Raw genomic sequence first — 137,848 nt, forward strand, 5'->3', positions numbered from 1 at the left:
AGGTCAAATTTGCTAAGGTCAGATTTACCTTTCCCACAGCTCACTGGGATGGGGTTGGGTGAAGAAATGTATTTGAGAAGCTGAGATCAGAGGCTGAATGAAGAGCAGTTGCAGTCCTAGGGATACAGATGGGCAAATTAGATAAATATTTAGGAGATATGGCTGTGTTGGTGGGGTGGGGGTGGGGTGAAGGAGAGGGAGAATAATGGAGAGTTTAAGACAAATTTCAAATATTTATTGAAAAGATGGTTCACAATATCTAATTTCGGTAGGTAGTGGTGCTATTATTTGAGAAAGAATGAGAGGGACAGTTTGGGGGGTAGAAAGTGAGTTATTTTTTTAAAAAGATTTATTTATTTGAGGGAGAGGGAGAGCAGGAGAGCATGTGCAGGGGCAGAGGGAGAGAATCTCAGGCTGACTCCCCACTGAGCTGGGAGCCCCAGGCGGGGTTCCATCCCACCACACATGAGATCACAACCAGAGCAGAAACCAAGAGTTGGAGGCTTCACCTCACCACCCAGGTGCTCCTAAAGTGAATTATTTTAGAGATGTATTTGAAACAGTTCAGAGATGTGTATGGAACAGCTGCCTGGAAACGTTCCTCTGGCAGGTGGCTCTAAGGAGGTGGTGGGGGGGGGGGCTGAAGTTTATCTAGTGGCAGTCCCAAGTGAGTGGGTGAGATTCTGCGGGGTGGGTAAAAGAATAAGTAACCAGCCAGGATCCCCCAGGCCCACAGCGCCGGGCGAGGTGTAAGCAAGGTTGCCAGTAGCGGGTTCACGGCGGCAGGGGGCGCACTTGGATGCGGGGACGTGAGACAGGAAGCTGCTGAGGCTCCCAGAGTCCTGGAAGAAGCCAGTTCCCAGAGCGTGCCAGGGAGACCTAGCTGAATCTGGGGTAGACCGAGGGTCTAGTAAGATCGGGCTAGCCACTCTGATCGGGGATACGCAGCTGGGCTGCCGAACCTCCCCAGTGCCCGGGCTCTATCCCGCTGCCAAGCCGTCCTGGGAGCAGGTCCAGCTCTCTGATCACATTCGGTACCGAGCCCTCCCGACTCCACGCGCTTTCCCGGAGACACTGCCCGCCGCGTCACCAAGCAGAGAGGGCCCCTGAAGTTGACGTCCAGGAATGGGACGTAAGTGGGTGGAGGTGTTGCAAGACAATGGAGATTTGATGGTCAACTTTGAGTAAGGATCCACAAGGGAACCAAGGACAGCAGGAGGCGGGGGGGGGCGGTCTTGATGGGAGCAGACCGTCCTAGGGTACAGACAAGTCCCAAACTCCCACCTACGGATCCCCCAAGGCCATCTTCCAGGGACCGGGCAAATGGCACCCAGGAAAGAGGGTCCGTGAAATCAGCAGAGCAGGGAAGAGGCACACCACGCCTGGGCAGGGGTCCGGGGATCCAGGATGAGCAGACAGCGCCTGGATGGAGGACACTGGGGACAGGCGAACGAGGAATCAGAACACAAAGCCCGAGGCAGCCGGGGATGGCAGCGTTGTGCGGGAGAAGCAGCGGAGGCGGCGGGAGCGGAACGACCCACACGGAGCCAGAGCATCGGGACATGATGCCCAGGTCAGAGGGGAAGCTGGGGACTCCACAAGCGGGCCGGAGAAGAATGGAGTGCAGAAGCCCCAGCTGGGTGTGAGAAGGAGACAGGCACGCAGTCCGGGGGTTACTGGATCATCGACCGGGGGAGCCTGACCCAGGTAGGGCTTCAGAGTGAGGTTCTGAAAGTCGTTGGGGCAATGCCCCCAGGGATTCCCAGCCCGGCTGTGACTCCAGTTAAAAGCAGCAGAGGAGAGGCACGACCCGCCGCTGCCCCGGGCCCCCCCAGCTCTCTTGTTTGTCTCGGAGTCCGGCAGGAACCGGCTTCTGCTCGCCGCCGGGCGGGCGGGTGGCTTCTGATTGGTCAGTGCTTGTTTCCAGCCCCGATTCAGCCAATCAGCGTGCGGCAGTGTTTTCATCTTGGGTTGGAATAAAAGCGCTGGAATAAAAGGAGACAGAAAAGGCGCCGGCCGGGCCCGACACACGCTGCTGGGAGCCTGGTGAGCTGGATTTTGGTATCTAGGTCCTGGGCATAGGTGCTAGGAGGACAGAAAGCGCTCGAATAGGGGTGCAGGGAGACAACATGTGACCGATGAGGAGCCGCCAGGGAAGAGATGACGAAAAGAAGAGGCAGCTAGGAGATGGCGAGACGGGGGTCCGCTTCCATGGGAACAGTCTTAATGCCGAGGAAACACCCCTGGTTGGGGGGCGCGCAGGTGGCTCGCGCCGCCGGTTTGAACCGGCTTCGCCTTTCCCATGCGGGGTTCGCGTGGCCGCAGCGCCTAGCGACCTAGACAGCGGCCAATGGCGCCGCAGTTTCTAGCCGTCAGGCCAATGAGCGGGTCGGGGGCGGGCCGTTCCGGACGCCGTTCGCTGATCTTGTGGTTGAAGGAACGAGCTCTGAGGAAGGGTCTCCAGTGCGGGCGGGAGGGCTCCTGTCAGGGTCCCAGGGAGTGGCAGCCCCCCAGGTATGGCCCTGCCCAGGTATCCGGACGTAAGGTGCCTCTCCTGCCGGTCCCCAAGCTGTGTCAGATCTGCGGAAAGCCCGATTAATTCCACGCCCCTGAGCATGTCTTAGTCTCTCCTTGTTTCCCTGCCTCAGGTTACCTCGGAACTCGCCGAGGGAGAGGTCTCCCCGCCGGGCGGGGGCCGCTGTCCCGGAGCTGAGGGCGGACGCACGAGCCAGCCGCAGACTGGCTGGCCCAGGACCCAGGCCGGGCTGAGGCTTCCTTCGCCGCGCGCCCCTACCGCCTGGGCCGCGGAGCGGTGACAAGCCCCGCGCGCTGCGGCAGCGGCCCGTGTTGGCCGCATAGGCTGGGCAGCGCCCGGCGCTGACGCCGAGGTCTGTGTGCAGGTGGCCGCCGAACCGGAGCCGAAGCCGGAGCCGGGCCTCCGCGCCGCGCCATGGCGCCCACCCTAGCCACAGCCCATCGGCGCCGCTGGTGGATGGCCTGCACAGCCGTGCTGGAAAACCTCCTCTTCTCGGCAGTCCTCCTGGGCTGGGGCTCGCTGCTCATCATGCTCAAGTCGGAGGGCTTTTACTCGTACCTGTGTACTGAGCCAGGTGAGACGGGCGGCTCGGGCTGGGGGTGGTTCCCGGAGTGGGAGCTTTGGGAGAGGGCGAGACGGGAGTGAAAGATCGGCCAGCAGTACTACCTCGGTGCGCAACACCTCCCGGTTTAGCAGAAGCCCCGTTTGATCCTCTCTCAGCCCTCTCTGCTGGGTACGTGTCATTGGCTGTTTTGTGGATGAAGAAACCGAGGCCCAGGCCCATCTTCTGGCTTGCCCAAGGACTGCGGTAGAGCCAGAACCCCCCTAAGTCCAGGGTGTTCTTCCTCCCGCCTTAAGGAACATTGCTGGACTCCTCTCCTTCCAGTGCATAGCACATCACTTGCCTTGCACTAAATACGTTGCTGCCTGACTGTGAGAAAGAGGAACTCCTGACTCAGTGGCTGGGGTGCAGAAAGAGAGAGGAAGTGGCTTGGCCTCCACCCCACTGAAGCTTCATCTGGAATCTAGATGTTTTAGTCAGGCCATTATGGAGTCTCTTAAGGGCATGTCAGCTACAATTTCTTGTCTATTTTTTGCTGCTTTATGATTTTCCAAAGGACATTTCCTCCCACAGGCTGTGAGAACATCCCAGTGGCCTTCTATCTGCCTGCCATTGTGGAGGGAGGCAAAGGGGGTATTTAGGGAAATAACACTTGTTCTGTTGTCTCTCTTTGCCACACCATTGGTTTTGCTGAATGCAGGCTGAGGATGCTTGTCTATAAGAAATCGAACCCCAACTCCTACCTTCACACCCCCCTGACCCCGTCCAAGGCTCCTAATTGTTGTAGATTAGTAGATTCAGCTGAACAGTGAGACCCAAGTGCCTCTCCACCTCTACCCTCCTACCCCTTTCCTAGGTAACCTTGATAAGAAATGTTTCCCTCTGCCCTCTGCTATCCCCAGCAGTGGCTACCTAATAGCTGAACTCCGTAATGTCTCTTCCCATTGCCTTTGTCAGCCAGTTCCTGCACGAGTCCCCTTAGAGGGAGATGGGTAGAGTTTGACCCTCTGAATCACAGCACTGGCATGCCTTTTCTTGTTAGTGTTCTAAATTGGGGGGAAGAGAAAGCTTTGGACCAGCTCATGCTACCTATAACCCCATGTAGAGTCCTTGTTTCCCTTTCTTGGTAGTCCCAGGAGATTTCTGAGTGTTTCAGTTTCTAAGGAAGCTTTGCTGGGCAGGTTAGGGGCAGGAGAAACGAAGGGGACGCAGAGGTCACCTGGGGGAGGGTAGAGAGTATATAATTTATAAGCTTTAGCCTTTAGCTACTCAGAAATATTTCCTAATAGCCTAAGGGTTCTTGGCAGACTTTTCCGCACATCAGCAAGAAATCTAGGGAGATGGGAGAGTCACTCAGACCTTGTTCCTTGAATAAGCTTTCTGCTTTGCCCAAGAGATGTTAGCAGATTAAGGACTCTGGAAGGAGCAGGTTGGAGTGTTTGGCTCCTCCTCTCCCTCCCTCTCTCCTCCGTTTTAGATCATGACCCTTCCTGCCTCCCTCTTTGATGGATTCTTTCAGGCTGCACCGAGGGTCTTTCCTAAAAACAGAGAGAAACCTCATTTCCAGGTGAAGCTTTTAGTGTCTCATCCAGACTGAGGGACTGTTGTGGTTGATTTTTTGGGGGAAGTGTGGGAGGGAAAGGATGCTACTGTAGAAGGCCAGATTCTAGGTTTCTTTTCTGAGCTTGTCCACTGACTTAATGTATTTTATGGTACTGGTAGCACTGGGGCTGGTCACTTCATTCCTGCCTCGACCTTGGCTTCTTCCTCCATTTAAAGTGGGAGGAGTTGCAGAGACTGCCAACACAATGCTGAGCTGGTGTTGAAGCCGGTAAGAGGCTTGACCCTGTCCCTCCTATAAATCAAAGTGAAGGTGAAGGGTCAGGGTGGCAGTTGAACATCAACTTCTTATCCCGTGCCTTTGCCCCTGCCTTTGATTTTGTTTTTTTTCTGACTACCTGGAAAGCCTGCTGATCCAGCATCTTGGACGGGCAGCCCCGCTGATTCCACACAGCTTATCTCTCTGGCCTCCCTGCTTCTCGATTCTTGGAGTCCCAAGTAGCCTGTCACCTTTTGGAGCCAGGAGTCTCCTCCAGGCCTTGCCTCCCTGGAGTGCCTGGAGCGTATAGGGTCAAGGTTTCCGCTTAGGCCTAATATGTTTAAACTTGGTGGATGGCTGACTTGCCGAGAAGCAGTGGGGCCATTTATGGAGTTTATTATGTTAGACTTGTGAAAAGCTGACTGGTCTGCCGCTGCTTGAGATGCCAATTTGTCAGCTTTTTGTCACTTATAGGACCTTGGCTTTTGGGTTTTTCTCTCAAGAAAATTTGCCTAAACCTGTTGAAACGTTCTCAGAACTCATTCTCGGGACGCCAGCCAGAATCTGGCCCCGGACACATGGTGTTGGGTTGCAGTGTGGTGAGGTGGGAGAAGGAGTGAGCCTGTTTCTCTGCTGCCTCTCAGCTCTTTTTGCCTTTCTCACCACATGAGATTGTTAAGGACCCGTGCCCAGCATTTGGGCTTTGCCTCCCCAGGCCCCCTGGTGTGGTTGGGCTGCCGTCTGGCTTCCTAGCCCAGGAAGTCCAGGGCTTTCCCAGACCCATGTCCTTTTGGCCTCAGGATGACCGCCATACCTCCCCAATCTTGACCTCTTTCTTCATTTTCTCAGTCATCTGATGGCCCGCTTGGACAGGGTCAGGTCAGGGGGTTGTTAATCTCCTCTTTGTCTAACCCACATGTCCAATAAGCATTGAGGTGTTGTGCTGGGTGGTGCAGAGCAGTCCTGGCCCTCAGGGAGTCCGTAGTCCACCAGCATCAAACCCACAGACCATATGCTTCCAAGTGGAGGTCCGGACTGCAGTGAGAGCAGGGGGCCAGGAAGGAGAACGGCAGTGGGGATCCAGTTCAACTTGGGTGGGAGGGCCTCTCTGAGGTTTAGGGGGAAGCGGGGAGGGCAATGAGGGGTGAGTCGGGAGAGGAGTGGGGCAAGAAGAGGTGGGAGGTGGCCAGGGCCCACAGGGCCTAGGAGGCCACGTGTGGAAGTTGGATTATTTTATTCTCAAGGCAGGAAGAAGTGACAGGGGCATAGGAGGGCGACGATCGGATTCACCTGTTAGACTCTTAGGAATTATTGCAGTATTGCCACAAACTGGGCATGGGGCATGGGTGGGAGTTGCGGTTTCTGCCCAAGGAAGTCACGGTCTAGCTCATTCACGGACACCAAGGCAGACCCGAGTTCTGTTCCCTTCACGGTCTAGCTCATTCACGGACACCAAGGCAGACCCAAGTCTTGCTGCCTGTGGTGGCAGTGGAGCTGTACTCCTCATGAAACAAAGCAGGAAGCTGGTCCCCCGGGCCCTGAGAGGGCAGAGGGGCCGCTGTCCACCAGGGAAGCAGAGATGGGCCTGGGGCCCCGCAGGTGGGCCGAGGTGGCAGAGGTTGGCAGGAGACCTTCCCTGCTGCTTGGAGGCCCTCTTTTAATGGTCTCCTCCTCGCGCAAAGGCTGCTGGCTTTTTTTTTTTTTTTTTTAAGATTTTATTTATTTATTTGACAGACAAGGGATCACAGGTAGGCAGAGAGACAGGCAGAGAGAGAGGAGGAAGCAGGCTCTCTCCGCTGAGCAGAGAGCCTGATGCGGAGCTCGATCCCAGAACCCTGGGATCACGACCAGAGCCAAAGGCTGAGGCTTTAACCCACTGAGCCACCCAGGCACCCCTAGGCTGCTGGCTTTGAATAGCTTTTGAAAGCCCACCCTTTGACTTGTATTGCTGTGAATGTGACTGTTTCCACTCCCCCCTCCCCGCTCCCCCTACTCCCCTTTCCACCCCGCTTTATTTGGGATTTAAAAAAACAAACATTCTGTAGCAACGGATGAGAAGGTCTGAATGCTGGTGTCCATGGCCTCACAGTGAGTCAGAGAAAGGAGCTGGAACCCTCAGCCTTTCCTCCCAACCTTGCCTTTCTTCTTCCCATTTCATGACCCACTTTCCCTCTCCCACATCTGTGGGCCCCACCTGCCTTCGTGGTGTTGCATTAAGATTCTGTCCAGCTTGGGCTGACTCTCAGGGAGGATCTTGGGGTCAGTCCCATTCACACTGGGTGTCATTAAGGGCCACCTGGGGCTGTCTGTGCTGTCTCTGTCCCTTCAGCATATTCTCTTGGAAAGCCTTGGACCCACGTAGTATAGCATCAGCACAGCCCAGAGGCTAAAAACAGGAACTCTGAGGTCCAGCTTCTCCATAAGGTGCTGTCTATGAGACGTCAGACAAGCTCTCCAAATGACTGCTCCAAAGCCTCCGGTGTCCTGTTGTGGACGGTGGGCGGGGAATGAGAGCACTAAGCGACATGGAACAAAAGCCACTGAGTAAGTGGCCAGCACACACGGCCACAAGTAGAGGCTAGGCTCTGGCCTACCCAGGATGGCCCTCTGACTGTCTGTGTCCTGCCTTGTGTTTGCTCTGCATCTGAGGCTGACCTCTCATCTACATCCCCCTGTTGGACTGAGATACTGCTTCCTGTTGCCGGATAGACTAAGGATTTAGGAAAGTGACAGGAGATCCTGGGGCAGGGACCATCAGCAGGGAGGTCCAGGGGCCTGCATCCCGGGCGTGGGGGCAGGCAGGCAGTAAGCAGTCAGAGAAGGGACCTGCTCAGGAATTCGAGGAGCCTCCAGCCCAGTGCCCCCTTGTTCCTTTAAGCATCATGCAGCCGTTCCCTTTGTTTGTCTGGGGTGGGGGGAACCCCCTCCTTGACCCAGGGAGGCCAGGGGAGCCCAAGTGGGGTCATAGCACCCCCTTTTGTCCCCTGCTTTCAGTGTACGGATTGTGTGTTAGTCTGCTGTGAGGAGGGCTGAACAGTGCAGGCATTGTTCTCTCTTCCCGGCCCCTCAGCAGCCTCACAGTGATTCGGCACACTCTGGCCACACCAATTCCTTGCCTGTCCTCTTGGTTCACCTTCCCCGGCCGGACTGGGCCAGGCCACTCTGGCCGCCCAACTGAGAGGCATCTGTTTGATAAACAGGTGCAGGTGAGGTGCGGAACAGGCTAGGCTGGGAGCGGAGGGGCACCCTGGGGCTTGACACTTCTTTGGTGCTTATCTGTTTGTGTCTCTTCTGGCCCACAGTGGCCCAGGTGGGAGCAGAGGGAGCGGAACAGCCTGGGTGTGGCTGTGTTCGGGCATCTGTCGGATCTGTGATTATTCATGTGGGCTGTTTATTGCCAACAAAGCTGGGCTCACCAAAGACTAGTCTCCTCTGGGAGCAAGGGACTCTCTTGCATTGCTTCACGGACAGACAAGAGAGGCCACTGAGACTCCCTATCCTGGGCTTATCTGTTGCTGGACATCACTGCCTAGAGGCAGGAGTGCAAGGGTCAGGCAGCCCAGTTGGCAGGGATTTTTTTTTTAAAGAGAGAGAGCTGGAGATGCCTGGGTGGCTTAGTCCGCTGAACGTCCGCCTTCGTTTGGCTCAGCATCCTGGGATTGAGTCCTGCTTAGGGCTTCTTGCTCATTGAGAGGTTGCTGGGAGTGGGGAACCTGTTTCTCCCTCTGCCTGCTGCTCCCCCTGCTTGTGCTCGCCCTATCTGACAAATAAAATTAAAAAAAAAAAAAAAAGGAGTTAAAGCTGGTGGCCCAAAGTGTGTAAGTCTCTTTTCCTGTGTGTAGTGGCTGCAGGATGAAAGATGGGGGACAGGGGTGCCTGGGTGGCTCAGTAGGTTGAGCATTTGCCTTCGGCTCAGGTCCTGATCCCAGGGCTTTGGGGTGGAGCCCTGCATTAGGCTTCCTGCTCAGTGGGGAGCCTGCTCCTGCCTCTGCTGCTCCTCCTGCTTTTGCGCTCTCTTTCTGTCTGTCAAATAAATAAATAAAGTCTTTAGGGGGATAAAAAAAGATGGGGACAGATACCCTTCCCTCCACTCCTGCCTCTCTCCTTAGGAGCGCCCCTGTCCAGTTCTTTTTAAATTCAAGATGTTTCCACCACCATCCCCACTTACAGCAAGGCAGGGAGACTGCCCTGCGTACATTGCCTTGGGATTTATCTTCTCTCTTGTGGCAAGTACAGTCTTGGGTTTATGGGTCCACCTCTGGGAAAACCGGGGGCAGGCACCCTGGGGCCTCTACTCAGAGACAGTGCTTCCTGGTTCCGTTGGCTACCTGTCTAGCTCTGGCTGTCTCTGCTTACAGCCGCGGACCCAGAGTCCTCCAAGCCCTGAGTTCTCCTGTGTTCTGTAGTGCGGTCCCAGACCCTGAGTGGCCACAGTCAGGGTTCGCAAGCCAGTGATCCCAGACCCCAGGCGCCTTCTCCACCCGTTCCCTCTGTGACAGTTGTATGCTGCTTTGCTCGTATCTGCACACCAACCGGGAAATGGCCATTGCGGTGTGGAGGCCCTGTCCTCCCACTTCACGTGCAGTTCCTGTTGCTGCTGGCTGCGAGCCATCCACTGAAACCAGCGCCAGCCTCGGAGGCAGCGCCGCCTTTGCAGAAGCTATGCCACCACGGACGAGCAGCTCCGGGCCCCGGCTAGGGCAATGCGTGCGGGGCTTCTGACCTGGATGCTCATAGACTCAGATGATCCTGCTGGTCATGTGTTTGTGCTGTCAGCGTAGTGGGGCCTCTCTGAGGAGACAGAGGGGCAGGGTTTGGGGGTGGGGAGAGAATCTGGCTTGTTAGGTTTCATTTCTGTGGTTTCAGAAGGTTGACCTTGTGCTTTTCATCTCCTTAAATCCCCTCTGTCTTCTCCTTGGTTTCATACATACTATTTCCTTTCTTTTGTCTGTATCCTCTTGGCCTTGGTGATCTGACTGCAGTACTCCCATCGTTTTCATTCATTTGGTAAACACCTGCTGCACCCCAGGACCTGGGTCCTCACCAGAGACGTGGGCCGCCAGCCCAATGGGAGATGAGACACAAAGTCGTGGTACACACACACTGTTGTGGGAGCCTGCGCCCAGTGCCTTTGTCCAGCTCCGCCGCTGGCCAGTTACACCATCCCAGGCCTCCCATAATAGTGATAATAATAGCAGGTCATAGCTGTTGTTTATCGAGCACTTTCTATGTCCATGTAAGCTCTAAAGTGTTGTCCGGAGTTCCTCATGTATCTTCCTCCCGACTCTAGGAGGTAGATACAACTACCGTATTGTGCCATTTTGCAAATAAAGAAACAGGTAGAATGATATTAAGTCATTTTTCCAAGGTTATCCAAGTAGGAAGTAGAGGTACCAAAATTGAAACCCAGAGGCCAGATTCTGGCCCCTCCCCCTCCATCGATGTGCCCCCAGCAGGGGCTGTTGGTGAGAGGCTGGCATACATAGCATGATTCATCCTAAGTGCATCCTTCTCCATGACCTTGGGGCAGCCCTGGGAGGCCTGGGCAGGCCTTTGCCGACCTCAGCTTTATGGCCCTGGCGCCAGAGGGCCGCAATCTGGAGGGGGCAGTTATCAGTAGAGAGGTGTTTCCTCGCCTCTCCCAGTGTGACCTCGCATCTAATCAGAGGCTGCTCCTCTCTGGGAGGATTAGTCAGCATCTTTAACTAGCTGGGCCCCCAAGAGGAGAGGCTTCCTCTGCCGCCTTCGGGCCTGTGCTCCACCCTCCTGCCTGCAGCTGCCGCAGCACTTCTTCCTCCCTATGTCTTGCCCTCTCCGGGCTGGGTGGACTTTGGAGGGGCGATTAGGGCCGAGACTGCAGGTAGCACAGGTGTGGCCTCAGGGGACAGCAAAACATGACCCCAGCAGGGAAAGTAAGAAAGGTGGACCTTAACAAGTGAAAGCTAATGACTTAGGACTACTAAAAAAAAAAACCAAAAGCAAAAAACTTCTCCAAGGGGTTTTGCCCTTCCCTTTGGTTGACCGAGGAGAACCAGGGCATTGCAGTGACCCCAGCAGCTTGTCCCTCTCAGGTGGTCTAGGGTGGAGCCCTGATAGACTGGCTGCAGCCTGTTTCCACGGACAGAGCTGCTGAGATTTCCAGCCGGCCGGTGACCCCACAGCCTAGGCTGGGTCCTAAGTCCTAGTCTTCTCTGATGTAGGTTACTCTCGAATGGGAATCTCAAGCTGGGGCTCATGCGTGCCTCAAGGGACACGGGAAACCCCTGAAACTGTGGGCAAGCCTTTGTGTGCATTTTCGGAGGAGGAGCATAGATTCCTTTATTGGAGTCTCCAGAAGGTTTGCGACCTCTACAAAAGTTAAGAGCCTCTGCGTTACTGCTCCAAGGGGCTGGGGCCAGATGCACAGTCAGTCAAGCCTGCCCCGGGGTAGCCAGAGCCAGACCTAACATTTCCAGTGGGGTCTGAATGTGCAGCTGCCCCTCTGATCTTTGGGAATCACTGCCTCAACCCTGTGATCAAGTTTCCCTCCCTCTACACATACAGATACTGTCACCAACGGCACAGTGGGGGGCACAGCAGAGCCGGAGCAGGAATCTGAGGATATCAGCTGGATGAATGGCTGGCTTAGCTGCCAGGCCCAGGATGAGATGCTCAACTTGGCGTTCACCGTAGGCTCCTTCCTGCTCAGTGCCATCACCCTGCCTCTAGGCATCGTCATGGACAAATATGGCCCAAGGAAGCTCAGGCTGCTGGGCAGGTCAGTGCAGGGGCTGGGGGTGGGCAGGTGGGACTCCTGGGCTGAGATCCCCACTGTGGAGAATCCTGGTCCCTGCTGTCAGCCGCACTGTCAGCTCCCTAAATGCCCACCCAGAATGGGGCTCCTCTCCATTCTGCCACCAAATCAGTAGGTCCTGTGGTCCTTGCTGTGTGCTAGTATTGCATAAGAAAGGCTCGGGGCCCTGGTTCGGGGCCTGCTTCGTTGCTTGTCATTAAGAACACTGGTTTGCACTTCCTGAGGTGCATGCCCCTGGCCTATAAAGCTCCATTCCACCAGACTCAGGGTTAGTCCACCAAGCAGTGGGTCCTTTCAGCCCACAGCCCTCCCCTGACCAGTCCCGCTGGAAATGATCATCTGCAGGGCTGTGGTTTGCAATGGGTGAGCTCTGAGACCGCGAAGGGAACGGGTGGAGGATCAGTCTCATTCATTCTTTGGAGCATAAGAGGCCTTGGTCCCCAGGTTGGAGCTAAGCAGACAGGATTCAGAAGCTGCCGCTCAGCTCCCTCATGCTCGGTGAGGTACTGCCGCTTCTCTGCAGAGCGGGCGTAGGAACCTGGGGAACGGGTCGTGCCCGCTCACTTCAAAACCCTGGCCTCTCCAGTCTGAGGATGGGAGGGGATAGTGTAGTGTGGTGTTCATCAGATCTGCCTTTGGGCCCTGAATTCTAGCTTAGACAGCTGCTGTCTATGAGACTTTGTGAGAATGTGTGGTTTTCTCTTTCTTTTTTTTTTTTAAAGATTTTATTTATTTATTTATTTGTCAGAGAAAGAGAGAACACAAGCAGGCAGAGCGGCAGGCAGAGGCAGAGAGAGAAGCAGGCTCCCGGCTGAGCAAGGAGCCCCATGCAGGACTCAATCCCAAGACCCTGGGATCATGACCTGAGCTGAAGGCAGCAGCTCAACCAACCGAGCCACCCAGGCATTCCTGGTTTTTTCTTTCTTTGTTTTATTTTCTTCATCAGTAAAATGGAGCCAGTTGTACTCCTCAGAACTGTTAAATTAAACGAGAGAATGTATGCAAATTCTCTGGAAGCATCTGACCCATAGTAAATACTTCCTAAGAACACCATTAATAACAACAGTAATAATAAATAATGTACTATTTCTCCTTGTTTTTAGTGCCTGCTTTGCTGTCTCCTGCTTGCTGATTGCCTATGGAGCAAGTAACCCGAACTGTGAGTATGCTTTTCCTCTACCCTTTGGTCAGGGACTGGGGAGAGAGTGCCCAGAGGTGCTCGCAGACCCGCTTGCTGTAGCCGTGCCAGGCCTGGGGCTCACTGCTCAAGTCAGAGGGGATGCCTGTTAGCCTTCACCCTGTCACTTGTCTTAAATGGGGGACTGGGTAAGACAGTGGTCACTCCAGACAGACGTCTAAGAGAAGCTCCTGGGGTGTGCAATACTCCCATCCCATCACCAAGCTAGGCCAGGCCCCGATGCCCTCCCTGATGCCAACCTGAGTTCTAGAACCAGGCCAGCTGAGGGATGTGTGCATAACTTGGGAGCTGAGTCCCCTGAGGCAGCCCAGGCCAGCACTATAAAGATGGGTTAGAAGTTGGGGCACCTGGCTGGCTCAGTTGGAAGAGCATGCAACCCTTGATCTTGGGTCATGAGTTCGAGCCCCACATTGGGCGTAGCGCTTACTTAAAAAGAAAAAAATGATGGCTTAGAATCCAGCTGGTCCCCAGCCCTGTTCAGGTAGAGCCATTGCTTCAAGGACTTTCAGAACAAACACCAAAATAGCACTTGAGGTTTGCCAAAATCTTGGCCAGGCTCATCCGCTAATTTTTGAGCACCTGTATTTTTGTTTTCGGAGAAAGCAGCTTCTTTAGGCCTGTGGCTTGCTGCTAAGGTTAGTGGAGAAAGGGGGATGGGGCTACATCTTCCGCAGGAACCCAGGCTCTGTAAAATAGGCAAGAGGATGGTGGCGAGGAAGAGGCTGTTCCAGCTCCCCAGGTGTCCATCACTAACCCCAGATGGCTTGTCATCCATTCCGCTTGCTCCCTGCGAGGCACTGGGCCAGGCCCTTGACTTCCGGAAGCTCAGCTGTGGTTCCCCGATGATGAGCTTTCCATTTCCTTACAGCCCTCTCCGTGCTCATCTTCGTTTCCCTGGCTCTGAATGGCTTTGGTGGGATGTGCATGACTTTCACTTCATTAACAGTAAGTATTGATTCTTTAAAGATCTCTCGATCAGTCCTCGCTCTGTGAATTTGAGGCAGCTTTTGTTGGCTTCAGTTTCCTTGCCTTCCATCTGCCTATTGTGCCTGGACATCCCAAGCAGGAGAGGACTGCTGGGGATGAAGTGGCCTGGCAGCAAAGCCAGTCATGGCCTCCTGTGCTGGGGAGGTTCTCTAGGTAGGCCTGAAGGCAGCAGAGCTCGGCTCTTGGAGCAGGCCCACCCCTTGCCTGCTGACCTTGGCTTACATGCTGAGGAAGCCAGCTCACTAGCCACGTGCCCAGAGAAGACAGGAGTAGAGAGAAAAAAGCTGCCACCCACTTTCTTTTCTCTCATTTCCCATGGCGGCTCTGGTTAACAGTGCCACCTAAAAACAACCCTCCCTTGAAATCTCCCCACCCTGAACCATTGCCTTTGTCCAGAATGGAACGAAAAATTCAAGGGTGTACATGGCTGCCTCTTGTCGTGGTTTACTGAATGCCAGGGTACAGAGAGCTGCCACCCTGGGGAGAGAGGTGTTTTCTTGGGATGCTTGAGTGCCCCCCTGTCTTTTTCTTTTTCTTTCTTTTTTTTAAGATTTTACTTATTTGACAGAGAGAGACAGCAAGAGAGGGAACACAAGGGGCGCCTGGGTGGCTCAGTGGGTTAAAGCCTCTGCCTTCAGCTCAGTTCATGGTCTCAGGGTCCTGGGATTGAGCCCCGCATCGGGCTTTCTGCTCTGCGGGGAGCCTGCTTCCTCCCTCTCTCCCTCCCTGCCTCTCTGCCTACTTGTGGTCTCTGTATGTCAAATAAATAAATAAAATCTTAAAAAAAGAGAGAGAGAGGGAACACAAGGAAGGGGAGTGGGAGGGGGAGAAGCAGGCTTCCCGCAGAGCAAGGAGCCAGACGTGGGACTTGATCCCAGACCTGAGCTGAAGGCAGCCGCTTAACAACTGAGCCACCCAGGCACCCCAGTGTGCTGCCTTATCTGTAGCAGCAGAATACCACAGAACGTGCTTCTTTGTGAGGTGGGAGAGGTTGTTAGAAGAAAGTTAGTCAAAGAAGGCCAAACATGTCTTCCCTAGGAGGAAGAAGGGAGCTCTCTACAGGCTGGCCCTTCAGAGCTGGCCAGTGGGAAAGAAGTGAGAATACAGTGCTCTTCAGAGAGATTTCTGTCCCAACAGCAATGTCTGGCTTTCCTCAGTTTCCCTGTGACAAACATTTTTATGACGTGGTACCTGCCATCCCGATTTGCAGGGGCCTCTGGTTTCTGATGTCCCTTTCCACTGAGAGTCAGGAGTCCTGCTGTTGAGGGGTGCTTGTTTGGCTTTGAGGGAGCCCTGGGGATGCCGGTCTTCTTGGAAGGAGCTCAGAGAAGTGCTGGTATCTGTGTGACCCCTTGCCTGCAGGCTGTGAGCCTGAGCCTGAGGACAGGCCCAGGCAGGCCCAGTGCCTCTTCTTTTGCCCCTTCCTGTCCTTTGCCTGGTTAACTTCGTCCCAGTGAGAGGGGATGACTGTCTGGTGGGAGCCCACGGAAATGGAAAGTTCAGAGAACTCTGTGTTAGGTGTGAAAGGCACAGCGGGGGCTGTGTATGTGGTATGCTTTGGACGTAGGTGACACACAGGTGTGGGTGACACAGGGCTGTGAGTGACACATGCATCTCTGGGAACTCTGGCAGCCTTGCCCTCTATGATATGAGGGAGATTAACTTTGTACTCTTTTGTGTGTTACTTCTATTTTCTTAACCGGGTAGATTTCTTTTTTAAATGGATGTATCCCCCTCCTTCTCAAATTCCTGGGGGAAAACAGATGTCGAAACAGTAAGAAATATTTCAGAACTATCCAAAGTACACAAATCCCACTAAGTTGTATAAATTGTGAAACAAAAGTCATGGTTCTGTTTGTTCTTTGACAGCATGAAAATGACCAGCTCTTTCATCAAGATGAAAATTAAAAACCTGGCATCATTCCCATTATTTTGGTCATGCTGTGCCTATGTTATGGCAGAATTTAGGGGTAAAATTAGGGATAAAAAAGAGATGGGCCTTGAATGTCAGGAGTTTATGCTCTGAGATGAAGAAAGATGTTTTATTGTAATAAAGTAGAAGACAAGTGGGTAAAAACCACCACACCATGAATCACCTTTAAGAAAGCCTTTGGCAGGGGGCACCTGGGTGGCTCAGTCTGTTGAGTGTCCGGCTCTTGATTTTGGCTCAGGTCATGATCTCATGGTCCTGGGATTGAACTCCATGTCAGTCTCCACTCTCAGCCTGGAGTCCGTTTGTCCCCCCTCCTCCTGCCCCTCCCCCTGCTTGCTTATGACTCTTGATCTCCTGTTTGTGCATTCAAGCCCCACGTTGGGTATGGAGACTACTAAAAAAAGAAAAAAAGAAAAAAAAGAATGAGCTTATAGTTTTCAAGGAACATTTAGAGGAGGCTAGTAGGCCTATAACAATTTGATTTCTGGATTCCTTTTTTATGATCATAGACAAAAATGTTTTTATTTTCAGAAGTCAATATTTTAGGAATAGAAAGTATAGGCTGTGAAATTCTATAAGCACACCTTCAGCAATTTAGAATGTAAATCTGCATATACCAATGTTATTCTTTTTTTTTTAAAAACAGGCTGTTATCAGTTTGCCTTTTTTACTTAGTTCTTTTCACATGTTTTTCTGCCGGTACCTAGAAATCTACCTTATTATTTTAAACTCTAGAGCTCCACCTCATTATGAAACAGTTCTATGTTATTCTATAATATAGATATACCATAATTTACTCAACCAGTTTCCTGCTCATGAACATTTGGGTTGGTTTCTAGTCTTCCCGATTTATGGTGTTACTGGAGGGAACACCCCTGTACATACCTTCCCGTAAAATAAATACTTAGAAGTGGGATTGCTGGTCTTCCCCACAGGTTCCATCCTAATACAATTGTACCAGCATGGATAAGAGTGGCCCTTTCTCCACACCCCTTCCCCAGACCTTGTTATTAGCCTTTTATTTTATTTTATTTTATTTTTTAAGATTTTATTTATTTATTTGACAGACGGAGATCACAAGTAGGCAGAGAGGCAGGCAGAGAGAGAGGAGGAAGCAGGCTCCCTGCTGAGCAGAGAGCCTGATGTGGGGCTCGATCCCAGGACCCTGGGATCATGACCTGAGCCGAAGGCAGAGGCTTTAACCCACTGAGCCACCCAGGTGCCCCTATTAGCCTTTTAAATATTAGCCAGTCTGATCTGGTGAAAATGGTATAACCATGATTTTTAAAAATTTTTCTTTGTTTGTGAGACAGAGCATCTTTCCACCTCTTTTTTTGTGGTCATTTGTATTCTGTGAATTGTTTCTTTGTGTTTGTCTGGTTTTTCTTTTTTTTTTTTAAGTGTTTTGTAAGAACTCTTTGATCTATAAAAACAAATTTGCTGTCTTTCTGGGTGAGCAAGGGATCTTACCCTAGGGTTTTTAGGCCTCTGGGTGATCATGAATAAGCTTAAGGTAGGCTGTACTTCCCTTGAGAGTGTATGCAAGCAAACTGTGTACGTGCTGGTGCATTTTTTTTGTGGCTCTGTTGCTTTCATCAGCCTCTAATAGGTCTGTGTGAAGGTCAAAAGCACTGCGTAGGAACACTTGCATTAGCTCCTCACTGTCCCACCGGGAGTCAAAGGTACACAAGATAACACAGTGAGACCATCTGATTGTTAACCTAAAGGCTTTGGTTAGCAGAGATCTGTTTAAGGGAGCCTAGTGGCTTGTCTCCTAAGGCTTGTCTCCATTCTTGGGTCTAGAGCAGCGGGGAGCAAACTGCAGCCCCCAGGCCAAATCCAGACCACTGGTAGGTGTGGGCAACCCAGCTGGGTGGAGGGACTGGCGGTGAAAGAATTCACCCAAGGCAGAACAAAGGAGATAGAAGTTTATTGAACACACCGCAGGGGAGCAGCCCGCAGGACAGCACGACAGGGAGGCAGAGACTGTCTGCCAGGAGGCAGTGCTGGGGGCTGTGGTTCAGGTGGGGAGTGAGGAGGTATGGGAATGTGTGGAATTTTCCTTTTTTGGTACCTGTGCCCAGTTGTAAGTCGCCCTTTCGTCAGCTAGGGCTTGCGGCTGTTTCTGAGGTGGGTCTGCGGATGGGTCTGTTTGCGCTTGGCCCGGGGTTCCCTGTGGGCCCTTCTACCCCACTTGGCTTCCAGTGCTCACGCCTGCTGCTTATAAGCTGCCAACTGTGGTTGGTGGGGGGAGGATTATAAACAAAGTTTTGTTTTTTTGTGTTTTTCAAAGATTTTATCCATTTATTTAAGAGAGAGAGAGAGCGCACGCGCACACACACGCGGGAGCAGGAACAGGATGGGGGGGGGGGCAGAGGGAGAGGGAGAAGCAGGCTCCCTGCTGAGCCGGGAGCCCTACTGGGGCTCCATCCCAGGACCCTGAGATCCTGACCTGAACCGAAGGCAGATGCGTAACCCACTGAGCCATCCAGGCGCCCCCGTGAACAAAGTTTCATTGGAACACAGCTATGCCTACTATTTACTACTGTCTGTGGCTGCCTTTGTGCTGCAGGGCAGAGTGAGGTAGTTGTACAGAGACTATCTGGCCTGCAAAACCTAAAATATATGTTATCTGATGCTTCACACCCTTTGGTCTAGAGGCACCAAGAAGCTGCTCAATTCCTGTCCCCTGTCAGCAAAGCAGGGGCTGACACCCACTCCCTCACCCCACCTCCTGCTGTCACCCCCTTCTGTGTACGTGGGCCAGCTCCCTCAGCACTTTTTAAGTCATGTTCCCCCTCCACTGCTGCCCCGGCCTGGGGGATCTCAGTGGGTGTTCTCCTGTCCAACAGGGTCTCAGAGGAGGACTCTCATGGCTCTCCTTTCCAGAATAGACCCCAAAAGGGGAATGAGAAGCAGGTCAGCGAGGACAGAGCTGGAGCTCTTGGGCAATGTTTTAGGGCTGGCCGAGACTTCCGCTGAGCAGAGCCCAATCTCGTTCTAACACAGCCCAGGCCTTTAAAAAGCAGAACTGTCAGGATTGGCTCCCAAAGACGCCAGGCTAGCCGCACAATGGCACTTTGTGTTTGTGTCTCCCACCAATGTTCTAATTTGGGGGACAAAGGAGTCTTCAGGGTCACCTTTAGGAGCTCCCTAAATCATATCTCCTACAACTTCTTTGGGGTGTTGGATAATCACTATGTGATAACCTGGGAATCTGGGGGAATGTATTGCCATGGAAACCTTAATTTGGGGACTTTCTGAGTTCTAAGGAGGTTTGTGTTGCATGAGCTGTGGTATAAATAAAGTGACCAGGGGTTGTGAGCTATCACCCCATTGGTGGAGGGGGGCCCCTGGGTTGGCAGAATGCCTTTTCCCCCCACAGACTGGGGCAAGATAGCCAGTGGAGCCTGAGAGGTCTATACTCGTGGGTGATCCTTGGCCCTAGAGGGGAGGCTCAGAGGGGCAAGACTGGATTCCACGCTAGATGGGCTGCCTGCCAGTTGGGGGCCTTTCTCAGGTCCCCACAGCAGAGGGTCTGAGCTGGGCCTTGAGACAGCCTTGGAGGAGGAGGGTGGTACTCCATGGAAACATAGCACTCCCTGGGGCAGAGAGCCTCAGCTTCCCCGCTGGACATCTGGACAGCACACTTTGGTCTGTTTGCCCAGTGTCTAACGTTTGTACAACCCTTTAACTCGCTTCATTGGCTGGAGTGCAAACACCGGCCGGCGGCTGAGGCAGTGTCTTTGGGCTGCCACCCCGCAATCCACGGCCTGGGGTTGCTTGGAGATGGGAGCAGATGCAGCTAACATTGTGGACGCATCTTTTCCACTTCATTACTTGCCGCCCCCGCACCCCAGCCCCCGTCCATGTGGGTGGGACAGGGAGTTCTGAGCTGGAAACCTCCTGGAGAAGCGGTTACAAAATGTTGTCAGGGTCCTCAAAGAAAAATTTCTCTGTGGACTTTTCCTATTTGACTCTAAAGTCTGACTTTCAATCTGAGGAAGAAACCAGAGTTTGATGAAAACAAAATAAACAGCCTTCTTCAAATACTGAGAAGAGATGAAGAAAAGGCATCAGGGTACAGCAAGGAAGCACATGTGCCCTGGCAGGGGGTGGGGTGGGTGGTGGGAGTTTGGTATTTCTGCTTGGCCAACCCATTTCCACAATCAGGAGACAATCCCCACAGCATCCCAGCCAGCCCTCTGGGAGCCTGGGTGAGAGGCGAACACAATTCCCCATGCCTGGAGCCAGTTCTGCCTTTTGGTTTCTATCCTGTGCCTTAAGAACCCAAAATAGCCAGCTGATCGCCATTGACCTGGGAAAAATTCACCCATCAGAAGGTGTTTTCCCTTGTGAGTTTGCTTCACCATGTGACACGTCCAGCATCGGGGGGTGAACAGAAAGTGTAGTGGAGGCATCAGCAGGGCTGGGCCCTGCTGGGAAGGCGAACAGGGTAGTTTCAGGAGTGGAGTCCCTCCTCCCCACCCCTTGCAGCACTGGAGCGGAAAGGTGACCACAAGGACCTTTTCCTGGCAATGTGCACTTGGAGCTGCCGGGTTGTTTGGGGTTGGGAAATAGCCCAGCTTTGCTGAGTCTGCTTGTCCAGACTGGTACGTGGATCCTAGCCTATACAGGTTGTACAGAGCTCTGGGTGTGTCCACCAGCCACCTCTGGACAAGGCTCACCTCTGGAAGGGGCCTTGTGGCTTTTCCCTGAGGCCCAGGGCATGTCCCCAGCTGGTGGGCTTGGGAGACCGTGGATTTGCAAAGTCAGTGTGAGGGGAAACATGGTGGCCCTTCTCTCCCTGCCTGCCAGCCAAGGCCTGTCGTGGGGGTCCCTGAGTAGAGAGGCATCTTAGAGAGGGTCCTCCAAGGAGGCCAACCTGTCATCACCATCCTGGAGCCCAGGCCTCTGGGTCTTCTTGTCCAGGAGCCCTGTTCCGTGGCCAGGACTCGGGGCTGGGTTGGGGGGGCAGGCGGGTGCTGCCTGCAGCTGCTGTTTTCCCCTCTGGGAAGGTCACACAGCCAGAGCCTGTTTACAGGGCGGCCGAGGGGCTGAGAATGAGTCACCACTGTATCCCCGAGCAAGCAAGGCCGGCTTGGAGAGGCCGGGTTCTGCCCTGCAAGCCTGTTCCAGCCCCGGCCCTTGCCGAAACAGCTCAAGTGGCTGGGAAGCACCCGGAGCCTGGGGAGGGGGCCTGTGTTCCCCACCTGTGAGTGCAGTCGTGAAGCCAGAATCAGGAAGCTGCCCCTCTTGAGTGTTTCCCCTGTCATCTGTCACTGTAGCAATGGGTCTGGCTTCCTACTTGGCAGCACAGCTGGTTCTTCCCCTCCACCCAGCCCTCTAGGTCCACAGTAGGGCACTCTGCTCCGTGCTCAGCCATCACTCCCATCATCAGGGCTTCAGAGTAGGTGCCCTGTGCAGAGCAGGTTGTTTGGAGGCAGAAGGACGGGGAGGGTGGGAGGGAGGAGGAGGCAGATGCGAGGATGAAAGAGGAGAAAGTCCACAGCAAATGCAAGTCTATTTGAAGGTGCAGCCCCAGACCATTGGCAGGTCCCAAAGGAGCATCAGAAGGGATGTGGAAAACCTCTAGTGGGAGAGCAGACTGAAAGCTTAATCAGGAACAAATAGAAGGTGAGAGGTGAGGGTAGTTGCCTTGGAAACCAAACTGAGGTTTCCAAGAGGAGAGTAGCCCAATGCTGCCTAATGCAGAAACTTGACCCGCTTTGAGTCCCAGATTTGATCCTGACTGGTTTGGGGGAGTCACTTGACGCTTTTAATCCTTGAGTTTTATACCTAATAAGGGTAAGAAATTACACCTACCTTATAAGGTTGTTTTGAGTGTTTTTAAGATAATACCTGTAGTAGGCATTAAAAATTTATTATGACAGTGCTATTATTATTATTATATGTTATACTAATATAATTATGCTGTTATTATATATTATTATTTAATAATAAGGAAAATTCTCTAATCAAGCTGCTCCTAGGCACAGCAAATAAGGGAAATCTCCTGGCAGGCATGGCAGCTTTTGGAGGAAGGGAAGGAAGCAGCTTAAAGGATAAAACACAATTAGTATTAACATTTAAAAAATAATTAATGTCCTTAGGGAGATCCTCTTCTTCTGCAATTGCTACCACACACTGACTATAGCTGGGATGTTTGTACTTTGGATTTCACTGGCCAAAGTCACCCTTGATGTTCTTTTCAGAGATTTCATCTGAAATGCTAGGTAGACCCTATAAGCTGACACACACTTTGACTTCCTATTTAAATACTTGAATTGGTCAAAAACAAACAAACAAAAAAAACAAAAAACAAACCCACCATGAACTAAGAGGAAGTTAAAGGACAAACTAGGAAAACATACCTGCCGTTCATGGATGAACTATGACTCTTTAATATATGAAAAGCCTGTATAAAATCCTTATGGAAAGACTAATATCCTCCCAGGAAAAAAGGACAAATGAGGAATATAAATGACTGGTATTTTTAAAAGATTTTTATTTATTTATTTATCAGAGAGAGAGCAGAAGCAGGGGGAGCAGCAGGCAGAGGGAGAAGCAGGCTCCCCGCTGAGCAAAGAGCCCGATGCAGGGCTCGATCCCAGGACCCTGATGAGATCATGACCTGAGCGATGGCAGCCACTTAACTGACTGAGCCACCCAGACTTCCCTAAATGACTGATTTTAAAAATTGTAGAAAGTGTTCAAAGTCATTAGTAATCAATAAATATAAAATTTTTTAATTTCTTTTTTTAAATCATGGAATAAGGGGCACCTGGGTGGCTCAGTGGGTTGGAGCCTCTGCCTTTGGCTCAGGTCATGATCTCAGGGTCCTGGGATCAGGCCCCACATCGGTCTCTCTGCTCAGCAGGGAGCCTGCTTCCCTTCCTCTCTCTGCCTGCCTCTCTGCCTACTTGTGATCTCTGTCTGTCAAATAAATAAATAAAATCCTTAAAAAAAAAATCATGGAAAAAGTTCTATATAGGTGGTATTAGAGAGAATAGTATAATGATTTCTGTGTACCCATCTTACAACTTGAACAGTTATCAGCTCATAACCAGCCTTGCTTTGTTACTGTTTCCACCCACCACCCAGACTGTTTTGAAGCAAATATCAATCATTGATTCACTTCATTTATATACACAAAGAAGTGGATTTCAAAACAAGGGTGTTGGGTGCCTGGGTGGCTCAGTCAGTTAAGCATCTGCCTTAGGCTTGGGTCATTATCCTAGAGTCCTGGGATCAAGTCCTGCTTGGGCTCCCAGCTCAGCGGGGAGTCTGCTTCTCCCTCTCCCTCTGTCCTGTGTTCATGATCTATCTCTGTCTCATACACTCTCTCCCTCTCAAATAAATAAAATGTAAAAAAAATAAATAAATAAAGATAAATAAAACAAGGATGTTGGTAAAGTGGCAAATATTAAAAATAACGGTAACACACAGTGCTGGAGTGGATACAGTGAAATAGACACTCTACTATGCTGGTGGTGGGAATTACCATTTGTTGTAAGTTTTCTGGAAGGCAGTTTGGCATGGAATATCACAGAAACTTAAAAGTGTGTATTCCCTTTTGCCTAATGATTCTACTTTTGGGAATTTACCTTAAGGGAATAATAGCTATGTACACATATGTTTATCTTTAAGAATGTTAATTAAAAAGGACCTCAGTTCCAACATCAGAGAAATGGTTGCATAAATTATAGATCATCCAGATAAGGAAATACCAGACAGTCATTACAAATTATGTTGAAGGTGAATACTAAGAAAACATTTACAGGGGTACCTAGCTGGCTCAGTTAGTGGAGCATGACACTCTTGACCTTGGGGTCATGAGTTTGAGCCCCATGCTGGGTGTAGAGATTACTTAAAAATAAAAGATAATAAAAAGGGCACCTGGGTGGCTCAGTCAGTTGAACAGCCAACTCTTGATTTTGGCTCAGGTCATGATATCAGGGTTGTGGATTGAGCCCTCCGTGGGGCTCTATAGTCAGCACAGTCTGCTTGTACCTCTCCCTCTGATCCTTCCCCTGCTAGCATGTACACGCTGTCTCTCAAATAAATAAAGTCTTTTTAAAATTTATTTTTATTTGATTTTTTAAAAAGACTTTATTTATTTGACAGAGAGAGATAGTGGGAGAGAGCATAAGCAGGGGGAGCAGCAAGCAGAGGGAGAGGGAGAAGCAGGCTCCTTGCTGAGCAGGGAGCCTAATGTGGGACTTGAGCCCAGGACCCTGGGATCATGACCTGATCTGAAGGCAGACCCTTAACTGATTGAGCCACTCAGGCACCCCTAAATAAAGAAAATCTTTAAAAAATAAAAATAAGGGGGCACCTGGGTGGCTCAGTGGGTTAAAGCCTCTGCCTTCGGCTCAGGTCATGATCCCGGGGTCTTGGGATCGAGCCCCGCATCGGGCTCTCTTCTCAGCGGGGAGCCTGCTTCCTCCTCTCTCTCTCTCTGCCTGCCTCTCTGCCTATATGTGATCTCCGTCTGTCAAATAAATAAATAAAATCTTTATTTTTTTTTATTTTTTTTTAAAGATTTTATTTATTTATTTGACAGACGGAGATCACAAGTAGGCAGAGAGGCAGGCAGAGAGAGAGGAGGAAGCAGTCTCCCCGCTGAGAAGAGAGCCCGATGCGGGGCTCGATCCCAGGACCCCGGGATCATGACCTGAGCCGAAGGCAGAGGCTTTAACCCACTGAGCCACCCAGGCGCCCCTAAATAAAATCTTTAAAAAAATAAAAATAAAAATAAGGGTGGCTGGGTGGCTCAGTTGGTTAAGTGACTACCTTCAGCTCAGGTAATGATTCTGCAGTCTGCTTCTCCCTCTGACCCTCCCCCTTTTTGTGCTCTCTCTCATTCTCTCTCTCAAATATAAATAAAATATTTTTTAAAAATAAAGTAAAAAATGAAAATAATAAAAATTAAAATTAAAAATCTTAAATAATTTTTAAAAATATTTTATTTATTTATTTGAGAGAGAGAGAGTGAGTAAAAGAGAGCATGAGAGGGTAGAAGGTCAGAGGGAGAAGCAGACCTCCCTGCAGAGCTGGGAGCCCCATGTGGGACTAAATCCCAGAACTCCAGGATCATGTCCTGAGCTGAAGGCAGTCACTTAACCAACTGAGCCACCCAGGTGCCCTTAAATAATTTTTTAAAGAAAGAAAAAAGAAAACATATCAAGTAAAAGGAAAAAATTTTGTAAAACAATATGTAGCATATGATCCCAGTTTTATTTAAAAGTTACAGGTATTTGTAGGAAACTGATTAAAGGTAAATATATCAAAATAGTAACATTGACTATATCAGGGTGATTTTTGTGTTATTCTTTCTTTATGTATACTTTGTTTCAGATGTTTTACAATGAACATAACTTGCTTTAAAAAAAAAAGATTGTATTTGTGAGAGAGAGAGAGAGTGCGCACACAAGCAGGGGGAGTGGGAGGCAGAGAAGCAGACTCCCCACTGAGCAGGGAGCCCGATGCGGGATTTGATCCCAGAACCCTGAGATCATGAACTGAGCCAAAGGCAGCTGCTTAACTGACTGAGCCACCCAGGCATCCCCATAAATTGCTTTTCTAATCAGGAAAAACAGTCCTAATTTAAATACAAGATGTAGGTGTCGGCCAGAAGGCTGTGTAGTAGTATGGTTTGACCTGAGGCTCTACACCCCCTAGGAATCCCCCTGTTGACCAAAATAACATATTAGGGAGAATTTTCTTGGTGTTGCTAAGAGTGTTGTAGGGAGGGAGAGGCCAAGCAGCAAGGAGGGCAACTGAAAGGCTCCGGTCCTTGTCTAGGTATGAAGGCAAGGGCCTCATCAGTGGGCCGATGGGAAATCAGTGTCCTTTCCCAGCTTCCTGTTCTTCCCTGTCCTGGATCTCAGGCACCCCTAAATAAAGAAACAACCCGTGGTGTTTGCTAGCCCCAAGTCCATTGTTCTCTTGGCCTCTGTCCTAGGTTAGGGTTAAGGCAATTGTGAGCTTAAGAAGGTAGAAGGAAAAGGGCTAGCTAGCTAGCAAGCTGTCTGCCTTTTTAGAGTATTCCCAGCCCTGTGAAAAGTTGGAGACGTTCTTTGTGCCCAAAGGTGCCTGTAGCACCAAGAGTGTTTTTCTGGCTTGACTTTGTACCAAGTAGCCTTTCCTATACCAGGTACTTGGCCTCTATCCGCTCTTCTGGTTGGGTTCTAAGCCCATTTGACCCCTTTCTTCCTTCATTTCCTGTGACTGGAGTGGCATCCCCAGTTGGAATGGTTCCCTCCTTCCATATAAGCAAAACAAATCTTTGGATTCTCCCTGAGGCGGAATGCCTCCCAGAAGTGACTCCCCTACAAGGCTGCCTTACTGGATCAACCAGCACAGGGCAGCCCAAATATGTGAACTCAGGAACCAAGGCAGTCCTCTGATCCACAGCGTATCTGGGAAGCAGATGTGCGGAGTGAGACTGGCACCTTTCTGTATCACCTCAGGGTTCCCCGGGCACAGAGGAACATGTCACATTTCCTCTGTTTCCTGCTGGGGGGAATTTCTCTATGCTCTTTCTCCCCCTTAGACCCTGTCTGAGAAGCCTGAGTGGACAGAGGGTCCACTCTACGTGAGGGCTGGAAGAAGAGCTCTTTGTGTGCTAGGAATTTGAGGGAAGCCTGGATGGCCACCCTGGCCCCATGCCATAAAATGGTTTATTGGCCATATACTATAGATTTATTCATGTTCCTATTTAATCCCAGGATGCCAAAACATCTTAACATATCTTACTCATGTATTTTTTAACAGCAAATTGAGACAAATTGACATACCATACAGTTCACCTGAAATATACAGTTCTGTGGTTTTTAGTATATTCAGAGTTGTGCAGTCATCACCATAATCAGTTACATCACCTAAATAGAATCTCTGTACCCATTAGTATTTTCTCCCTATTTACTCCCAGCTTCCTCTACCCCAGCCCTGGGCAACCACTCATCTATTCTCTATCTCTATGGACTTGCCCATTCCAGACGTTTCATATAAATGGCATCACACAATATGTGGTCTTTTGCGACTTCTTTCACCTATCCTAATGTTTTCAAGGTTCATCCATGTTGCAGTGTGTGTCAGTGCTTTGTTTCTGTTTGTGCCTGAATACCATTCCATTGTGGAGATAGACCACATTTTGTTTCTCCATTCACTCACAGATGGGCATTGGGGTTATTTGCCCTTTTTTGATATTGTGAAGAATGCTGCCGTAAACATTCACGTACAAGTTTTTGTGAGTCCCTACGTTTTTCATTTCTCTTGGGTATAAACCTAGGAGTGAAATTTCTAAGTCACATGATTAACTCTGTGTTTAACTGTTTGAGGAACAGCCAGCCTCTCATCCAAAGCGGCCATGTACCGTCTTAAAATCCCACCAGCAGCAGATGAGGTTTCTGATTCCTGTGCAATCTCATTAGTGTGTGTTAGTATCTGATTGTTTTATTATAGCCACCCTAGCGGGAATGAAGCGGTATCTCATTGTGGTTTCGATTTGCATTTCCCTATGATTAATGATACCGAGTATATTTTGGCCATTTGTATATCTTCTTTGGAAAAATGTCTGTTCAGGTAGTTTGCCCATTTAAAAAAAATAGCTTACCTTATTATTGAGTTGCAGGAGTTCTTTATCTATAGACATAGCATTTAGACACACATCCCATATCAGATGTATGATTTGCAGAAATTTCCTTTTTTTTGTGTATTGACTTTTCATTTGGTTGGCGGTACCCCTTGAAGCACAAAAGCGTTTCATTTTGGTGAAGTCCCTTACTCATTTCTTTCTTTTTTTTTTTTTCCCTTTAGATTTTATTTATTTATTTGCAGAGAGAGACACAGCCAGAGAGGGAACACAAGCAGGGGGAGTGGGAGAGGGAGAAGCAGGCTTCCTGCCAAGCAGGGAGCCCGATGCAGGGCTCGATCCCAGGACCTTGGGATCACGACCTGAGCCAAAGGCAGAGGCCTGACAACTGAGTCAACCAGGCGCCCTGTGTCCCTTCCTCGTTTTTTACTGTGGGCCAAACAGGCAGAAATGGCAAGGGGCAGAAATAGCCAAGTTCAGACTGCCTCCATTCAGCAATAGTGGATGCCCTTGCGCAGGTAGCAGTGCTCCATGAGTAAGAAAACCAGTATGATTCTGGGGAAATGGGAGAGCATAGATGAAGTCCATATGAACAGCAGGTTGGCACTGCTACACAGAGAGTGATCCCCAATGGTCAGGACGCCATGGGCATGAGATGGGAGAGCCGTCCAACATGGCGGCGCAGTCTCTCTGGAGGCCAGAGAGACAGCTAAGAACTGGGTGTTTGGGAGGATATACTTTGCCCAATGTCTGAATCCATGATACATCGTCTCGTTTACCATGCCTCGGTTTGTGTGGAGTCATGGGTGGGAGGGTCAGGGAGGGGGTTAGCTTTGAAGTTGTATCAAGCCGTTAGTGAGCTGATGTGAGGTGTGAGGGGGACCTCGCTGGGAAGACAGACTGAGTCTTTCCTTGCCATCGGTCTTCTCAGGTGCCCATCACCTGGAGAAGGAGAGCCCTCCTTGCACTTAGAAATTCAGAAGCAGGAATCCCAGGCTAGTCCCATTGTCAGCCCTGAGGGAACTGTAGATTTCTGATTGGCACCTTCCAGAAGCCTGCTGTCTCAGAACCGAAAGCAGCTTTTGCTGACATCTGGTCCTTCTGGGACGCTGATACTTTTATTTATACAGTGACACTCTCATCCCCAAATAGATTCTTATTTTTAACAGGCTTGCTCCCTTTGAGGGATGCCTGAGGCTCCCAGCTTTGCTCGCTGCTAGCTCAATGTAAACCCTGCAAAGACAGGAAGGTCTCTGGCTTGTGCCTGAAGAGAGGAGGGACAGTCACCAGCCAGGAAGTCTAACAGCTCTGTCTTTACATCCGGAGTCGGAGCTCAGCATTCATCTGGCCTCCCTTATCAAGCTCAGTTCCAAAGGAAAAGCTTCCAATGAGGCGTAATTACTGCCCCTCAGTGACCCAGGGAGGAGAGCAGATAAGAAATGGAGGCTGAAGAGACCCTGATTCCCTCCTCCACTGCCCCCTACCAGTCTACTGCCCATTCTTTCAGCGGGTCCCCTTGCTTCTTGTCTTTCAGCTACCCAACATGTTTGGCGACCTTCGGTCCACGTTTATTGCCTTGATGATTGGATCCTATGCCTCATCCGCAGTCACCTTCCCTGGGATCAAGGTGAGGATGTGGCCAGCCTCCCCCTCTGGCCCTCATGTCTGAGCTGAGGTCCGTCCTGAGGCTCCTTCAACCTTCTCTGAAGAGGGCAGTAACTGTGGGAGCTGGGGTTGCCCCTCCTTTACCACGCACACCTGGGAGGATGCACCTGGGCACCACCGGGGTGAGGAAGGAAACCACCAGGCTGTGGGGGAGGGAAGATTCAAGCATATGATGCAGGGCGTTACTGCAGGCCGCCTTTGCATTTCTGCCATCTCTGGGCTGCGGTAGAGAAAAGGCTGAGTTAGTCTGTCTCTAGTCAGCTACCCCCTCACCAACCCCTCTGTTGTTACTGGGCTGTTACTCCCCATTGGCCGGAGCGGGGCTCTTGGCTAAGTTGGTTCAGCTGTTTCCCTCCCAGGCAGGATTCTGAGCCCGTGGAAGTCACGGCAGGGTCAGGAGGAAGCAAACACCTCACAGTCCATCAGTTCCCAGTTTCCACCCCAAATACTGTTGCTCTTGTCGGGCTTCAGGAGCGGTTTCTCCCACCTCTGGCTTTAACACAAGTCAAATCCCCTTTCCTGCAGTGCAGGGCAGGGAGTCCATAGATGAGGAGAAGGAATCACAATGTGGGCTGGCCACCAGGGAATCCAGGCACTTGGAGGGGGTGGGGCCGGCCATCCTGTAGCCTTCTAGGGATTCTCACACTTCTGGAGTGTAGAGAAGCCTCCAAGTTCCGCCTCCACCTCTTCTTGCTGTCTTACTGCCTCTGCCCTGCCGTCTTACTGCCTCTGCCCTGCCCTGCTCCCCCACTCCTCTCGCCAGGAGTGGGGGAGCTGGGCAGCAGTCTGCCAGGACACTGGGGACTGTCATGTTGGAAATAAATGGTGGCAGTGGCCACAACAGCTAACAGCTACCACGCTCAAGCTCTGTAGGCTTCCCACCTGCCAGGCCCTGTCCCTCTGAGCATCCCACCTGCCAGCCCCCACCACAGCACCAGGAGGGCACATGCCAGTGTTCCGCTCACTTCACAGAGGAGCAAAGGGAGACATCATCTGTTCATTCCTGAAATATTTTTTGGCATCTGCCACGGACACTCTTCAAGGCCCGTCAATGGACGAGGCTAGCAGGTTCCTGTTCTCAGGGAGCAGACTGATTAGGGACAAGAAAAGGAATCAAGAAGTCTGTAATCTCAGCCAGGGCTGTTCCCTGGCAACTAGTGATGTGACAGTGACGGGGGCAGTCAGGGAAGGCCTTTCCGAGGAGGTGGCATTTGGCCCGAGTTGGAGAGACAGAGGGTTAATAAAGTGCCAGGGCAAGCTGGGATTATTGGAATGCAGGGTATCTGATGACCGGCCCCCCGGGCTGGCAGGGCTGTGCCTTCTCACGCCACAGCTCAGCGCAGAGAGAGGAGGGCTGCAAAATGCCCCCCGCCCACCCGCCTGCCTTGGCTTCCCTCTGCTAACTCTTTCCCATGGCCCTGTGCCCACCCCATTGTGCCTGTCAGGTCATCTATGACTTCGGTGTCTCCTTCATCATCATCCTTGTGGTCTGGGCAAGCTGCTCGGGATTGGTTTTCCTCAACTGCTTCTTTAACTGGCCCCTGGAGCCCTTCCCAGGGCCGGAGGACATGGACTATTCGTAAGTGGACACAGTGTCTGCCCCTTACCTCCTCCCTGGCCAGGGTCCCGGGGGGCACCGGTGGACACTGTCCTGTGGCCTCCAGGGTGAAGATCAAGTTCAGCTGGCTGGGCTTTGACCACAAGATCACAGGGAAGCAGTTCTATAAGCAGGTGACCACGGTGGGGCGCCGTCTCAGCGTGGGCAGCTCCATGAGGAACAGCAAGGAGCAGGCAGCACTGCAGGAGGGCCATAAGCTGTGCCTGTCCACCATCGACCTAGAGGTCAAGTGCAAGCCGGACGCTGCAGGTACCCACCTCACCAGCCTCACCTTCAAGTCCTGCCTAGGATGTCACCAGGGGGGTCTGCGCTCATGCCCGTACCTCAGCGCTGCGGGGGAGACAGCCAGTCCGACCTGGAAGCCCCAGCCCTCTTCACTGGGGCCAGCAGCCACCAAGGGCTCTGTGGGTGCTGTCCCAGGCAACTGCCACTGCGTCCCCAGAGGGCAGGCAGCTCCCTGCACCTGGGTTTACAGATGAGCACACTGAGGCCCCGAATGGGTGAGGAGCTCATCCAGCTCAGCTCCCACACCCGGGTGGCCCAAGTCCAGGGCCCACGCATTGCACTTCACGCAGGCCCATCCCTGCATCCAGCACGGGGCGATCTGGGAGGCCAAGCGGGCCTCCCTATATGGCCCGCTGAGCCCCCGGACTATGGGTGGGCTGTGGCCCCAGGGCTGCGGGCCGCGGCCCCCCTGAGCACCGCCGCTCTCCCCCACAGCGGCGCCCTCCTTCATGCACAGTGTGTTCAGCCCCATCCTGCTGCTCAGCCTCCTCACCATGTGCATCACGCAGCTGCGGCTCATCTTCTACATGGGCGCCATGAACAACATCCTCAAGTTCCTGGTCAGCGGCGACCAGGACGTAGGTAGGCAGCCACCGGTGCACGGTCCCCCAAGAGGGCACCTGGTGAGCGGTGGGGACCCTCTCTCGCTAGAGGGGAGGCCCACCGCCTGCGAGGTGCTAGGCCAGGCTGGACCGGAAACAGCAGGCTGAGAAGGCTTCTCCACGGCCAGCCCCACTGCTTCTCTCCCGTTGCCATTAGAATGTCCTGGTTTGGGCAGGGAGGGAGACGGAAATAACACATGTGTTCAGGGTGTGGGGCGCATGTTTTCCATTGCCTCAGGGGCACCAGTGACTTACGTGTTCGCCAACGAAAACAGTGTGCGGGATGGGGGGGTACTTCAGCTGACGGGCAGGCCGACCCAAAGCCCAGCACCTCCCCGCCTGGGGAACCCGGAGGCCAGGCTTGCGGAGAGGCCATGTGCCCAGGGGCAGCACCCCCCCGCCCTTGGCCCGCCCCAGGACCTGCCCCCTGAACTGGGTGGGCAGGGCGGGCCGGAGGCTTCCCGGTGTGGGTGATCCCGTCCAGGCTTGTTAAATTTGGTAAACAGAGGTGATACTGCATGGCCACTTTTCTAAAACAGTACACAAGGTCTCCAGCTGATTAGAGGTTTGGATTCCACAAAGAGAATCAGTACTTCCTCAGGGCCTGAGCTGAGTCAGCTTTAGTCATCCCCAAGCGGGACAAACAGTCAGTAAATCCTTTTTATTGGCAGCCCCGTTGGTGTGCAACTGTTTGTTGGTTTAATTGTTTTTCCCTAGGGGAGGTTACACTAGACATCGCAAGGAGTCAAATACAGTTTTTAAAGGGGGCGAGAAATCGAGCTTTAACAAAAGGGAAGGATGATGAAGGGACCCAGACAACATTGGTTCCACTGTGGAAAGGGGCGTCCTGCGACCAAGTGAAGTGGAGAAGCACGGGCTGTCATGTGCCTTTGGAAAATTTTGTAATGAGCTCTGACACAGTAAAGGCCCTAAGACAGCCCCAGAGGAAAGAGTGAGCTCTTTAGCTTTGTCTGATGATGTGTCCCCAAATTTCTACCACAGAACATTTTTACTGTGTAACACTCATTAAACTCTGTGGGCCGCACTTTGGGGAAAGTTGATGGATCATGTCTAAACAGCCTCTGTTACAAAGTCAGGCCTGGAGATGCAAAGCCCCTGGAGTGTGCAGGGAAGGGCCTGCGCTGGCTTGGGGAAGGCAGATCTCCCTGCCACTGAGTCGCGGACTTTTACTCCAGGTCTCTAAGAAACCTTTGCTGCCGAAGAGGGATTTTTTTCCAACTGTTTCCCACATTCAGAAAGTCAATTAAAAAAAAAAGTCAATTTCAAGAAGTAGAGAAAGTTGGGCCAGGAAATTCAATCTGTAGCTGATAGGGCGTTGGTTTTCCCCGTTCTGCTCCTGTGAGCTCCTGCCCCCACATCCCCCCAGCCGGCTGTTCCCCCGAGGGATTGCCTTAGGACCAGGGAACTGGTGGAATGCAGGGTCTCTGAGGGAGGCCTGTGGTGTCAGACATTGTCGGGGTCAGGGCGGATGCATTGCCCCTCCGCAGCCCTCCCCTCCCTCTCTCAGAGAGTCCAGCTGGTAGGAGGGAACTGACAGAGCAGGGTTCCTGAGGGGCTGGGTTTGCTGAGCCTTTGGCTCGCACACCACTTCCCCATCCTGCTGCTCCGTAGGCACCACGGGCCTGATTCACCAGCCTGCCTGTGACGAGGCCCCGGCTGCACATGACTGAGGCCTCAGCAGACAGGAAGCCCCCAGCTGATGCCTGTGCTGGGGCTTACCCGCCTCCATTCCCAGAAGCCTGGCTCAAGCTCGGCTTCCCTCCCCACACAACCCCCCCCCCCCCCCCCCCCCCCGCCCTGCCCCCCCCACCGCCCGCCCTGCCCCAGGCGCTCTGAGAGTCAGATCTTGGTGGGAAGTGGCATGTGTGCTGGGCCCAGAGCTAGCCTGCTTCCACCCCGATCCCCAACATTTCCCTATAACAACCTTTGAGATTTCTGCTCCTAACCTCTCTCCTTTCTGCTTTTTTACTTTTGCTTTCTTGATGCAGTGATGGCCACTGGTAAGCAGCAGGATTGTCAGAGAACACTGCAACATCTCCTCCAGACAGTCTTTGTTTTACCAAAAAACATCCCTCTTGGCCAGGACTGTGGGTGGGGGAAGGGGCAGTCAACTCAGCTTCTGTTTGCCTGAAAAAAAATCCCCGTCATAATTTGAAGGCTCTTTGAAGATTGGAGCCCTTACATCAGAGCTCCAATGAGTGAGCCTTCCCAGTATATTTCTAGAGGCAGAAAACTAACAGCTAGTCACACATGAAGCCTCAGTCCCAAGCATTGGTAATTTTGTGGTTTCCAAGTCATAGACGCTTCTTGGAGCTTCTTGGGGAAGTCATTGTGACATACTGGATTTCATTAGCCATTTCTTGGAAATAAGCAGAAGATGTGGAGAAGGGAATGGGGTGCTGGCCTCTTGCTCCAGCTTTGATTTCAGAGTTTAAAGTGTCTAGGCCCACAGTGACCCAGGGGGCAGTGTGTGGAAGACCCCAGGAGGGTCTGTGAAGTCTCAGACTCTGCCCGGCTCCTGCTCCGGGCTTCATTGCCCCCCCCCCCATTGACACAACCCATTTTCCTCCCCAGTTGGCCTCTACACGTCCATCTTCGGTGTCCTCCAGCTGCTCTGCCTGCTGACAGCCCCTGTCATTGGCTACATCATGGACTGGAGGCTGAAGGAGTGTGAAGACGCCTCAGAGGAGCCTGAGGAGAAAGATGCCAACCAGTGCGTAAACAGTGTCTGGGCCCCAGCTCCTGGCCCCCCGAGTCTGCTGTGAGGCAGGGACAGGGTGGGTGGCTTAGCTTTTTTGAAGTAAGCAGGAGAGGCGAGAGCGGGTCGTGCCCAGAGCTGCTCATCAGGGCTTTAAGGCACTCTCGCTCTCAGGGCTCAGCCTGCATTTAAGTGTATCACTTCGTTATGAAGATTCTTTGGTCCTCGAAAGTTAGGATGTCCCTGGGCTGGACGAAAGAAGGGGAGGAAGCGGAGGAAGGTCTGTGTGCAGACATTGGGTGTCCGGACATTCTGCTGTGAGGCCTGCACTCAGATGAGCGGCATGATGGCCGAGCGATGCTGACGTGGTCGAGGTCGAGGTCGGTTCCCTCCATGGGAGGGGTACGTTGCTCTACCCGCAGTGCGCGTTCCTGGATCTGTGCATCATTGTCAGGGTTCAGCAAGGTACTGAGCCCCGCTTTTGTAAGGGTTGGGCTCCAAGATCAGAGAATGAGTTAAGTGCCATCTTCCACGACTCCACCTTAACATAATAAGCAGCTGTTGATTGCTGTAGGCCCTGGGCCAAACGCTTAACACAGCATCTCAGTTAAGCCTCACAACACCTCTATGAGGTGTGTGCTAAGGTTATACCCATTTTACAAATGCGGAAACTGAAGTGAGGAGTTTGAGGAGTTTGCTGGGGGTCACATAGTGAGGAAGCGGTGGGCGCGGGACACTCCGTAGGTCTCTAGCACTTGGCATTAATCCTTGGATGTTGAACAGTTGTCCGTGGGGTATCTGTGTGGGCGGTGGGCCTGGAATCGGTAATGGTGAATTCACAAGGAAATAATTACAGAGAATGCTCTGTTATCTAGGTCAGGTCCTAGAGCCAAGAGACTGTTTGTGCCCATTCCGGTTCCATCTGCTGCATATTTGTTTCTCCTTCACCCCCTCCTGCCCCCAAAGGGGAAATCCACTCCCTCCCTTATTTGACTTATTATCTGGCTTATCATGCGCTTCCTGCAGGATTTGGGTGAAGTTGGAGCCAGTTCATGTGGGGGAAATGAGGCTTTGCCACATCCTGACTTGGGCACACTCCGCTCTTTGCCTCGCCATCATTCGTGCTCGGCCTTCACTGAGGCAGTGTGGTGTGTTGGTAGCTACGTTCTCGTAGCCGACCTCTCCACTGAGGTGCACACTCAGTCAAGAGTGTGCAGTGGGAGTGTTCCGAGTGCCGGTCTAGCCCTGGCAGTCCCTCGGACATGCTTGCATTAGTCTCGGAGTCTTGCGTTGTCCACAGACCATGACTCCTGAAGCCTGACTTCCTAGGAGAGCCCACCCTCCTCCAGGGACCCCTCAGCTCCAGCATGTGCTCTTGTCTCCACAGAGGCGAGACGAAGAAGAAACGAGACCGGCAGATCCAAAAAGTCACCAACGCCATGCGGGCCTTCGCCTTCACAAACCTGCTGCTCGTGGGCTTTGGGGTGACCTGCCTCATTCCCAACCTGCCTCTACAGGTGGGTGTGGGCAAAGGAGAGGCCAGGTGGGGTATGGGACGGTGAGACTTAAAGGTACACGATGAGTCATAGAAGCCATCCACAAAGACAGTGGTGACTTTTGTTCATTTAATCCAACCAAGCAATCAACCAGCCCACTGTTATTTACCAAGGGTTTCTTACCTGCCGGGCTCTGTGCTTGATGCTGGGGGTGAGCTCTAAATGAAACTGGGATTGCCTTTCACCGAAAACTCTTTTCTATGAGGGCATATCATGCTTCATGGCCTTTTGGGATCTTGCATACCATGAACACCACCATCATACCATTCCCTGGAACTACATGGGGCAGTCGTATGGCTGCTTGGTTTTGCATGTGTCCAAAGAGGTCTGGCCAATCTATGGCCTTGATGGGACCATATGCTTCTCTGGTATAAGAGTGTCTGCAGGGTGTTGGTGTTGCAGAGAGTGGGAAAGACAGTGATGATCACTTGGCATCCGGGTTCAAAAGCTTAATTCCTTTCCGTAAGATTTCTGATGCTTTTGAAACCGGACTTTTGGCAGAGATTGGAAGCAAAGTAGATATTTGTCACCTGCCCAGCTCTACCCTTGGATCCGTGAAAGTGTTCTAGAGCCAATCCCCAAGTTTATGAACTTCAAGGGGTCATAAGTGACGGCGGTGCTGCCACATGGGTTAACCCAGTCCAGATAGTATCTTGGGCCAGGTCCAGAAGGAAAGTGAGAGTCTCTTCTTTTTGACAAGGGGCAATGAAGTGCATTGAACACCCAGGTGTGCACCACCCATGGGTGTTCCGTGATACGAATCTGTATCCATGCCGACACTGTCTGTGCAGACCACAGTAAACCATCGAAGGCTTGGGAAGAGCATCCTCGTGTCCCTGGTGCCCTCCCAGCTTCCTGGTAGAGAGCTGCTCTCTCTGCAAGGCTGGCCGGTCAGGGGACCATGCTCAGTAGGGTTAGTCACCTGCTTTTTGTTTTACTTAGTTCTCGTTGAAAGAGAAGTTCTGAAGAGGCAATCAGACATTTGAAGTGGGAAGGGGGAGCCTTCGCAAGTGCGCACATGCACAGTCGGGCACAGCCCTCTTTCGACACTGTAGAGAGCAGTGCCCCCTCCACCTCCCACATTTGGGGAACAGGTCCTGGCTGCTAAGCAGGATGGCAGGACTGTGTGCAAAGGACAAACAAAGGGTCCTGGTGGCAAAATGGCCAGCTCTCATGATTCTTGGGAATCATCTACAAGTGCTTCTCAGACCTTTGCTCAACCTGCCAGTGGTGGCCTTTTGGAGAAGCTGAGCTTTCCTCAGGAGGGAAGAAGGAAAACTAGCTGCCTATGGGACCTGGGTGACCAGGCACAGAGATCTCTGGGCACAAGCCTCAGGTCAGCAAAGGCAGGAGATCAAGTCACGATTAATGACCTCCTGTGTAGTGCTGTGTCTATAACATATAGAACATTCTCGGTGGAGGCGGGAGGGGCCTTTACTCAGTGTTTGCCAATTTCCATGGTGTAAATGCTTCCATTGTGGCTGATTTCAACCAGCATGAAGTCACTGATCATGGAGGAATGGGACAGAGATTCATGGGGACACGCCATCATGCAGTACTCCCGCCAATACTGTAGGAGAAGTAAAAAGCTCCCGAGCACAGATAATAGTAAAATGTAGTAAACTAATCAAGGAATGATGAGTTTTGAATATCTGTTAACGTTCTTGAATATAACTTAATTGTAATTGTAAGTTTACAAATTTAATTTTTAGTCATGACTGTCTTTAATAGCTGGCTCACAAAATTCCTGAAAATTCAGGAATGGGCCCTAGAGATCTGGTGCGAACCCACACTGGGTTGCCAGTGCTCCCACTGCTCAGGACCCCAGCAACTCTGAGGACCCTCACACTCTGCTCTCCCTCCCGCAGATCCTCTCCTTTATCTTACACACGATTGTGCGAGGATTCATCCACTCTGCTGTTGGGGGCCTGTATGCTGCCGTGTAAGTGCCGGGTGGTGTGGGTGGCCTGGCGCCGAGGGTAGGGGAATGGCCTAGGGGGAGGTTCGTGGTGGGACGGAGGTCCTGAAGGGGCCAGCCTGCCATCTCGTATCAGGGATGGGCACCAGATTTTTGTTGGCTGTGTCAAGGGACCGTCACACCTGGCGGGAGGTGGGTCAGCGGGCAAAGACAGCTGGGTGCCCACAAGCCTTGGCATCTAGCACGAAGTCAGTTCCTCAAGCCAGGGTCAGTGCTCATTACTGCCTCTGGGCTGCCACTCAGCCGTGTCCTGGGACTGCCCCTGGCTGCTCACAGGAAGGGCAGGGGTGGGCTCTGGCTGCCCAGAGCTGAGCATTGATGTTCCGATGACCCCCAGGAGGGGCAGTGACACGGGTAACTGAGCCCACAGTGTGGTAGACTGCTCTCACCCTGAGTCTGAAAGGGCCTGGTTCTGCCCACAGCCTTCTCAGGCCTGGGCTAAAATGAAACCTGCCTCCTTTTCCAAGAGGCCACATGTGCAGAGGGAACCACCACAGCCATCCTTGCCCCTTCGGCTGGGGTTTGGCTCAAAGTGGAACTTGGGGTAGCGCCTGGCTGGCTCAGTCGGTGGAGCATGCAACTCTTGACCTCAGGGTTGAGTTCGAGCCCCACGTTGGGTGCAGAGATTATTTAAAAATAAAATCTTAAAAGAAAAAAAAAAATAGAACTCAAGCACCATATGCTGTGTGTCTCTGCTTGAAGACCCATTGGTTCCCCACTGGGAGTCCCTTTCTGCCTCTGGGGCTGCAAAGCCTGACGTCCGCTGAGATTTTTTCAGAATTCGGCATCCCACGGGGGTCATTCTAGGTCTGCACCCAGTGCCAGAAGGAAGTTGCCACCGTCCAGGCAGAATGTGCAAGTCCACCAAGAGTGTGATGCCGAGTTTCCGTGATTACACAACGCTCCTCTAGATGAGGGCGTAGCTGAGCCAGGGCCGTCCTCCGACCTGTTCCCTCGGCCCGGTTTCCAAGCTGCAGACTTCTTCTGGCACCACTCATCCCACTCAGCTCGTCCAGCGCCCCCGTGGACCTGGGGCATACATGGGTTGGGTGGGATCCTCCAGAATCTGGGCCCTCACTGGTCTGAAAGAGAAATTGACAGACACAGATCTGCTTAGCAGAAACGAATCGCAAGCAGGCACCCCACCTTCTCTCAGGTGGCTCCCGCCTCTGCTCTGGCACCTGACGTGCTGCCTGGAGGCCCCAGGACACCCGGGGCCAGGCTGGGGCTGAGGGGCATTCAGAAAGCCTGAGAGTGGCACCTGTGGTGACAGGTCCTCTGTTGTCCCGGCAGGTACCCCTCCACCCAGTTCGGCAGCCTCACGGGACTGCAGTCGCTGGTCAGTGCACTCTTCGCCCTCCTGCAGCAGCCCCTGTTTCTGGCCATGATGGGTCCCCTCCAAGGAGACCCTCTCTGGGTAAGAAGGGTCTGGGGCAGTGGGGTGTGGGCATCTGCCCCACTCTGCAGACTCAGAGCTAGGAGGCATCCCTTAGCAGCTTCTGGAGCCCCAGCAGTAGACAGGTTGGAGCTTTGGTTAGGATTGATTCAGGGTCCCCTGGAGACTGGGGGTTGGCCAGGAGGAGAAAAGTATCCTTTCTGGACCTGATGTTGGGGTAGCCCTCCCGCCGAAGGTTGTAATTCCTTACCAGGTACTGTGAGCCTGCCCCAGTCCTGGTCCCAACCCTGGATGTTCACATCAGTAGGTCAGAGGTGGGAGCCTGGGCCCTGAGGGCTTCCTAGCGGCTGTGGACACTGGGAAACTCGGACGCTGGAATGTGGAACGACGGGCCCTTGGACCGCTTGAACCTTCCAGTTTCAGTTTTTCCTTTCTTCTCCTGTGACCTCGCCTTTTCCAAACAGGAGTGTGGGGAAGGGTCTTGAGCCAGGCCCCGCAAAAGACCGCAGCTCCTGCCCGGTCCTCCACCTCGCGTGATGGCAGCTCTCATTTCTGCTTCTCCAGGTGAATGTGGGGCTGCTTGTCCTGAGCATGCTGGGGTTCTGCCTCCCCCTCTACCTCATCTGCTACCGGCGCCAGCTGGAGAGGCAGCTACAGCAGAAGAGGGAGGATGACAAGCTTTTCCTCAAGCTGAATGGCTCCTCCAATCGGGAGGCTTTCGTGTAGCGCCCACCACCTCAGAACTATGGTCTCCTGCCCTTGCTTCAGTGACTCATCAGTGTCCTCCTCCCCATCCCAGAGGACCTCCGTGCACCCTCGGGATCCTTGCCTTCACATTTTGGAGTCCACGCTCCCTCCCAGGGCCCCAGTCCTGCCTTGGAGCTCTGCAGCGGAAGGACGGGAGAGGGCCTGGATGTGCGATTTTCCTAGTGCCGGAAGCAAGGGCTGCTGTGGGCTTTGCTCTGCCATCCTAGAGGGGCCCTTGGGCTTTGAGGCTCAGTGGGGCCTGCAGGGGGAGCAAGAAGGAGCCCTAGCAGACAGGCTCTGTCCCTCATGTGTCTGGATTCTGCCTCTTGCCAAAGCAGTGGGGTCTGCCATCTACTGCCTGCCACCTGCCTCTCGGCCGCATGCCCACTGGCCACACCTGCCCAAGGACAAAGGCTCTCACCGTCTGCAACCCCTCGCCTGCCCCTCGACCTCCTCCCTTGGCCAGTCGGAGGCTGCCTGAGGAAGGAAGGACCCGCTTCCTGTTGTTGGTGCTAACTCCTTTGTAATTCCAGCCCCCTGTGGCCTGTCCATGACCTGTCCTCCTGTTCTAGGCCTGTGGAGAAGCTCCTCCCGCCGGCTGAAAGCCTGGGGAGGGGATGGAGGGCTGGATAGTCAGGCATCGCTTAGGAGCCAAGGACAAGGCTAATGAGCAGACCCTCACCTCCTCCCTCAGGGCGAGGAGTGTTTCCGCTGCCACCCTCCATCCAGCCTGTGACCTGAAGGGAATTAAAACAGCACCAACAGGGCACCCCTGACACACACAGCTGTTTTTATGGGGGTGGAAGTCAGGCTGTTGCTGACAGACATGGAGGGCCAGGCCTGACTGGGGAGATGGGGTTGTGAAGGGCTTAGGGGTGTGTGTACTTGTGGGATGTGTGAGAGGTGTGTATGTGGGGTGGTTCTGAGGTGGGGGTTCTGGGTGTCTGCCCTTAACCTCCCAGAGCCGTGGGACAGGCAGCCCAGGCCTGCCACAGGCCCAGGGTCCCGAGGCTGCCTTGCTCTGGGCCTGGAGCTTGTTTGAGGCCGTGGGGTTATAGTGCCCCCTGCTGGCAGGCTCCTCCAGGGCCCCGTAGCTGTTTACTTGAGAGAGGTGGCTCTCTTCCAGGCTGGCCTGGCTCTCCAGCCACCCGCCTGACTGCCCCCAGAAATGGGTCTGAGACTTCCTGGGAGCGCTCAGCAGGGTGGGTTGATTTTTAGGTTTATACTTTTGGGTCTTTTAAGTTTTAACAGACTCCTTTTTATAAAGCAATAAATCCCATTTTTCCTCCTGGGAAGGGATGACCCTGCTAGCATTTTCAGTTAATGGCTACACGTGCCTGTTTTGAGCTTGAGAAGAAAAGGCAAGACAAGATTTTCTGCCGCTGACCAGCCCCAGTCCTACCCGGTCACTGCCCGTCTCCCTGGGTGACTGCCATCTTAGGAGCTGCACTGGTCAGGAAAAGACCTCACTGCCCCCACCTCACCCCCAAACTGGGCTTGTGCAGATATCTTAAAAGTGGGGACCACCCCTCCTCTGCTGTTCAGCCCAGCCACACCACGAATCCTGACCCCTTGTATCCCCTACTCAGCTTTCCCACCCCTGGCTCAACCACCCTGAGGGTTCCTCCTGAGCTCAGGTCACAGGGTGACACCAAGAGAGTCTCAGGTTCAAAGAGACAGGCAGAACGCAGTGAGGGGAACTTGTGGAGAACAGGAAGGGGCAGACCCAGGCCCAAGTCTGAGCTCTGCATGAACCGTTGAGCACCTCGTGCACACCTCATTTTCCTGGGCTTCCGTCCAGTCCACTCAAACACTAAAAAGCAAAAGAACATATGTTTAAAATAAATATTTTTTAAAAAGAGAGAACTAGATCAACATTTCCCAAACCATTCCTCAGAACACTAGCTTTGTAAGATGCTAATTATTCTAATTTAAGAAATCACGGTCAGGGGCACCTGGCTGGCTCAGTCAGTAGAACATGTGACTCTGGATCTTGGAGTTGTGAGTTCAAGCCACATTGGGCACAGGACTTGAGAGAAAAAGAAAATGGTCAAATTTGGGAAAGGCAGAGTTAAAGTCAAGCACGTTTTCTTATAGCAACAGGCATTTGTTGGACTTCTGTCATGTTCATGGACGTGTTGCTCCCCAGGACCAGGTGCAGTGTGCTGCAGAGGGAGCACTGGTTTTAGTAGTCAGAGCCGTCCTCCACGTGCAGCCTAGTGACCACTTGTTAGAGATGTGAACGCTAGGTGTTGCCTCTGGCCTAGATGGAACGAGCAGTCCACATTTGGCTGAGCCCCACCTGGTGATTCTGGTGCCCCCCAAATGTTTGAGACCTCATTCTGCCCTGACCGTAGGGAGTTGGTGGATTACATATTTTCCTACCATCATCCTTGAATCGTGATAACAACCCAGGAACCAGATACTATCCCTATTTTATAACTGGAAAACTTGAGGCCCAGAGGCTGTTTGGGGAGATGCTAATTAGCAAGAATTAGCAAAGGCCATTCCCACTGGGAAAGTGAATGAAGGTTGTACAGTCAGGGCTCGTGCTGTCCCCAGGTGCGCCCAGGCCCAGCCAAAGGGAGCTGCTGCCTGTCTCTCCCACCCACCCGCTTGCAGGACATGAGCACTCTGTGGGAAGAAACAGGCCTTGAGAAACTAGGGCTCAGGGGGGAAAATATTCTAGGGCCAACAGCATGTGGAGCCGTACTGATGGGCCAGGTACCTGTTCCCCCACCTCCTTGTCAGGGGCCAGTCATTCTGCTCTGCCCGTAGGGAGTTGATGGGTTACATATTTTTCTATTAGCATCCTTGAATCATGATAACAACCCAAGGAGTTAGATACTATCCCTTTTTTGTAGCTGGAAAACTTGAGGCCCAGAGGGTATAGTCACTTGCTCAAGGTTAGACCTGGTACTCCTATGCTCCTAAAGTCATCAGAGAATCCAAGGCCCTCCAGACCAGGACATTCCATTTGGAGCTTCAGCTCCAGGGCCCACTGGGCCTCGGGAGCAGGGCAGCAACAGACTGGGGAAGGGAAGCAAAAGGCCAGGCCTGGTCTCCATTTCCCAGAGCCAAGAGCTTCCTCAGAGAGGGAGTTGAGCTCTACTTAATAGAGTCATGTTGGCTGATGGATACTTGACCAAGGGAGCAAATCTCCGGTCACCCCAACCCTGAGAGGAGTGCCATGGGAGGGGAAGAGACCATGAGCTGGTCAGAGGCAATGGGCATCAAGGGCCACAGACATCTGTCTCCACCTCCCCTCCCCCCATTCTTCAGGCTCCTGGCGGGAAGGAACGGGAAGTGATACCTGGCCATGCGCTTTTGGTCAGAGTGAGGAAGGGGGCTGATCCTCCCTCAGGAACATTGCCAGTGGTCCCTTTCTTTCTAGTCTTCCTGGACTCTTGCCTAGGAATCTAGTCATTCCTTGGTGGTTGGCTCCCTCCAAACCCTTCTGGGGGAAGGCTCCTACCCTCCTAAAGGCCATGGGTATGGTTGCAGGCCCCTGTGGGTTCCCCTCCATTTTGTTCTTTCTCCTTTCCCACTTGTACCTGGAATCGGCCTGGTGAAAAGAATGTATGCTCCAGCCTTCCTTGTCCTGGCCCTGGGCTATGTAGTCTGAGCGGGAGTCATACTGCCCTGGGGCCCAAGGATGCTGAAATGGGGACCCACCTGGTATTGGGGGTACATAAGCAGCAGCACGAATACGTCCAGCCCAGTGGAGTTTCTGATGAGCTTGCATGTCAGCCTACATGAGTTTGAGTGAATACATAACGGGTCGGGGGGGCTGGTGCAGACAAACAGTGGGCACTCTAGGGTGAGGTGCTCCTGTCACAGAACTCTGAGAGGTCCTCTCCACAGGATTGGGCTTTGGGGGCCATTTAAGCACTGGCTCCCCTCCCTCTGAAGGAGTATATAATGGTTTCTCACAGGTTCTTGGGGTGGTGAGATGCCTTATCTGTACCAATTACCAGGGCCCAACCCAAGGGACATAGCCCGTTTTCCCCAATATGGATGGTGACATTGTGAGGATTTGGAACCCAGGACCCCCAAAGTGAAGGAGTTGGCTTTCCGTAGGCTGCAGCACCCCACCCCCAGGGTTGGGGGTTGGTCAGGGTGAATAGGTGAGCTCTGTCAGCCTGTTTCCACCCGTGCCCTAACTCCCTGGGGTGAGGGTCCTGGGGTGGGGGTACAGCCTCGTCCACGGCCGGCCTGCCACGGGGAGGAGCTCTGTCAACAGGGAGCCACTACCTGTGCCCCTGGGTCTCCGCAGACAGCACGCCCACCTTCGAAGTTAGTCATTCTCTGCCTCCTGGAGTGGATCTGAGACCGACCAGGGCCCCTGGCAGCTCCCAGCCCCATCCCAGCATGAGGCTCCCTCTCCCCGTGTGCCAAGGAGGCAGTGAGAGAAGCAGAGCTTAGAGGCCCCACCACGAATACCATCTCAGTGCCGTTAGGCACTCTTGAGCCTCAGTTTCCTTATCCTTATCTGTAAAATGGAGGTCATACCCTCACCGTGAGGTAGGGGAACACGGACACAAAGTCCCCGCACAGTGGTCTACTTGGCACTTAGGAGGTACTTATCAAGTGACAGCATTGTTTATGATTTAGGAGGCGTCCAGAGAGCCCAGGGAACAAAGACTACCCCACCCCCCAAACCCCATCCTATAATCGGACATCTACTCTGGGCACCTGGAACCAGAACAGGCCTGTGTTCACCCCTCTCTCTCTCAATCTCTCTGAAACCCTCTCTATGCAAAAACCTTAAGAAGTTGTCCCCTTGTCCATTTTTCTTTTATGCCCCACATTTTAGTAAAGGATTTGGCCCTAAAGCCCCTCAAGGTAATTTCTAAGTGTTGAGATACCCTGACAGCTTATGTAAAGCAGGGTGACAGGTCACGGTGTGTAGGCAGCACCGCTGTACTTCCTCTTGTACAAGCACTTGGCTGTGCACAATGTGTTCACATGTTCAGGGCCCATCAGGTGTGAACATGTTTTGAGGAGTGTGTAGGAGCTCATCCGTGTGCTGCTTCCCCAGCTGGAGAAGAGGGAGGGGATCTTGCCTCGCTGAATCCCTGCCCATCGCTGGAAAGTCCTGGGTCCGGGGTGGTACCTGAAGGGTTCCTCAGTTCCCTGTGTTAACCAGGGTCAGTGGTGTCACCAGAGCTCAGTAACGGACCCTGACTCCCTGCTTCATTGCTGTCTCTGGCCCCCAACGTACTTCCTGGCCCACAGTAAGCACTCAATAAATTTATGCAGAGAATGACTAAGAACCTCTTCCTCCTCAGCTTCCGGTGTCTCTTCCTAAGTCACACGTATTTCTGCCCTTTGCCTTTTGCTCAGATTCTCTGTCACTTGTCTGACCCATGCTCCCTGACCCCTCCCACTCCTTCCTGCAGCACTCGCTATCCCCCAGCTTTACTGGATTAGCCTTCCCCTCTGCCATTTGAAGAAGTGGGCGAGGGACAGAGTAAGGGGCATCTTGTGTGGAAAGACCAAGTCTCCTGGTGAATTCTGGTTCAAAAGGGAGCTCACTCTTGTCCTTTTCTTTTTCCTAACATGGTGGTCATGGACATGACGGCTCCTCCTGTAGATTGCCCAGCAAGCCAGCCATCCTCCTCCCAGAGCCCTGGGCAGTGGCAACGACAGTGAGAGAGAGAGAGAGAGAGCACGAGCGCCAATGGGTGTCTCCAGAGAATCCCCAAGGGGATCGCCACCACAGGGAAGGCAGGGGCAGCCTGGCTCCTGACCTGCCAGGGGGGAGGGGGCTTGAGGCCCAGGGGAGAGATGTGGATGGCCTTGGGGGCCAGGGGCGGGTTGGAGCAGGGAGGAGAGAGAATGCTACATGGTATGTGACGGAGCTCCTGCTGTCAGGATTGCAAACTCAAAACTGCCACATGCCTTTGTTGCTACCTTTCCTTTTCCATGGCCATGTGGGATTGAGCCTAGTGTTGTCAGATCTTCTGAGATTTTCCAAGAGAAGCTGAAAATCCAGGGGGCCTGGGTGCCTAGGCAGATGCCTAACAGACTGGCTCAGTCTGTTAGGCATTTGCCTTCAGCTCAGGTTATGATCTTGGGGTCCTGGGATTGAGTCCCACATCGGGCTCCCTTCTCAGCAGGGAGTCTGCTTCTCCCTCTGCTGCTTCCACCCCACTCATGCATGCGCGCGTGCGCGCTCTCTCTCTCTCCCTCTCAAATACATAAAATCTTTTTTAAAAAGTTAAAAAAGGGGTGGCTCAGTGGGTTAAGCCTCTGCCTTCGGCTCAGTGGGTTAAGCCTCTGCCTTGGGCTCAGGTCATGGTCTCAGGGTCCTGGGATCGAGCCTCACGTTGGGCTCTCTGCTCAGCAGGGAGCCTGCTTCCCCCCACCTCTCTCTGCCTGCCTCTCTGCCTACTTGTGATCTCTGTCGAATAAATAAAGAAAATCTTTTTTAAAAAATAAATAAAAAGTTAAAAAAGAGAGAAGCTGAAAATCCTAAATTTTATTATTTTTTTAAAAATCCCCATTTTCAGGGGCACCTGGGTGGCTCAGTTGATTAAGCTTCTCCCTTCGACTTAGCTCATGATCCCCGGATTCTGGGATCCAGCCCTGCATCAGGCTCCTTGCTCAGCGGGGAGCCTGCTTCTCTCTCTCTCTCTCTCTCTCCTTCCCACTCTTGCTCTCTCTCCCTCTCTGTCACTGTCTCTCTCTCTCTCGCAAATAAATAAATAAAATCTTTTAAAAAACAACAACAACATAAACCCTTTCATGCCTGCTCAAGTAGCTTTCAACCGTGTGCAGGGTAAACGCCGTCCGAGGCAGGGTGAGAGAAGAGGACTAAATTGAGGGTCTCACTGCCTCTTTTGAGTTCCTAAAACAACTCCTTGTCTGTTTCTTTGACTCTAGCAGGTGACACATTCATCTTACATCAGACTGTGGCCCTCCCTGCGCAGGGACCTTTTTCTCTTTACCTTTGTCGCCCCCCAGCCTGGGACCTAATGAATATTGTTGAGTAAGCAAGTGGGCTAAACACTCCAGTCTGGTTTCTAGAGTGGCCTGGAGTCTCTGTTTAGGGTCAGGTAATTGTCAGGCAAAGTGCCGGGCGGAAGCAGCAACGCGCAGGGGCACTTACTGGCAGAGTGCCTGCCCTTGGCCTTGACCTGCAGACATGCTCCTGGGCCCCATGGCCCCTCCCAGCAGCCAGGGTCACACATTTGTCTGTCCGTTTGTTTGTTTGTTTGTTTGTTTTTTCTTTTTTGGGTCTGGTGTCTGTCTCTCCACCAGAATGAATGTTCCCTGAAAGCTGGCACATTCTTTGCCTTGGTCACTGTGATACTTCCAGTGCCTGGCAAGGAACAGCTGCTCAATCAATATTTGGAACATGAAACTTGAAAAGAGAGAGAGAGAGAGACAAAAATAAACAGAAAAGAGGCTGAACCTCGCTGAGAAGCTGGGGGAAGTGCATGCTCTTGCCCGCCAGGAAGGGACAGAGCAGAAGATGGAAACAGTGAAACACAGTCTCCCCGAGATACCCAGAGATGGGTTACAGGTGCAGCTGTGGCTGAGGCAGCAACAGGGCCTGCCAGCCAGGAGAACTTCGAGATGCACAGACATGAAGATGAAGGCAAGAGGAAGACCGAGACGGAGCTAAGAGCGCACAGATGGGGGAAGGAGACTGGTTCAAAGAGGAGAAGAAACACTGGGCTGGAGGTCATCGCCCAGACAGAGCAGTGGGACAGAGACTGAGACTACAGGGATGGGGAGAGAGGCAGAGAGGGGTCCGGAGAGAATAGGAGGGAGAGAGATGAACAGAGACAGACAGAGGAAAGACAGAGACAGAGAGAACAGAAATACAGCTAGAGAGGGAGACAAAGGTACAGAATGATATGGAGGAGAGATGGAGAAAGAGTTGGAGAGGGAGCTAGACATGGAGAGAAGACAGAAAGGTGCAGCTAGAGATGGAGAGAGGGAGAGAAACAAAGAAAGAGATATGAGAGGCAGAAGGTCACTGGGACACTTCAGATTTTAAGCCTGGAGCATGGAGAAGTGGTTTTGAGGGGGCAGCGGTGTCCATCCCTCCTTCCTCACAGCACCCTTTCTCCAGGAACAGGGATGGGAAGACATCTGCTCCTCCCCCAACCCCGGCTTGTGTGCTCTCTCTCTTTCTCAAATAAATAAAATATATATTTTTAAAGATTTTATTTATTTATTTGACAGACAGAGATCCCAAGTAGGCAGAGAGGGAAGCCGAGTGGAGAGCCCGGGCGGGCGGGGCTCGATCCCAGGACCCTGGGATCACGACCTGAGCTGAAGGCAGAGGCTTTAACCCACTGAGCCACCCAGGCGCCCCAAATAAAATCTTAAAAAAAAAGAAAGAAAGAAAGAAATTATTGATCCTGTGAAGTACAATAACGGCATTGTGGGTTTTGAGAAAATATTCCTATTTCTAGAACGCATGCTGAAACACAGAGTGTGGTGGTATGATGTCTGAGATCTTCTTTAAAATGCTTCAGAAAAGAGATGTCACAAGAGTGGCACCATCTCGCCAACAGCTGAATCTGGGTGACGAGAACTGGGCCCTCAGGGGCTGGGCCCTGCCCCTGGAACAGAGGTACAGTTCCCTAGCTTGGCACTCAGTCCCACCTGTGTGGCCACATGTGAAGCGCTCACGTGCTAACCAGAGGCCCTTGTTGAATCCTGCCTCCAGGCCTTTGCCAGTAAGAAAGAGTCCCCCTCTGGAGATGCCAGCTCCTCTTCCAACCTGGCTCAAGTACCATTGTCCTGGCATGCTCCCCACACCTCTGCAGCCCAGGAGGTCTCTGCTGGGACCTGCCTCAGCACTGTTTCAGTCCTGTAAAAGTGCAAGGGCTCCTCTATCTGAGCGACTCGAGAGCAGAGGCTGTTTCCCATCTTTTTACTTTCCCCATTGCCCAGCATAGCCTCCAAGCCCTCTTGTCTCAGCTCTCGATAACTAAGAGTCACTTCAGCAATAATTCCTCTCATCAGGCAGGGCTCAGACAAAACATCGCCTCTTTGAAGAGACTTCCCTGACCACCCAGCTAACGTTGCCCTGTCCCGCCTCTGCATAACGTTTACCACTACTCGAGGCCATTTCTGTATTTGTTTATATTCTGCTCCCCGCCCCACCCTGCCACCGAACAAGGGAAAGACCTGGTTTTTCTAGGTCACCCCTGTATCCTGAGTGCCAAGAAAAAGGCCCAGGACGAGGCCAGGAGCTTAATCAATATTTATTGAGTGAATGAGTAAATGTAGTTGTCCCAACTAGACTGCAGGCTCCCAGGGGGCAGGGTTTGGTTACCTTCTGGAGAGAGCCAGCACGTGGCAATTGTTAAATAACCATTCATTGATACTATGTAGGGGTAAAAGCCCCATACTGAAGAGTTAGGGGACCAGGGTGCAGTTAATCTTGGACTTTGGATCATAATACCTCTTCTCGGGGCGCTTGGGTGGCTCAGTAGGTTAAGTGTCTGCCATCGGCTCAGGTCATGATCCCCAGGGTCCTGAGACTGAGCCCCACATGGGGCTCCCTACTCAAGCCAGGAGCCTGCTTCTCCCTCTCCTCCATGCTCATGTTCTTTTTCTCTTTCAAATAAATAAATAAATAAAATCTTTTAAAAAATTACCTCTTCTCTTGGCCTTCCTTCAAGGGGCTTGGACTTGGATTTCTGAGGCAATCCATGTGCCTACTTTAGGATTTGATAAACGAGAGGCCAACATGTGCAATACTCAGGGTTCTGCTGAGGTACCCGTCATGTATGGCTTGCCAGCAATATGTCACCTGCTCCATCCTTCCTTCCCAAGTCCCCATCTTGGTCAGTCCACTCGCCCTCACCTGGCTGTCCCTCAGATCCAACACTGGGGCCATTATTTTCCTCTGTGTACATCTATCTTTCCATTAGTCTCCTGAAGCCAGGACTGCCCACTCAGGCACCCAGGTCAGAAACCCGGGTGGTGTTCTCCCTTTCTCCCTCTCAGCCAATTAGTCAACAAACCTTATGGATATTAACCTCTTGAGTTGCTTCCCTCCCCTGCCCTTTCCTATCACTGTCCTAGTCCCTCTTCTCCACACTTCTGCAGAAGCCTCCTAATTGGCTCCCTGCTTCTGGTCTGGCCCCTCCATGCCCTCTCCACCCACCCCTTAGAGTGAGCCTTCAAACACCAAACTTGCTTAACCTTCTTTTTAAAAAGATTTATTTATTTGAGAGAGTGAGAGAGTGCATGCCCACAGGTAGGGGGTGGAATGGGGGGAAGGGAGAGAATCTTAAGCAAACTCCCTGCTGAATGTGGAGCCCATGCTAGGAGCTTGATGTCAAGACCCATGAGATCAAGATCTGGGCCGAAATGGACTAGGTTTTAAGCATCTGAAGTGCTTAAAACCTTTAAAGGGCCCCAGCCCTCTTAGGGTGGACTCCAAACACCTTATCATTTCCAGGAACTATATTATCTGCCTCCAACCCTCTCCCCACTCTGTCTAGTTAACTCTGCCCTCCTAGCCCCCTGCAGATCTCAATTTAGAACCTCTTCTTGGGTGGGGTGGGAGAGTGGCACCTGGCTGGTTCAGTGGGTAGAGTATCATGTACTCACCATCTCTGATGATGAGTTCAAGCCCCAGGTTTGATCTCTGAGACGGGAATCTAAGCCCCATGCTGAGTGTATAGATTACTTTAAAAAACCAAACCAAAACAAAACAAAACAAAAAACTTAAGAACAAAAAAGCCCCCCCCCCGAAAAAACCCACAAAAACAAAATAAAAACATCCCACCCCCAAACCTACCCCTCTTCTTCCAGGAAGATTTTGCTGACCAGTATAATTCTACCAAGTATAATTCCTCCAGTATAATTCCACCAAGCCTGTGTTCCACCACTCACGGGCCTTTTCTCGAACCTGTCTTGTTTACTCTGTCAACAAAGCACAGGTTTTGGGGACACAGCGCGTACTTTGCAAATACATATTGGATAAATGACATCACACTAAGACTGCTAGGTGAAAATCTCCATCACATGCTCATTAAGGACTTGAGCAAGTCTTTTAACCTCTGCCTCCTCCTCACCCGTAAAGGTGCACAGCAATGGTAACTTTTTCTGGTAGAGATGTCTTGAGGAGTCAAGCACTTAGAAGAGCATTTGAACGTAAATTTGGTTATCGTTAATGTTTTCTTGGCACAGCCCTTTCCTGGATCTCAACCCACCACACCGAAGGGACCGTGCGTACAGGTACAGAACACTCACACCTAGGCCCCCACCCGACACCTTGCTGTCTGCCCCGCGTACTGCCGGTGTCTTGAGCCTGCCAGCAGTCCATCTCGGACCCGGAGGACGAAGCCACTGCCCATTTAAGGACGAGGAAGGGGCGGGCCCGAGAAGGCTCCTCCTTCGCGCTGAGGTCAGCGCGCAGCGCTGCGTGTGACGCTCTGGTTGCCGCAGAGACGCCCCGCCCCCGCGCGGCGCTGCGGAACCGGAGCTCCGGGCGGCGTCGGCAGCGGCGCGGGAGGCGGCAAGGCCGGGGCAGCAGGAGCCGGCGCGGCGACCGCAGCGAGAGCGGCGGGGACGGAGCAGACCACGACGAAGGCGCACAGGCAGCCGGGCCGGGCCGGGCCACGGGGAGAGCGGCCGCCGGGAAGCGGGCGGGAGGCCGGGCGGGCAGCGGGCAGCTGCCGAGCTGCGGAGCGACATGGTGCTGCTCAAGGAGTAGTGAGTGTCCGGCGGGCGGTGCGGAAGCGAGGAGGAAGGGAGAGTCGGGGATGACGACCAGGGAGCTTGATGGCCTGGCGGAGGGGATGCAATGGCCGGACGGGACCCGAGGGGCTGGAGAGCAGTGGATGGGCTGTTGGGCCGCTCAGCAGGGGCTGAGGGGACTGTGAGGGCCGGACAGGGCCTGAGGTGGGGCCAACGGGGATAGAGAGATACGGACAGCTCCTGCGGTGGGGCCTGAGGAACCGTGAAGGCCGAATAGGCCTGAGAGGAGAGGCCAAGGGGACAATGAGGGCTGCACAGGGCCTGAGATGGGGTCAAGGGGACAGTGAGAGCCAACAGGGCATGAAGAGGGGCTGAGGGGATGGAGATGTGGGACGGCCCTACGGTGGGGCTGAGGGACGGAGGAGCCCACCAGAACTGCTGGAGTGGCTGAGGGGACTGGCGGGAGAAGGAGGAGTAGGCTTCAGGGACCAAGGAGCAGTTAGACAGCTTCAGGAATGGGGCAGAGATGATGGGGAGGAGTGTGAGGGGAACCTGGAGTATGAGGAGTGGCTGCCTTAGGCATCGGGGGAAGGATTGGATTTAGTGCACCTAGGAAAAGGAGCAGGGAGTAGGGCCAGGCTTGGGTGACAGAGGAAGGGTCTAAAAAGATAGCAGAGGGAACTGATGGCATGACGTGGTACCCAGGTGGTAGGTGCAGAGAGGGAGGTACTTGGAAAGAAGCTTAGGATGTTTGCTTGGGACTTGGGGACACTTGGGTGAGGAATCCAGAAAATATCGGGGAGGAGCTGATTTGTGGGAGTTAGAGTGATGGAGAAGGCTGGGTTGTTACCAGGGTAGAGAGAATATGTTTGTGAATATATATAATAAATATATATATAGGAATAGGGTGTGGGGGACAGGGGCAGCCTGCCTCTAGAGCATTCTTAGTCTTGGTGCAAAGAGATAGAGAAATTGCTTTGAGAATTGAGAAGGTTCCCATAAAACCATTAATTGATGAAAGACAGTGAAAGGTGAGGGAGTTTTTGAGTAGTGACTGGGCTGGGAAACTAGTGACTTCTGGTAGGTGTTGCAGGGAGATAGGCTTGCTCCTGAAATCTAGGGGATTAGATGACAGGGTGGGATGTTTAAATTGCTAAATCTTTCAAACACTAGCTGATGGATCACTGAAGCTCATGACTCCAAGTAAACATTTCAAGACTTTTGTTTCCCCCAAAGAGGAGAGATTGAGTGTGTATGTGCAGAATTTACAGTGAAGCTGCTTTGCTAGAGGGGAGGGCATGTGGGCGGCATTGGGTCAGAAGCCCAGAAGTCCAGAAGTAGGAGATGTCGCGGTAGAGAGCAACTGGTAGAACTCTGTTGGTACCCAGGCGGGTGTGCAGAGGGCACATTGGTGTCCATTTCGTCGCTGAAGGCACTTTGCCCCATTCCATCTGGCTTGCTCCTTGGAGTTGTTTAGGACATTTAGGACACAGTGTGGAACTTTGGATAACAAAGGGAGCAGAGATCCAGGTGTCATCCGAGCTTGAGACTTCATCTGAACAGCATTATTTGGAAGCCCCTCCACTTCTAGTTCTTGACATCCTTGATGCAGAGCTTGGAGCTTTATATGGTGAGGAGGAAGAACCTTGGGATCCCAACAGGAAGAGGGAGTGGTACACTTTGGATTTTATTATTTATTTTTCAAGTATTTTTTAAAAAGATTTTATTTATTTATTTGAGAGAGAGAGAAATAGTGGCAGGGGTGGGGGGAGAGAGAGAGAAAATCTCAAGCAGACTCTATGCTGAGCACAGAGCCTGATGCGGGGCTCGATCTCAGGACTCCAAGATTATGACCTGAGCCGATATCAAGAGTTGGATGCTCAACTGACTGAGCTACCCAGGTGCCTCAGCACTTTGGATTTTAGTCTTGACCATCCAGACGACAGGCTTTTCCCATTCTCCTGATCTTTTGTTTCCTGTTCCCAAATGGATCCTAGAGTCTATAGAAACCTGTAGTTCTATGAAGAAGGTCAGTCAGGAAAGGGACCGTCAGAAGAGATCTGAGTGAGTCTTGAAGAGAGGTCCTTCCTTCCCATTCTTTGTTCTTCTACCCTTGAAGCCTGCCAGGGAACAGTCCAAGGTGCTGGGGATGCAGAGCCTGCTCGGCATCTGCGTTTCCTTCCTGCCTGACTTGTGCTCTGTGTGTGCATCCTGGGGCAGGGGACGGGGAGGGGGGCATCCAAGCCACTTAGCCATGGCTGCAGCGCTGCAGCTCTGGGAAGGGTGGAAGTGAAGGTCACAGTGCAGTGATCACAGCTCCAGTCTCAGCCCAGCACTGCCCCTGTGGCCCTATCCTTTGGAATTGCACTCTATTGCTGCTGAAGTGGTTTTGCTCCTAAGGAGCCAGGGACAAATGTCTGGGCATGCGGCTGTCATGTAAGCAACCTCAGAGCGTCCTCTCAGGAATTGGCTGATGCTTGTCTCTTTGCGGGGGGGGCGGGGGGGAGACTTGGTGCCCACCAAGGGCCTAAAGTTTTCCCTGTTGGTTTTTCTGACACTTCTTCTAACAGGATTCTCCTTGATTTGATTTCTGCAAATTCTTGGATGTGATCCTTACTGCTGTTCTTGAAGATAAAAGGCGTATTGTTTTCTAGGAAGTTTCTTCTGAGGGTGCAGAAATGGTGGCCTCCCAGTTGAAAGTGTTTTTCTGCACTGTTGGCTTTTTCTAATGGGAGGAGGGCCTTTGTGGCAACATCCAGTAACCTGGAGGATTTGTGTTATTGGAATCATTCTGGTGGGGGGCGGTTAGCAGGCAGTAAGGACTCGAAGCCCATTTTGTTTTCCCTGCTACTTTTCTGCTCTGTGCCTTGCCTTTAGTGCGGTGTTTTTCTCAGACCCCTGTGTGCTTCTTGCTACCTGGGGGAGCTTCGTGGATTTAGAAAATACTGAGCAGAGTGTTTACCAGCCTGGAACATGGATCCGAGTTGTCGGAACCACTGCATAGGAAGGACAACATAGCAGCTCGTGCTTCACCAAGCGTGCAAGGTGCAGAAGGCTCCAGTGGGGCTAAAGTTTGGGAACTGAGAAGCTAAGCTCGGGAGCTGGCATGATGTGTATGAATACGTCCAAGTGGTTTTGACTCAGGTCGGACTTCATGGCTTTGAACTGGGGCTTGACTTGCTCTGCCACCAGCCCTCATATGTCTGTGGAATTCCAGCTGGTGTGGGACCTTGCTGGCCATGGCTTTTCTGTTGGGTTCCTGGTGGTACCTCCACCAATGGGTGTTCATTGAAATGGAGAAGAAAAAGAAAGCAGTCAATTGGGGAGCCTTTGGACAGCCTCTGGAGGTCAGGACACAAGTAGAGTGTCTGCTCTTGGTGGCTTTGTGACAGTAGCTTGTATTGCAATGCCCTGGCCCAGAGCAGAGATAGTTGGTGCATGCTCTTAGCGTGATTAAGCTTCGAAGGAGTATGACCCCGTCCTAGCCTCCCACCTTGAGGGCTATTGTTAGGAGATGGGGCCCATAGAGATGAAATCCCCAGGGCCTGATTCTTCAGGTCTCTCTGACTCCTCATTGTGGCTTCAGAGTTTGCAGGGACAGGCCCTTGTTTTGCAGGGAAGGATGTTAGTGGGGGAGAGGGAGAAAAGGACAGCTCCAAATGTGAGTCAGAGGCCCAGGAAGGAGCTGGTAGAGGGACAGGTTTGCACTGAATCATAGGGACCTGAAGGGCATAGATGATCCTGCCTCAGAGCACTCAGGGGGCCATTCTCTGCTGGGTTTTTGACAGTGAGTATATGTCACGTGTAACAAAACATTTAATAGTGTTCTAAGATGATGCTGTAAGAATCTTGGGCTGCATTCAGAGCCTGAAGTTGATACTGTTTTCCCTCTCTTGTAGTCGAGTCATCCTGCCTGTGTCTGTAGATGAGGTAAGTTCTTTTTCTTCCTTTTTATTCATAATTGTATGTAATTGCTTGTGACTGTTGGCTAAGTTGGGTTCCAAGTGGTGCACACTCTTCGTGTGGTTTTCATGGTTGTTCTAACTTAGAGATAATCAGTACTTGATGAGAATTTTCCTGGTGCCACTTTCTGTCGAAGGAAGGCACTTATTTATTTATTTTTTTATATCTGCAGCCTACCTTAAGCTGTTGGCCTTTGGGGACTTCGACCAGAGACCAAAGGAGCCCCTTTTACCTGCTAGGACTGTGCCCATTTGGGGACATTTTATTGAGAGCATTGAGTGTGTGAGGGGATTTCTGGGACCTCCATGACACAGCTGGGAAGTGTGCATGGCTGTCTCTGTTGTGCAACAAACTAGTAGGGCAGGAAGTCTCCGAGGCCCTCCCTAGCCACATTCTAGGTGACTGCTGGGAAGACCAAGGCCCAGAATCCTTTTACAGAGGGCAGGGAATAGCAAATGGGCTTGGCTTGCCCTCTGTCCTTTTATAGTGTTAGGCCCCATGTTCCTGTGTATGGGGACCTGGCAGCATTTGCCACCAGAAGGTTCATAGGCCACGCTGACTCAGAATAGTCTCTTGGACAGCAGAAAACTGTCATAGGGCCTCCCTCATCCCACCCTTTCTTTGAACTTCCTCCACTCTCCTCTCCTGGTGCAGCCTATTCTTTGCGCGCGCATGCGCGCGCACACACACACACACACACACACACACACACACACACACAACACCCAGCTTCCAGCCCGGCTCCAGTTTGGGTGAAGTTTTTCAGCCAGTGTGGTGACCTCAGTCATCGTCTTTCCTGTGGTGTCAGCATGAAGCTCCTGTGATAACTTACACTCTGTTCCAAATATGAAATGGACCTTTGAAAAATGAAATCAGGCCAACAGAGCCTGCAGCACACCTTAGATGAGACAAATATCTTAGCTTTCTAACCCCAAAAGGGGTGGGCAGGCATTGGATACCTGGAGGATTGCCTCCTGTGATGGGCTACACATCTGGTAAGAGCTGTGAAGATCTGGAGGAAGGAGCCTGAGGCAGGCCTTGAACACACTCTGAGAGTTTTGGGTGAGGGGCATAAGGCAAATGAGACTGGGAATCTTGGGAAAGCGCCTGGAAAGGAGAGGTGTTGCTGTCCCTGGAGACACCTGACATGGACCTGGGCCCTGGGAACCGTGTACTTAAGCTGACAGGTGTTGTCTTGGTCGTGGGGGTGGGGGTTTCCTGTTAACCCACCTCCTTTGGAGGGGGCCTTGCTCTCTTTGGGAAAAATAAGAAGTGGTGATTTTCCAAACCATAGGAAGTGGTTTGGAAGCAGGAAGGCTCAGCATGTCCCTTGCCCTAAAACTTCCCTCTTGGGGGTCCAGTAACTCTCTCTCTGCTGTACAGGGTAATCCTACCCCCCAGGTCAGGAAGATGTCTCCCAAAACTCAGGAGTACCTCAGTGTGCATTTTGGGGTGAAATGGACATTTCACAGGGAGTATCATGAGTGAACAAGGATGGAAATGCTCCTGCGATGTGGGGCCAATCCAGGAGAGCCAGCAGTGTTTGGGAGCAGTATTGGCTGCTCTGCAGGAAGCCTGGAGATTACTTATGATGGGGCCAGGCATGGAGGAAAAGAACTCACCTTGAGAGCATCTGCAATTGGCAGTTTGTTTGCAGTATTGAGGAAGTGATGGGGAGGGGTGAACAGAGCCTACAGGGCAAGCAGAAGCTTGGGAAGTAAGTGCTGGTTAGGATTCATTTTTCTGCCTGGGAATGGTCTACCTGTTCTCAGCTAGAAGTCACTGATGAGAAAGCAAGTGCATGTCCTGGGTAGGGGGAAGTAGGGGCTGCTTTTCCAAGACTTTTTATTTTTAAGTAATCTCTACACCCACCTTGGGGCTTGAACTTAAAACCCTGAAATCAAGAGTTGCAGCTCCACTGATTGAGCCACTCGGCACCCGGAGCTGCTTTTCTGGTGGCTTGAACCTTAGTTCCAGAAGATCAGAAAATCTTGAATGGGGAAGCCAAAGAAGAAACAAGTAATGATCAACCTTTTCAGTCTTTATCAATAGCCCCTTCCTGACTCATGGTTCCCATGGGAATAGCCCAGCATCAGTGACTGTGGGATTCACTTCCTAATCGAAGGCCTTGATTTGAGGCCCTCAGGGCTGGCTTTCTTGCTTGCTTTCCTTCCTTCCTTCCTTTTTTTTTTTTTTTTTAAGATTTTATTTATTCATTTGACAGACAGAGATCACAAGTAGGCAGAGAGGCAGGCAGAGAGAGAGGGGGAAGCAGGCTCTTCACCGAGCAGAGAGCCCGACGCGGGGCTCGATCCCAGGACCCTGAGATCATGACCTGAGCTGAAGGCAGAGGCTTTAACCCACTGAACCACCCAGGCGCCCCTCCTTCCTTCCTTTTAACATCTATTTATTTATTTATTTAATCTCGACACCTAATTGTGGGGTTCAAAATCGTGACCTTGAGATCAAGAGTTGCATGCTTTTCCCACTGAGCCAGGCAAGGGATCCCAATTCCCCTCCTCAGGGCTTTCTGATGTAGGCTGGGAAAGAGAAGAAAGAGAAAAGAGAAGGCCATGGCTTTATAACCATCCTGATGGTCTGAGTCAATATTTTGGGGTGGAATTAGCTTCGGTCTGGCAGAAGCCTTTGGCCTAATAGGGCATAGGGCTTCTAGGCATTTGGCTGCAGAGCGAGAAAGTCCGGGCTGTTTGACAAGGGTGTGTCTACCAGTGGTTCCTGGCTTATGTAGGCCCACCCTCTTCCATGTACCCAGAGCTGGTTTACTTCCCATTTCCAGAGACGTGTGGTACCATCCCCCTGTGTACCCTGTCCTGACAGGGTCACATGGGTGGGACCAAGAGCTATGCTGTTTTTCGTGCTGATGTTTTTTGCCAGGGTCTCAGGCCCACCCGCTGCATCTTCTGGGCTCCCACTCCTAGTGATAGGGTCTCTTTTTTTCTTAGCTGAATGTCTTAGTTCTTTGGGCAAGGGCAGGCATCATTGTCCTAGACCTGAGGAGGCTGCAATCCCCATCTTGTCTCCTTAGGGCTCTTTATCTGATGTAATGATCTGACCCCCAGCCCATCTCTCAGTGTGGCTGCTTTCTGCTTTCCCAGGGTATGGAGCCCCTGTGCCAAAAGTGTCCCTCACTTGGAGTTTAGGGAGGCCAGCCTTACTTAACCCCTTTGGATTAACAAAACTGCCTTCACTTGTCTCATTGGGATTAAAGGATCAGAATATCAAGAGAGATTAAAGGGGGAAGATGCCAGCCCAGCAGACTGATCCTCTTAGAGCTTGCCCTCTGATTCCTGCATCTGATGAGGGACCAAATGAAGGGGATTAGTCTCTGCACACACACACACACACACACACACACACACACACACACACACACACCCCCACCCCAACCAAACAGCAGCACCAGCCGACAACCCAGTCCCCTCCATTGAGCCCTTTCTTCAGCCTGCCCTCTAGGATTGCTGAGTCAGTGGTTAAGTGTTCTTATGACTCTTCTCTAAAACACAACTAACATTCCTTCTTAGGATCCCCTTGCTTAGCCAGACGCTGACCCACTTGTTAGGGGTTTTCGTCTCGCCTCAGCACCAAGGGCTGGACTTGGAAAGGCATAGAGACAGTTTGGTGTTCCCTGGAGACATCGAAGGCAGCACTGATGTTGCTTAGAATTAGCAAGGTCAAGGTGACAGGCTCCCGCCCAGATGTTCCTCTCTATGGGATTAAGTGAGACGGGATCCCTTGCCTGGGCCTTTCCTTGGCTTTTTTTTTTTTTTTTTAAAGCGAAGGTCAAGCAAAGCTTTATTCCGCGCCAAGCATCAAGAATCAGACCAAACGTTCAGGGGACCGCACCTCCTACAAGAGAGGGCGACCTTTCCTTGGCATTTTGTGCTGGGCGTTTACTTTGGAAGTTAGGGCTCCTTCAGTTTTATGGTGAAGAGTGAATTGTCCTGGCGAGTGCTGCGTCCCCTTTTGGACTTTGCCCAGAAATTTCCCTGCAGCACTTGTGAAGCTGCCCAGGAAAGCAGGCGTCCGAGTTTGAGGTGCAGCAGCCCCGGAAGCCGCCATGCCCTTTGCTCTTGTAGACAGAGGTGTCAGCGGTGCTGCCCAGAGATGCAGCCTCTCCGGTTCCATCTCAAAAGGAGAAAAACCCTTGTCTGTCCCTCCCAGGAGTCCCAGGAATTTGGGGAGGGGAATGTGGAGGGTGAGGAAAAACCTTTACACCCCCAATGTCATCCAGTCCCTTTTTTTCTCATACTCTCTAAACTTGTTCCTGGTGGCACTGGCGGTGACAGGGAAAATGCATCCTTTGGTGTAGATGTAGCTTCCTGCATTAACTGTCGCTGTTCATTCTTTTTGTCTTGTTTTCTCTACCGAACAGCTTCCCTCCAAGAGCAGGGAGTAGAAGGACCTGGGCAGAGCTCAGGTCATCGGTCCTAACGCTGAGTTGTCCTGAGGGGGTTAGAGGAGGCCAGTAATCTTGACCGGTGACTTGCCAGGGTGGCCTATGACCCAAATAAAAGAAAACTAGATTCTTGCCATCTAGTAAGTGCCAACACAGAGGGTCCACTTGTCAAATTGGGATTAAAGGTACATACTCTGGGGTAGGAATCTGTGTTATCCATAATGGGAAATAGGGCACTTGCTTCAGCCCTGCCAGGATTCTGGAAAGCATCTGGAGGTTTGGTTGCCTGCAAGAATGTTCTCGGAGCTGCTAGCAGGGGGACGAGCTGCACAACACTGGAGAAAGAATAAGTCGATGAGCCAGTTTACAGCAGAAATTGTGGATTTCACAGAGCAACTTTCTTTAACAAGAAGTCATGTGTTAGGATCTGTTTAAATGAATGGGATAAAGAGAATTCTAGCAGCCAACCCAGATCTGGTTTTAGGGTCTTAATACCAGAGGCAGATTCAGGGGAAAGCTACTTTGGACCCTATTATGTGTTCTCTGGATAGTGGTGTGAGGTTAAGTATATTCACCTGCCTCCTTAAGCCTTGATGGAGGATGTAAACATGGGAGGGAGGAAATTAAACACATCTGATAGCTAAGGAGAGGCCAGGGAGCTGTGTTCATAGTTGCTGTGGGTAGATTTGGGCAAGGTCCCACGTTGGAACTGCAGAACGAGGGGGGCACGTGGTGGTGGGAGGGTGGATCCCAGAGTGGTCCCATTGAACAGTTGCTGGCAACTGGATTGTGTGTGCCTGGTGAGAATTCTGCCCTGACAGTAACTCCTGTGTCTCTGTGTCTTTTAGTATCAAGTAGGGCAGCTGTATTCTGTGGCCGAGGCCAGCAAAAATGAAACAGGGGGTGGAGAAGGCGTGGAGGTCCTGGTGAACGAGCCCTATGAGAAGGACGGTGAGAAAGGCCAGTACACACACAAGATCTACCACTTACAGAGGTATGTGGCTGAGCAGCCAAGCCAGAAGGCAGCCAGGTATTGAAGTGGAGATCGTGGATAATGGGGGGTGTTTCCGGGTTATTAGCTGATTGCTCAGGTTGCTGTGAGAGTGGGTGTGTGTGACACTTCTTTGCTCACTTAAAGGGTTTTTATTTTTTACTTTATTATTCTTTTTTTTAACACTTGTCCCAACCAGGCTCCTAGTCCCCAGAGATGGTGGTATTTAGTTTCTTAGTTGTTTGTGAGTTTAGGGGTGTGTGTGTGTGTATGTGGTGTGTGTGTATGTAAGTGTGTGTTCCATTTTCTTTATTCTCTGATGTACATGAGATCAAGCTATGCATACTGTTCTCGACTTTGCTCCTATGTTACCTGTCATCATAGCTGCCTTCCACTGTCAGCGTATTCTGCCCTATTCTTTGAGAGGACGCCTGGCATTGTGCTGTACAGGTGTGCTGTGGCTCGTTTACCCCGTCCTCCCCTGACGAATGTTTATAGTCGTTTCCAGATGTTGACATACAGCATTCCCGTGCAATGTCTTGCACACAAATCTTGTGCTGTACTTATGTGTGTAAATTTGGAGTAAATGCTCCTAAAAGTGAAATTATAGGACAGGTAGTATTTTAAATTCTGATATTGTAAAATCAGTCACCAGAGAAATCTTGGTACTTCTCTGTGGATCAAGGGCATGAATGTTTAAAAGTGAGTCTGATTTGTATCCCCAAATCTATAGCAAACCATGCAAATTTGCTGAATCTCTAATTGAAACAGTAATATTTCAGTAGACTATAAGCAGCATTGAAAGCCATAATAAACATAACACCAGCTTCAGGGCGCCTGGGTTGCTCAGTTCGTTAAGCATCTGCCTTCAGCTCAGGTCATCATCCCAGCGTCCTCCGACTGAGTCCCACATCGGGCTCCTTGCTCAGAGGGGAGCCTGCTTCTCCCTCTGCCTGCAGCTCCCTCTGCTTGTATGCTCTCTTTCTCTCTGACAAATAAATAAAATCTTAAAAACAAAACGACAACAACAAAAACCATACACCAGCTTGAATGGAAGTTGAACCAAGCTAGTTTTAGAAACTATCCAATATGGGAAAAAATAAACTTGATAAATCTTTAACTGTGGTAAAACATGCATAACACAGGGGCGCCTGGGTGGCTCAATTGGTTGAGCCTCTGCCTTCGGCTCGGGTCATGATCTCAGGGTCCTGGGATTGAGCCCCGCATTGGGCTCTCTGCTCAGCATGGAGCCTGCTTCCTCCTCTCTCTCTGCCTGCCTCTCTGCCTACTTGTGATCTCTGTCTGTCAAATAAATAAATAAATAATTTTTAAAAAACCATGCATAACACAAAGTTCACCATTTTTACTATTTTTTAAAAGATTTATTTATTTGAGAAAGAGAGAGTATGAGAGCAGGGTTGGGGGTGGGCAGAGGGAGAGAGAATCCTAAGCAGACTGTGCTGAGTGCCAAGCCCGCTGAGGGGCTTGATCCCAAGACTTCGAGATCGTGACCTGAGTCAAAACCAATAGTTGGCCGACTGCACCACCCAGGCAGCGCCCCCCCCACTTTTTTTTTAAACACCATTTTTAAGTTCAGCGACTGTAAGTACATTCACAATGCTGTGAAACGTAAACCAGGATCTTAATTTCTAGTCACTGAACTGACTAGAAATGAAACCAATTTCATTTTCATTTGGGAATATCCCTGATTTAGTGTCGTCTAGTGCCCTGGAGCTGTAGAAGTGCTCGGTGTAGAGGTCGTGGATTGTGTGAGAGCTGGAACCAGGGAGCGGGCAGCACCGTGAAGTGGGGGATGTCTCGCCATGATCCCATTTCCTTGCCATTGTGCTCCTTGCCCTCCGTGTCTCGTCTGCATCCTCCTCCGTCCCTCCTCTGCGTTGACTACCAGCCAGCCAGTCCTTACTGAACCATTAGCAGCTGACTCGAATAAGGCTCAGGACATGCCTATCCCAAGTACATTTGGGGTTTTTTTAAAGAGCACTTTGCAAACAGATAGTGAGGTTGGTAGAAGGGGCCAGTTGGTTCCTTACGAGTCAGGTGGTCCAACCAAAGTGTCTGAGAGGAGGTCTGTACGTGTGGAGGGTGGAACTTGTCTTACCCTCTTCCTTTATTTTATTTTATTTTTTTTTTAAGATTTTATTTATTTGACGGAGAGCACAAGCAGGCAGAGAGGCAGGCAGAGAGAGAGAGGGGGAAGCAGGCTCTTCACTGAGCAGGGAGCCCAATGCAGGGCTCTATCCCAGGACCTGAGATTAAGACCCGAGCTGAAGGCAGAGGCCTAACCCACTGAGCCACCCAGGCACCCCTACCCACTTCCTTTAAAGAGAAGAGGTAAACTCTGAGCTGCCACCACCACTCTTTACTTAAACCCAAAACCCTCAACTGCAAAAACCAAAGCAAAACCAGCAGCGCCGAATGCCTTGAGCACCTCTCCTCGTTAGGATCAAGGCCTTCCTGTCAGCCATCTAGCTGCTGCAGTCAGAAACATGGGTTCCCCACCCCCGCTTTCCTCATCCCTCATATCAAGTCCTTTTGACTCCAACTCTTTTGGTACCTCTAGTGCTTCCATTTCCTTCCGTCATCTCTTGCATGGATTACTACAGCAGCCTCCTGACTGCTCTCCCTGCTTTTCATTTCTCTGTACAACTTCGAGTGTTCTGCCCAAAGATAGATGTGGTTGGTTTTCCTTGGGATCCTTGGGATCAAGTCCAGACTCCTTCACGTAACTTACAAGATCGTTTATGACCTAGCCTCTTCGTGTTCTCTTATATTCCCTGCCTCATAGCTTACATCAACTATTCCAGATTTATCTCCATTTCTCCCAGCTTTTCCCACCCCACTGCCATCCTTTTATTTAGCTCAGTCCTACTCATTCTCTACTCTGTGTGTTCATTTAATTCTTACTCTCCCTAAGGAGCCTCCCCATGTACCATACCGCCCACACCACGTTCTCCCCATGCTCTGCCCCCAGAGCCCAGTGCTCACCCACTGTGGCACACACTTAAAATGGTGCTAGCCTCTGCCTGGCTGGGTAGACTCCCCGCTAAAACATAAGCTCCAGGAAGTCAGGATCTATGTCTTTGTGATTTCTGTAGATCTCCTCGTGCTTGGCACACAGGAAGACTTATTTTGAATGAGTGCGGCAATGAGTGAATGAATCTCAGAGGGTTGCCCTGAGTGTCTGGATTGGCTCTCTGCCGGGCTTAGCTCTTTCGTCTTAGGCCTCAGGCGCTTAAGCTGATGAGATTGTTGGAGCCTACTAAAGACTGTATAGATTATCAGTTAAGAACTAAGGAAGAGGAATAAATGCATCTTAAAAAAAAAAAAGGCTCATACTGTACGTGCTGTTCTGTAACCTGAGACAAAACGAACTGAATGGAAGAAATATTTTGTCCTGGGAGGCAGATAGCCCTGAGACCCTCCTGGCCTCCCAGAACTTATGACAGCAGATCAGATCATCTTGGTCCCATATTCTCAGTCCAATAGCCAGTCACTGTGGCCCATAAACCTAGCCAGGTCCACTCAAAGATATCCCATCCTTAGCAGCGTGTAGTAGAAGGCCCTGGGCCCGGTGAGCTCGGGAAAAATGGGTCATGATAATGTAAGGACTGATAAACCACTGCAGGTAGCCAAGGGTCCCAGCTGCTGTCCTGTTCCCAATGGGTGGTGAGATGCTGGGGCGAGTTGTGGGTGGATGTTAGTAGGCAGCTGAGCTGGGGTATCAGGCTCCAACAGGTAGCTTCTCACACAGAGGAGTAACCTGCTTATCTCGTGGAGACTTGCTTGCCAACCCCGCTGAAGAAGTGGGAGCTATGGCCTGAAGACTGTGATGTACCAGCCCATCGTCTTCTCTGTTTTCCATTTCTCTTTGTAACCGCCTTTTCTTACCACAGCAAAGTGCCCACATTCGTTCGAATGCTAGCCCCAGAGGGAGCCCTGAATATACATGAAAAGGCATGGAATGCCTACCCTTACTGCAGAACTGGTAAGTGCAGACCGGGCCGGAAGCTGGAGTAGGGGCCCCAAGCTAGATGGGAGGGTGTGGTCAACTAGGTCAAGTAGGGGTGGCTGTGAATTAGGGTTTTGTGTTCCACCTCCATTTTCCAGAGTAAGTCAATGAAAGGATGAGCTTGGGGACTCCCCCCCACCTCAGGCTGGTGGTGAGTGTCACTGTCTAGTCGAGTGTGGCAACCATCTGGGGGGGGGGAACCACCAAGTAGTCACAACCTGAGATGGCACAGAACCAGCCCATCTTGGTTGGGTCGGTATAATAATGATGACTGTTTTCACTGTTTACAGAAGCAGTGTTCTCTGTTTAAATTGTGGAAAATACATACAAACAGAAAAAAATAATCACCCAGGCTGCTTCCATTTCTAGATAGTCAGTGTTGACATTTTGGTTTCTTTTTATCTAATTCTTTTTTTAATACTTACGCGTTTATCTCCAGGCACATTTTGAAGACAAATTTTAGATCAAATCATACTAGTTCTTAAATTGCTCATTTTTTATTTAGAATCTTTTCCCTGTCACCATAGAGTCTGCTATTTTTTAAGTTTGTAATGTCTGCATAGTGTTCCATCCTGTGAGAGCTCTGTGATCTTTCTAAACCACTTACTTATTGTTAAATATTGAAATTTCCAGTTTAATGTACTATATCTGGGTTTGGCTTAGAAACCAGCTTTGAGACCAAGGAAGTCTTGAAAGAGGCAGTCATGGGAAAGGACCTATAGGGTGATTTTCTTGCCCTGGGAGAGGGCCAGGCCTGACACCAAGAAAACGTAGCAACGAAATCCTGAATTTTTTTTTTAAAGATGTTATTTATTTATTTGACAGAGATCACAAGTAGGCGGGGGGCGGGGGGGCAGGGTGCGAGGGAAGCAGGCTCCCTGCTGAGCAGAGAGCCTGATGCGGGACTCCATTCCAGGACCTGATCATGACCTGAGCAGAAGGCAGAGGCTTTAACCCACTGAGCCACCCAGGTGTCCCCAAAATCTGATTTTGTTGGGAAAAAGTTGGAATAAGCCCAATTTTTTTTATGACAAAGGATTTAGAAACAGCTATTCCCTAAATATATAACACACAGAATATACATGCCAGATTTGTGTGGTAGGAGACAAAGAGGAGGGAGTTCACTGCTAAGAGCCCTGAAGTGATGGCTTATAAAAACCAGCATATTCGGGACGCCTGGGTGGCTCAGTTGGTTAAGCAGCTGCCTTCGGCTCAGGTCATGATCCCAGCATCCTGGGATCGAGTCCCACATCAGGCTCCTTGCTTGGCGGGGAGCCTGCTTCTCCCTCTGTCTCTGCCTGCCATTCTGTCTGCCTGTGCTTGCTCTCTCTCCCTCTCTCTCTGACAAATTAAAAAAAAAAAGGGGGGGGGCGCCTGGGTGGCTCAGTGAGTTAAAGCCTCTGCCTTCAGCTCAGGTCATGATCCGAGGTCCTGGGATCGAGCCCCGCATCGGGCTCTCTGCTCAGCAGGGAGCCTGCTTCCTCCTCTCTCTCTGCCTACTTGTGATCTCTGTCAAATAAATAAATAAAATCCTTTAAAAAAAAAAAATCTTTAAAAAAAAAACCCAGCATATTCTAAAATTTAAGGTGGGAGTAGAGGTGGAATTATTTTCTTAATCTTGGCTAGTCTTTTTTTTTTTTTTTTTAAAGATTTTTATTCATTTATTTAACAGACAGAGATCACAAGTAGGCAGAGAGGCAGGCAGAGAGAGAGGAGGAATCAGGCTCCCCGCAGAGCAGAGAGCCTGACGTGGAGCTCGATCCCAGGACTCTGGGAACACGACCTGAGCTGAAGGCAGAGGCTTTAACCCACTGAGCCACCCAGGCGCCCCTTGGCTAGTCTTCTAACTAGAATTTCTGGAAAGGAAAGACTTGAAGGAAGAGAACTTTCTATTCTAGACCTTCTAGGATTCCCTTTGAGTAGTTCATACTCTTAGCTTTTTAGGATTCCTAGGTCTTGAGGGCTAATACCGATCCATAACCTCAGAGGTCCCCTAGAATTTGACTGTGGGTTGAGTGACCTTTCCCCTAGACAGCCCACATTTGTCGGCATAGACAGTCTGGCTCTGAGGCCCTCCTGGCAGCCTCTACCTCCGTGTACTGTTACACTTGCCTTACTTGTTGGACTCCCCAGACTGTACCCGATGAGGGTCCTCCACCCATGTAGTCCTTATCCCGTGGACTTTGGGAGCGACTAAAGTCTAAAGCAGTAATCTCTCTCTCTAGTCTTCAGTGGCCCTGCAGAGGTTGAAGCACCTGGTGTCAGGAGATGTACAATCATGGATGGAACCTGGGATGTGTAACACTTAGAGTTTCACTGACGTAGCTGAAAACGCAAATGTCACTACTCCCCGGACATTGAGCAGGAAGTTGTTAAATTCTTGGAAAAGAGGCACATGCTTTCTTAAGACAGTGTGCACTGTGGCTGGGTGTGTCTTGTCTAGGGCCAAAGGTAAATTTTCTTTATGTCCAGGAGAGTTGCCATTGAACATGCGTCATAAGAACCTTAAGCAACGTGGTATAAGGGAGGCAAACCGACAGCTGGACTCTTCCATGCTTGGATCAGTGTTCTGCATACAGAGCTTTTGCCGACGGAGAGATGCTGCCACACCTCTGTCCTCTTTGTAATTCTGGGGAGAGCGTGCTACAGCCAACATGGGCATTTTTCTAGACGCCCAGTGTTCCTTCACATATCGTCTTGATCCTTGGCCGAAAGAAAAAAAAAAAAGAAAAATATAATTTCTAAATATTCAGTGAAGAGGAGAAGCAGGGAGTAGGGGAGGGAAGGTTGGTTTCCTCAAGTGGGTGCTGACCTCACAGTGAGAACCCTCCATCATATAGAACGGGTACATTAACTCTTAGATCTGCTTAGTTAGACATCGATCGCTCTTTCAAAGTGAGAGGAATAAGAAGGCTACTTTCCAGTTCCCTCTGGGGATTGGTGGGAGAAACGTCAGTAGTTCAGACTCCTTTGCGTGGCAGAAATAGATTAAAGTTTGAGGTGGGAATGGGTTAAGGAGCATAGGGTAAAAGTCCATGTGCCTTTTAGAAGGCTCTGCCCTCACTCTGAGTGGGACAAAAACAGATTTGTGATACTTTGTGCACTATCTGCTTTTTCTGTCCTCTTATTTCTTTCTGTTTCTTTCCTCCTGATGCTGATAGGTTAGGACAGGACGGAGGTGGTTAAGAGGAGGCAGGGCCTGTGAATGAAAGTAAGAAGAGGGAAATAAATGTTTCTCCTCCTGCCTCTCCCTCTAACCTTAACCCTGACCTAAGTACAGTCTCACTAAACATGTTTTTTTTTTTTAATAAAGATTTTTATTTATTTGACACAGAGAGATCACAAGTAGGCAGAGAGGCAGGCAGAGAGAGAGGAAGGGAAGCAGGCTCCCTGCTGAGCAGAGAGCCCGATGCGGGGCTCGATCCCAGGACCCCGGGATCATGACCCGAGCCGAAGGCAGAGGCTTAACCCACTGAGCCACCCAGGCGCCCCAACATGGTTTTAAAAAGTACCTTATGGGGCACCTGGGTGGCTCAGTGGGTTAAAGCCTCTGCCTTCGGCTCAGGTCATGATCCCAGGGTCCTGGGATCGAGCCCCGCATCGGGCTCTCTGCTCAGCAGGGAGCCTGCTTCCCTTCCTCTCTCTCTCTCTCTGCCTGACTCTCTGCCTACTTGTAATCTCTGTCTGTCAAATAAATAAATAAATAAATAAATAAATCTTAAAAAAAAATAAATAAATAAAAAGTACCTTATTAGTCTTATTCGGAGAGCCCTATTTCCCAACTGCAAAGGATTTCCTGAGACACCCCCCACCCCACCCCAGTGTACCTAGGGTTGCAGTTTAAAGAAAAGAAAATGGTCTGAATGCAGAGGTGTTGGGAGGGACAGTAGGCAGGACTAAAGAAGACTGGGGGAGATTGGTCACCCAGGTTGGCATTAAAGGCCAGGGAGGGTCAGCACCCTCATAGGTTCAGAAACCTAGTTCATCAGAACTGAGTGGATCTTTTTCTCAGGGTCCAGGAAAGACTGATGTACAAAAACCCCAAATGCCAATATGTTAAGTTATATTGAAATACAGAATTACCAATGACATTGGGTAATCCTGTTTGACGCTTAAGGATTAAGGTGTTCTTCCCGTGTGAGCTCTTCCCCTTGGGAAACCGGAGTAGAGTCAGAATGCCAACATGCGGCGGACATGCCTGTCGGCTTAAATGATCAGACTCTTGTGTCCGTTGGTGAGCATATTTTATCGCTACAGAGGCCAGACTAGAAGATTGCTTGGAAACATGGGTTCAGAGTCTGGTGGTTAGTTGGGGGAACCTTAATGGCTCCTGTCATCAGGCCGCATCCGGCTGACCCTGCAGTCTTCGTTCTAGAGATGGAGCTGCTGCTAGACGAGGCTTTGGCCGTCAGTGCAGCACAGGAGAATTGCTGCAGACCTGGCCCCGGTGCCCTTCTACTCAATGAATATCATGCCCACCATTTCCTTCTTTTGTTAACTGATTTTCTCCAAGCTGATAGTGGGGCCATTACTTGAGTAGGCCATGTGGTTATAATCCTAACCCGATGCTTTCTTGCAAGTACCTTTCACTGGATACAGGGAAATGACTAGTAGTTTCTTGGATTGTTTCTCCACAAGGTGGACCTTATCTCTTATGTTTCACTCTTCCCTCTTCTTCATCTCAGAGGTGACCGTAGTTTTAGCTTTGGAATTACGGAGTTTGACCGTTAGTCCCATAAACTGTCCCATATGGCCGTGTGACATCTGTCAGAGACTGAGATAACTCCTAAATTCAGAGGGTACAGGGTCATCTAGGCTGTTGTTAGGAGGAGAGCTGGGTTGTTCCCCAGTGACATTAGAGCTATAATCATTTTCTCTGATAAATAATTGAACCACGGTTTCCGAGGGGTCTCATTACAACGAGCAGGAACACAGAGGGCACGAGGTTTGGTTACAGTCAGAGGAAGCGTGCAGCAGGCAGACGGATAGTGCCTGGCCGAAAGTGCCCTCTCTGGGCCCCAGGAGGCAGCGGGACAGCAGGTGATCCTCTGATGGCAGAGTGGCGGGTCCCAATGCTTCAGGACGCCAGAGCCGGTCCCCTTTCCTCGCCCAGCTGCAGATAATCTCGGGGACTGATACCGGCATCACTTTAATGATATTCCGGATTGGGTCTCTTGGCTTCTGTAGGGAGGGAAACTTGAGGGTTGGTGCATTTGAGGGACCAAATGCCCCCAAGGGGCTTGAAGGGCGGTTGTGGACAAGCCCCAGGGTATGGAGAGCTCCTTACTGCCATGGTGCCTGGGCTCAAGGGGCAGATACTCATTCAGCCTCATTAATCTTTTTCTTTCTTTTTTCCATATCCTTGCCTTGGAGCAGTTATTACGGTAAGAATTCGGGGGAGCTGGCAGGTGGGTGTCTGTGTGTTGGGGCGGGCATTGTAAATGATCTATAAGAAGAGAAGAAATAAAAATGTCACCACACTGGAGGTTCCTGGGTATTTGTGTCTGTCAGCAGACCGGTGCTGTTGAAGCTTCATCCTCTTGCTCCTACTGAGGAATCTGTTAATTTGCAAAATGGCCTCTTGCTTTAAGCTCCATTAGCATGTGGCTTTGTAGGTCCAGCGCTCAGGACCGTGGGGCTCACGTGTGCAGGATGATCCGAGACCCTCCCCTGCCCTTCCTGTGCCATACCTTCTCGGGGTTTCTGAAACCGTTCAGCTGACCCAGTTGTGGCTTCCCCACGGGTGCAACGGTGGACCCCAGGGAGCACTGTCCACTGGCAAAATAGAGAAGTCAGCAAGGTGTCTTTTCTATGTCCACCCCCGTGTCATTGCCCCTTCTCTCCACCCTTCTTGGCACCCTCATCCAGGTGCCTGTCCCTGCTGCTAAACAGAGGTGGCTTTTGCCAGCCTGATTCTGGCTGAGGAGTTCGGAGGTTCATGTGTGCCCCTTCGAGGAGCACCACATTTTAAAAAGAACTAAGGGAGGAAGCACCGGGGATCCAGTAACGAGAAGAGAACTTCAGGCCTCGGCCAAATGCTGGCTGGTGGATGGGGTGCTGGTGAACCATTCCTCCTCAGGTTAATCATTAGCTCTTGGGCCAAAAGCAGGATGGTCGAGTGGTTAAACCCGTGGATTTCGAAGTCAGACGAATCTGGTTTTGAGGCCCAGCTCTGTTATTGTCTCTGCGGCCTTGAACAAGTCACCTCCCACCTTTGAACTTCCCTTGCCTCATCTATAAAAATGAGGATAATATTACTAGACCTGTCACAGGCTGGGATGAGAATTGAACAAGAGAATGTGCCCCTAGCGTATTGTGGGCTCCTAGTCAAGTTAGCTATTCCTGTAAGGGAGAGCCCGGAGTCTCTCAACCACCTGCCCTCAGTGATGGGAGATGGTTACTCTCCAACTTTGAGGCTAGTGACTGTGTTTTCCCCCCTTGCAGAATGAATACATGAAAGAAGACTTTCTGATTAAAATTGAAACCTGGCACAAACCAGATCTTGGCACCCAGGAGAATGTAAGTAGTGCTTCCAAGAGCCCAGGGACTTCCAGGCTCCTGGGTGGGGTCTTGAGGCTCTACCCATGGGCTTCTTCTTCCCTGTCCCGGGGCCATCTCTGTGGTCCCGTTTTAACAGCCTGTGCTTAGACCCTTCCTACCATCATGGGATTGCTCTGTCTCCAGTTTGCAAAACATGATCCCCAAAGATTCCTTCTAGGGCCTTCTCGTAGAGCTAAGATTGGTCTAAAATGCAACTCTTGGCACAGAGGAACCGTATTTTTAAAACATGAAGATTACAGCCTCTATAGAGCACAATGAGAACTCCTTAATTCTAACATGCACCTGTCCTTTTGACGTCAGCAATTCCACACCTAGGAATTTGACATGTAGCTGTCCTTCCACAGGTGTGAAATAACTTAGCCACAAGGATATTCATTGCAGCATTTTCCGTGTAGCCAAAGATGAAAAACAGTGTAAGAGCCCATCAGTAGAACACAGTTAAACTGTGGCACTGCCATACAGTGGCATAGTATGTAGCTGTTAAAAAGAACCAGTAGAAAACAGCCTTCAAGATAAAGTGATGCAGAACCATGTGTGTGCTACCGTTTGTTTGAAGAGAAAATTCTGTACATGCATGTTTGTGCATGGAATCCAGTAGCAGTGACGTTCCTTGGGAGGGGCCGAAAAGGTTTTTTTTTTTTTTTTCTTTTAAAGATTTTATGTATTTGACAGAGAGAGGCACAGCAAGAGAGGGAACACAAGCAGCGGGAATGGGAGACGGAGAAGCAGGCTTCCTGCAGAGCAGGGGGCCTGATGCGGGGCTCAATCCCAGGACCCCGGGACCATGACCTGAGCCGAAGGCAGACACTTAATGACTGAGCCACCCAGGCGCCCAAGAAAAAGTTTTTAAAAGCATCAAAGTAGGGGGTGCCTGGGTGGCTCAGTTAGTTTAAGAGTCCAACTCTTGGGGCCTGGGTGGCTCAGTTGGTTAAGCGACTGCCTTCAGCTCAGGTCATGATCCTGGAGTCCTGGGATCGAGTTCTGCATCAGGCTCCCACCTCCATGGGGAGTCTGTTTCTCCCTCTGACCTTCTCCTCGCTCACGCTCTCTCTCACTATCTCTCTCAAATAAATAAATAAAATATTAAAAAAAAAAAAAAAGAGTCCAACTCTTGATTTCGGCTCAGGTCATGATCTCAGGGCCGTGGGATCAAGCACTGCATTGGGCTCCAGGCTGAGCGCAGAGTTTGCTTGAGATTCTCTTTCCCTCTCTCTCTCCCCACTGCTCACATGCATGCATGTGCTCACATCCTCTTTCTGTCTCTCTAAATAAGAGATCAAAGCAGTCTGTGGCTAAACAGGCAGTATGTCCATGAGTGCTTGTAGTCAGTCTTTACAAAGAGGAACACACGGAAGTAACATAAGTGCTATAGGCAGCCCTGCGTGTTTGGGCCTGCTGAAACCAGAGCAGTAGTTCTCACACATGTATCTACTTAAACCCTCCTCCCATTCCTTTGGATAACTTTGCATGTAATTCTTTACTGGTGGGAATCTCACGTCTGTGGCTACGGGAATAGCTGTTCCTGGGTCTTCATTCTGGATAAAGGGTGCTTTGTAGCTGACAAAAACTACACCTTGGTCCTGTTTGTTCCTGCAGGTGCATAAACTGGAGCCTGAGGCGTGGAAACACGTGGAAGCCATATACATAGACATTGCAGATCGAAGCCAAGTACTTAGCAAGGTAGGAACTATTTAACGAGGTTGGCGGCCTTTGAGATGCAAAATGACTTCTAAGTTTCAGGGAAACCAAGGAACTATACCCAGCTTGGCTCAAAGGGAAGTTCTCTCTTGGCTGTTGTTGTTTTTTTTTTTATCTTTTAAATTAGAATTAAGAATTCTCTTATCTTGATTTGGGGATTCCACCAAGGAGATACTGGACTGTTTGGCCTCTGGAAATATCACCAGAGAGTGTAGGTGCTAAGGATAATTTGCTCAGCCGAAATGACACTTAACCTGAAACTAGTTCTCAAATTCATTTTTTCCAACCCAGTCATTAAAAAACATTCATTGCCTGACTGTTATGTTTGGAAGACTGTGTTCTGTGGGTTCCGTTCCAGCAGAATATATGACAGGTCAGATGCCCTCCCCTCAAAAAGTTGGTGGTGGCTTCTCGAGTAACACAGAGGGCAGCACACGCCTAGAAAAGGATAGTCTCTGCTAGATCATGAACTTGGAGAGAGCAGGGACCAGGTCTGTCCTGCTCGGGGCTGAGTTCCTAGGAAGTATTTCTTTAGGCAAGGAAAGGTTAGGTTCCTGCTCATTTAGTACTCTTCCTATTTGACAGAGGCCTGTTGGGATCAGGGCAGAGGAATTTGGCTCTCTGCCCATTGGTGGGGAGCAAGTGTTTGCTCTCCATGTCCCAGGGGTATGATACCTCTTTCCTGGAGTCACTCTCTCTGTGCTTAAAATACCTTGATTTGTGCATTTCCAAGAAGATATGAAAACTGTCTTGTGTTTTCCTTGCCTGTATCCTCACTTCCACCCTGTGGGGTGAAGTGAGTGGGTTTTTCAAAAAACTTTTTTTTTTTTTTTTTAAAGATTTTATTTATTTATTTGACAGAGCGAGATCACAAGCAGGCAGAGAGGCAGGCAGAGGGAGAGAGAGGAGGAAGCAGGCTCCCTGCTGAGCAGAGAGCCCGATGCGGGGCTCGATCCCAGGACTCTGAGATCATGACCTGAGCCGAAGGCAGCGGCTTAACCCACTGAGCCACCCAGGCGCCCCTCAAAAAACTTTTTATTTGAAGTATAGCAAAGTGAATATATCCCAATTGTGTAGCTGGATGGATTTTCTCAAATTGAACATATCCACATAGTTCTCAAGCAGAAATGCTAATGGAGAGTATGACTCTCTGTGTATTTTGTCAACTCTGGTTGTTTTGTGTGAGTAGAGAGAAGCAGAGGTGGGGAAGATCTAATTAATTTATTTGTTTCATTTGTTTAAGAATAGTCAACACAGCCATTTGCAACGACATGGATGGAACTAGAGGGTATCATGCTTAGCGAAATAAGTCAATCGGAGAAAGACAACTATCATATGATCTCCCTGATATGAGGGAGAGGAGATGCAAGATGGGGGGTTAAGGGGGTAGGAGAAGAGTAAATGAAACAAGATGGAATTGGGAGGGAGACAAACCATAAGTGACTCTTAATCTCACAAAACAAACTGATGGTTGCCGGGGGGAGGGGGGGTTGGGGGGGTGGGATTATGGACATTGGGGAGGGTATGTGCTATGGTGAGTGCTGTGAAGTGTGTAAACCTGGCGATTCACAGACCTGTACCCCTGGGGATAAAAATATATTATGTGTTTATAAAAAGTAAAATTAAAAAAATAATAATAAAGATCATAAAAACTTAAAAAAAAAAGAATAGTCAACACAAAAGGTTTATTTTTTTTAAGTACACATAAATCATCTTTTTAGCTTTGGGAAATACTTGATGACTTGTGTGTGTATGTGTGTGATTTGTTTTCTTCACTATTTTTTTAAGTAGTTACCATAGTAAGTTTGCCTTCCCTGAGCCTCTATTAGCCAGTGCAGAAGAAAAACCAAAGATTAAACTTTCCTTGAGGCTGATTCACATACAGCATTGGCTACATTGTAACTAGGTGAAGTGAGGCTGACAGTAGTACACAAGAGGATAGGTTCTATACATGGGACATTCCCAGTAATGATTTTATTAAACAAGTCAGTTAACTCTGACTTGTTTTATAGTTAGAGTTATATAAAACACTCTGGCCGTGTTTTATAGTCACCCGCAGAGGTTTAAAAAACAGACTATGCTGCCCTTACCTGCAGATACTCTTTTTTTTTTAATGAACATTGAAATTTAGTCAAATAATATCTAACACTTTTGAGTACTTACATAATTAAGAGATGATTCAGTGCTTTTCAAAAGGATCTGTTGCTCTGAGCAGTCTTTGTATTGCTTTTATTTTATTTTTTTAAAATTTTTTAATAAACATATAATGTATTTTTAGCCCCAGGGGTACAGGTCTGTGAATCGCCAGGTTTACACACTTCACAGCACTCACCATAGCACATACCCTCCCCAATGTCCATAACCCCACCACCCTCTCCCGACCCCCCTCCCCCCCGGCAACCATCAGTTTGTTTTGTGAGATTAAGAGTTTCTCATGGTTTGTCTCCCTCCTGATCCCATCTTGTTTCATTTATTCTTTTCCTACCTCCCAAAACCCCCACATTGCATCTCCACTTCCTCATATCAGGGAGATCATATGAGAGTTGTCTTTCTCCGATTGACTTATTTTGCTAAGGATAATACCCTCTATTTCCATCCATGTCATCACAAATGGCAAGATTTCATTTCTTTTGATGGCTGCATGGTATTCCATTGTATAGATATACCACATCTTCTTTATCCATTCATCTGTTGATGGACATCTAGGTTCTTTCTATAGTTTGGCTATTGTAGACATTGCTACCTGCAGATATTCTTACTTGCTGGATTTTAGGTAGAGTGGCCCAGAAATCTGAATTTTGAAAAACTTTTCCTTAGTAATTTGGGTGCTTATCCCGGTTGAAAATCTCTGTCTTAAATAGTGGAAATATGTGCCTACTCAGACAGTCCTGTGACACGTTAATATGGGTAACATTGAAAACAAACCATGGCAGAGAAGATCACAGCGCTTCTCTGAGGCAAATGTAAACCGTTATGTATCGTGTTTATAACATTTTCCCATATTTTCTCTACACCAGCAGCTTCGAGACTGGTATGAAATATACTCTCATGGAAAAATCTAATCTCTGTCTCCCTCCCTTTCCCTCCCTCCCCCTCCTTCTCCCTCCCTCTCCTTCCTACTCCCTCCTTCTTACTCCCTCTTTCCCTTCCTCCCCAACTCCAATTCTACAACTTCTTTCAGGATTACAAGGCAGAGGAAGACCCAGCAAAATTTAAATCTATCAAAACAGGCCGAGGACCCTTGGGCCCAAATTGGAAGGTGCAGTTCACACCCTCACCACCAGGGGGAAGGGCGTTGCATGGGCAGACCTCTCCCCAGGGAGGGTGGGCTAAGGGAGAATGGGAGGTCGGCCCTCTTAGTTACTTGTCTGCCTGTATGTGTGTCTCTAATACAGCAAGAACTTGTAAATCAGAAAGACTGCCCGTACATGTGTGCATACAAACTGGTTACTGTCAAGTTCAAGTGGTGGGGCCTGCAGAACAAAGTGGAAAACTTTATACATAAGGTAAATGACCAGGGTGAGGCCTCCCCTGTGTGTGTGTGTGTGTGTGTGTGTGTGTGTGTGTGTGTGTGTTGGTGGGGGTGTATTTTGCCCAACAAGAGAAGATCATACAACCCACATGACTTGTGTCCAATGATGGCTGACATCAGAATATTTCAGTTTGAGTTCCCTGACCTCCACTTCCCCTTTCACTTATCTGTCCTACAGCTTTATGCCATTATCCAGGGGCACCACATGTGACAGGGAAGGAAACTGAAGTTAAAAAAAAAAAAAAGGAAAGGAAACAGGAAGGGGCTTGCTATGACTGAACTGCAGATAAAACTCAAGTCTTTCTCTTTTTATGAAGCCAAAAGGCAAGAGGCTCTAGGAGCCAAATTCTCCAGTGCCCTGAATTCTTGAACCAGATAGACCTAAGGCATTTTTATAGCTTTTTCTCTGATGTGTTAGAGCCTCATTCTTGGGCCCCCTTTCATACCTGCTGGCCAGTTTTAACCTGGCCTTGGGCTCTAGAGATAAGAGGGACTGTTGGCACAGTTGTTTCTGGGCCTTGGCTGACCCATGAGCTCGTAGGCTGCCTATCTTGGTAGCATTTTGGGCACAGGGCCTAGCTCTGAGGTAGGTACCTGTACTCTCCAGGGGGCTTCCTCCTCCTTGAAGCAATACCTATTATCACATGAGGACAAAAGTCACTGACCTTTGGGACCTGTGGGCTCATTTGTGTAAGCCAGCCAGGCACCTCTTCTCCTGACCTCTTCAAGAAAGTGGGCTTAGTAACACGGAGATCGTGAGAGGGGAGCTGCAGCAGTGGCCTCTACCTTCTGAGTTCTAACTAGGTCCCCTCCTTTTTGTAGCAAGAAAGGCGTCTGTTTACAAACTTCCACAGGCAGCTGTTCTGTTGGCTCGATAAGTGGGTTGACCTGACTATGGACGACATCCGAAGGATGGAAGAAGAGACGAAGAGACAGCTAGATGAGGTAAGTGGGCTCCTGGAGGAGACTGGGCTCCCGGCTCTGTAAATCCATGAAGGAGACTGCCCCGTAGGGCTGTTCCTGAGGGCACCACCTGTGGCTCGAGGAACATATTCGTGTCTGCAGGAGTAAGGTCTGGTGCCAGGTAGTTGAGAACCGCGAAGACGAGAACAGCTAGTGCTCTTGAACTGGCAGTCTAGCTGAGGTCTTGGCGTATCGAGAGAGACAAATATGGCAGTGTGTGCCACATGCCAAGTGAGTAACTCTGGGGGGTTGGGGAAGTCCCACTGGGCTGCAGTATTGGAGGTGACTGTGGGAGGAGGCAGGCTGGCCCGAGGCGTGAGGACCGTCCATGTCCCCCACGGAGGACAGCAACAGCTCAGCCACAAATAACTACTCTGTAAGGTTGTTTTGAGCTCTTTTTAGAGTTTGGACCCTTGGCCCTTTGTGGTGGGGGGAAGGGAGGGCTTGGCATGGAGCCAAGGAGGAGGGCTGTCTGCTCCATGGGAGCTGAAGGCCTAATGCTCCTGCTTCATTTGGGGATGCTTCTCTGCGAGGCTCACTCTGAGATCGTCAGTAAGGAAGGTTTATGTCCTTCCTGTGTGTGAGGGCACCATTCTAGGGCTTTTACCCACACCATCTCCAATGATCCTTGCCATACCTATGAGGAGACACCACTGTTCTTGCCATCCTCCGATGAGGAAGGTAGAGGCTCTGAGAGTCCAGCTCCGTGCCCAAGGTCATACAGCTTGCAGGTGACACAGTCAGGGTAAGAGTCATAGCTCTCAATCACTTGGCTTCTCTTCCTCCCTTAAATGCCATCTGGAGCCCTCCTGCCCTCTCGGGGCTAAAAATAAGGCAGGAAGCTCTGTTTCATAATTGCCATCCATCTCTCCCTCCTTGCCCTGGGTGAGTTGGCCTGGAGCCAGAGGTCGGCAGGCATCGCTGTGCCCAGCCTTGCCCACCTCCCCAGCAGTGCCTTGGACAAGACCCAGGCCTGACTGCCTGCGGTGCCCCCGTTTCATGGGGCTGGTCTTGGGTGCAGACTTGGCCTAGGAGTTCTTCCTTTCTTAGCTCCTGTTGAAGGCAGATGTTCTGGTTATTCATCCAGCTACATTTGGCAGGGAAGTGGCAGGATTTTGGACACCGGTCCTGATTCTTCGGCTAAGGATCTTCAGGAAGTGGTAGGTGTTAATGTCCAGGATGCTGGGGATTCTGGCTATGTAAAAGAGGCCTGAGTGCTTTTGGTTACCTGAGTCCTGACCAAAAAAAAGTTACCAAACAGAGTTGTGTGGAGACTTTGGGGTTTAGGCTGGAGCCTTAGGCACCCACACCTGACAAAGGCCAGCTGAAAGTATGCAGGGGTTCGGGGAAGCATTTATGGATAGCCTTTTACTCTTTGGGTAGAATTTGAATTCCTGGAGCTGGAAGAACTCTCCAGAGGAGCTACTGGATCTGCCTCCCTCAGGTCCAAAGTTTGAAAGCCCTCACCATTAGGGAAGTCTTTTTGTGTGTTCCTCCCTTCTCTCTGTGTGTTCCTCCATTCTGTGGAGAATTGTGCAAAAAACCTGGAAGACCACTATCCTCCAGGATAACTGCGAATGCAGGAAACCCGTTTTAGAATTGGAAATTTTTTTTTTTTTTTAAAGATTTTATTTATTTATTTGACAGAGAGAAATCACAAGCAGGCAGAGAGGCAGGCAGAGAGAGAGGAGGAAGCAGGCTCCCCGCTGAGCAGAAAGCCCGATGCGGGGCTTGAACCCAGGACCTGGGATCATGACCCGAGCCGAAGGCAGCGGCTCAACCCACTGAGCCACCCAGGCGCCCCTAGAATTGGAATTTTATTTTATTTTATTTTATTTATTTAAAGATTTTATTATTTTGAGAGAGAGAGCACAAACTGGGAAGAGGGGCAGAGGGAGAAGCAGACTCCCTGCTGAGCAGGGAGCCCAATACAGGACCTGATCCCAGGACTCTGGGATCATGACCCGAACCGAAGGCAGACACTTAACCTATGGAGCCACCCAGGCACCCCTAGAATTGGAATTTTAAATAGTTTGCAGTGGAAGAGAAAGCAAAACCAAGTCTGTGTCACTGGGGGACATCTTTTGACCCCATTAGCAACTGTACTGGACCTTTGTGTGCTAACTATACCTCAGACTTGTTTTTTGTTTTTGTTTTTGTTTTTAAGATTTTATTATTTATTTGACAGAGATCACAAGTAGGCAAAGAAGTAGGCCGGGCGGTGGGCGGGGAGCAGGCTCCCTGCCAAGCAGAGAGCCTGATGCAGGACTTGTTCCCAGAACCCTGGGATCATGACCTGAGCCGAAGGCAGAGGCTTAACCCACTGAGCCACCCAGGCGTCCCTCAGACTTGTTTTTTTTTTTTGCTCTTTTTTCCCCCCTTCCTTCTAAAAATATTCTTATCAGCTTTATTTTTAGTTTCATTTCTTAATTTTAAAAAATCCCACTTTATTGGGATATGACTGATAAACAGAAAGCCGCACAGGGGTGCCTGGGTGGCTCAGTCAGGTAAGCATCCGACTCTTGGTTTCAGCTCAGGTCATGATCTCTCTCTTGGGAGAAGGAGCTCTGCGGGGAGTTCAGCAGACAGTTGGCTTCCCCTCTGCCTTTGCCACCCCCTCCTCCACCCTGCTCGTGCTCTCTTGCTCTCATAAGTAAATAAAATCTTTAAAAACACTTATTTATTTAAGAGAGAGTATGTGCATGAGCAGTTCCGGTGGTAGGCAGGAGCGGGAGGGGGAGGATCTTAAGCAGGCTCATGCTCAGTGAGGTACCAGATGCAGGGTTGGATCTAACTACACTAAGATCATGATCTGAGCCGAAACCAAGAGTTGGATGCTTAACTGATGGAACCACCCAGACGCTCTGTGCACATATTTAATCTATCCATCTTGATGAGTTTCAGATAAGTATACACCTGGGAAACCACCACGACAACCATTGCCATAAACAAAAACATCACCTCCAGAAGTATTTTCATGATTTTCAAACTCAGTATCCCAGGTTTAGAAGGGAGAAGCTGTCCTCCTCTGCCCTGCACCTCAAATCCTGCTGCCACCCCCACCCACCCTTGCTCAAGAAGCAGGCCCTTGCTGTTCTTTTGGTTGTTTCTCTTGTTAATTACCCATCTATTTCCAAAGAATATACTTATGCGCTTAATTCTTCGTTTCTCAACTTTAGATATTAGTGGTTGACTTTTCCTATGGAAGATTTAATTCCTATACCCCACCCACCACTCACACCCTCTTTTCCTTCCTCCAGTGTCACAATTTGGAGTGAATTCATTATTCAGGGTTTATATTGTGACAACTTTGTCATTCTTCTCCCCAACTGAGCACTTTAGTCTGCTCCTGATATTTGTTCCTTTCTTGGAAAACTCTTGTTTTTTTGTTTTTAAGAAGTTAGCCTGAAACTAATATTACAATGTATGTTAACTGGAATTTAAATAAAAACCTGGAAAAAGTAAGATAAGAAGTTAGTAATTGCTTCCCTCCCTTTTGCTAGCTTAGTTTTATGTATCTCTGTCATTAAGTTTTGTTTTTGAGTCCTTACAGGGTTGGTCTGGTCTGATTGGTATGTGATGCACACTGCGTAATAATTTGGGTGATGTCAGTCCATCCTTATTGATTTGTCCCCCCTCAGTTTTCGGGTTTGTTTTTTTTTTAAGATTTTATTTATGAGAGAGAGAGAGCACGTACATGAGCACAGAGGGGAGGAACAGAGAGGGAGGGACAAGCAGACTGTGTGTGCACTGAGCACAGAGCCTAATTCAGAATCCCTGAGATCATGACCTGAGCCAAATCCAGAGCCAGCCACTCAACTGACCAAGCAACCCAGGTGCTCCAAGGTCTCTCCTCAGTTCTAGATGTTTTTATATTGTAAGTTCTCTCTCTTTGTATCACAGTTTTCTCCCCTCTGTTTTCTTCCTGGAATTTTTTTTTTTTTTAAGATTTTTTATTTATTTATTTGTCAGAGAGAGAGAGAGAGGGAGAGAGAGCAAGCACAGGCAGACAGAATGGCAGGCAGAGGCAGAGGGAGAAGCAGGCTCCCTGATGAGCAAGGAGCCCGATGTGGGACTCGATCCCAGGATGCTGGGATCAAGCCCCGCATCGGGCTCTCTGCTCAACGGGGAGCCTGCTTCCTCCAATCTCTCTCTCTGCCTGCCTCTCTGCCTACTTGTGATCTCTTGTCTGTCAAATAAATAAATAAAAATCTTTAAAAAAAAAAAAAAAAAGTCAGACCTCATGAATTGACCTAATTTTCTTACATTTTTCTCTCCCTTTTTGTTTTTTTTTCTGGAAGATATTTTCCAATGTTAACTTCTCGCCTGTTGAATTTAAAAACATTTTATTTTTAAAATAATTTTGTTTTTTGAGCGTGTTTTTTTTAAAGATTTTATTTATTTATTTGAGAGGAAGACCATGAGTAGGGGGAAGGGCAGAGAGAGAGGGAGAAGCAGGCTCCCTTCTAAGTGTGGAGCCCGACCGAGGGCTCCATCTAGGGACCCCAGGATCATGACTTGAGCCAAAGGCAGACACTTCAACCAACTGAGCCACCCAGGTGCCACTTAAAACATTATAAAGCACTTCTTGTGCTGTGTTCTTTTTCTTTCTTTCTTTTTTTTTTTTTTTACAAGTTTTTGTTTTTTTTTAAAGATTTTATTTATTTATTTGACAGAGAGAGAGATCACAAGTAGGCAGAGAGGCAGGCAAAGACAGAGAGAGGGGGAAGCAGGCTCCGTGCTGAGCCAAGAGCCCGATGTGGGGCTTGATCCCAGGACCCTGAGATCATGACCTGAGCCAAAGGCAGAGGCTTTAACCCACTGAGCCACCCAGGTGCCCCATGTGTTCTTTTTCTTAAGTACTTTTTCTGTTGTTCTTTGTGCATTATCTTCCTTTTCTAAAGCAATGGCTTTTTGGTTTTGTGTTTGGTTTTCGAGGTTTCTCTGCCCCCTGTATGTTCTTTGTTTCCTCCGAGAATTCAGGGAGGGAACACCAGGGCACACCAGAGCCAATTTTTTTTTTTCTCACTTAGAAATAAGTCACCCGTTTTCAGTCCTACTTGCACTCCCACCCTGGAAGGTACTTGTGCTTCCAGTTCCCGAGCCTTTGGAGAACCTGCAGCACAAATAGGTCTGTCCTTCTTAGGCACTTGGGTGTTAGTTGTGCTGCTCTGAGAATTAGTGCTACTCATCCATCCATATTTCATCTTCCAGAATGTTGCTGCCATCTCTTATCTGCTGTTCTTGTTGCCTTCATGGTTTTAAATCTTTTGTTTACTCCTTTACTCTCATTGTAGTAGGGCTTGGGGAAGGAATAGCAATAAATGCATGTTTACAATCTGCCATGATTAACTATAAATTTGCAGTAGGATTTATGACCCTTATTCTTTGATTAATGCTCAGCAGCCTAGGATGGGTGGATTTTTTTTGTGAATTATGAGAGGTCACTTTAAGGCACAGTCACCATTACTGTGACTCTAGTCCCTATGGGAGGGTGGACTCACCATTCTTGGATGAAACTCAAGGATTTGAGAAGCAAGGGATCAAGAGATTTGTCCTTTGCCCTAAAAAGAAAAATGTCAGGAAACATGTGCCTGTAGGAGAGCAGTGTCTGTCCATCTGTCTTTCTCCCTCCTTTCCTCTTTCCCTCCCATCTTCCCTCTCTTTTTCTCCCTGTCCCTTGCTCTTGCTCTCTTAAGAGACTCATAATCTCAAAATTGGAAGAAGTCACCTTGAAGGTCACTTAGTCCAATTACCTGTCCAGTGCTTGAGTCCTCTCTGCAGCTTCCCTACTGGCCTGAACTTGATCACCTTCTATATTGGGGAACTCACTATCTCTTGAACATGGTAATAAAAATATTTTTATTACTAATAGAAGCTAACGTTTTATTGGGGTCTTACTATATGCCTGTTGTGTGTGGTTAGCATTCTCCAGGAACGATGTCATCAAGTCGTCATGTCAGCCTGTGCCAAAGTATTATTTTCCTTTTAGAGATAAGAGAAACTGGGGGACCTGGGTGGCTCAGTGGGTTAAGGCCTCTGCCTTCGGCTCGGGTCGTGATCCCAGGGTCCTGGGATCGAGCCCCGCATCAGGCTCTCTGCTTGGCGGGGAGCCTGCTTCCTCCTCTCTCTCTCTGCCTGCCTCTCTGCCTCCTTGTGATCTCTGTCTGTCAAATAAATAAATAAATAATCTAAAAAAAAAAAAGAGATAAGAGAAACAGGCTCAGAGAAGTTGAGGATACCTTCTCGTTCAGTGAACAAGTGCCACCTGGGGCTTTGGCCACTAATTTTGTAGATAATGAACCTGGGAGAAGAGAACTTTGAAAATTTTTAAGAAAACTTGTTTCCTGATTGACCTCTAGAACATTTGCTTAAAGCTGGCAGAGATACAGTGTGCCAGTTAGAGTGCATGATTAAGAGTCTGCAGCATTTTCTTTCCCAGCCTTCTGAATGGGGCTTCCTTCCAAGTCCCTGTGGGCTCCATGATTCCTTTGGTCCCTCCAAAGCACATCTGTTTATGAATCTCGGAGCCTCCTTGTAGTCAGTCTCGCTGTCCACACACTTGCGTGTCAGTGTGCCTGTCCTTTCTAATCTCCTGCATCTTGATGTAGAGATCCCTTGCTCCACCCTATGGCTTTCTGACATGGATGATGGATCACCATCATTTTTAGATTTTAATTCTTAATCTCTGAACTGGTTACCCAGGGACTGTGTAATTGTCCCTGTGCAGTGAAATGCGTGGCAGGACACTATACCCCCAGAGTTTCTAGTTTGTGATTGGGGTAGATAGAAGCTTGGAGAGTGAAGCTGATGGAGAGAAACCACTCAGTGCTGGGCCTCAGCTGAGTGGGGAGTGAGATTCCAGTAGCATGTGCACAGGGCAGAGCTAGCTCAGTGTCTTAAGGCTGAACGATCCCTGTATGTGGAGGATGTTACTGTTCTGTGGCTTCTTAATTCTCTCTCACCTGCCCAACAATGATTGACCCCAGGGCAGGCCACCTGGAACACCGGCCAGCATCTTGAGATATGGAAATAGCTTTCTTTTCTTTTTAGGTACAGTCATTTTTCAATATTAAGGTAATACATAAACATTAAACTTTTTTTTGGAAATAGTGAAAAGCAGAAAGAAATCACGTGTACTCTATTTAAAGACAACCTCTAGGGGCACCTGGGTGGCTCAGTCGGTTGAGCATCCGACTCTTGGTTTTGGCTCAGGTCATGATGTCGAGGTCATGGGAACGAGGGTCATGGGGTTGAGTCCAGCTCCTCGCTCAGCACATAGTATCCTTGAGATTCTCTCTCCTTCCCTCTGCTGCCCCCTCCTCACTCGCTGGCATGCATGTGCGCTCTTTCTCTCAAAATAAATAAATAAAATCTTTAAAGACAGCCTCTAAAACATTTTAAGTCTTTCTACACACTTATTTAGCTATGATTCATATTGCATGGGCCAAATGAGTATCCTCTTTTTTCTGGGAACATTGTAACAAGCATATAGCATTATAACGAATACAAAGTTTCCCACGAAAAGAGTCTCTTCACATACATGTTTCTGACTGACCTCTGTTGGATTTTCATTTGTTTCCAGGTTCTCACTGCTACAAATAATGCCGCGATGAAAATTTTTGTGCACTCGGTTTTTTGGATTACTGTTTGGATCTGGATTATTTCCTTAGAATAAATTCCTACAAATGGAATTAGAGAATTTAAGGCTCTTATTATTACCAAATTTCTTTTCCAAAGGGCTTTCTCAAGAGTTTCTAAAAACAATTCTGCATGTGCTTCATTTCTCTTCCTTCAGGAATGCTTGGTCTGTGGTTGTTTTTCAGTGTCTTAAATGGATTTTGTTTGTTTGCTAGTTCTATTTTTTTATTAAACTTTTTATTTTGAAATGATTATAAGATTCATATGCAGTTATAAGAACTAATACACAGAGATCTCTTTCTCCCAATGGCAACATGTTGCAAAACTATACCACAGGTATCACAACCAGGATATTGACATTGATACTTCTACTAGTTTTTTGTGGGTTGTTTTTTGTTGTTGTTTTTGTTTTGTTTTGTTTTTGTAATCAAAGGAGTGTTTCATACATCATAGTAAAAACAATTTTCAAAAGCTGTAGAAAAATAGAAGCATCTGGCTGGCTTATTTAGAAGAGCATGCAGCTCTTTGAGCTCGGGGTTCTGAGTTTGAGTTCCATGTTGGGTACAGAGATTTATCTATGTATCTCTCTATGTATTTATTTACTGGATTTTAGTGATTTCTTTTAAAAAAGTAGTAAGATCTTCAAAAAGTAAAATCTTCCCCCAAAATCTAGAAAAATAAAAAAGTCCCTGTAAATGAATAAAATAAATAGGTGAATAAAAGTTCCTTTGTTCCAACCCCTGGCCTTATTCCCTAGAGAAGATCAGTTAAAAACAAACAAACCAAGATTGGAGTTTCTATTTTCATATTCCCTGACTGTATGTGTATACATAGCCTGCAACAGCTTGGTCTGAGGAACAAACACCAGATAAAATCTCACGGTGTCTTATAGGCCCCAGGAAACAGGAAAGAAGCGTTCTTAGAGCATTTTATTATAAGAATAAAATAATGTGTTTTTATTTCAGTGGCACCCTGTGAGGTGACCTTGTCTCTGAGAGCTGGGGAAGCTATCATGTTCCCTGATACGAAGTTACATCTTAAGCAGTAGGAAAATCGGACCTAGCTTTGCATTAGTAAATTAAAGCAAGGCAGTAAACTCTTAGGGTATACGTGGATCTGGTTGAGGCCCAAGGAGCTTTGCTCCTCTATATTAAATCTCAGCTTCTCTGAAATTGAAAATTTCTGTGGTCATTAGTAAGCATTTAATGAGCACATTTTTGTGTTTTTTTAAAAAAATTATTTTGACCTGAGTTATGAAAATAACCTAAGTGTGCATGGATAGATGAATGGATAAAGAAGATGTGGGGGGGGGGATGTTTATAAATAGAATGGATGGAATATCAGCCCTAAAAAGGAATGAAATCTTGCATTGTGACAGTATGGATAGACCCTAAAGAGTATGATATTAAGTGAAAAGAGTCAGACAGAAAAAGACAAATACCATATAATCTCACTTAGATGTGGAATCTAAAAAACAAAGCAAATGAACAAACAAGAAACAGAAGACTCATAAATACAAAGAAGAAACTGGTGGCTCCCAGAGGGGAGGGGGGAACTAGGTGAAGGTGATTACAACGTACAGACTTCCAGTTATAAAACGAGTGAGTCATGGGATGAAAAGTACAGCACAGGGGGCGTCTGGGTGGCTCAGTGGGTTAAAGCTTCTGCCTTTGTCTCAGGTCGTGATCCCAGGTTCTGGGATCGAGTCCCCATGGACTCACAGATGATAATAGTTGATGGAAGGGAAGCAGGGAGTGTGAACAATGAGCAGGAGTCTGAAATGTGGTGGGAATAATATTTTGAAAACATGTCCTAGTGAAGAACTACTGCTTCTGAGATGGAGTCTCTCCAAAATGCAGCCGTATTAAAGTTCTAGCGAATAAAACAGACCTCTGAGGGGGAAGGTGGTGTAGAAGTCCAAGTTCTTCAGAGCGTGTGGACACACACATCTGCTTTACTGCAGCATCCTTGCAGAAATAACATGGCTAACGTGGCCCGAGTGCATACCCCTGCTAGGTATTCTCCAAGAATATCTCCATTTAATTCTCAACAACCACCTGATGTGGGTGCTTTTATCATCTCTATTTTATTATTAGAGAGACTGAGTCTTAGAGTGCAGTGAAGTCACTCGCTCAGGGTCACACAGTAGGTCATGACGCAGAATACAATCCAGGGAGTTTGATTCCAGAAGTCATTCTCTGAGGTGCTCAAAATTTGTTGAACGAAGAAAGAATGAAAGTCGAGCAGAAAACTCAAGGACAGTGAAGAAATATCTAATGGGAAATTAAAATACGCATGTGCTATAGGCATTCTGCAGATAGAATGGAACTTTCGAGTTGGAAAGGATTTGAGAGATCACCTCCACACTGTCCCCAGGAGAAGTTGTGTCCACTTCTGGGCTGTTCCCTCTGCCTGGACCACACCCCCAACATGCCCCCTCCAGGGAGCCATAGGACTTTCCCCTAAGTGGACACAGGACTTTCCCCCTCACTTCCTCTGGGTCTCTACTCAATGTCACTTACCAGAGAGGCCGTCCATGGCCCATTTCCCTACAGGCCTTCTCCATCCCAGCAGCTCCCCCCGCCCCAACATATATTAGTTTGTTCATTCTCCCCTACTTTGCCCCAGAATGTAAGCACTGGGAGGAGAGACATGGTCTGTTTTGGTTCCCTGCCAAATCTTTAGGCCTGGGGCAGTTTTGTGCAGTTCCTAGCACAAAAGAGTTGCTTCATAGATATTGTTGAATGAATGAATGAAGAAAGAGAGGAGCTTAAGAACTCCAGCACTAGGATGCAGGGAGAGGAACAGGAATCATGGATGATAGGACCAGTGACATGGAGCTATAAATGGTGTGGCTTCAGCCGTACGTATGCAGAATTCTACTCTGCTGATCTGCTTTGTGCACAAAAAAATGCTCCACCCTCTTCATTGGCAGGACTGAAGAGAAGGCGGAACATATTTGTGTTGGAGTTCCATTAGCTGCAAGAGCCTTCAGTTTTTCTGTTGTTTTTTTGTTTGTTTGTTTTTTGTTTTTTTTTTTTCTGTTCCAGATGAGACAAAAGGACCCAGTGAAAGGAATGACCGCGGATGACTAAAGGCACCCCTCCCCCTTCTGCACTGTATGTACTGAATCTCTCCCTTTGCATCTCATCCACAGGAAAGTCAGTTTGGGTCCTCAGGGCCTCCTCAGCAGCTCACTAAGGAGTCAGGAGACTTGTTCTTTCCTTGTCCTGTCCTCCATTAATAATGACGACTGCCATGCTCAACAGCTCTCAGGCTTCCATTGACAGATGTTGTAGCTATTAGACCCTTTCAGGGACATGTGATCTTATAACGAACTGCCCAGACAGACACATGAACCCACCCGGTAGTGAGAAGTGGGGCTGGGTTGGGGCAGTAGACACAGAACAAAGCTTTTCTGCAGCTAATTCCTCTCCCTCTCGTAGTGAGAGCCATTTCAAGTTGAAGCCAGCATGCAGAGTGCCCCCAGTACCCCTATGTCAGAGCAGTTCCTGGCTCCCCATTGCCGGCCTTCCCTGCCCCACCCTTGGAAAATCTGCTGGCCAGACAGCTTTTCCTGGGGCTCATCATTTGTCTGGTACTTCATTTCCTTCCTTTTTAAAGCCTCTGATCGCATACTCAGTAGATGTTCTCATCAGAGGCAGCCTCTTTCAGACGCTTGGAGAGTCCTAGGAGCAGGGTGAGATGTCCCTGTTTCACGCTGCCCCTCTTTCCCAAGCCCCATCCTTCTCTTAGCTCCCAGTACCCTGCACACCTCCAGACGTGTTGATGTTCCAGCAGCTCTCAGTGGGCTTGGTCATGAAATTAAAAACTTGGCCCTGCTTCCCACTGGGCTCTGAGAGAAAGGTATTTTATCAAGTAAAACCTGGTCGTCCTCTAAGGCTAAGGAGCTGAGGAGGCCTAGGGGCTCACCAGCAGTAATGCGAACCTTGGCTCCCTCTCCCTGCCCATCGTGCTGGAGAACTTCTGGCAGATAAAACAGTGGGACTAAGTGGATCGTTGCCAGGCCAGCTGCTTGGACCCCCAGCCTGGCGTCTTTGCTCCTTTTGAAATTCCGCCATCCATGATTTACAGTGTATTTCTATTTTCCTCTGTTGCTTCCTTAACAATTGTATTTCTCTTCTAGTTTTGCAAGACAGTGGTCAACAGGAAGGCCCAGCAGCTCCACCCTCCCGAGTGACAGGCCATCTTCGGACGCAGCCTTTCTGTGCCCATTCTTCAGGCAACTTACGATCCCTTACTGTAGCTAATTCTAGATGCCCTTTAATATTGTGAACAAATAGACCGTCTGGTATTATGAAGCCCATGTGTGCGGGAGCCTGCTCCTCTGAGATACATGGCGTGTAGGTTGCTGAATTTACAGCTCCTCCCTGTCCAGCCATTTTGTTCTCAACCCATTTCTGTGTGTTCCCTGCCCCCCCCCTCGCCGCCCTTAATTTCCAAGTGACATTTTTAGTCTTTCAAAATAGCTGCCTTTTGTGATGTGGTGATTTAAATGATTTAAGTTCGTTTGTTTCCAATCTTGGGATAAACTGAGGTGTTTTGCTTCCTGGGCAGATCTTGGCAATTGTGAGTGCTCAACTGGGGAGAGATGAGTTAGAAATACAGTTTTTTCCCTCCAGTTCCACAGAACAGCAGTGTGGCTTCATAACTCTGATCTCTGCTCTCAGTAACCCATTGTTAATGTGCTGTAGGCACCAGGGAAATACCCAGGGCCCAGCCAGTCTCTGTTTTTAAAACGTAACAAATACAGATAACCCCGACCCCAGAATTGCATCTCTGGTCACTAGTCTTAGAGACACCTGCGGCTTCTTGGCCCTCCTGTCACTCACTCTGTCTGAACCTTGCAGAGCCCACAACATGCCCGGGTCGGTTCTCCACCTGGAGGGACCTGTCCAGTGTGGCCTTTAGAATTGATTCGGCCCCATATGTACTAATTAGTCTGGTCCCCCCCCCATCCCCACCCCTGAGGAGCTCTGTACGTCCATGCTCCTCTCCCCTTTTGGGCTGGTGCTGCCACTCAGCAATAATCCTCTTTTCTCTGTGCTTTCTTAGATTCCTGTCCTCTGCCTCTGAGGCTGGTCAGGCACAAGGTCCTGACCTTTTCATGCTGCACAAAACGAGCATGCAAAAAGCTTTTCCCCAGCAGAACATGTTCCCTCTTGTCTCCAGTTGCTGGAAAGGAATTTGGGGATCAGGAACTCAGCTCATCCCGCCCCAATGCTGAGTTCTGTCATGGACAATCAAACGCAAAAAGCAAGTAGTGATCGTAGTATAGAACTCTACCAAAGGAGGCCGGTGAACAAGTCCAGACTCCAGGGGAGGTAGAAGCCGCCAAGTGCTCCATGGTTGTGTACAGCTTGGCGGAACCCAAGTATGCCTTCCCAGTGGGAGAGTCTGAGATAGCCATGGTGTCACCCGACATTTCCCAAGCCTCGTGACATATGTTGGCCAGGTGGGCTGTGATCTAAGCCCATGGTAGTCTGGGTGCAGTGGCTGATTAAGAGACCAAATCTGTGCTGGGGGAGCGAGAAGTAGGATGGGATCATTCATCCTTATGTTGTTGTCAGTTTGTTTTGCCTTACTGATTTCTAAGTGCAATAAGGGAGTGTTTCACAGGACTGCATCTGTGATATCCTGATGGCTGCTTCCCTGTGACCCTCTTGGGGCAACAGCGGACAGACTCAGACCCCTCAGTGTGGTTATCTCCCACCTTCATTGAGGCCTCTTTGGGACCAGGAAATGTCCTGTTACACCTTCCTTTCAGGCTCCTCACCTTGCGGGGTCTGTAGTAATAGATCTGGGGGAGTTGAGTTGGTTATTAGGATTCCCAACTGCTGGTAGCATCTATTTGGGAAAGTGAAGCATTCCTACTGGAGAAAAATATAAATGTTTTCCTATAAGCTCTGTATTAGCTATAATGATATTTGCGCTTAAAGTTTTCCCTTCATTCATCAGCTAAATCCAGATGTGGGTTATCCTAGGAGAAACGAACCATGATGTTCTAAGCAGACAGTTCCATGGTTTGAGGGTCATCAGCTGTTAGTCTCCTTGCCTCAGCTCTCCTCTGAGATCCACACACACTACTCCAACTCTGGTGGGCCTTGCTCTGTATCTGGCTTTTCTCTGGCTCTTCCCATCTCCACCTGTTGCCCCAGTTTGAAAGCATCCACATGAACTGAGCTAGAATTTCCTGAGGTCAGCTGGATCTGGGGCTCCAGCCCACAGAAATATAAGGAGGGGTGTCCCTGGTCTATTCTATCCCCACGGATAGTGTTGCTGCTGGGCAACAGTGTTGGCTTTTAAGTATCCCCCTTACCTTCTCACCCACCTCCTGACTAGCACTGACTAGCACTCAGAGGGGTTTATGACAAAAGGCTCAGCTTCAGGGGTAGTACCTGAGGGTGTGCCATGCCCCTTCAGACCAGCTGCTTCCATCAGATCTCCAGGCTCGGAGTCCAGGTTTAAAGCAGCAGGGCCTCCATAAGGGGGCGGTGCTGGACTCTGGCCTTCTCACAGAGAGAGGTCAGGGACGGGGTCAGTATTGTGGGCATGTGTATATCTCCTCAAGTTCTCTTACAGTCCCTACTGGGACTCCCTGACTTATTTTGTTTGGTTCCTAGTGCTACTTCTTTTACAAAATACACTTTGTAGAACTGATTAGATTACCTTGTTTATTTAATGTGAGTTTGTGCCTTTTTGTCTCAATCTTCCAAAACAGGTATATGGGGGAGGGGGGAAGCAGTCTAATAAAATCTTAGACAGAGCTTTCTGGAGTCCAGCTTATTGGTGATGTCCTTATGTCCATTTTACAATGTAGTTATCCTCAAACTCTTGCTGTTGTCCTCCATGTTACCCAGGACTAGGAAAAAGTACAAGATAGCTCCAGATTCTTTTTGCAGGCCAATTTCTGTAAATTAGAACATGTCCTTGTCATTTTACCTACACAGACATCACATATCTGAAAGTAATTCAGCCATTTTCTACTGGCAGGATTTCCTTTTTACCTTTATGTCCCCTCCTCTTCATATCTCCCTCTTTTTTACTATCCTAGGAAGCATAACATTTATTTAAAGTAGGAGTTCTTAACCTGGCTTCCCAGGTCTATGGACCTCATAAAACTCATTTGTAAAATTGTGTGTCCATTTTTTCTGGGGAGAGTCATGGCTCTCATCAGATCCCCAAAGAAATCCCATGCACTGCCCCTCCCACCTACCCCCCCCCCAAAAAAAGATGAAGAACCAGTTATTTGAAGAACATCTTAATCTTGGGCAAATTTTTTTCATTTTTATTTATCACATAGAGGTAGTGATTTATTTTTCATTCTTTGGCGGCTAATTTTCTAAGAGTCCAGGCACCCCCAACGGCTAATGTGTAACAGGTAACCTAATGAGTGTGAAAAGCGAGAAAACACTTGAAAGTGGCCGTGGAGGAGAACTAAGGATGGAGGAGCTCCATGACCAACACGAGAGCGATCACCTGTAGATGAGGGGCAAAGACACTGGTTCACAGGCAGGACAGTGGCTGGGCTGCCACTCCACCCTCACCCTCGCCCTTTGGACTTGTGGACGTTGGGAAGGTGGAAGGGCACAGCACACAGTTGGAGACCTCCTCCAAGCATTGGCGAAACCCAGCGGGCCTCGGATGCCGGTGCAGGCCGGGCGGCGGCTTCAGCCGGAACACCGCCCTTCCCGGCCGGCCTCGCGCGGGGCACCCTGGGAGCCGCGGGGCTGACAGTCGCGCGCGGCGGGGAGGGGCAGTGTTGCGTCGGCTTCTGCTGGCACGGAGACGCGCCTCTCTTGACGTCCCGGATACCCTGAGCCTCTTTCCTCCCAGCCTTTCACCGTTTCGCGCTCTTTGGCGAGTCCCGCCTGTTCCCCCAGGCCGCACCACCCAGAGCCCTCCGTGCCTTCAAGCCCCGCCTCGTACGGAAGCCGAGGCGGAGGGTCAGAATCCGGAAGGAAAACAATCGGGGGAGAGTAAGGTAGCCGGGACCTGCTGCCGGAGGGAGGTGGATCGGACCAGGAGCGGCCGGGGCGCGCGGCGTGGGGACGATGGCCGCCGAGAGCCCACGGAAGACGACTGAACCGAGAAGCAAGACGCTCAGGTGAGGAAGGCGGCAGCGGGCAAGCCGACCTGTTCCGGTTGGGATCACCCTCTCCTACCCTTTCAGGGCTGCAGATCTGAGGTACCATCAGACTGGGAGAGAAGGGACCGGGCCTGCAGGGCTGATTCTGGTTCAGAGACCCTCCCTGGTTCTCCCAAGGCAATATTGAGGGGGTTGCTTTGGGCCCAAGCCCCGCGCTCCTTCCAAACTCAGGCTGCCGAGCTCGTTCCTATTTAGGCTCCCCTCGCAGGTGTCTCAGTTGGCACCTGGCGGAGGCAGCAGTATCGGGCTGTTTGGGGTAAAGACATAACAAGATATTCTCCTCTCAGCTCTAGAATAGAAATCTTGTTCTTTTGATCAAAACATACAACACGGGGTCTGCTGATCCCGTTGTGACCTCCCGAAATCCGAAATCCGAAATCAGGTTTAGGTAAGATCCGTTAGCGCAGTGATAGAGCCCGGTCCCATGTTTGCTCTTTAACGAAGAACAAAGCTAATCACCAACTTAGTGCAGGTCACGATGCAAGGATTTGCTGCTAATCGTCGAATCTGAGAGTGAGGGCGAGAAATCCCGACTTTTGCGCTCCATCCACTTAGAGCAGGTCCCTGGGAAAACAAAGAGCCTTGGACTAAAAGGGCTGCTTTCCTTAATCCTCTGTTGGACGGCAGGGGGAGATCGTAAACAAACGAAGTGCAGAATCTCTGGCCTAATGCCTGGGAAGGTGGTTTGTGTATTGTTTTGTTGTTGTTCGTAGGGAGGGGCAGGAAGTTGTTTTAAGTCGGCCAAGAATTTCAAGTTGTGGTTTTTAGAACATGGACCTCTAAGAACAGGATCTGGTGGAGAAGAGATGTTTTTGGACATCCTGCCCTTTTCTCCCACCTCTCTCAACCCGGTTTCCGCGCTCATTCTAGGTTTTCCTCTGCTGCAGGTCCTCCTCCTCATGGTGTACCTAGGACTCACCTAAGGCCTGGTGGCTGGACCTTGGTCTCTGCAGGTGTTGTAGCCCCTGACTGCTCTGTACTCAGCTGAGTCTGGGGCTTTCTTGGGAGTGTTGCTGTAACTATTCAATTGAAGTGTCTCCTTCCCCGGAGCCTCTGATGGGATCCATTGTTATTGAGAGCTGCTGATCTAGTTCTCTTGCTTCCCTAAGGTGAATATGAAGCCAAGGTTGAGGATGTTATCCAGCTGATGAGTTTTCCCAAAAGAGGGTAGACTCTTTCTAAGATTTTATTTATTTGACAGACAGCAAGAGAGGAAACATGAGGAGGAGTGGGAGAGGGAGGAGCATACTTCCAACTGAGCAGGGAGCCTGATGCGGGACTCAATCCCAGGACCCCAGGATCCTGACCCGAGCTGAGCTGAAAATAGTCGCCTAATGGCTGAGCCACCCAGGCTCCCAAGAGGTTAGACTCTTGAGAGAGATGTTGAGAACCCTGTTATCTTCTGCTTTAGGCTACCTGAAATGCTTGGCAGAATTGGTTATGCTCCAGGGACCTGCTAGGAAGAAGGAAGGAAGGGAATGTGGTGGTGTTATCTTTGTTATTTTTGAAATGCTCCTGTCTTGCAGTGCTGAGTCCTCTTACAAGGTAAAAACTGAAACTCCAGACTCTTTCTGGTGGTCTTAGGAGCCCTGAGGTGTGAATGGCTGGTGAAATGATTAAATTCCTAACTACCCACCCCATCCCCATCCCTCCCCTCGCCTGACCCTGAAACCTTTGCGCCCAGTTTGGCAGCCTTTCTTAATGTCAGCAGCACAAGTGCTGCCAGCTGTGGGCAGCTGTGGGCCTGCATGGAGGAGCCAAAACAGGGTGGAAATTTCCTGCTTCAGGAACAAAGTGAAGATGAAGGGCTTTTGTAGTTCAATGCCCCTGTTCCCACTACCAGGTAAAGAAACTCCCGTTTCCCATTCTGGTTGCAGCAGATTGTGGTGCAGCCATTAGCAGGCCCAGACCCCTGTTTGTCACCTGGAAACGGGTCTTATCCTCTTCCCTCCACGACTTACCTTTGCATCCCTTCCACAGCATACATGTTGTGACATGGAACGTGGCTTCTGCAGCACCTCCTCTGGACCTCAGTGATCTTCTGCAGCTGAACAAAGACAACCTGAATCTGGACATGTATGTCATTGGGTAGGTGTCTGTGGTGCCCCTTCCCCCATTCCATTGCTGAGATAGATAAGCCCGACCAGCCCAAAGTGGTCCCCACGGGGTACTACTATAACCTGTCCTCCCTCGCTGTGGAGTCTGAAGGCTAGGAGCTTTCAGCCTGCATCAGGACCAGTCAGTGTTTCTTTTCCTGCGTCAGTAACGGCAAGGGGTTGGTAGTCAATGGCCATGGGAGGGCGAGATCATGGTCATGAGTACCCAAGATTTGAAAGTGCCAAGGGCAGTACTGAATGTCTGTGGCAGAAGTACTACCCTCCAGACCAGGGGGACAGCCTTTGACCTGGGATGGGCAGTTTGCAGGAAATGAACTGTGGGATCATGAGCCTCCTTTCTGACACTGCCTTTGAAGACCCATGGAGCAGTTTCTTCATGGATGTGCTTTCCCCTCTGAGCTTCGTCAAGGTAACTTACAAGTTCATGGGCAGTTGGGAAGTGTGTCTCACCTCCCCTCACTAACCCCCAGTCCTATGGTCTCCCACATAGGCTTTCATGCTGTTTCCATTTATTTGAAGGCCTAAACCTCAGCTGTACCTGGCTTCCTGGGACTCCTGCCTGCTTTGTGTCTTTCCAGTGTAGCTGGAGCTGAGCTGGGACCCCAGGGGTTGGTTTAACACCTGGACATTTTTCAGGTCGGGAGAATCCTGGGGGGAAGCTCAGCAGGGCTTATTAACACTTCAGTACCTTTCCACCATCAGCCTTCAGTCCCTGCTCATATGCCAGGCCTGAAGTCCCTGAGTATAATAGTAACTGCTAACATTTACCGAATGCTTACTTGGTAGTAAGCATTATAAATAAACTTTATATATGTTATTGAGAGCTCTTAATTCCCTTGAAATGCGGGTATTTTACAGGTAAAACCAAGACTCAAAGGTCACACAGGCTGTCTGGGATTTGAATCTAGATCTTTCAAATTTCATAATCCATGTTCTTTTTTTTTTCTTTATTGTACTTAGTATGGAATTTATTTTTATTTTATTTATTTATTTATAGAGATTTTCCATTTATTCATTTGAGAGTGATAGAGCAGGGGGATGGACAGAGGGAGAGAGAGAAGCAGACTCCTTACTAAACAGGGCACCTGTGCGGAGCTCAATTCCAGGACCCCGGGACCATGACCTGAGCCGAAGGCAGATGCTTAACTGACTGAGCCACCCAGGCACCCCATAACCCATGTTCTTCACTTGATCTTAGCCAAAAGGCCAAGAAGCGATAATAACCCATATTCTTAACTATTGCATTTTATTGCTGTGCTGGTGATCTGAGGCTGACAGGTATGCCATAGCTAACTGGTTTCAGAGGGTGTCCTCTGATCATGGGAGACATGTACCTCAAATTCTCAGGGGCCCAGAGGTTTGGAGAGGGGAGAAAAATGGAGGGAAAATAGTTCTCAGTCTGAAGGGCCAGTATTCTTTCGGGAAAGCAGACCATAGGAGAATCCACAGGAAGGCTCTAGACTGCTGGGTCTTCACCTTTATGTCCTGCACAGCTGAGGCATGAAGCATAGTCCCATTCAAAGCACCCTATGCAGTGCTTCTTGGAGATACCAAAATTCCTCTGGCCCTTTCCTGGGTGACTCATTTATTCAGAATTCATTCTTTTACCCCAGTTTGCTTAATGGTGCTGAGGCAAGAGCTGTGAGTCCTCTTAAGGACTGAGCTAGGAGGAGGGAATACAAGCTTTGTCCTGCTGCTGAGGCTGGAAAAGGCCAGTTCCCAAGCCCTTGGCTCCCTCCAGCTGAAGCTCAGGCCTCTTACTATAGACGTACAGTTAGAGCCTCCAAGAAGGCAGAAACACCTCTCTCCCCACACACTCTCTTCCCAAGACCAGAGGCTTTCCTGCACCCTGGCTAACTGGCAAGGGATTGGTAGAATGGAATCAAGCCAAAGAAATTAGCTCAGCTTGTAGCAGGGACACAAGCCACTCTACCCATTTGGCCTCCCGCATTTGGGAGGCCTGCCTGAAGGCCTGGCACCCAAAGCAGATGGGTGACTCTCCTTCCCCTAGCAAAGAACTAGGCGAACGGGTAAAGGAGTGAGCCCTGCTTTTGCAGCCTCTTCCTCTGATGGGAGGAGGTTGAGAAGCCTGGACCTGACTCCTTTTGTTGGCTCTAGGGCCCCTAGCTCCCTCCCTGTAGCTCCTTCCTTAGCTCCTCCTACTTCACTTCCTCCAACAGAACTTCCCCTTCAAGCCTCCCGCCTTTCCCCACAGCCCCACCCTTTCTCCCAGTCTCAGCCTTTCCTGCCTCCCACCCTCCTCCCTGTCCTTGTTCCTTCACAAAGCGGACTGGTGCTTTCTTTTGGGGTCCCATTGGTCCAGACCTGCTGTGTGGGTCAGGATTAAGCCTGAAAGCTCTTCCTGGATCTTTATCAGTTCCTTAGGAGTCCGTTCCATTGGCATACATGCTCGTGAATGGGAAGCCAAGACCCGGGCTAGAGGGTGCGGTTAGGGACACATTTGTAGTAACCTCTATCCAACGCTAGGTTTTCACGCCTCCTTCACTCAGTCTTGGGTTTGGGGTTCCCCCTGCTTTGACTCCTCTGCTATGGCAGAGCTCCTGGCCTGCGGGATCAAGTTTCATAATTCCTGGAAGGCCCCAGTACATGCTCCCCACCCGGGGATTTCCTCCTTGGCCTCTGCAACCTCAAGCTCCGGAAACAGCTACTCGGGTGGTAGGTGTAGACAGGCTGAGGCTGAGAGAGAGGGTCACTGGCTACGGCCCTGTCCCACCCTATCTCACAGAGAGCAGGGATTATAGGGATCCAGGACCTCTAACATTGTTATCTGAGTAGTCGTCCTGGTTCCTTAATCTCCTTGAGCTTCAGCCTTCCATCTGCAGAACAGGGACATCAGTTCCTTCCAAGGTTGGGGTGAAGATTAAATGCAGTATGAAGGATCTCTGGAGACGGTGGCTGTTCTTCCCAGCCTGTAAACGCATGTCCACCATGCTTGCTCTCATTGCCTCCGCATCGCCTTCATGGAGATCCAGCTATCCACAGCGTATAATTATTTGGGGGAGCATTTTCTTAAATTTTTTTCCACTGAGCATTATAATGTATACAGAAATTAGGTGTATTTTTGGTAGATTTTTATGTGTCTATGCTTCGTTGTTACCACCAGTCAAGACAAGGTACAGAATGTTTCTTTCTTTCTTTCTTTGTTTCTTTTTTTTTTTTTAAGATTTTATTTATTTATCTGACAGACAGAGATCACAAGTAGGCAGAGAGGCAGGCAGAGAGAGTGGGGGAGGCAGGCTCCCCGCTGAGCAGAGAGCACGATGCAGGGCTCGATCCCAGGACCCCAGGATTACAACCTGAGCCGAAGGGGGGGGCTTTAACCCTCTGAGCCACCCAGGAGCTCCCAGAATATTTCTAGCAACCTAGAAGCCTCTCATATTCTCTTCCTGAATTTACTTTTTTGTTTTTTTAAGTAGTCTCCACATCCAACATGGGGCTTGAACTCTTGACCCTGAGATCAAGAATTGCAAGCCAGCCAGGTGCCCCTCCCTGCATTTACTTTTTAAAAATCTTTAAACCAGGGGTGCCTAGCTGGCTCAGAAGAGCATTAGACTCTTGATCTTGGAGTCATGAGTTTGAACCCCACATTGGTAATAGAGATTACTAAAAAAAAATTTTTTTTTAATCCTTAAACCAGCAAAGAATAGCTGCCAGTTAATCCTTCTGGCATCTGTGAGCTAGATGAGGTAGAGTCCTGGTTTTTCAATGAGCAAATAGGCTGAGACTGGGCCCAACAGCAAATACTAGGAGCCCAAGTGGGATCTGAACCCAAATCTGGCTAACTTCCAACAAAGCCAGTGCCCTTAGCCACTATCCTACATCGTGCCATCCCTCTCTGAGCCCCTGGTGCATGGGGATGGCAGCCTGGAGTGCCCTACGGACCCATAGAGCATGGTGAGAGGAGTCCCTAGGCTGCATGGTGCTGGGACTGGAAGGTCGATGCCCTCCTGATGGCAGGGTGCCCTGGCAGCCTGTCTTCTCAGCCTCCCCTCCGAAGCCCGAGCCCGGGAAGAGGCAGTGCACTCGGCAGCTCAGGGGAGTAAACGCTGAGCCTGGAGCTGAGACACCATCGACCTCAGGGCTAGGCAGGGACTTCCTCGGCCTGTGCAGGGGAGTGAATGACCATTGTCCCCCCTCTGCTGTAGGTCTCCAGTGTCCGCATGCAGGGGCTCCTCTTACTGTTCTTTGCCAAGCATCAGCATTTGCCCTTTGTCCAGATCCTCTCTACTAAATCCACCCCCACGGGCCTCTTCGGGTACTGGGTAAGGATGGAGTTGTTGTCTGAATCTCGAACTGGGAGGCCTTCACCGCTGGGCTGGGGAGGGCTGGACGCTTTAGGGGCGAGCAGATGGAAAAGGGGGTGATGCATATCTGCTCTCCTACCTCTGGGAGCTCAGCACCCTTGAGACCTCAGGCTGGGTGAGCTGGGTTCTTGGATGGGGAGGTCACTCCGGGGAGCTGAGCGTCCGGCCCTTGGGAGACCTGGCAGCAGACGAGACGATCTCCGCTCAGGCTGGAGGTGGGAAAGGGGAGGTGGGTCTTAGCCAGAGCCACTTCCCACCCTTGTGCCCACTTATCCCGTCAGGGGAACAAAGGGGGCGTCAACATCTGCCTGAAGCTCTATGGCTACTACATCAGCATCGTCAACTGCCACCTGCCCCCTCACATGGCCAACAATGACCAGCGGCTGGAGCACTTTGATCGGATCCTAGAGATGCAAAATTTTGAGGGACGGGATATCCCCAACATCCTGGACCATGAGTGAGTATGCACTCATGGACTGCTGCCCCCTGTCCTCGCCCCCACACCAGCCCAGGCTAGCATTACCCTCAGGCCGCCTGTGTTCCACTCCAGCCCTTTCTCAGCCTCCTCCCTGATGCCCTGGCTCTCTCGTCCAATTTTACCTGCCTGGGGCCTAGGACTCCTTCCCTTTCCCTGCCACCCTTCCCTCCGTGTCCTGCTTTAGAACTCCGGACACTTCTGAAGATCCCAGATTGATTACCCCAGGGTTCCTGAGTTCACCCATGGGGAATTGGTTCTCAGCCTTGCCTGGTGGCCCATTGAGGGAGGGGGAGGGAGGGCAAGAGCCTGCTCTATTTGCTGCTTGCCTCTGGGGGCTGGTGTGTGTGGCTGAAACAGCTGGGAAGCAGCCACGAGAACAGTTCATCAGGGCTTATGCCAAATCATCCCTGGCATTGGCTCCTCCCAGCTTCCAGCATCTCACCTGCCCCTTGAGCTCGGCACTGGAGGAGTGAGCCGGCCTGAGGCCTGTTGCTCCTCCCTTCTCTTACCTTGTCACAACCCTCAGCTGCCTTCTTCTCTCTCTGCAGCCTCATTCTGTGGTTTGGAGACATGAACTTCCGGATTGATGACTTTGGGCTGCATTTTGTCCGGGAATCCATAAAAAATCGGCGTTACAGTGACCTGTGGGAGAAGGATCAGGTATCAAGTGAGGGAAAGGTCCAGAGGGGTGATCTGAGCCTATTGTGGAGGTCCAGCATCAAATGTGGGGGGCACTGCTCAGGTCCCTCAGCTGCCTGTTCTCCATTTCCAGGCCTCTGAAGTCCTTGTTCCCAGGTGGGGAGGAGTTTAACAGGGCTTTGCACCTGGGGCCTGGTCTTCCCCTGGAGGAGCTGCTGGGTATGCATTAAGATAGGGAGCAAGGCCTTCGGCTTACCATGGTCCTGCACTGGGCACCAGCTCTCTTGGATCCCTGTTGTCTTTTCCATCCCCAGGCTTGCTTGCCTCCTAGAGGATGAGATACCAGCCCTTTGGGGGGACCCCAACCTCCCCTCTGATACAAGTTTGCTAGTGACTCCCAGAGAGATGGAATTCAAAGCCAGGTTCCCATAGTCCCAGGACTGGAAAATGGCAGGCAGCGGCCTCCCCTGGGACTCTGGAATAATGTTTGCTGAAGGATTCCACTTTCCTGGGGATGGGGGTGGAGTGGGGACGGGCCGTTGAGGCTGTCACTGAGGCAGTGAGGAAGGGAAGTGGTGTTGCTTGACTCCTGGCCTACCTCAGTGGCATGTGCGATCCCTCAAATGGAGTGTGTGCCAGGTCGCTGGGTCGGGACTGCTAGGAGATGGGACTGTGCCTTTCTCTCCAGCTCAGCATCGCCAAGAGACACGATCCGCTGCTCCGGGAGTTCCAGGAGGGCCCCCTGCTCTTCCCACCCACCTACAAGTTTGATAAGAACTCCAACAACTATGACACCAGGTGAGCGGGCTCCCCCAGGAGAGGATCAGCCTGCCACTGATTTGGAATTAGCCTGTGAGGAGGAAATGAGGGGCCAAGAGGCCTCGGAAGTCAGGTTGTGTTGGGCTTTGGTGGCAGAGGGAGCTGCCTCAGAATAGAAGTGTTAGGGAAGCAGGAATAGATCCAGCCATCACCTCAGGAGTGGCACCTCCCAGCCGCCTCATGACGCGCCGACTGTGTGAGCTTCCCAGAGTGTCCTCAGAGAGCAGGAAGGTGCTGGCAAGGATGGGGATAGGAGGAGAGGGGGGGATGTGGCTGATTCCTCACTTGAGAGAGACTGCATTTCAGCATTGCTTCCACTCCCCCAGGCTTTCTGGTCCTTCCCAAACAGAAGAACAGAAATCTTGGCTCAGCCAGTTACTGGCTCAGGTACCCCTGCCCTAGCTGAGAGTGGATCAGGTACTATATAGGAAGGTGAAGTAGTTGTCGTCAGTGGAGGAGTTTATGGGGAACAACGTAGGAACAGTGCATCTAGTATTTAAAAATACAGCTCTGCCACTGATCAGCTACACGTCCTCAGATAAGATATTTAAACTTCAATTTGATCATCTATAAAATGGGGATGATATTAGTATCCAGCTCATGGGGTTGAGGATTGAATGAGACCTCGCATGTGCTCAGCCCCAGTGCCTGGCACCTGGTAAGCACCGTGACAACTGCTGTGGTCAAATTCACGTCTTTGGGTAGTAGTTGTACTAAATACCTCTTTAAGAAGCTGAGAAGGGGCAGGTAACCACCCAGACTTGCAGCTTAGGCAGAGGGTCAAGAGCAGCTCTGGCCTGAAGTTCCCGGCCCAATTTGGCAAGGATTCCCATCTCTTTGAAGACAGAGAAGAGCCCCGTCTGTGTCACAGGGTTTTTGTCTCACCTTCCTCTACTCCTCTTAGCAAGACTGTCTTATGAGGGAGGCAGGAAGTGCCTTTAGGGCAGAGCCTCTAGAATGTGGGGAGTGAACAGGTGTCTCCCCAGCTGGGCCAGGCTGAGAAGTAGGACGGCCCTGTGCTGGCAGTGGTATGGCCAAGCCACAGCGTCCCCTCCAAGGAAGGGGTGGGGTAGGGGGGAGGCATTTTGGGAGCATGGAGCAAGATGTGCTGGGGTCATGGCCTGGGCAGCACACACAAGAAGAGGCCATGAACCCTGAAAACAGAGCCTAGCCTGGGCCACAGAGCATGCCAGAAAGGAGGGAAGAGGGCAGGTTCCGGCTGGCCAGCTGGCCTGGGGCCACAGCTGCAGGGAGACTGCCAGTCTCCCCAGCCATCCGTTGGAGATGAGACCTATCATGGACGTTGTGAGGCCTCGGTGGGATGGGCCTGGACCTTGGCAGCTGGGACCTTCTACTGATGGACTTTCAATCCCCTCTTGCCAGCAAGGAGAGAGCTACTGGCAGGCCATGTGGCCGGGGGTCCCTTTGCTCCCACCCCCAGGTATGGTAGGGAAACCACCAGGAGACTGGAAGTCCTCACAGACAGCTGAGTGTTGGCTAGGCTAGGATCAGCAGGTACTGAAATTGGGTACAGAGGCTCCGAGATGTTAAAGGACTTCCCCAGGAGACTCAACTAGTAATGGCGGAGCTGGAGCTGAGATCCGACTCTACTCTGTGGCCCCCAGTGCTTCAGTCTAGCCCACAGCACCTCCAGATTCGCAGCCAGTCTTACCAACAGCAGCAAAAGGGCAGGCAGGATGGGGACAGCGAAGTCTTGCAAAGAAGGAGGCAGGTACTTATTTCCACACAGTGGATACAGTCCACATTGTGATTGACATCACTGGAGCACTTACCATGTGCCTGTGTAACCAGACTGTTCTTCATCCTTGAAAACTCAGCTCAGACATCATCGCTGTTAGAAAGCTCCCTCACACTTCCCCATCTCGCTGAGAGTTTTCTCCTGCCCATACACTGCCTGAAAGCATTGCACACACCATGCTTCCACTGCTGCTTTCAAGACACAGTGGGCTTTTCCTGATGTACTACGAATGCCCGGAGAGACTGGATCTGATTTATGACCAACTCTGTTATGTAGCATAGCGCCCGGCATTTGTTTGAATCAGGAGCCCAGGAGGACAGAAGGAAAAGATAAGGTCTTTAAGGGGCAGCCCATCTATTAGAGGGATCCACCCATAGCAAGAAATCCAAGTAAGCACTATCAAGTCCAGGAGTTGGTCAGTAGAAGGTTCTAGAACTCTGGAAGTGTCGAAGGAGGTTGAGCGAATGGTAAAGAGGCAGGCAGCTGAAGCCAGGAGGAGTCGATCAGAGCTGCTGTCAAGGATACAGTGGAGTCCGGCAGAGAGAAGGGCAGGCATTCCAGTCAGTCAGCAGCATTGATGAGAGGCACCTTGAGAAGAGCCTGACCGGCTATACAAAGAGACCATGAGTGACTTGTGTGCACGGCATGATACACATCAGTTTTGCCCAGCAACATCCCTGAGCCAAGATGTCATCAGAAACGAGGTCAGCTCCATTACAGGGGAGGCTGAACAGGCTCAGAGCGGGAAATCCTGTTAAAGTCAGGGATTGCTGTAGGGTTTTGTTATGGTTGACATGAGCCTGGTCAGCCTCTCCACCAGGCAATGAGCAGAGGATCTTACGATCAATCTAGTCAAGACTCCTGTCCAGAGTTCAGTAAGACTTTTCCGAAGGGAAAAGTTCATTTCAGACTATTTCAGACCCAGAAATGGAACACATCACTAGGGGTCAATAGATCGGCTCAATGTTCTAGGCTCTTAAAGAAATATTTGCAGAGCTAGCTGGTTTTAATTTGTCTAAAGTAAGGACATACTAATCTCCAGAAACAATTCTTGTACTCAGTCACAACCATTCAGCCAAAAAGCCTAAGTGAGGTCTGGTTCTGGTAAGGCATTCGAGGAGACAGTTCACTGCTGGGAATTGGCCACGTTGGAGTGCAGTGGAAGGAGCATGGACTTCATAGACGTAGGCAAGCATCTGACTTCTGCCTGGACAGGGTGACCTCTGAACTTCAGTGTCTTGTAGTGGAGGGAGAATGTGACTTGTAACAGTCTTGCAGGGCCGAGAGGATCAGGACAGTCCATGCGACACCTATCACAGGGTCGAATGAACAGAAGGATCCCATGTTTCACGATTATTATTAGAAATGGAGAACCGGGGGCGCCTGGGTGGCTCAGTGGGTTGAGCCTCTGCCTTCAGCTCAGGTCATGATCTCAGGGTCCTGGGATCGAGCCCCGCATCGGGCTCTCTGCTCAGCGGGGAGCCTGCTTCCCCCTCCCACTCTGCCTCTCTGCCTACTTGTGATCTTGCTCTCTCTGTCAAATAAATAAATAAAATCTTAAAAAAAAAAAAAAAAGAAAAAGAAATGGAGAACCGGATGGGGGAGGGCCCATGGGGCGGACGTAGTTGATTAAGCATCCAACTCTTGGTTTTGGTTCAGGCCATGATCTCAGGGTTCTGGGATCAAGCCCCAAGTCGGGGCTTGAGTATGCTTGAGTTTTTTTCTCCCTCTGCCCCTCCCTGCTGCACTCTCTCTCCCTCTTTCTAAAATAAATAAATAAAATTTTTAAAAGATTTTTATTTATTTATTTGACAGAGAGATACAGAGAGAGCACAAATAGAGCAGCAGGCAGAGAGAGAGGGAGAAGCAGGCCCTCCACTGAGCAGGGAGCCCAATGCGGGGCTGGAGCCCAATTCGGGGCTCAATCCCAGGACCCTGGGATCATACCCAAGCCAAAGGCAGACCCATAACCAACTAAACCACCCCTTTTAAGAAAGAAGTGAAGAACTGGGGGAATATATGTAATATTTAATTTGTACACACACATTTATTTATTTATTTTTAAGTAGGTTCCACGCCCAACATGAGGCCTAAACTCATGACCCAGAGATTGAGAGGCACACACTCTACCAACTGAGCCATCCAGGCAGCTCAATTTGTACACATTTAACTTGTTTCCTGTCTTTTTTTTTTTTTTTTTTTTTTTTTTTGCCAGACAAGCTCCTCGAGGACTTTGTCAGTCCCATTTTTCAGATCCCCAGTTGCCTAGCATATAATAAGGGCACGGTAAATCTTCGTTGAAAGACTGAAGTGTACAGGTGCCCAGTGATAAGCCTGGGCAGGCCCTGGAAAAGAAGGAAAGGAGGACAGGCTGAGAGGTACTGAGGAGGAAGGAGAGACAGGCTGTGGTCAGGACTTGTGGAGGATCCTGAAGTGACAGCTAGTCACCATAATAGGGAAGTTAGGGAGGGAGAATGCTTTGAAAGGGAAAGTGGTCCATTTGTGTGGATCGTTCCCAAGTTTAAGCATGGCTGGGTACTGAATGTCCAAGGTGGGTTCAGAGATTCCTTGTCTGTCATCTCTGGAGTGGAAATAGCATATTCTCCCATCCAAGTACTAACCAGGCCCGACCCTGCTTAGCTTCCGAGATCAGACGAGATCGGGCGCGTTCAGGGTGGTATGGCCGTAGAGAAATAGCATATTCTGATGTGCTCTGAGCACTCCTCAGAAGAGTAGAAGGTTGAGACAACCCCGGGAGCCCCAAACAGATGTGGCCAAGCCGGTTAGCACCTCTTAACCCCTCCCTTAACACACCTTAACTTGTTTAATCCTCACTACAACTCTTTGAAGCAAAGTACTGTTGTCACCCCCATCTGAGAGCTGAAGCTGAGGCTGGGAGAAGTGAAGTCACTTGCCCAGGGGCACATAGCTTTCTGTCTCTCTCTCTTTATCAAACTAGATTACCAGTTAATTATAAAATGATATAATTCAGGAACAGGCAGAGGGAAGAGAGGCCTAGGGCCAGGTGTGGAGAGAGGGCAAGGAGCCTCTCTCCAAGTCACATGTTCACCAGCCAGAACCACAGAGCTCTTTGTTAACAGGGCAGGACCTCCCCCCAAATCCTGGTGTCTGATCGTGGAATCAGACTTCACCAGTGAGACAGCATTCTGCCTCTCTGTTGCTAGAAGACTATATTGCTGTTGAATTGACAACAGTATGTCAGAAATCTTTATTTAAAATAGTAAGTGGAGGGGCGCCTGGGTGGCTCAGTGGGTTAAAGCCTCTGTCTTCGGCTCAGGTCATGATCTCAGGGTCCTGTGATTGAGCCCCACATTGGGCTCTCTGCTCGGCAGGGAGCCTGCTTCCCCCTGTCCCTCTGCTTGCCGCACTACCCACTTGTGATCTCTTTCTGTCAAATAAATAAATAAAATATTCTAAAAAAATAAAATAGTAGGGGTGCCTGGGTCACTCAGTGGATTAAAGCCTCTGCCTCCAGCTCAGGTCACGATCCCGGGAGCCTGGGATCAAGCCCTGAGTCAGGCTCTCTGCTCGGCGGGGAGCCTGCTTCCCCCTCTCTCTGTCTGTCTGCCTACTTGGGATCTCTGTCAAGTAAATAAAATCTTTAGGAAAATAAAAAATTAAAATAAAGTAAAATAGTAAGTGGAGGCACCTGGATGGCTCAGGTCGTGATCCCAGGGTCCTCAGATTCAGCCCTGCATCAGACTCCCTGCTCAGCAGGGAGCCTGCTTCTCCCTCTCCCTCTGCTGCTCCCCCTGCTTGCACGTGCTGTCTGTCAAATAAATAAATAAAATCTTTAAATAAAATAAAATAGTAAGTGAATCAAACAGAAGACAAAAAGTAGACTTGCAACCTGGTTATCAGCATCTTAAAGTGTGTATGTCAGGATTAGATGGGCATTTCTGAGGAGAGAGGAGAGAGGTCGAGCTTGGGGTTTTCCTGAGTTTAGGTTCCATGAGCAGTCAGGCCGGCTAAGTGCCGGCTTTGTACTAAGGCTGAGGTTGCACAGGACATCTCGAGAGCCAGTGCTTGCCTTCCAGGCTCACACAGACCAGTATGCCAACTGAAAACGACAGCACTGCATAACATAATAGGGAAAACACTGGTGCAAAATGCTTTGGAAGCAGAAAGTAGAGCTCAAGGACGGCTTTCTGACAAAGGCAGCGTTGCAACTGGCCTCTCCCTGTGAAGACGGGTGTTCCAGGCAGTATAGACTGCAAGAGTAAAGGTCCGGAGGCCAGAGAGTCCCTGGTAGGCAGGTCTGGGACAGTGGTGGGAGACAGTGTAGGACAGGGGTATCAGGCTCCTGGAAAACCGTGCTTGGGCACTTGAGCTTTATTCAGAGTCAGTGAAGACTCCTGAAGGGTTTTAGAGCAGGAACCATCTGACTAGGCTTTACTACTCTGGGTTCTTTTAAAATCAAGGGGGAGGAACCCAGAGCAGCAACTGCCCACCCCCCCATTCCAGGACTTGGGCCCCGCCCCATTCTTGGAGGGCAAAGCCTGGTCTTAGAGAACTGCCAATCTTCGATCTTCGAGAACAGCCCTGTAGCTCCCTCGCCTGTAGGCTCGCCTGTCTTGAGACAACCGCAGTTACCTAGGGAAGGAAAGCACTCCTATCTCCAAGGGCTGTACAGCCTCAGGGCTCCGCAGAGAAGCCAGTAAGCAAAGAACAGGCCAGAGGGGTCTCAGTTGACTCTTGAGAACAAAGAGTCACAATAGCCAGTGATTACAGAGAGCTTATTTTGTACCAGGCACGGTGCTAAAGATTTTGTGTGCTTTATCTCATTTAATCGTGTCAGCAGACTGTGAGGTAACTTATTACCTTAATTTTACGGATGAGGAAGTGGAGGCCGAGAGGGGGTGGCCTGGTCATGAGGAGCTTGGCCATCTAGTCACGCCGCCTGGCCTTGAATCCTGACTCCACCACTCAGTCCCTGTGTGACTTCAGGAAAGTTCCTTTCCTACTGAGTCTCGATTTCTCCACCTGAGAGAGGGGACAGGCAGTACTGACAGCGGGCCCACAGGGAGCGTCCCCAAATACTTTCCTTTCCTTTTCTGAGGTTCCACCGGTAGTGAGAGGGAAGCCAAATTCCAGCTTACCTCTAACTCTGAAATCCAAACCTCAGCTGCTCTCTGGTCTGCTGCTTTTGTTCTAGAAGTCAGAAAAGCTTTGGAGTGGAATGTTTCTGAATCACAGTTGGATTCATAAAAATGTAGACTAGACTGAAGGTCCTTGGCAGAGTCTGACAAAGACCAGTTGGCTTCTGGTTCTCTCGGGCCCCCTCCTGCCGGCTGCTATGCCACATTCCCAGAGGTCTCATGGCCACTGAGAGGCCCTGGTGTTGGGGGCTCCAGCAGGCCTGCTGGGGGTACCTTCTTGCTCTCCTGCCAACCCTTCTCTCCGCATTCTTTCTCCCCTCCACCCCCAGTGAGAAAAAACGCAAGCCTGCTTGGACCGACCGTATCCTGTGGAGGTTGAAGCGGCAGCCCCAGGCCAACCCCCAAACGCAGAGGCCGCCAGCCCCCCACTTCTTCCTGTCTCTAAGGAGCTATGTCAGCCACATGATGTACTGTGTCAGTGACCATAAGCCTGTGACCAGCACCTTTGACTTGGAGGTGAATTTCTAGGCTGCCCGGCCCTTGACAGAGCACCCGCTGGGCCGCCTCCCAAACCCCCCAGCCCTGGATTCTAATGTCAGCATGTCTCCCAGGGGAGGCCTCTAGGTAGGAGGACACCACTGCCACTCCTCCCAGGTCAGGTATCCCAGCTCTTAGAAGCTGTTGAGGGCTCTGTCAAAAACAGGCTCAGACCCTTTGTGAATGGGTTTCCATTTCCTCTTGGTACTGTCCCTTGGGGCTAGTGGGTTCCATTATGCTTACTACCTCCCGTGTGAAGTAGGACTTCCTTCTATTTGTCCTAAATTTACCTGGATCAGGTTGCAAAGGGAGCTACCTCCATCCTTGGATCTTGCCATCAAATGACCACGGCACTGTTGACCTCCTCTGAGACCTGCAGGTTGTTGGGTATTGTCCTCCCAACACCACAGCCTTCACTTTCTCATGGCTGGTTTGTCTGTCTGTATACCATTGTGGCCCTCCACATGCCTACAGCTGCTCTCCCCAGAACTACCGCCCTACTTTGGGTCAGGAACCCTGGAGGCCTGAGAGTAGCTACCTGACTTCCTTTTTAAACCTGTCAGCAACTCCCCCCTTCTCCCTTACCCTCTCCCCTCAGCACTTGGCTCTCTGCTTGGTTACCCACTGGGCCCCTAGCCCCATCCTCCCTGGCAGGGCCAGCTTCCCCCAACAAGCCTTTGGCCCTTTCTCCTTCCAGTGGGCCAGTCAAAGTCTAATACTTTTTCGGGGCTGCCTAGTGGAGTTCTGTGCCCATCCCCATGTGTGCCCCTCTTCCCCCTCACTGCAAGTTCACAGTTCACAGTAAGAACATTAGCCTCAGAGGAAAGAATGATGCTGTGGGATTTCAACCCCTTTCCCACCTCTATGTAGCTGAAGCCTTTGGTGTCTACCCCACCGATCACCCTGATGCCTGAGGGGCTGTGGACCATGGAGAACGACATGTTGATCAGCTACTCCTTGACCCCAGACTTTCCCAGCAGCCCCTGGGACTGGATTGGACTATACAAGGTGACGTGGTGGGCAAGATGTGCTATCAGCCATTCCCCCTGGTTTATCCCTCCTGGGGGCTCACGGGAGCTGAAGAGCTCATGCCCATCTCCCGCAGGGGTCCTTGCCCACCTAGAGGCTGGCGGTGAAGTGGGGGAGGCATGTATAGTACAATGGCCAGGCCAAAGCATCTTCTCCTTGGCACTTGTCACAGGTGCCGCGTCCTCCCAGACCACTGACTGCCCAATCCCCTCTCCAACAGGTGGGGCTGCGCCACATTAATGACTACGTGTCCTATGTCTGGGTCAGGGACAACCAGGTCTCCTTCAGCGATGGGCTGAGCCAGGTACCTGCCTGCTTCCCTGAGATAGGTATACCACGTCTCCCAATGCGAGGGCATGCCTGGGCACTCCTCTGTCTTTTGGAAGGAACGGAGGGTGGGATAACTTGTTACTGAGAGCTGGGTGGGGCCCCGGGCCCGGGAACTGACCCCATTCCTCTCCGTCCTCCCCACCAGGTTTACTTCAATACCAGCGACATCCCTGAGACCGAGGGCCAGTTTCTCCTCTGTTACTATAGCAACAATCTGCATTCTGTGGTGGGAATAAGTAAACCCTTCAAGGTATGTTGGTGTGGGGAGGGGACTTGAGCCTCTGCTCAGTTCTTCATTGCCATGGGCCTGGGAATCCACTTGGGCCGTGGAGCTCCCTGCACTGGAGAAGGGGAGTGATGGAAAGACACAGAGCAAAATCTGCTCTCCCCGCCCCCCATTCTGCTCACTGCTGTTTTCTCCCTGCAGATCCAGCCTGGCTCCTTCTTGGCGGAGGACCCACTGGGTGAATCCCAACCACACATCTGAGCCTGGATGAGAGTGGTTCCAGGGCGGAGGCCAGAGCTGGCAGCCAGCTCTGCCCACCACTGCCAGGAGCACCAGGGGCCAGGCCCAGCCCCCAGAGGAGGTAACAGGTATCCTCCACCTCCCAGGGGGAGCTGTAGCCACACTCCTTGGCTCTCTCCGGTCCAGATCTCTAGAATTGGCCCCCTAAATACAGGTTTTTGTTGCTGAGATATGAGTGAAACCAACTAGTTTGTCAACACAGAAGACCTGGGACAGACCCCTGGACGTGGGAAGGACCCTCCAGCCTATATCTCGTTTCTCGATTTTCCCCACACACACTCCCAGTCCTGCCCAAGCAGGCCTGCCAGGCACATGCCCCATCTGGCACAGGCCTGCATTCTTGTCACGCCATCCTGGGCCTCAGGCTGCCTGGGAGGGGGAGATGCTCGCATTTGCACAGGCACCATAGACTGCTTGGCACAAGCAGCCTGGGTTCCGGGAGTCTTGGTATCTTGTTGCCCATCCCTCTGGGGGATGGGCAGAAGGTGTGGGATCCCTGCTTTTGGCAAAAGCAATTAGACTAAGTGGGCAGGATGAAGGGCCCCTCCACCCAGGCTCTTAGTAAGTGTTGTGGGCAGGAGCCTGACCCATGGAGTCTGATGCAGAAGTTCACTGTCTGAGCAAAGGATTGGCCCCAGATTGGCTTGTGCTGGTGGGTCAGGCTCCATGCCCTAACCTGCCCTCCTGTGAAAGGGTTGGCAGGTGATAGAGGAGCTGTGGCCACAGACTTTTCCAGGGGCTTTCTTGCCCAGCCGAGCTCATCTGCTCCTTCCCACCCTCACCTGCAGTGACTGGCCAGGAACCCGCCCTCTCTAGACTGCCCTAGCACCTGAAGCAGAGGCAGGCAGAGAAGGGAGCCAGGATCCAGTCATTTTGGAGAATCCGGCCTTGAGGGTCTTCTGAGAGCATTCTCTGGGTGCTGTGTGGGCACTCAGTCCCACTCCCGCCACTTGCCTCCAGCCACTGGTGATTCAACGGCCCTTCTCCCAGGAGAAGACACCTCAGGGAACCTGCTCTGTGACGGTCACATCCATCCTCTGACCTGAGACTGAGGGACACTCCAGTCACTCTGTGATCCATACTCCACCCTGGGAGCCGTGTGTACCATCAAGAACTGTCCCCCGGGCTTCTAGTGGCCCATGGCTGTGTTCTGTGTCTGTTGTATTGGGGGATCATTAGAAACATGGCTTTTACAATTTGTGTGTGGCTCCGTGATTGGGGGGGTGGTGATGGTCTGACTCCATACCCTTGCTAAGCTCTAGGACGAGGGCCCTGTAGATCTAGACTAGAGTTCTGTGTCTGAGAGTGACAGATGTTGCCTGATGGGAATGAGATGGTGTCCCAGGATGGCGGCCCTCTGGGTCCCTGGCACAGTTGGGACAAGCCTCCTATGCTATCAGGCACTTCATTTACCTTGCCGTGAACTAGAATGGGTTTCTGGGAACTGCTGACTTTCAGAAAAGGCGCTCTGTGTTCACTGGTTCATCCCTCCTCACTGACATTCCTTCACCTTAGCCTTGAGCCTTGGTCCCAGCTAGAGCTATTCAAAAATGTCACCATCTTTTTTTTCCCTTGAGCCTCCTGCCCCAAGGTCTCCCAATGGTAATCTCTGTCCCCACCCCAACACACACATACCAGAGGACCCGTGACCGCTCACTCTTGCCCGCCTCTCACCTTCTCACCTGCACAAGCCTCGTGGGCGCTGCCACGCGGCACCTGTCATTTGGCAGACAGCAGCCACAGCTCAGAGTGGCGGCCTGGTCCATCCCGAGTTACACAGGCAGCTGTGGTGTCATGCAGGACCAGAAACACAGGGATGAGATCAAGACCTGGACTTGAATCCGAGCTACACTTATCCCGACGTAGGAATCCTGGTTGTCCCTAAGATACAAATAGTGTATGCATTTCCAAGATCATTGTGAGAGAACAGTTGGAAGAACAACTGAAGCAGCACATACCTATCTCCTTATTCTGGCCCATGATCTCAGGGACCACTGCCTCCACCTGCTGCCCGTGGAACATGCTTGTCTGTGTGCTCATCTCTGCCCTTCCCCCTTAAGTCTTCACACACCCCTACCCCTGCCTCCTGTTGGGGGGCCCCTCTGGGCCTGGGAGGGGCGAGTCCAGCAGTGATTGAGAGGCCGGGAAGGGGAAGGGGGAGTGTTTTGCCTCCTCTTGGCCCCAATCAGGATATGGCTGCTCTGGGCCCAGCCCTGACCCGCTGGGTGGAAACAGGAAATGTGTGAGACTTGGTGTGCACTGGGTCTCTGCGCCTGACTCCACAGCTGATAAGGGCCATTGTGTGGCCACCGGGGATGAGCCTGCCCTAGATAGATGTGCTTCTTAGAGGAAGGAAGGAAGCTTTGCTGGCCTTTCCTGGGCGGGGGCGACGCTGTGAGGAGGGAAGGAAAGGGTGCCCCAGGGGAAGGTGCTTGACCACGGGGCTGTCAGGGCTGGCACTGGCCCACTGCACCCTCCCTCCCATCCCCCGCAGGCCAGTGTCTCCCTCTGGAGAGGTCACTTTTCCTTATCCTCTTCCCCTTCTTACTTCCTATAAGGAATGGCTGAAGACCTGAGGCCTCAGTCCCAGGCCAGGAAAGTGTCAGCCGTGATTTAGCAACAGTAAGGATAGGAAACGAACATTCGGGATGAGGGACCCCTGAGGGTACTGTGGAAAAGTAAGAAGCCAACAGGGCTTAAGGCTGCCTAGAGCTGGGGAGTCCGGTCCTCCTGAGTGTTAAAGGCTCCAGGGGAGGCTGGGACAGGGGCCTCCTCACAGTGCCTTCCTGCCTCTCCAGCTAAACTCTGCCCAACATAGCCAACCCCAGCAGCTCTGTGGGGCTCACCTGCTGCTGTGGGAGGAAGGAGGCCAGCTAGGGAGACAGGCCTGAAGGGCAGTGGCTACTGACGGATCTTGCTGGCTTTCAGGTAGGATGTGCCTTTTGGTTGGGGGAGCACTGGGCTCCACTTGACACCAGTGAGTGGGCAGCAGGAGAGGCCTGGCCACAGAACTGTTGGGCAGAAAGACCTCCTACCCTTTGACCTGGAGGCCAGGGTCCCTCACGAGTGGCTGCATCAGCCTCTCTGGTTACCTGGGACAACAGGCATTTCCTCAGTTCCTCAGCCCCTCCTCTTCCTGCCCCAATCCACTGGGCCAAGAGGCCTCCCAATCAGACCTGGGCTGCTCCAGCTGTGTCCTGAGGAGCTGGACCAGACACCTCCCCTGGGGCTGGAGTTGAAACTGAACCAAGTGGCCATCCCAGTGTGAGACCAGATTCCTGGCTCAGGGAGCAGCCCGAGCCAGTGGGCGGGCAGGTCGTTGCTCCGCGGCCCCATCGCTCAGCGCGCACCCGTGGCTTTCCACCGGCAGGATGGCACTGCAAGTGGAGCTGATCCCCACTGGGGAGATCATCCGCGTGATTCACCCCCACAGGCCCTGCAAGCTTGTAAGCTGGGATGCTCTGGGCGGGGAGAAAGGGTGGCAATATCTTCCCAGGTCCCAGCAGCTCCCTCAAGCAGACCCCTCAGGAAAGAGGTGAGCAGTGGGGAGGGGTTCTGATCCTAGGGACAGGAACAGACTGGACAAGAAGGGATAAATGGAAGGAAGGGGTAAGAGTTTAAGTGCCTCGAAGAGCAGAATTTTTCAAAGGAGGGATCTGGGTTTGAATCCCTCCTTCTCCAGCTCCCTGGTCCTCCGAACGCTGGGCTACGAACTGTGCATAACACCTAGGTGACAGGACTGCTCTGAGGCCAAAGGACTGGTGGTGTATGTAATGCTCCAGCCGCATAGTACACGCTCGGTGCATGCCTCCGGTCTCTTCTGGCCCGAAGAGCTAGGACTGGCCAGCTCAGAGCGGTAGCTTGAGCAGTGAAGGAGGGGCGAGGGAGACAGTCACAAATGGGGAAGAACCGACCTGGCCTGGCAAAAGTGGGGCGAGTTAGGGGGTGGGGGGAGAGCGTTCGGTTTGCTCTGAGGCTGCAAAGGGGCCTTAAGATGAGGAGACGCACCCTACCACCCAGCGCTGCAGCGACGGGGCCGGGTGTGGGGGAGGGAGGGAGGGAGTGTGTGTGTGTGTGTGTGTGTGTGTGTGCGTGTTTCTGTGCGTGTAGGAAGGAGGGAGTGTGTGTGTGCGTGTCTACGTGTGTGAGAGTGTCTGCGTGTGTGTGACCGTGACGCGCCGCGTCCGGGGAGCTGGTTGCACAGTGAGCGGCACCAAGTCTCCGCGGACTTGGGCGGAGGGCCGCCGCCAGGGTTGGCCGGGGCGGGGCCGGGGTGTTCGCGCGCGCGCGCGCCCGGGTCTGGGCCCTGCTGGGGATGACGACAGGCAGCGGCCCGGCCCCGGGCGGGCCCTGGGCGGGGAGAGCGTGCCGGGGCCGCGGACTCCGGCGCCGGCCACGCCGCCCAACCTGGCCCCCGCCTGCGCACCCGAAGAGCCGAGCCGGTGGGTACGCGGGGCGCCGGCGCTGGGCGGGCAGAAGCCGTGTGGTCCCGGGAGGGCTCCGCTGGCGGGTGGGAAGGGGAAAAGGGCAGGCGGCCGGGCGCCAAGCCAGGCCTGGACCTGCCGTGCGGGAGGCGGGGGTCGCCGGTCCGGAGATCGCTGGGGCCGAGGCTCGGCCCCGGCCCAGCCTATGCGGGGTCCCAGAATTCGGCCTCGTGAAGACTTAGATTACTTGCGTGTAACGTGAGGCGGGGAGGGGCGGCTGGGGTCGCAGGACCCAGGCACTCTGGGCGCCCTTTGGGCCCCTCCAAGAGCCAGGCTCTGCCTCTGGGTTCCGGAGAGGCCGCCTGCGCCCCGCCCCTTCCCGTACTCCGCCCTCCCACCCCCCATCCCGGGCCCTGCAGCGCCAGTTTCCCCGCGCGTCTGGAAGCCTGTGAGTGCGGCGGCCAGGGTCTCCGAGATGAATGAGAGAATGAATGGTTGGCCCACGGCCTTGTTCAACTCCTGGCACGCTCTGGGCTCTGTGATTCATTCATTCGTACAGGCATCCACAAGGGATTCCTGAGCCCCTACTGTGTGCCGTGCTGGGTGTACGCCCTGGCGGGAGCTGTCTCCTCAGAGAAACTGATGAGAAAAACCGGCAATTAGAGTGTGATGCGATAAGGAGGGGGCTATGCATTGGGGGAGGCAGGAAGGGGTTCTGGAGGAGGCGAAACCTGAGCTGAGTGTTCAAGGATGACTAAGAGTCAGTCAAGTGGGGAGGAGAAGGGTGCGCAGGACCAAGAAAGGTGCAGGTGCAAAGGCAAGAAGCTTAGGGAGAGAGCCACGTGTGACAGGGACGGGAGCAGACCCTTCTTGCTGTGTGTGGTATTGAGAGAGGCTTGGGGAGAGAAGGGACTGGAGAGGGCCACCCCTGGGGTCACACAAGAACACAGGCGTACTGGGGTAAACTGAGGACACAGGGGACTGCTGGAGTCTATATGCAGGCACCTGGCAAGACGCATTGGGTGTGAAGAATGGGCTTGGCACACGGAAGGGTGCCCTATAAACTTACACTCTATTAACATGTTAATTGATCAGATATGCATTTGTAAGTACTACAGGCTGTCGTGGGAAAACGGATTGGAGGAAAGAAAGCAGGGAGGGCAGTTTGGAGGTTGCTGCCTGATCCAGGAGCAGAAGAGTGAAAGAGGAGAGCAGAGGGAAGGTTCTAGCAGGTGGCAACTCCTTGGTGTGAGCAATGGTGAGAGGGGAAGAGGCTTTTTGATGCCAGATGGTGATGACTATCTGGAGGTGCCCCCCTCCTTTCTACATATAGGATATTGAATGAAGAGGAGAGGTTTGGGGGCAAGGTGCTCTGTTTACTTCTGCTGGACCCCCAGGCTGAAGTGTCTGGCAGCCCAAGATCTCATGGTTCTAGAGCTAGAGGATAGCCTTTGACTAGGGCCCTGTGAACAATCAGGTAGAGAGCAGGGAAGGTCCCCACCTTTCACCTCCACTGCCCCTTGCAACAGTTCCCTAGAGTCTGAAACAGTCCCTGTTGGGGCAGCCTGGGCCCAGACCTAAGATAAGATATTTTTGGTAAATATAAATTGAGCACCTGTTCTGTGCCCAGTACTATGCTGCGGGGGAGATAGGCTATGGTTCTTTCTGCTTCTCCAATAGGCCATGAAGCTGCCTCAGTGGAGATCAGCTTTTAGAAAAATCTGATGGTCCTCAGAATGCTTCAGACCTGCATGGTGCTTTGAGGCCCTTTGAACATTTGAGGCTGCCCACTGCCTTCCCCACTCCTCCAGATGTCAGGCCAGAGGGCACCTGGCTCACACTAGGTAAAGGGCACTGGATGACCAGGTCAGCTGGTCCTGCCTTTACAGGAAACAACAAGGGTGGGAGGAGACCCAGAGGTACTCTTGGGAAACAAGTCCTGGTTCACTCACGTGGCCATGGCTTCTCCCCAGCCTGTCGCCAGCCCGTAGGTGCAGAGCCATGCTGGGAGCCCAAAAACAGTGCCCACTTCCTAGCTGCTACTCCTAAGGCCTACATGTCAATAGTCACACAACACCGACAGGGTTTAATACTGGGCACTGCAGTCACGGGGTTACTGAGGAAGGTCCCAGCCTGGCAGGGTAGCGACTTAACCTTTACCGAGAAGCGGAAGCCCAGAAATCCACCAGCCTCTTTCTCCGGTGGGGCAGCTCTACGGAAGCAGTGAGTGCTGGCGTTCCCGGTTCCAATCCCACCCCTCCTTCTACTAGTCCTGGGATCGTGAGCAAGTCATGCCCTTGCTCAGCCTCAGTCTCCCCATCTGTAGGAGGAGGGTAATAGCACAGAGCTCGTGGTTTGGCTTCAGGGCATTGAAGGGAATACCGTAAAAGAGCGCAGAGAATGCAGGAAGCGCCTGGCGCTACCGCCTGCGTCGCGGTGTCTCTCACACCCGCAGCTCCCCGCCCCCGGCCCCCCTCCCCGGGGCTGGCGCTCCGGTCCAGTGAGGCGGAGCGGGCGGGGGCCGGAGCCGGGGCTAGGGCCGCCCCTCCGGCCGGCCGGGCTGCAGAGACGCCCCCTCCTTCCGCCGCTGGGCGGCGGCTGTGGGGGAGCCAGCGGGCATCCGGGGAATGCGGCGGCGCGGCTCGGGGTGTGTGGGGGGGTGGCCGGCAGGACCCCTCCGCACGCGGATTCCCCTCATTCCAGCCGCTTGACGAGGCAGCGGGCGGGGCTGTCTCTGCGGTCGCTAAGCCCCGCCCGCTCTCAGCTCCTCCCCCCCCCCCCGCTAGCAGCCGCAGTGCCATCCCGGTGCGGCCCCCCCCCCCCCCGCCCACTGCAGGGAGCTGTGCTGTGGTAGGGGCTCGCTCGACCTCGTTCCCCCCAGTCCCCTAAGGCACTCCCCGCCCTGGGTGGGCAGCAGGCAGAGTCCCCCTCTCCGCTCCCTTCTATATTTTAAAACTGGGGGCACCGCGGAGGGCGTCCCCTTCCTCCCTGAGCCCGCCTCCGTGGGTGGTGTTTAATACCACCGCCTTCCGCTCCCACCCATCTCCCAGCTGCGCACCCAGTCCCCTCGCCCCTGCAGAAGGCCCCATCTCCCAGCTGGTGCCCTTCCCACCCCCCCCCCACCCCCGCGGAGTCCCCCGAGCCCTGGCTCCGGCAGGGCTGTTGTTCTCGAGGTAATGAGCCTCCCCACGAGGCTGCAGCCCGCACCTGCCGCAGCCTCACTCCGCTCTCGGGGGAGGCCTGAGTAGGAGGGAGGGGCGCGCTGGAGCTTTGGGTCCCGACTCTGCCTCCCCCCACCCTCCACCCCGCGCTAGGACAAGTCAGTGTCCGCCGTACCGCGCCTCAGGTTCCTTTTCTGTCGGGTGGGGGAACAGGTGAAGTTCTGGAGAGCTCTTTGTAACTGGCAGACACGCCTCAGGGGCTTTCCCCACTAGATAAGAAGTGTGTCTGGTCTGGCCTGGGGCCTGGCTCTTAGTAGGTCTGTCCCAAACGCGTGTGGGATGAGTATCAGGCCAAGAGAGGGAAGTGCTTACTGAGAGACGGGGAAGTGCCTTAGCGCTTTTATCTCAGCCTTCTCAACCATCCTTTTAGGTAGATATTAGCCACATTTTAAGGATGAAGAGGAGGTTCTAAAGAAGTCGAACGACTTGCTCCCAGTCATACTGCTTGTAAGAAATAGCCCAGTCTTTTGCAAGCATCAAAGGCTTTTAGCCATCACCACCTCCACTAGAGGTGGGATCTAAGCTGGAGTTCGCTCCTTAAGCGCCTCCAAGATCCCAGTGAGGGTGCGGCTGCTCGGGGCTGGTATGGGAGAAGGAGGGTGTCCTGGGGAATCCAGAAGGACCAGAGAGGGAGGCTCCCTCCAGAGGAGAAAGAGAGTTGAGGAGCCTCTGAGGCACAGAGGCCTTAGTTGGGGTGTCTGGGATAGGGGAGAAGGGTATAGGCTCCAAATGCTGGAAGTCGGACGTACATTTTCCAGATGGGAATGGGACTTCCATAGGGGCAGGACACAGACCGCGTTCGGCAAAGACTCCCTGTGGCCGTCCCTGTCCCTTGGGTGTTCGCTCCGTACTGATTCGGAAACCTAGAGAGATTTTCTTGGTGCTTAAAGACACAGGGCCACCCCCCAGAGAGTATATAGGGGTGGACAGTGTCCCGCACCGAGGCTCCGCCCGCTTGGGCGCGCCGGCCGTATTTGGACATTTCGATCTATTTTTAACTTTCCCGGGACTCGAGATTGGGGTGAGGGGGGAGGGAAATCCTGCTTCCTCCAGGATCCACGGGCCTCAACCCTCGTCGCGCGCCTGGCCTGGTGCGTAGTGTAGACACCGCCCGGAAGTGAGTTCCGGGTCCGTATAGACGCGGCCGCCGCGCGGGTTCCGGGCCCCACCCTGGAACCAACGACGTCCCTCCTGGAAAACCTGACTCAGGCGGAGCCCCTGTCTGGCGGGGAGCCCCGCCCCCCTCCACCCCGCTCCGAGATCCCCCCTAGTTCCTGCCCCACCCCCACCAGCTGGACTGGGACCCCCGAGTCCGAGTCCGAACTCCGAGGGAGGCGGGTCGGCTGGGGAGTCCCGCGCTCCTGAGGCTCGCCGAGGGGGCGGTGCGGGGGGCGGGCCGGCCCCTCCCTCGCTGACGCCGCCGCCGCCGCCGCGGCCGCGGAGCCCCGGACGAAGAGCACGGGCAGCGGAGCAGGGCGCCAGGCCGGCGTGGCAGGATGCGCTACCGGGCGTCGGTGAGCGGAGGTGGCGGGTAGGGCGGGGGGTCCCGGGCGTCCCTCTGTGCCTCGCGGCGCCGCCTGGGCCCCGCCAGGAAGCGGGCGCGGCCCAGGAATTTCGGGTGGAAAAACGTCCCGGAAAGTTGCAGGGGAGAGAGGCAGAAGCAGGGAGGGCTGCGGGGCGCTCGGACCCAGGGCCGGGCCAGGAGCCCTCGGGGAGGGCTAAGAGCACAGAGACCCGTCACCCAGAGGGCAAGGGGGCGGGAGCTTCGGCCAGATTTGGCAGCAGCTTCAGAACAGGATGGGGGGGGGATAAGCCTGGGAGAGGCAGGCCAGACCCAGAGGGGTGCCCCAAACCGGAGATCTGGGTGCTCTGTGGTTGGAGGAGAATTGGTGGCCTCTGTGGGATCTTCGCCCCTTCCCACCACTGCCACCTTGTTTTTCTCCAACTCTTGACATTCTTCGTGTCGATTTCCTAGAGTCCCCCCTGTCCCCCCCTCCGTTTGAAGAGTGTGGCGTGGTGCGAGGGCCTCCTTGAGCCTGTATGCTCTGGAGGCAGCTGGGCTTTCCGTGGTAAAATCCCCACCCCCTTGAGGCTTCTGGGGCTCTCAGGAGGAAAGTGTCTGGGGAGTCTGGCAGCTGGAGGAGAGGGTGTGGCCCAGCTATGAGAAGGAGCACCCCCCCCAGCTTCTGGGGTGGGTGCCCATCCCAGCTGGGATGGGAAGCCCCCTGGGGGGGAATCCCCCTCATGTGGTCTCGGGGTGGCCTATTGCTTGGTTCCTAAACTCTCTCCCCCTGGAGATTTTGCTGGGCGCGTGTGGCAGAGGCGGCCCCACCCTGCCTGCAGAATTCACTCTGAGCCATTTGTCCTCCAGAGCACCTGTCACACGTGGTCCAGAGCTAAGGGACCTGAGGTCACCTGGTCTAACTCAACTCCTCCTTCTTGAGGAGGAAGCAAGCCAGAGTGAGAAAGAGATTTGTCCAAGGTCAACAGAGTATTCTTCTGATTATTCCAGGGATTTCTCCTCATGACCCCTTTTTCTCTGCACAAAAGCAGAGCCTGCCTGGATTCAGTGGCCTTGCTTCACATGTCCTCTGGATCTTCTGTGCCCCGGGGTCCTTTGTCCTGGTCCCATGTGTCCCACCTGGTCTCTGTTCTGTGTGACCCATGTCCTCAGCATTCCATGTGCCTTCCACAGTGTTCCACAGCTTGCTGTGACCCAGCCCCACTGTACCCAGCACGGTCTGTCTCTTGGGTGTCCTCTGTGTCCCACAGGCTGAGGTGGAGGAGAAGCAGCCTTGCCTTACCCTGCTGGCTCTGACCCTCTCCTGTGGTGTGTTTCCCGTAGGCCCTGGGCAGTGACGGGGTGCGGGTAACCATGGAGAGTGCCCTGACCGCCCGCGACCGGGTGGGGGTACAGGATTTCGTGCTTCTGGAGAACTTCACCAGTGAGGCCGCCTTCATCGAGAACCTGCGGCGACGGTTCCGGGAGAATCTCATTTATGTGAGGCCCATGTGGGAAGAGGCGGGACGGGGGGTAGTGGTGCTGGGGGGTGGGCACAGACACAGGGCGGAGGGGGAAAGAGGTCTCAGGAGCCTCTTGGAGAGACTTCTGACCCTCCTCCTCCAACCCCCAGACCTATATTGGCCCCGTCCTGGTCTCTGTCAACCCCTACCGGGACCTACAGATCTATAGCCGACAGCACATGGAGCGTTACCGGGGTGTCAGCTTCTACGAGGTGCCACCCCACCTGTGAGTGACCCCCAACCTCTCCAGGAGTGACCGCCCATCTCCACCTAAGATGACCTCACACAACCCTCGCTCTAGAATACCCCTGACCTCCCACATGTCCCTCCCTCTAGAATATCTCTAACCTCCCATGTGGGATGAACCATTATTTACATGTGTGACGGGTCCCACAATCCCTCACCCTAGAGTGACCCTGATCCCCACTTAAGATCAGTTTCTCAGCCCCATTGGGGTGGGATCTCCCCAGCCCCCACCCCAACTCCCACCCCTAGCTCCTTCCCCACCCAGCTCTACCTGGGCATGGCCCCCCAACCTTAGTGACTCTCTGACCCCCACCTCTGAGGGACTTCCCAACCCCAACCTCTACCTAAATGACCTTTAGGACCCCCACCCCTAAGCTATCTCCTCCGTCCTCCATCTGAGAGTGCTAGTGATCCCCATCTTCAACTGGGAAGGACCTCCCTTGACCCATGCCCTTGAGGGTCCCCAAACCCCACCCATAAGGCGACTCCAACCAGATACGGGAATCCACCTCCCCTTCCTATCTTGCCTCCCCACCGGAGCTCCTCTAACAAGCCTCTGCCCCAGGTTTGCGGTGGCTGACACTGTGTACCGGGCACTGCGCACAGAGCGCCGGGACCAGGCAGTGATGATCTCCGGGGAGAGCGGGGCAGGCAAGACAGAGGCCACCAAGCGGCTGCTACAGTTCTACGCCGAGACCTGCCCAGCCCCGGAGAGGGGTGGTGCTGTGCGTGACCGGCTGCTGCAGAGCAACCCTGTGCTGGAGGTGAGGGGACAGCAAAGGTCTGCGGGGAGGGAGGGGCAATGCCAGACATCCCTCATACCCGCTCCTCCACTCCTAGGCCTTCGGAAATGCCAAGACCCTCCGGAATGATAACTCCAGCAGGTTTGGGAAGTACATGGATGTGCAGTTTGACTTCAAGGTACCAGTGGATGTGTCAGGGCAGGGGGCGTGGGGAGTGGGAGTCCCATTTGGTAGGCGCCCACTTGCCATGCCTTTGGTACCAGCAAATCTTTATTGAGCGCCTACTGTGTGCTAGGTGCTATTCCAAGTGCTGGTGGTATAGCAGTGAAACAAAACAGACAAAAATCCTGCCTCCAGAGACATAGACATTAAACAGAAAAATGTAATTTAGGTGACAAGTGCCATGGCAAAAAATAAAATGAGGTAAGGGGTTGGGGCAGTTGCTATTTTTTAAATAAGGCAGGTAGGGGAGACCTCACTGAGAAGGTGGTAGTTTGGTAAAAGACTGATGGGGAGGGAAGCTTGATGGAGGTAGGGGAGCAAGCTGGCCAATAACCTGGGAGAGAGAGTCCAGTCAGAGGGACTAGTCAGCACAAGTTGGGGTTGGGGGTGTTTGGTGTGTTAAAGGACAGCAAGGAGGCCAGTGAGCAAGGCACCAAGGAATAGGAGAGAAGGCCGGATGGTGCAGGCACTTCTGGGTCTTTATAAGAACTTGTTTTAGAAGCTCTGAGTAGAGGGGCACTTGGCTGGCTCGTTTAAGCGCCCGACTCTTGATTTCAGCTCAGGTCATGATCTCAGGGTAATGAGAGTGAGCCCCGCAACGGGCTTCAGGTTCAGCGGGGAGTCTGCTTGAGATTTTCTCTTTCCCTCTCCCTCTCTCTCAAAAAAGCCAACCAGCACCAGCCAAACAACAACAACAACCACCCCACAAAAACAAAACTCTGAGTAGATGTTAATGAACTTGAATTTAAATAAAAACTTGAAATTAAGAAACAAACAAAAAACTCTGAGTAGGAGGGAAACCACTGGAGGGTTTGGAACAGAAGCGTGTTATGATGTGGCTTTTCTCTCAGACAGATCCCTGTGGTGCTTTGTTGAGAGTAGATGGTATAGGAGAAGCAGGCCGAGCAGGGAAACCAGTTAGGAAGCTGACGATTATTACGTCAAGGTGACGGGACTGAGACTGAGTGTGGCGGCATTGTAGGCTCTGGGTGTTTTGAGGGTGATGGCAACAGGATGAGCTGTGTGACTAGACATGAGGTTAGGGAGAACTGAGGCTTCCCGGAGGACAGCAAACTTCTTGGCCCACAGACCTAGAGGGGCAGAGTGGCCAGCAGGCAAGAGGGGAAGAGAGGAGCTAGTCTGAGGAGGGGGACACCAAGAGTTCAGTTCCAGGCCCGTCGGTGTGAGCTGCCCGTCGGACAGCCAAGGGGTGAGGCCTGGTCAGTGGGGCTGCCTGCCCCCGTTTCTTAGATGAGAACACTGAGGCCAGAGGGGGGTGACTCGCCTGAGTCCATGCAGCCAGGGGCCGCGCTGGAATCAGAGGCCAGGAGTGCCGAGGCAGGAGGGGAAGCCGGGGCCCACCCCCAGGAGCCCTGAACAGTCGCCACATCCTGCCTGCCCACAGGGTGCGCCTGTAGGCGGCCATATCCTTAGTTACCTCCTGGAGAAGTCCCGGGTGGTGCACCAGAACCACGGCGAGAGGAACTTCCACGTCTTCTACCAGCTGCTGGAAGGCGGCGAGGAGGACATGCTGCGCAGGCTGGGCTTGGACCGGAACCCCCAGAGCTACCTGTACCTGGTGAAGGTGCGGAGCAGGCGGGCAGGGCGGATGGCCCCCTAGGCGCACAGCTCCACAGCCGGTAACCCCGCTCCGCCTTCCCTGCCCCCCCAGGGCCAGTGCGCCAAAGTCTCCTCCATCAATGACAAGAGTGACTGGAAGGTGGTCAGGAAGGCTCTGACAGTCATCGACTTCACTGAGGAGGAGGTTGAGGTGAGACCGGTGCTGGGGACCTTCCCTTTTCCTTCCTCTACGCCCTGAAAATCTTCTGTAGCCCACTGCTTCTCTCAGACTCTGGCCCCCCCTGCCCACACTCCATCAGTGGCCCTCATGGGCTCTCTGCCCCTCCTGTGACTTCCCCCGGCACGTGCCCCCGCCCGCCCTCTTCACCCAGGACCTGCTCAGTATTGTGGCCAGTGTCCTGCATTTGGGCAACATCCACTTTGCCGCAGACGAGGAGAGCAATGCCCAGGTCACCACCGAGAACCAGCTCAAGTACCTGACCCGGGTGAGCGAGCGGGCTGAGGAAAGGGGGAGGGCAGGGCAGTGGGGGCCAGGAGGCGTGTATGCTCACTGTGCCCACCCCTCCCCGCAGCTGCTCGGCGTGGACGGCCCCACATTGCGGGAAGCCCTGACTCACAGGAAGATTATTGCCAAGGGAGAGGAGGTGAGGCCGGGCTTCTGTCTCAGGGCTGTAGGGTGGTGGGTGCTCCCAGGTCTCTCCGAGACTCCTGCCTCTGGGAATGAGGCCTCTGGTCCATAAGACATCTTCCCTCTGATGGGGCCACCATGGCCTCCCCTGGTGTCCCCCACCCGCAAGGCTCACCAGGGGTGGGGAGGACAGAGTGGTCACGGGTTTCTGGTGTTGAGGCTGTGTGCGTAGAAGAGGGGGATGGAAAGGGGTCCACGGCATTCCTCTCCCATTTCCCCTTGGCCGGCAGCTCCTGAGCCCACTGAACCTGGAGCAGGCTGCGTATGCGCGAGACGCCCTTGCCAAGGCAGTGTACAGTCGCACTTTCACCTGGCTGGTCAGGAAGATCAACAGGTCGCTGGCCTCCAAGGTGAGGGCTTGGCCCGGGGTGGCTTCCGAAACAGCAGGGAGGCCTGGGGCTGGGAGCCGTCAAATACGGGGACCCACGCTCTTGGCCCTAGGACGCTGAGAGCCCCAGCTGGCGGAGCACTACAGTCCTTGGGCTCCTGGACATTTATGGCTTTGAAGTGTTTCAGCACAACAGGTCAGTGCCCCCTTTCCCCTGCCTCTCTCTCCCCCCTGTCCTGGTCCCTCCCTGTCCTGGTCCCTCCCTGTCCTGGTCCCTCCCCTCTTCCCCTGCCTCCTGTTCCCCAGCCACTTCGGGTCTTGCTCCGTGTCCTCCCTTAGCTGCTCAGAGGCCTCGTCCGGTCTGCCTGCTGCTCCTGTCCTGTTTCCCCCGCTGGTCCTGTGTCCCCCTCGACCTACCGTGAGCTCTTCTGTTTCCCTTGCAGCTTTGAGCAGTTCTGCATCAATTACTGCAATGAGAAGCTGCAGCAGCTGTTCATCGAGCTCACCCTCAAGTCGGAGCAGGAGGAATATGAGGCAGAGGGCATCGCGGTGGGTGCGAGCCTGCAGCTGTCCCTGGGGACACCCCGTAGGAAGCCAGGCACTGGGGTCTCCTGGAAGAGGTCCTAGGACCCCAGGATGATGCCTTCCTTCCCTTTTGCCCCTCAGTGGGAGCCTGTCCAATATTTCAACAATAAGATCATCTGTGACCTAGTGGAGGAGAAGTTCAAGGGTATCATCTCCATTTTGGTGAGTCCTCTGCTCCTCCAAGGCCTCATGCCAAAGGCTGGGTGGGAGGCTGCTGCTCCCTGCCCCATTCTCTTAGGCATGTCCACAGCGGGCCCAAGCTCAGTGTTGAGCCGGGACAGAGCAGGGCTGTGCGTGGAGGGTGAAGTGAGGAGCCAGCCTGGTCTGTAAGCCTCCACACGAGCTGCCCGGTCCCCTGCGTCCATGCTTCCTGGCTCCATGCTCCTGAGCCTCCTGTGCTCTCCAGCTCCTTCCCTGATACATCCCTCGCCCTCTGCCACACCCCCAGGATGAAGAATGTCTGCGCCCAGGGGAGGCCACGGATCTGACCTTCCTGGAGAAGCTGGAGGACACAATCAAGCACCATCCGCACTTCCTGACGTAAGCGTAAGCAGGGTGGTAAAGCAGCTTAGGGACAAGGGCCCCCTGGGGGCAGAGCCTGTGAAGCGTGAGAGCCCCACCCAGGATCCTAAACCACTGGCCACAGGGAGATGACTGGGGGAGGTGTAAGTTGAGGACGGACATGCAGAGCCACAGCCGGGGCATCCACAAAGTGAGAAGCTAAAAGGAGCGTGGCTCCCTCTTGATTCCTGTTTAAGAGGGAAACTTGCTACAGATTTTTTTAGTTTCCTTATTTGGAAGTTGGTTTTTTCTTTAAGGAATCCCTTCAAGTGGAAAGGGGAAGAAGAGAAGCAAGCACACCTGTGCCCCAGCTCTGTCCTGCTGCTTCTCTTCCGCTCACCTCCTCTAACCCCACGCAACCCTGGAAGGGCTGACTTGGGGTGCTCTCTCCACTTTCCTGAGGCTCCAAGAGGTGAAGTTTGCCCAAGGTTATCCCGTGCTCAGTAAGCCGCAAAGCTCGCACTCAGGCCTGGAGCGGTGGACTGCCAAAGCCCAGAGCATTTTTTGCTTAATCGTATCTGAAAAACCTTTTTCGGATTGCAAACATAATGTTGCTCGTTAGAGAAAAGTTGGAATGTGTGCGAAAGCCACTAGTTATCCTGTCACCCAGAGGTCATTGCTCTTAACAATTTGAGGCATTTCCTTCCTGCTTTTTTCTATATGGCATTTTTTTTTTCTTTATAGCTGAGAACTTATTGTGTCTTAGGTTCAGGATCATGTTATATCCTGACTATCTTCCCGTATCATCGAACTGAAAAATTTCCTTAAAACACTTCCTCCAGTGGCTCTAATTCACGGATCCCCCAGCCTCTCGGGGCCCCTGGTCAGCCTCCAGGTTTCTGCTGGGTAACAAGGCTGCCACAGACATCTTTGTGCCTTAAATATCTGGCTGTATCTCTCTGGTTAGCTGCTTGGAATAGTCCTTAAAAGTAGACAATGGGGGGGGCCTGGGTGGCTCAGTGGGTTAAAGCCTCTGCCTTCCGCTCAGGTCATGATCCCAGGGTCCTGGGATTGAGCCCCGCATCTGGCTCTCTGCTCAGCAGGGAGCCTGCTTCCTCCTCTTTCTCTCTCTGCCTGCCTCTCTGCCTACTTGCAATCTCTGTCTAATTAAAAAAAAAAAAAAAAAGTAGACAATGGGTTAAAGGATAGAAACATGCTTAAGGTTTAAGTGATCTTTGGGGGTGGATTTCATTCTTAAAACGTAGTGGGCAGTGCTCAGCCCTCTGAGCAGAGTCACGCAACAGCCCCAGGCAATGAAAGCAGCCCTCTGGCCAGTGAGCGCCAGGAGTGCGGAGGCTTAGGGCCTGGTCCTGGCACTGTGGGACCCTGGGTAAGGGTATAGGCCTCCCCAAGCCTCCGGGACAGCCTCTGTGCCTGGAGGCTGATGGCTCACCCTGTCTCCCGCCTGGTGGTGAGGGCTATGGCTTGGCCCCAGGTGTACCTGCTCCTTCCCAGATGCCTCGTTCCTCTCGAGCCTCTTCAGCAGATGGGGGCATGGCTCAGGCCAGCAATCTGTAGCTTCCTCTCCTTCCCCAGGCACAAGCTGGCTGACCAGAGGACCCGGAAATCTCTGGAACGTGGGGAGTTCCGCCTTTTGCACTATGCTGGAGAGGTGACCTACAGCGTGACTGGTGAGGATTCTGGAGCTGGGTCCCTCCAGTGGGCAGGGAGAGAAGCTCTCCCTCATTTTGTGTCTGCTCCCCTCTCCCAGGGTTTCTGGATAAAAACAATGACCTTCTCTTCCGGAACCTGAAGGAGGTGAGGAAGACTGGGGAGAGGGATTAGGGTCCGGGCACGACTGACCCCACCCCAGGAATCTGTCCTGCCTGCCCCACGCCCTGACCATGACCACCGCCCCCCCCACCATGCTCTGCCCTCACAGACCATGTGCAGCTCTGAAAATCCCATCATGAGCCAATGCTTTGACCGGAGTGAGCTCAGCGACAAGAAGCGGCCAGAGACGGTGTGGAGGCTGTGGGACCTGAGGGGCACGTGTGTGTGTATGCATGTGTGTTTGTGGATGTGTGGATGTGTGCCTGTGTGAGCCAGGAGCTGGCGGTGTGCACGGGCACTGTGTGTTCACTGGTACACTTCTGTCTGCATCTTGGCGGCTGCCCGGGGGCATGTCCTATGTGTGCTGCTTTGAGCGTGCCTGGCCCTAAGCGTAGACCCACGTGGGCACACCTGAGTCCTTGTGGGAACTTGTCTGTGCGTGGGCACTGGTGTCCATCCACCCACTCAGCAGACGTTTGGATCAGATGTTACGAGGCACTTAGGATGCCAAGATGAATAGGTGCTTTCATAGCAATACACACAGGGCTCTTTGGAAACTTAGAATAGGGAACAGCAAATTGCCTGGTGGAGAGGTGGTGGGGGGTGTGGATTGGCGGTCAGGGAAGGCTTCCTAGAAAAGGACGCATCTGAGATAACTTGGGACAGAATAGGTGCTTGTCAGAGGGACCTGTGGGAGGGCACTGTAGGCAGTGAGGGGCCCAGCACAGACCAACAGAGCCCCGAAAAGACTAGGAGACAGGAGAGTGACATCATCGAGGAAAGCGGCTGGGAAGGGCAGGTGTGGCCCATGGTGTGAGATGCTGGGAGAGCTTCAGTGAGCCTGGGGCAGAGGTGTGGCTGTGGGGTATGGCAGGAGGAGGGCCCAGATGCTGTGTCAGAGGTGGAAGCCGTGGAAGCTTGCAGGCCGAGACACGCCAGCAGGGAAGGTGTGGAGACCGTGGGTGGCCAGCGTCTGACCCCCAGGCTTCTGCTCTCTGCTGTGTACCCCACATCCTCCCACTGTGGGAGGACACAGGCACCACTGTCCAGGCCTCTCCAGCGGCTGCGGGTTCGTGTTATGTCCTGATCTCCAGCAGCTCCCTGGCAAGCTGGACTCCACTGGTCTAAAATGGGCCCTTGATGGCATAGTGCCATGGGCCTGTTCTTTCTGTGTCCCTAACTCAAGACAAGGATCACCCTCCGCCCAGTGCCACATGCCAGATACCTGGGCAACCTCTGTGACTCTTCAGTCACCTCCATCTCCCTCATCTAGATCGCTGCTGGCTCTTGGCAGTTTCCGCTGCCTGAGCACTCCTCAACTCCTTCTCGGCCCCTCCCCTTAACCCCTGAGCCAGCTACCATCCTCCCTGCCCTCCTGGCTTCCTAGCTGCCCTTGCCACCCACACTCCACAGATGCCCTTAGAGATAGTCCAGAATGCAGATCTGTGCCTGCTCTTCCCTCACTCCAGATTCCTCACTGGCTCGCTTTTATCCCTCAGGGTAAGTCAGTCTCCCTAATGTGACTCTCCAGCCCTGTCATGATATTGGCCTCTGCCTGCCTCTCTAATCCTATCTGGTTGACTCCCCACCTGGGTCCTTGCACTGCTTTTAGCTCCCTGGGTTCATCGAACATTTGCGGAGGTTGTCCTCTGCCCGAATACCTTTTTGTCCTCTCTTCCTTCTGGCTATTTCCTACTTATCCTTTAAATCTCAGCCCAAGGGTCATGTCTAGACAGGCCTTTCTGATGTCCCCTGCCCCACAGACTGGATTAGTTGCCCATTCTCGATGCTTTTGGAACCCCGAGGCATACACACCTCTGTCATTAGTGGGATTGCAGATCTCTTGACAGGTCTGCTGCTCTCACAGTCCTGAGACCCTTGGAGGTCCTGCTGAGCAGTGTGCAGAGATAAAGTTTGGCTGCCTAGGAGCAAGGTGCTTTGTTAAGGAATGTGGCCTTGAAATTCTAGAAAGAGCAAGAGCAGGCATCAAAGGGAAATGTAGAATTGGGGTTGTGGGGAGACCTGAGCAGGGTTTTTGATGATTTTTTTTAAGATTTTTTTTTTTAATTTTAAGTAATCTCTACACCCAAGTTGGGGCTCGAACCCACCACCCCGAGATCAAGAGTCCTGTGCTCCACCAACTGAGCCAGCCAGGCGCCCCCGAGCAGGGTTTTTATTTTTATTTTTTTAAAAGATTTTATTTATTTATTTGACAGACAGAGATCACAAGTAGGCAGAGAGGCAGGCAGAGAGAGGAGGAAGCAGGCTCCCCGCCGAGCAGAGAGCCCGATGCAGGGCTCCATTCCAGGACCCTGGGATCACGACCAGAGCCAAAGGCACTGAGCCACCCAGGCGTTCCATGAGCAGGGTTTTTAGATGGAAGTGAGGTTCCCAAGTTGAAGTCTTTAGCCCAGTCTGGCCCCTTTCTCTACTGGGATGGAGGGGAGGCAGAAGGAAGAAAGAAGCAGGGCGCAGGGTGGCTGTGGGAATTGGCACTGCTGTGCTCCAGGAAGGGGCCTCTGCACGGTTCAGCGGTTCGCCCAGTGAGGGGCAGCTGCAGGGATCCGCGGCCTTGGCCAACCTCCCCTTCACCTTGGTGGGCCAGGTTGCCACCCAGTTCAAGATGAGCCTCCTGCAGCTGGTGGAGATCCTCAAGTCCAAGGAACCCGCCTACGTCCGCTGCATCAAGCCCAACGACGCCAAACAGCCTGGTAGGCCCCGCCCACCCTGTAGACCAAGAGCCGGGTCTCCCCTGCAGAGGCGATGGGCCATCCATCTGTGACGGCCCGCTGACCACCCTGTCACCCCTCCCACAGGCCGCTTTGACGAAGTGCTGATCCGGCACCAGGTGAAGTACCTAGGGTTGATGGAGAACCTGCGCGTGCGCAGAGCCGGCTTTGCCTATCGCCGCAAATATGAAGCTTTCCTGCAGAGGTAGGGGCACGCCTGGCCCAGCGTGTGGGAAAGGGAGTAGGAGGCTAGGAGCTTTCTAGATCCTGAGAGCGGGACAGGGATTGTCAGCCCCATTTCGGAGACTAGGACACTGAACTTCTGAGCCATTGTGGGACGCATGCCAGGGGCCCCTCCCTTCTGCAGGCCTGCTCTCAAACTAGGTGGACAGAACATCAGCTCCCTTCACCCCACCCCAACTCCTTCCAGCCCTGCTCTCACAGAGCACCTGGTTGGGGATCCACAGGCAGGTATCCACATGCTTGTCACCAGAGGAGATGGGGAAACCTATGAAGAGGACAGGGTTTCTAATCAGCTCAGAAAGGATACAGGAGCATTGTGGTTCGTCTGAGCTAGGGACTGGGGAGTCAGTCAGGTGTGAATTCCATCGCTGACACTTTCTAGCCCTGTGGCCTCAGTTTCCTCCTCTTTTAAATGGGCGAGGTGACAGAGCAAACTCCCCAGCTTTCCATGGCTGCGATGGGAGTACCCAGCAGGTGCTGGGGAAAGCTGGCTTGGGCCCCCAGAGGAGGGCACTGATTGGAGGGTGGGGTTGCACTGGGTGTATCTCTCTGCCCCTCCTGTCCCCAGATACAAGTCACTGTGCCCAGAGACATGGCCCACATGGGCAGGACGGCCCCAGGACGGGGTGGCTGTGCTGGTCAGGCACCTGGGCTATAAGCCAGAGGAGTACAAGATGGGCAGGTGAGTGTTGCCTGCCTGTCCCCAGTGTTTGGGGAACCCGGGGGTGGCAGGCAGGGGCTGATCTCTGCTGCCTCTCAGGACCAAGATCTTCATCCGCTTCCCCAAGACCCTGTTTGCCACAGAGGACGCCCTGGAAGTCCGGCGGCAGAGCCTGGGTGAGAGAGAGGCCCCACCATTCCTGTCCCAGTGGGGTCTGTTCTGGGGAACAGGAGAGTATTCGCTGCATTGGGGCCCTGCCTTATCCACATTCAGCTTCCTTCCTCCTCACCAGCTCCAGCCCTGCCCCAGGATGCAGACTTAGCAGTACTCATTCCTTTGCCCCTTCCTGCTCTCCTTCACATTCTCTCTTTGCTTATCTATCCTTTTGATCAGTCGCTCTTTGGGCCACTCCCTCATTCATGTCCCTCGGTGAGCTGGGGCAACCCAAGACCCCCAGCTGGTGCCCTAGGGCTCTGGCCAATGGACTTTCTTTCCCAACCACAGCCACGAAGATCCAGGCCACCTGGAGGGGCTTTCACTGGCGACAGAAATTCCTGCGGGTGAAGCGATCAGGTTTGGGGGACCCAAGGGTCTGCAGGAGGGGCAGGGTCTGGGGCTAGGGTGGGCCACTGAGGCAAGGAGGTCAGGGTCAGCCATCCTGTGGTCTCCACAGCCATCTGCATCCAGTCCTGGTGGCGGGGAACGCTGGGCCGGAGGAAGGCAGCTAAGAGAAAGTGGGCCGCACAGACAATCAGGCGGTGAGCTTGGGGGCAGGCCTAGGGGGTGGTGCAGAGCAGGGAGAGGGGCGGAGGTCTCCAGGCTTCTCACCACTGCCCCTTTGGGGCCCCCACCCCCAGGCTCATCCGCGGGTTCATCCTGCGCCATGCACCCCGTTGCCCAGAGAATGCCTTCTTCTTGGACCACGTGCGCACCTCTTTTTTGCTCAACCTGCGGCGGCATCTGCCCCGGAATGTCTTGGACACTTCCTGGCCCACGCCACCAGCTGCCCTGCGTGAGGTCGGTGGCCTTCCCCACTGACCTTGGGACCATGAAGGCACTCAGTGGGGGGCGGGGGCACCCCAATAATCTTGTGGCCAGAGAAGGATCTGGAGGACTCCCCAGGGGAGGGGAACTGGAGCTGGGCCATGGAGAACGAGCTCTTTCGAGAGAAAGGACTCAGGAATGAAAGGGTTGTCCAGGTGGCGGGGGTGTCGCTTCGGCAGCGGCCCCCATAGCAGGCATCCACCAGGTATCTTCAGAGGGAAGGAAGCCAGGGCGTCCGGTTGCCCTGACCTCATTTGTGCCCCTCAGGCCTCGGAGCTCCTACGGGAGCTGTGCATGAAGAACATGGTGTGGAAGTACTGCCGGAGTATTAGCCCCGAGTGGAAGCACCAGGTGCGCAGAGCAGGGAGCGGGGCGTGGACTGGCCAGGGGGTCAGGGAGGCTATGGGCACCCCTCGGAGAGTGCTGGCCAGGAAGGAGCACTTTAGCCCCGGGGGCGGGCAGCATGGCCTCAGATGGGTCCTGGGCTCTGTTTGGCCTTGTGTATGAAACCAAGGTTGGAATGGATTTTGGGTGGCAGATAAGATTGGTTTTCTCGGCCAGCGCCACTGGACTGGTAGGGGCTCCCCAGAGCCCTGGGTTGGAAAGACTGCGGGTTCAGTCTGATCAGTGGTAATGCCTGCTGTGGTACCAGAGATGGACATCGGTGACTGCTGTGCCCTGTATTTGGCAATTCAGTGTGGGGTCATGTTAAAGGACCCGTCAGCCTAGATGACCTGTGCTAGTTTTACAATTGGCCAGCTTCAAGATGCTAAGCTAGGGCTGAATATTGGCATCCCAGGAGCCTGGTTTGATGGACACTTAGCCCCAAAGTTGAGCCTGGCCCCTGACAGTGCTGTCATGCCCTTCTGGGAAGCCCTCTGCCTTGTCATTGGGGATAGGGGCAAAGCACATGAGGGGTCAACAGGAGTGTGGGCGGCAGGGCTTGGTCTCTGGTGCTGAGGCCCGAGAGAGGGCAAGAGGCTTGCTCAGTTCTTGAGGCTGCCCTGGCCTTCCAGCCCCCATGAGGGTTCCCATCCCTTCTAATACCTCCCCCTGCCTCTCCCCTTCTCAGCTGCAGCAGAAAGCCGTGGCTAGTGAGATCTTCAGGGGCAAGAAGGACAATTACCCCCAGAGTGTCCCCAGGCTCTTCATCAGCACGCGGCTTGGTGAGCCCCTGACTTCCAGTGCTCCAACCCTCCAGCACCATCCGGCGTGGTCCCCTCTGCCCTCCTCTTACTTCCTGCCCCCCTATCCGGGTTCCAGGTGCGGACGAGATCAGCCCCAAAGTGCTGCAGGCCCTCGGCTCTGAGCCCATCCAGGTGAGACTCCGGTTCTGCAGCCTGAGGCCTGTGGTGGGGAGGTGGGGATGCTTAGGCCCTGGACAGAAAACAGCGGGTGGCCCTGGAGCCCCCTCAGCCCCTCCCCTGACTCCCCCCTGCCCACCGCCCACAGTATGCCGTCCCAGTGGTGAAGTACGACCGCAAGGGCTACAAAGCCCGCCCCCGGCAGCTGCTGCTGACACCCAGTGCCGTGGTCATTGTTGAGGACGCCAAGGTCAAGCAGAGGATCAACTATGCCAACCTGACCGGTGAGTTGGAGCCCAGGGTGGCTCAGGGAGGGCCGGAGCTCTGACCGTTGACTCTTAACACCTAACCTCTGCCCTCCCCCCCCAGGGATCTCCGTCAGCAGCCTGAGTGACAGTCTCTTCGTGCTGCACGTGCAGCGGGAGGACAACAAGCAGAAGGTACGTCTTTGGGGCCCGGGAGGCAGGGCAGCGGTGTGTGCCTTAACTCTGGGTGGCCCGACCCCTCTCCTGACCCCGCCCGACCTCCCAGGGGGATGTGGTGCTGCAGAGTGACCACGTGATTGAGACACTGACCAAGACCGCGATCAGCGCCGACCGCGTGAACAACATCAACATCAACCAGGGCAGGTGAGGCGGTTGGGGGTGGGGAGGGGCCCACGCGTGCGCCTGCAGGCGGCCCTCACACATCCCCTTCCTTCCAGCATCACCTTCGCTGGGGGCCCCGGCAGGGATGGCACCATCGACTTCACGCCTGGCTCAGAACTGCTCATCACCAAGGCCAAGAACGGGCACCTGGCTGTGGTGAGTGGCACCAGCGGGTGACAGCCTGCCTCCCTACCAGTAGCCCTAGGGCTAGGGTGAGTTCGAGTGGCCACGCTTCCTTGGCAGCTTGGCAGAGCCTGGGCACCCCATCCACGGGTCTTCGTCCCTGGGGCGGGGGGCACCAAACTACCTCTTTCATCCTATTACACATTGAGACCCAGAGAACAGGGCCCTTTGAGCCCCTACAGTGCCGATGGTTACAAAGATGGCAGCATGGGGATGTGGGAAAGGCCTAGGGGTGTTCAGGGGTTGCTGGAGTCAAGGCCCACTTGGGCAAGATGGGGAGGCCTATGCGAGTAGGATCAGTCTCCAGGACTGAGGTCACCAGGCACCCACCCCTCAGACCACCACTATACGTATGTACCCAGAGCTCCTCTGTCTGCTTCCTACTCACTACTTGAGTATCTCTCCCTGCACCCACAGGTGGCCCCACGGCTGAACTCTCGGTGATGAAGGCGCCACTGGACCCTTTTCCACTTCCCAACGCTTTGCTTCTCCCCCCTCCCCTTCCCACTTACCAAAGACTCGAGCTTCTAGACAGGGACCCAGAGACACCTCGAAGCCCACCTACATATTCCTGCCTTTTGCTCAGCCCTCTCTTGAGGGAGCAGCAGGGGCCAGGGAGCTGCCCCAGATGTGGGCCAGGCCGGGCCACAGCAATAGGAAAGCCGGGGCCAGAGGCAGCCATGCCAGCCCCAAGGCCAATGCCAAATATTTGAGAGAAGGGAACTTTTGCTGAGGTTTTCTCTGAGATTTTTTGATGCTTTATAAGAAACTATTTTTTAAAAAAGCCATTTGCCCATCCCCAAGACACACTGGATGTGTTTTCCCTGACTCTAGCCGGGCAGGGAATGTAGCCAAGAGGTTGGGCGGTCTGGGCCCCGGTGCCCTCTTTCCTGCCCAGGCCACCCTCTTCTCCTCATTCCCTTGGCACCTTTCTGTCTGTCCACCTGTCTGCCCACTGGTACCCTTCGCCACCCACTCCGACATCCTGCTGGGGGCTGAGACCACCTTTGCCTGCACCCCCCTTCTTCCTGCCTTAAAATACCCTTTCAGAATCCTCACCCCAGCCTGAGGATGTCCTAGAGTGGGGGAAGGAGTTTTAGACCACAGAATTTGCCAGACACAGAGATCATGCAGTCTAGCTTCCTGATGGGACAGAGCAGGAGACAGAGGCCCACAAGAAGAAGTGACTTGCCCCTCATCTAGCAGGTTGGGGCAAAACGGGACTGCAGCCCTGTCTTCAGCACACCTCACTGCCTCTCCCAGGGACAGGCTCGTATCTTAAGGGTGCATGGGGCTCCCTAACCAGCAATCACCCTTGGGGGCCAACAGGTGGGAGAAGCACTCCTGCCCCAGTCTATGCCTTAGGACGACAAACACCTTGTCTATATACTTTGGCCCCAGTTCAAGGATATCAGGCCTTTCCTGGCCCCGACCCCCTCCCCATCCTGGGAGCCCGGGGAGGAGGCTGGCTTCGGGAGGAGCTGCGGAGGCATCACCTCTTTCTGCTGCTTCCCCCCACCTCCCCAGAGGGCCTGGGAGCTGCCCAACTGCCTCTGTCCTCCTGGGGGCAGGTCTCAGCCCACTGCTGACACTTCTGCAATCCAGAGAAACACTAAATAAAGCAATATGTGTTTGCCAGTGCTGATCTGCTCATGAATGTTAGGAGAGGGAGAGGACCCCTGAAAGGTAGCCAGTGGTCCTGTATTAGAATTAGGATGGTATTAGAATGTTTGCCTTGTCCACAGAAGGAAGAAGGCAGGGCTCCTTCCCTGAGGGAAAGCGGAAGTATCCAGTAGCTGCAATGTGGACTTTCTTACTTACTTTTTTAAAAAAAGATTTTATTTATTTATTGGAGGAGAACAAGCATGCGTGGGGTGGGGGGCAGAGGGTGGGGGGGAGAGCATAAAATGGGGGAGGGGGAGAGGGAGAAGCAGACTCCCCACTGAGCAGGGAGCCCCATGTGGGACTCAATCCCGAGATCCTGGGATCATGACCTGGGCTGAAGGCAGATGCTTGACGACTGAGCTTCCCCTGGACTTGCTCCCCCATTGGCGAACTCCAGCAGGGCTGCTCAGCATGGCCAGGGCTGTGGGCCAGGGGGAGACATCCAGCTGCTGCCTGGCGGTCCTCAGCCCAGCCCAGCGGACAGACACAGCCCGGGGTGGGAAGTGCCGACCCCACGGGGCACGCCAACTAGTGACTGGCTCAAGTCAGGGAGAAGGGTCGCAAACCCTTCAGAGAGATGACGACTTGGGGCACGGGTCCCAAAGGACAGGCTCCAAATGCTGTTGCAAGTGGCAACTATGTCCTAAATTGTCTTGGGC

General features: G+C 52.0%; 4 protein-coding genes across 11 annotated transcripts; all 4 read left to right on the plus strand.

Moving 5' to 3' along the window:
* The first annotated feature begins 494 nt into the window (after nt 1-494).
* On the plus strand, nt 495-40,775 carry LOC111151362 (solute carrier family 43 member 2). 3 transcript variants are annotated; one of them, XM_022509333.1, is made up of 14 exons: nt 495-3,110; nt 11,461-11,674; nt 12,814-12,869; nt 13,777-13,853; nt 28,962-29,054; nt 30,538-30,671; nt 30,757-30,959; nt 31,431-31,577; nt 33,607-33,618; nt 34,193-34,331; nt 35,704-35,833; nt 37,741-37,814; nt 39,144-39,267; nt 39,811-40,775. In XM_022509333.1, the coding sequence occupies exons 1-14, from the start codon at nt 2,951-2,953 to the stop codon at nt 39,970-39,972; spliced, it is 1,725 nt and encodes a 574-aa protein (XP_022365041.1). In that variant the 5' UTR covers nt 495-2,950; the 3' UTR covers nt 39,973-40,775. The 3 variants fall into 3 exon arrangements, with proteins under 3 accessions (XP_022365041.1, XP_022365039.1, XP_022365040.1); XM_022509331.1 differs by lacking the exon at nt 33,607-33,618 and having other exon boundaries at nt 495-2,046; nt 2,649-3,110; nt 39,811-40,757; XM_022509332.1 differs by lacking the exon at nt 33,607-33,618 and having other exon boundaries at nt 2,951-3,110.
* A 10,698-nt stretch (nt 40,776-51,473) lies between these two features.
* On the plus strand, nt 51,474-92,254 carry LOC111151738 (phosphatidylinositol transfer protein alpha). Its single transcript, XM_022509911.1, has 12 exons — nt 51,474-51,687; nt 55,572-55,602; nt 60,901-61,046; nt 64,958-65,049; nt 70,450-70,457; nt 71,518-71,592; nt 73,231-73,314; nt 76,514-76,591; nt 76,728-76,838; nt 77,687-77,809; nt 88,519-88,587; nt 89,616-92,254. Exons 1-11 carry the CDS (start codon nt 51,668-51,670, stop codon nt 88,561-88,563), a joined length of 813 nt encoding a protein of 270 aa, XP_022365619.1. The 5' UTR covers nt 51,474-51,667; the 3' UTR covers nt 88,564-88,587; nt 89,616-92,254.
* A 528-nt stretch (nt 92,255-92,782) lies between these two features.
* On the plus strand, nt 92,783-112,510 carry LOC111151737 (inositol polyphosphate-5-phosphatase K). 4 transcript variants are annotated; one of them, XM_022509907.1, is made up of 12 exons: nt 92,783-93,596; nt 95,619-95,726; nt 96,056-96,164; nt 99,922-100,038; nt 100,362-100,537; nt 101,107-101,218; nt 101,886-101,995; nt 109,225-109,411; nt 110,303-110,440; nt 110,682-110,765; nt 110,937-111,041; nt 111,219-112,510. In XM_022509907.1, the coding sequence occupies exons 1-12, from the start codon at nt 93,544-93,546 to the stop codon at nt 111,276-111,278; spliced, it is 1,359 nt and encodes a 452-aa protein (XP_022365615.1). In that variant the 5' UTR covers nt 92,783-93,543; the 3' UTR covers nt 111,279-112,510. The 4 variants fall into 4 exon arrangements, with proteins under 4 accessions (XP_022365615.1, XP_022365617.1, XP_022365618.1 ...); XM_022509909.1 differs by lacking the exon at nt 92,783-93,596 and adding an exon at nt 93,614-94,747; XM_022509910.1 differs by lacking the exon at nt 92,783-93,596 and adding an exon at nt 95,077-95,183.
* Nucleotides 112,511-114,688: 2,178 nt separating this feature from the next.
* On the plus strand, nt 114,689-137,165 carry LOC111151265 (myosin IC). 3 transcript variants are annotated; one of them, XM_022509138.1, is made up of 32 exons: nt 114,689-114,763; nt 121,808-121,963; nt 122,097-122,212; nt 122,798-122,996; nt 123,073-123,153; nt 124,603-124,782; nt 124,870-124,968; nt 125,150-125,263; nt 125,351-125,422; nt 125,697-125,816; nt 125,908-125,990; nt 126,238-126,343; nt 126,461-126,541; nt 126,828-126,919; nt 128,477-128,571; nt 128,652-128,698; nt 128,823-128,903; nt 131,319-131,424; nt 131,530-131,647; nt 132,254-132,367; nt 132,446-132,522; nt 132,851-132,919; nt 133,020-133,104; nt 133,204-133,363; nt 133,658-133,741; nt 134,463-134,556; nt 134,654-134,709; nt 134,843-134,978; nt 135,064-135,134; nt 135,226-135,323; nt 135,398-135,497; nt 135,942-137,165. In XM_022509138.1, the coding sequence occupies exons 1-32, from the start codon at nt 114,689-114,691 to the stop codon at nt 135,966-135,968; spliced, it is 3,192 nt and encodes a 1,063-aa protein (XP_022364846.1). In that variant the 3' UTR covers nt 135,969-137,165. The 3 variants fall into 3 exon arrangements, with proteins under 3 accessions (XP_022364846.1, XP_022364848.1, XP_022364847.1); XM_022509140.1 differs by lacking the exon at nt 114,689-114,763 and adding an exon at nt 115,742-115,759; XM_022509139.1 differs by lacking the exon at nt 114,689-114,763 and adding an exon at nt 120,420-120,476.
* Nucleotides 137,166-137,848: the final 683 nt, after the last annotated feature.

Source organism: Enhydra lutris, unplaced genomic scaffold (genome assembly GCF_002288905.1).
Source record: "Enhydra lutris kenyoni isolate GAN:26980312 unplaced genomic scaffold, ASM228890v2 scaffoldscaffold26, whole genome shotgun sequence".
Classification (NCBI taxonomy): Eukaryota; Metazoa; Chordata; class Mammalia; order Carnivora; family Mustelidae; genus Enhydra; species Enhydra lutris.

Excerpts from the sequence above, each read along its gene's own strand:
- LOC111151362 (XM_022509333.1), top strand. The coding sequence starts at position 2,951 with ATGGCGCCCACCCTAGCCACAGCCCATCGGCGCCGCTGGTGGATGGCC. Across the intron at positions 30,960-31,430 it reads GTGCAAGCCGGACGCTGCAG|CGGCGCCCTCCTTCATGCAC; the intron begins GTACCCACCTCA and ends TCTCCCCCACAG. Across the intron at positions 34,332-35,703 it reads GAGGAGAAAGATGCCAACCA|AGGCGAGACGAAGAAGAAAC; the intron begins GTGCGTAAACAG and ends TTGTCTCCACAG.
- LOC111151738 (XM_022509911.1), top strand. The coding sequence starts at position 51,668 with ATGGTGCTGCTCAAGGAGTA. Across the intron at positions 55,603-60,900 it reads TGCCTGTGTCTGTAGATGAG|TATCAAGTAGGGCAGCTGTA; the intron begins GTAAGTTCTTTT and ends TGTGTCTTTTAG. Across the intron at positions 76,839-77,686 it reads TGGAAAACTTTATACATAAG|CAAGAAAGGCGTCTGTTTAC; the intron begins GTAAATGACCAG and ends TCCTTTTTGTAG.
- LOC111151737 (XM_022509907.1), top strand. The coding sequence starts at position 93,544 with ATGGCCGCCGAGAGCCCACGGAAGACGACTGAACCGAGAAGCAAGACG. Across the intron at positions 110,441-110,681 it reads ACTGGATTGGACTATACAAG|GTGGGGCTGCGCCACATTAA; the intron begins GTGACGTGGTGG and ends CCTCTCCAACAG. Across the intron at positions 111,042-111,218 it reads GAATAAGTAAACCCTTCAAG|ATCCAGCCTGGCTCCTTCTT; the intron begins GTATGTTGGTGT and ends TTCTCCCTGCAG.
- LOC111151265 (XM_022509138.1), top strand. The coding sequence starts at position 114,689 with ATGGCACTGCAAGTGGAGCTGATCCCCACTGGGGAGATCATCCGCGTG. Across the intron at positions 131,425-131,529 it reads CAACGACGCCAAACAGCCTG|GCCGCTTTGACGAAGTGCTG; the intron begins GTAGGCCCCGCC and ends CCCCTCCCACAG. Across the intron at positions 135,498-135,941 it reads AGAACGGGCACCTGGCTGTG|GTGGCCCCACGGCTGAACTC; the intron begins GTGAGTGGCACC and ends CTGCACCCACAG.